The 104,610-nt window shown below is 43.6% G+C and overlaps 2 protein-coding genes across 14 annotated transcripts in view; one reads left to right on the forward strand and one right to left on the reverse strand.

The window, feature by feature from the left end:
* LOC110535007 (striatin) overlaps nucleotides 1-2,479 on the forward strand; it is an 85,754-nt gene extending 83,275 nt beyond the window's left edge. For all 3 annotated transcript variants that reach the window (XM_036945954.2, XM_090201747.1, XM_090201748.1), the window contains one exon: nucleotides 484-2,479. In XM_036945954.2, the coding sequence (XP_036801849.2) occupies nucleotides 484-653 (170 nt within the window). In that variant the 3' untranslated portion in view covers nucleotides 654-2,479. The remainder of the gene's footprint in view (nucleotides 1-483) is intronic.
* Nucleotides 2,480-6,417: 3,938 nt separating this feature from the next.
* vit (vitrin) lies at nucleotides 6,418-98,560 on the reverse strand. Of its 11 annotated transcripts, XM_036945956.2 has the most exons (23): nucleotides 97,911-98,400; nucleotides 64,211-64,322; nucleotides 61,844-61,909; nucleotides 59,283-59,439; nucleotides 58,898-59,031; nucleotides 58,363-58,440; nucleotides 55,430-55,624; nucleotides 54,106-54,153; nucleotides 51,784-51,822; nucleotides 44,966-45,016; nucleotides 41,396-41,470; nucleotides 40,042-40,107; nucleotides 35,100-35,174; nucleotides 33,037-33,105; nucleotides 32,094-32,156; nucleotides 30,749-30,796; nucleotides 27,539-27,586; nucleotides 15,508-15,576; nucleotides 14,843-14,990; nucleotides 13,643-13,746; nucleotides 10,563-10,789; nucleotides 9,912-10,425; nucleotides 6,418-6,997 (listed from the first exon to the last, which is right to left on the reverse strand). In XM_036945956.2, exons 2-23 carry the CDS (start codon nucleotides 64,245-64,247, stop codon nucleotides 6,819-6,821), a joined length of 2,490 nt encoding a protein of 829 aa, XP_036801851.2. In that variant the 5' UTR covers nucleotides 64,248-64,322; nucleotides 97,911-98,400; the 3' UTR covers nucleotides 6,418-6,818. The 11 variants fall into 11 exon arrangements, with proteins under 11 accessions (XP_036801851.2, XP_090057875.1, XP_036801854.2 ...); XM_090201749.1 differs by lacking the exon at nucleotides 54,106-54,153 and having other exon boundaries at nucleotides 97,911-98,560; XM_036945959.2 differs by lacking the exon at nucleotides 32,094-32,156 and having other exon boundaries at nucleotides 97,911-98,420.
* Between the last annotated feature and the right edge of the window lie 6,050 nt (nucleotides 98,561-104,610).

The raw sequence follows: 104,610 nt of genomic DNA on the forward strand, positions 1-104,610 counted from the left end.
CTTATGAAACAGTAGGGGGCCTAGAGCTGAGCCCTGGGGGACACCAGAGCTGTATATTTTATTAAACAGTAGGGGGCCTAGAGCTTAGCCCTGGGAGACACCAGAGCTGTATATTTTATTAAACAGTAGGGGGCCTAGAGCTGAGCCCTGGGGGACACCAGAGCTGTATATTTTATTAAACAGTAGGGGGCCTAGAGCTGAGCCCTGGGGGACGCCAGAGCTGTATATTTTATTAAACAGTAGGGCGCCTAGAGCTGAGCCCTGGGGGACACCAGAGCTGTATACTTTATTAAACAGGAGAGGGCCTAGAGCTGAGCCCTGGGGGACACCAGAGCTGTATACTTTATTAAACAGGAGAGGGCCTAGAGCTGAGCCCTGGGGGACACCAGAGCTGTATACTTTATTAAACAGGAGAGGGCCTAGAACTTTATGTAAACTGCCTTGTCGCCCAACTACTGTTCACCTTCCTCTCCCCTCCCTCAGGTCATGACTGTTCTATTCGTCTGTGGAACCTGGAGACTAAGACGTGTATCCAGGAGTTTACAGCTCACAGGAAGAAGAATGATGAGTCTATCCATGACGTGGCCTTCCACCCCTCTAAGGCCTACATCGCCTCCGCCGGGGCAGACGCTCTTGCCAAGGTGTTCGTATGACGAGGACCTATCACAGCCCACCGACACGGCCTCCCAGCACCAGGGACCAATAGAGACACAGGAGGGGCGGGACCTTAAGAAACGGGTGTGTGAGGTTCCACGCAGACTTCCCCCTCATATATCACCTCTCACACTACTGGTTCCCTGTTTTGACTGGTGGATGATGCAGCCAATAGCCACTTCTAAGCCCCAGACTAGGCCCGCCTCCAGAGGGATAGGGCCAGGGCTGTGGTTGGCTCAGAGGTCTGTTAGGGGAACTGCGATTGGGCACAAGGCTTCCTCATCCTTGTGCAATCCAAGCAGGCCCCTGGGTATGACCGGCCACAAAGACCCTCTTTCTCGAATCGGGGGCCAATGAACACCCACACAGACTGATACTATTGTCTTCAGACTAACCTTATGGTCTGTCTTCCCTTCACAGCTAGCGAGGGCGTTGAAGACAGACAGACAGGTGTTTTATAGTGTAGTCTCACTAGAGAGGTGGAGCACCATGCCCTACCCCCTCCTCATGTCATCATGCCCATTAACCAGAAACCCAAGCCCACCCCCATTTCCCCAATCTCTAGGCCCAGACTTCTCCCTTCAGATCAGGCCGTCTGCTCCCTGGTCCCTCCTTCTCCTCCAAGTCACTTTCAGTGTTGTATTGGAGATGCTGGCTGGCTGGCTGTCTTACGATGGAAGCATCTCGCTTTTCCCCTCTGTCTCCCCGGGCCGACTCTGTCTCCCCGGGCCGACTCTGCCTCCCCAGTCTCTACCCACCCACCAGCCAGCCAGTTTCTCTCTCTGCTTTCCTTTTAAAAATACTTATTAAAAAATGTGCCTTTGCTTTAAAAAGGAACCAGAAGTTCTTTAACAGAGCATCTGTTTTTGCGGCGGGCAGACAGCGTTGATAGGGAAAGGTTGTCACGATGGTGTCCATTTTAACTAAAATATTGGATGTAGAATTACAAATACGTATAATAAACAAAACATATATTAAGTCTTAAAACTGACTGTGAGTTTGAGTGCTCTTTTTTTTAAAAATATATATAAAAAGCATGGGTGGAAATAAGCCTTGTCCCCAGATCAGTTTTGTTCTGTCTTGCCATTGACCATATAAGAGTTGAAAAGAAAAGCACTAACAGGTCTGGGACCAGGGTAGAAGGGAATCAGCCAAACTGGCAGAGCTAAACAGACGATCAAGTTAATATTTCCTATTTGTTAGAAGAATTCCTTGTTTATAAAACTGTACTCTGCAACAACAACAACATGTTTCCAAAGTAAACCATCTGGTTCTACAATAGGAGTTTTAAGTATGTTGGTCCATCTTTACAATGCCAGCCACTGAGTTTGGCCTGCAGTGTGCTCAGTGGCCACTGAGTTTGGCCTGCAGTGTGCTCAGTGGCCACTGAGTTTGGCCTGCAGTGTGCTCAGTGGCCACTGAGTTTGGCCTGCAGTGTGCTCAGTGGCCACTGAGTTTGGCCTGCAGTGTGCTCAGTGGCCACTGAGTTTGGCCTGCAGTGTGCTCAGTGGCCACTGATGTGTGAAACGTCTCAGAGTAGGGAAGCATCCCAAATGGCACCCTATTCCCTATATAGTGCACTACTTTTAGGGTCCATATGTTCCTGGTCTAAAGTAGTGCACTATATAGGGAATAGGGTGCCATTTGGGATGCTATCCCCGAGAGCTGTAGTACAGTACAATATGTTATGTTCATACAAAAAGCAACCCAAATCCATCAAAAATATCCATGTAACATACAAGTTCAAATGAGCTATTTTCTCAGACCGTAACGGTCACTTGGTTTGTATATGAAAGTCTGTTCTCATTAAAACTGCTGTAAAATATTTTGTTTCTGTCCGTGATTTTGAGAGAGAGATTTTACAACCTGTGAATTGAGAGACCCGGGACGGAGGAGGGGAGAGGATGTTTTGATTCTCTCTGATTTTTACACCATTTTCGTTGTAGATAAATGTAATGGTTTTTCTTCCTGCAGCATTGTATCCTCTAGTTCTTGTCACTTTCCCCAAACTCTTGTTTTGGAGATCCTGTTTGGAGGATGTTCTTGTTCCCTCATGATTGGGGCTCCCGAGTGGCGCAGCATCTCAGTGCCTTGAGGAGTCACTACAGACACCCTGGTTCAGAATCCAGGCTGTATCACAACCCGGCCGTGAGTGGGAAGCACAATTGGCCCAGCGTCGTCCTAGTTTGGCCTGGTGTAGGCAGTCACTGTAAATAAGAATTTGTTCTTAACTGACTTGCCTAGTTAAATTTAAAAAAATAATTCCCAGAATCTTCCAACTGTGTTAACTTGGGAATTTTGCAGTTTTTTCTCTTAGTTGTGTGTGTTTGTATGTAATGTTTGGTATAGAACAGGAACGATGGTATAGAGACAGCTGTCCAGTCCATGACAAAACTGATACGTTACTAGAATCTAATATAGCTGCACACAAATATATACAGATTTGAAGTTTTTGCATATGATTACTCTGGTAACAAGTACCTCTTCTGTCACTGAATAATATCACAACAATATTTTTTTATTTATTTATTATAATTTTATTAAAAATCGCATTTAAAATATTGATCAAATATGTATTTGAAAATGACAAGGCTTTTTAATATGTATATGTACAAACAGGATAAAAAATAAAAACAGGGAGATTATATAAATACTCAGAACAAACCAATATCAGCCATGTGAACAAGAAGGAAGCACATTATATTGGAAGAATAGAGGGAGGAGAGTAGAACTGGGTTGTGTTCATTAGTCACCCAATGGATGAAAATGGACTGAAACAGGGAGGGACTACTTGAATCTGTCCAATAAGAAACTCATTTTCATTTTTTCCCCTTGTTAAATGTTTTTGCTACGATGTGCACTAATGAATACGACCCTGGTTTAGTTTGTGAGGAACACTGTTAAGGTTAAAAGTATTAGTTTGATCTATTTATAGGTACAGTATCAGAGCTGGTAGAAAACGACAACTTCCTCTTGAAGCGTTTCTTTCATCTGACCATGTGTTCATCTGACCATGTGTTCATCTGACCATGTGTTCATCTGACCATGTGTACATCTGACCATGTGTTCATCTGACCATGTGTTCATCTGACCATGTGTACATCTGACCATGTGTTCATCTGACCATGTGTTCATCTGACCATGTGTTCATTTGACCATGTGTTCATCTGACCATGTGTTCATCTGACCATGTGTTCATCTGACTCTGACCATGTGTTCATCTGACCATGTGTTCATCTGACCATGTGTTCATCTGACCATGTGTTCATCTGACCATGTGTTCATCTGGCCATGTGTTCATCTGACCATGTGTTCATCTGACCATGTGTTCATCTGACCATGTGTTCATCTGACCATGTGTTCATCTGACCATGTGTTCATCTGACCATGTGTACATCTGACCATGTGTCTGACCATGTGTCTGACCATGTGTTCATCTGACCATGTGTTCATCTGACCATGTGTTCATCTGACCATGTGTTCATCTGACCATGTGTTCATCTGACCATGTGTTCCTCTGACCATGTGTTCCTCTGACCATGTGTTCCTCTGACCATGTGTTCATCTGACCATGTGTTCATCTGACCATGTGTTCATCTGACCATGTGTTCATCTGACCATGTGTTCATCTGACCATGTGTTCATCTGACCATGTGTTCATCTGACCATGTGTTCATCTGACCATGTGTTCATCTGACCATGTGTTCATCTGACCATGTGTTCATTTGACCATGTGTTCATCTGACCATGTGTTCATTTGACCATGTGTTCATCTGACCATGTGTTCATCTGACCATGTGTTCATCTGACCATGTGTACATCTGACCATGTGTTCATCTGACCATGTGTACATCTGACCATGTGTTCATCTGACCATGTGTACATCTGACCATGTGTTCATCTGACCATGTGTACATCTGACCATGTGTCTGACCATGTGTTCATCTGACCATGTGTACATCTGACCATGTGTTCATCTGACCATGTGTTCATCTGACCATGTGTTCATCTGACCATGTGTACATCTGACCATGTGTTCATCTGACCATGTGTTCATCTGACCATGTGTTCATCTGACCATGTGTTCATCTGGCCATGTGTTCATTTGTTTTGATTAAAAGACAGTTAGGAGCCAGTTAGAGTTCCCAAGTAAGACATGTTTTCTAATTGGACATGCGAAAAGCTGCTAAAGATGTTACCTGCAGGTTTAAACCTGTGCTAGTTAGCCGCTAACATGCTAAATCAGAAGTGTGGCCCCTTCAGGTTTAAACCTGTGCTTGTTAGCTGCTAACATGCTAAATCAGAAGTATGGCCCCTTCAGGTTTAAACCTGTGCTTGTTAGCTGCTAACATGCTAAATCAGAAGTGTGGCCCCTTCAGGTTTAAACCTGTGCTTGTTAGCTGCTCACATACTAAGTTAGAAGTATGGGTCCTTCATGTTTAAACCTTTGCTAGTTAGCCACTAACATGCTAAATCAGAAGTATGCGTCCTTCAGGTTTAAACCTGTGCTTGTTAGCCGCTAACATGCTAAGTCAGAAGTATGGGTCCTTCAGGTTTAAACCTGTGCTTGTTAGCCGCTAACATGCTAAGTCAGAAGTATGGGTCTTTCAGGTTAAAACCTGTTATTGTTAAATCAAATCTCTTCTCTATAAAAGACCACACAGTATAAACACACATGGTCAAATTCTGATAAGACCATAATATGGCGTAATTCCCATAATGTGGTCTGATGACTGTCGGTCCTCTTCAAAGATAATTGTCTGCAGTCGTATCCCTTTTCCAACCTCAATCTACTGTAAAGCACCACATGGTATTTCTGCACTGTGTTATTAGGCCTTAAGAGGGAGTGCTAAGCACCATGTCCCCATAAGGCTATGACTCTCTATAAGCACCATGTCCCCATAAGGCTATGTCTCTCTGTAAGCACCATGTCCCCATAAGGCTATGACTCTCTATAAGCACCATGTCCCCATAAGGCTATGACTCTCGGTAAGCACCATGTCCCCATAAGGCTATGTCTCTCTATAAGCACCATGTCCCCATAAGACCATGTCCCCATAAGACCATGTCCCCATAAGGCTATGTCTCTCTATAAGCACCATGTCCCCATAAGGCTATGTCTCTCTATAAGCACCATGTCCCCATAAGACCATGTCCCCATAAGACCATGTCTCTCTGTAAGCACCATGTCCCCATAAGGCTATGTCTCTCTGTAAGCACCATGTCCCCATAAGACCATGTCCCTCTATAAGCACCATGTCCCCATAAGGCCATGTCTCTCTATAAGCACCATGTCCCCATAAGGCCATGTCTCTCTATAAGCACCATGTCCCCATAAGGCTATGTCTCTCTATAAGCATCAGATTATGTGGTGTGTTAAGACAGAAGAAGTAGTTTAGGCATGCTTTATAGTTTTTCCTGTAAGCATGAAGGTTGAGCTCAATTCAAATTTCAGTCAGCCAATTCAGGAAGTGATTTGAATTTAACATAAAAAATCAAATAAAAAGTTAAACTTTACCAATTAATAGTTTATCCTTTTTCAGTTTATTAAGAAGTGGAAAATAAAAGCACTTTTTTAAAAATGATTACATTTGGACTTTCAGTTTACTTCCTGAATTGACGGCCTTGGATTTGAATTGACCTCAACCCTGGTAAGCACCACGTCCAGGTGGTTCAACTTTTTCATCAGTTATGTTACATGATTAGGAGTGAGAACATTAAACACCCTCCCGTCCCTGACTGTTACTAGAACACCAACAACAGTTGAGATCACATGGCCAAAGTTTAATCATTGTGAACCAATTGTATTAATGTTCCATGGGAATTAAAGTATTGCCCATTCAGCACCAACTATTAAAATGTTTAATTTTGGTAACTTACCGGTAATACATTTTGTAGAGACCCTGTCCTGTCTCCATGATAGTGCTGCTAATTAGCTTGTGGGGATCCTAATATAAATATCTAGCCCCCTCCCTACAGCCCCTGAGCCCCTGTTTCAAAACTTTACAAACGTATTCTTCCTTCCTTCCTTCCTTGTTTCCTTGATATGTAAGCACAGATTTATAAGTATAGGTGTACGTAAGCAAGGTGGGTCTGCATGGCCCTAGGGGCCCTGTTCAAAAGTAGTGCACTATATAGGGAATAAGGTGCCCTCCCTGCTCAGCTCAGTTGCGTGGCTGTGAGTTGAACTCCTGACAGATGTTATTGACCACCTTGGGGACGAACTTGTAGAGGCTGTCAAACTCGTCTACGAAGTAGGAGTGCTCCTTGTCGGGGTCGGTGGCGATGTATTCCAGCTCGTCCTGCGCTGCCCAGGCGATGCCGATGGAGTACGCTATCACACCTGGAGAGGGAGAGGAGAGAGACGGGTAGTTAGAGACTGGACTAGACGATAACAACTGGGTTAGTTTAGACCGGGAGTGGGCCACATTGAGATTTCCGAATTCAACGGAGGGCACATTTTTTTATCCGATTTGTTCGTAAATATTATGCCAGAAAAAGACCACTAATTTGAAATAAATATATGTTTTTTAATATATAAATATATACACGGTGCATTCAGAAAGTATTCAGACCCTTTGACCTTTTCCACATTTTGTTACGTTACAGCCTTATTCTAAAATTGATTAAATTTCTTTTTTCTTATCAATCTGCAGCAAAATACCATAATGACAAAGTAAATGTATTAAAAATCAAAAACATAAGTATTGTTGAAGCCCCTTTGGCAGCGATTACAGGCCTGAGTCTTCTTGGGTATGACTCTATAAACCTGGCACATCTGTATTTGGGGAGTTTCTCCCATTCTTCTCTGCAGATCCTCTCAAGCTCTGTCAGGTTGGATGGGGAGCGTTGCTGCACAGCTATTTTCTGGTCTCTCCAGAGATGTTCGATCGGCTTCATGTCCGGGTTCTGGCTGGGCCAGAAGGACATTCAGAGACTTGTCCCGAAGCCACTCCTGCATTGTCTTGGTTGTGTGCTTAGGGTCGTTGTCCTGTTGGAAGGTGAACGTTCGCCCCCAGTCGGAAGTCCTGAGCGCTCTGGAGCAGGTTTTTATCAAGGATCTCTCTGTACTTTGCTCCGTTCATCTTTCCCTCGAAACTGACTAGTCTCCCAGTCCCTACTGCTGAAAAACACCCCCACAGCATGATGCTGTCACCATCACGCATCACCGTAGGGATGGTGCCAGATTTCCTTCTGATGTGACGCTTGGCATTAAGACCAAAGAGTTCAGCCGTGGTGTCATCAGACCAGAGAATCTTGTTTCTCATTGTCTGAGAGTCCTTTAGGTGCCTTTTAGCAAACTCATTTTTACTGAGGAGTGGCTTCCATCTGGCCACTCTACCACAAAGGCCTGATTGGTGCTGCCGAGAGAGTTGTCCTTCTAGAAGGTTCTCCCTTCTCCACATATGAACTCTGCCTGGGTTCTTGGTCACCTCCCTTCTCTTGTCCTGATGGTTCCAAACTTCTTCCATTTAAAAATGGAGGCCACTGTGTACTTGGGGACCTTCAATGCTGCAGACATTTTTTGGTACCCTTCCCCACATCTGTGCATCGACACAATCCTGAGTTCAGAGTTCTACAGAGAATTCCTTTGACCTCATGGCTTGGCTTTTGCTCTGATATGTACTGTCAACTGTGTGCCTTTACAAATCATGTCCAATCAATGTAATTTACCACAAGTGGACTCCAATCAAGACCATTAGCTAAAAACCTATTTTCACTTAGCTTAGAAACAAGCCACACACACTGCATGACCAAAAGTATGTGGACACCTGCTCGTCAAACATCTCATTCCAATATTGTGGGCATTGATATGGAGTTGGTACCCCCTTATTTGCTATAATGGCCTCCACTGTTCTGGGAAGGCTTTCCACTAGAGGTTGGAACATTGCTGCTATAACAGCCTCCACTCTTCTGGGAAGGCTTTCCACTAGATGTTGGAACATTGCTGCTATAACAGCCTCCACTCTTCTGGGAAGGCTTTCCACTAGATGTAGGAACATTGCTGCAGGGACTTGGTTCCATTCAGCCACAAGAACATTAGTGAGGTCGGGCACTGACGTTGGGTGATTAGGCTTGGCTCGCAGTCTGTGTTCCAATTCATCCCGAAGGTGTTAGATGGGGTTGAGGTCAGGGCTCTGTGCAGGCCAGACAAGTTCTTCCACACCGATCTCAACAAACCATTTCTGTATAGACCTCACTTTGCACAGCGGCATTGTCATGCTGAAACAGGAAAGTTTTTGCCACAAAGTTGGAAGCACAGAATAGTCTAGAATGTCATTGTATGCTGTAGCGTTAAGATTTCCCTTCACTGGAACTAAGGGGCCCGAAACATGAAAAACAAACCCAGACCATTATTCCTCCTCCACTAAACTTTACAGTTGGCACGATGCATTGGGGCAGGTAGGGTTCTCCTGGCATCCGCCAAATCCAAACTCTTTGGATTGAATTGTTTGCGTGTTGCGTATTTTTGTTCAGCGTAGTTTTCATTACATTTCAATTTGGTTTCACACCAACTTGGCTTTCATTACATTTCAATTTGGTTTCACACCAACTTGGCTTTCATTACATTTCAATTTGGTTTCACACCAACTTAGCTTTCATTACATTTCAATTTGGTTTCACACCAACTTGGCTTTCATTACATTTCAATTTGGTTTCACACCAACTTGGCTTTCATTACATTTCAATTTGGTTTCACACCAACTTGGCTTTCATTACATTTCAATTTGGTTTCACACCAACTTAGCTTTCATTACATTTCAATTTGGTTTCACACCAACTTGGCTTTCATTACATTTCAATTTGGTTTCACACCAACTTGGCTTTCATTACATTTCCATTTGGTTTCACACCAACTTGGCTTTCATTACATTTCAATTTGGTTTCACACCAACATGGCTTTCATTACATTTCAATTTGGTTTCACACCAACTTGGCTTTCATTACATTTCAATTTGGTTTCACACCAACTTGGCTTTCATTACATTTCAATTTGGTTTCACACCAACATGGCTTTCATTACATTTCAATTTGGTTTCACACCAACATGGCTTTCATTACATTTCAATTTGGTTTCACACCAACTTGGCTTTCATTTAGTTTCCCATATGAAGAAATAATAAAATAGCAATCCAAAATTATCCACCAGTATGATGCTAAATTACCTATATCGAGGTGCTTTTTCTTAGAGGAGCCCCCCCCCCCCCCATTGGCCAAGATTTTCTGACCACACCAATCAACCTCTGACCCCTCACCTTGGCGATGGACGGCCAACGCCGGAGCTCTGACATCATCGTAGCTCCTCCCGTCGGTGATAACGATCATGATCTTGCGTTTGTTGGGTTTGGACTTGCTGAACAGCTGCTCTGCTGCATAGGTGATAGCTGCTCCAGTACTGGTCCCGCCGCTCCAGTAATTAATCCTCTTTATGGCATTAAGCAGATCAGCCTTGTTGTTGTGTTGGCCGAAGGCAAACTCCAGCCGTTGTTCGTACGTGTACTGTACTGCGCCGACTCGTGTGTCCGTGTCCGATATCTCAAACTCCCGCGTGATGTTAGCGACGAACTGCAGGACGGTCCGGAAGTTCCCGGTGCCCACAGAGCTGGATCCGTCGATGACGAAGGCGATGTCGTTTGCGTTAAGGCAGGTCTTGCTGCAGACGAGACGGTCGGTGTCGCACACGCGCTTGACGAGGGGTTGGACTGCCTTCCGCAAGGCGAACCAGCTCGACACGGGTAGGGAGTAGAAACCGTTGGTTCGACACACCGCCTGTTGAGAGATGAGAGAAGATGAGGTGGTTGGGCAGGGTTTCATGAAGGGACAGGGCTCAAATTGTGAGGGAATTGGAAGCGGATGTATGTGTTAACATAGCTATGGGTGACCCAGTGACCATCGTCTCTATTTACCTTGTCCACAAAGTTCGGCTCCACCACATTCTGCTTCTCGTTCTCGTCGGGTCCCTCGATGGTCACAAAGAAGATGTTGATACCAGACTCTCTGGCCTGGCGTGATGCCTCCTCTACCTTGTCGGTTGGCCAGCCGTCTACCAGAACAACAGCCACGTTGGGCGCTCCGCCCCGGTTACCGTTGGCGTCGCTGAAGTAATGTTTGTTGATATAGGAGAGTGCCTTCCCTAGGAGAACACCGGGGGGCAGCAGAGCGCTTAACAGACAGACAGTTGAAGTAATGTTTGTTGATATAGGAGAGGGCCTTCCCTAGGAGAACACCGGGGGGCAGCAGAGCGCTTAACAGACAGACAGCTGAAGTAATGTTTGTTGATATAACAGAGGGCCTTCCCTAGGAGAACACTAGGGGGCAACAGAGAAACAGACAGACAGCTGAAGTAGTGTTTGTTGAAAAACCATGACCATTATTCCTCCACCAAACTTTACAGTTGGCACTATGCATTGGGGCAGGTAGTGTTCTCCTGGCATCTGCCAAACCCAGATTAAATTTTATACACCTGTCAGCAACGGGTGTGGCTGAAATAATCCACGAATTTGAAGGGATGGCACATAAATGTGTATATATAGCATAGTTTGATAATACAGGAGAGGGCCTTCCCTAGGAATACAGCAGGGGGCAGCAGAGAGGTGGTTAAGCCAGACAGACAGACAGACACAGCTGAAGTAGTTTAATATAGGAGGGCCTTCCCTAGGAGTACAGCAGGGGGCAGCAGAGAGGTGTTTAAAACAGACAGAGATATAAAACACACAATACGTTTCTGTAAACACATGCACACAACGAAGCCCGTTAAAATGGAATGTTTTGTTCTAAACTACCATCCAGTAAGTGTTCTAATCTAAGAAGTGGTAGGAACACCTGTTTCCAGTGGCCTATTTCTTCTATTGAACCCTTATTTAAACAGGTGAGTTGACTGAGAAGACGTGATATTACAGTATCTATTTAGAAAGCAGAAGCGGTTGATCATCTTGCATCTCATTGTTGGTGGTCTGTACTCTCTTGGCCAGGGGGTTTCACGTGGAAAAACATGGCAATCTCAATGTGATTTCCTTCTTTAAGTAAAGGATACATAACTACCGAAGACTAGAAACATCTGTGAAGATATGTCGCTGATGAGAACGGAGACGAATGCAGTGGCTAGCTGGCACATTGATTAGAGGGGAGGTTATAGTCTGTAAACACACACAACCCTATTTGTATCCAACTGCAATGTTTAGCAGAGTCACAAAGACCGCATGAGGCATCAAATGAAAGGAAACCATCGCTTCCTGACAGTAATCTGACCCCTGGCCAGTCAGGGCTGGTAGAACCAAATGCCTTTGGTCAGGAGGCCAGGAGTAAAACACTATTATTTAACTCAGTGTCTAGGGTCGGATTTAGATTAAATTGCAGTCTCTCGGGGATGTGAAAATGTGGTAAAGATTTTGTGAAACAAGCGATAATTGTGTCCCTTTTCCCTTTCGCACTTAAGTGTGCGGTCTTGTGGCCATGGTGCCTCCCGGCTGTACACTCGTAGAAAAAAGGGTTCCAAAATGGTTCCAAAATGGGTTCCAAAAGGGTTCCAAAATGGGATCCAAAAGGGTTCCAAAATGGTTCTAAATGGGATCCAAAAGGGTTCCAAAATGGGTTCTAAAAGGATTCTAAAAGGGTTCTTCGGGCATTTTGTTGTTGTTCCCCATAGGATAACAGTTTTTGGTTCCAGGTAGAACCCTTTTGGGTTCCACGTAGAAGCCCTCTACCCAGAACCAAAACAGGTTCTTCAAAGGGTTCTCCTATGGGGACAGTTGAAGAAACCTTTTTAGGTTTTAGATATTTATTACATTTATTTATTCCACCTTTATTTAACCAGGGAGGCCAGTTGAGAACACCTTTATTTAACCAGGTAGGCTAGTTGAGGACAAGTTCTCATTTACAACTGTGACCTGGCCAAGATAAAGCATAGCAGTGTGAACAGACAACAACACAGAGTTACAAACATACAGCCAATAAAACAATAGAACAAGTCTATATACAGTGTGTGCAAATGATAAGGGAGGTAAGGCAATAAATAGGCCATGGTGGCGAAGTAATTACAATATAGCATTAACACTGGAGTGAAATTACAATGTAGCAAGTAAACACTGGAGTGATAGATGTGCAGAAGATGAGTGTGCAAGTAGAGATACTGGGGTGCAAAGGAGCAAGATAAATAACAGAATGGGGATGAGGTAGTTGGATGGGCTATTCACAAGATGGGCTATGAGCAGTAATCTGTGAGCTGCTCTGACAGCTGGTGCTTAAAGCTAGCGAGGGAGATATGAGTTTCCAGCTTCAGTGATTTTTGCAGTTTGTTCCAGTCATTAACAGCAGAGAACTGGGAGGAAGCACCTTTCTTTCTAAGAGTGTGGACTAGGTCAGTGGTAGCCCAATTTTTAATTTTATTGTTAGGAACTCAATGGCAAGTTTTAAACTTCCTCTTGAAAGTTGTAGGTAGTAGAATACACAAGGCTGGATGTTCCTCGATGTTGGAATACCTGGTCACTGTGGAGCCTCTGCTCTTAACTAAATATCTTATACCTGTATGTTGGGGCGGCAGGGTAGCCTAGTGGTTAGAGCGTTGGACTAGTAACCGGAAGGTTGCAAGTTCAAACCGCCGACAAGGTACAAATCTGTCGTTCTGCCCCTGAACAGGCCCCTAAATAAAAACCTGTATTGTACCAAAATCATTAAAAAAATATATATATAAAATAGTACACACGGACATAACAATCAATGACATAACAATTTTTGTATTTTTTTTTTACCTTTATTTAACCAAATTCTTATATTCAATGACGGCCTAGGAACAGTGGGTTAACTACCCACTGTTCCTAGGCCGTCATTGAATATAAGAATTTGGTTAAATAAAGGTAAACTTTTTTTTTTAAAATTGTTCTGTCATTGATTGTTATGTCCGTGTGAACTACTTTATATATATATTTTTTTAATGATTTTGGTACAATACAGGTTTTTATTTATTTAATTAATTTATTCACTAACTCACCCACGTTGGACATCCCTCCCTTCTGTGTGATCTTGTCTATGGCAGGTTTCAGCTCTCTGGAGTTAGTATAGGCCTTCAGACTGAACTCTGTGACCGGATCATCTCTGTGGCGACAACAACAACAACAACAACAACATGCATTTCAGAAAGGAAGGAACGAGAAAGGACGAGAAGAGAAGAAACAGATTGAGGCAGAAAGAGGAGAGAACCTAAGAGAATGCCATACCCACTGGTCACACTGGTTGAATCAACGTTGTTTCCACATTGAACCAACGTGGAATTGAACTACCTACCATTGAATTGATGTCTGTGCCCGGTGGGTAGCCACAGGTTCAGTGAGGTTAGACTACCCCATAGACTTACCTGTCAGGTCCATAATTATTGACACCCTTGATAAAGACTGGATCAAATACATTATACAAATACTGAGCTGTACTGTATGTGTGTGACCTTTATTTAACCAGGCAAGTCCGTTAAGAACAAATTCTTATTTATTTACAACGACGGCCTCCCCCGGCCAAACCCGGACGACGCTGGGTCAATTGTGCGCCGCCCTGCGGGACTCCCAATCACGGCCGGATGTTTGCTTTTTTTTTTGTGGAAAATTATATTTTATACTAATACAATCGCTCAGTGAAATAGATTTTGTCCAACAAGTCATATTTTTTTCCTTTCTCTAAATGATAGGGGTCAAAATTATTATTTCAATACCTTTCAATAACTCACTTTGCAAGGATAACGGCACTGAGCCTTTTTCTACAATGTTTTATGAGATTCTAGAACACATTGGGAGGGATCTTAGACCAGTCCTCCATACAGAATCTGATTAGAGAACACATTGGGAGGGATCTTAGACCAGTCCTCCATACAGAATCTGATTGGAGAACACATTGGGAGGGATCTTAGACCAGTCCTCCATTCAGAATCTGATTGGAGAACACATTGGGAGGGATCTTAGACCAGTCCTCCATACAGAATCTGATTGGAGAACACATTGGGAGGGATCTTAGACCAGTCCTCCATACAGAATCTGATTGGAGAACACATTGGGAGGGATCTTGGAGCATTCAGCCATACAGAGTCTTCGCCTCTTAAATTCAAGCCACGGGTTAGTGGGGTTACTTACCCCTATTGGATCATATATATATTTAGGGGTTACTCACCCGTATTGGATCATATATATATTTAGGGGTTACTCACCCGTATTGGATGACGCCCATCATGGGTCCGGCCATGCCCACGTTGATGACCTGTGCCACCTCAGCCAGGAAGTCCTTCTGGATCTTAAAGCGCCGCTTCCCAATACTCCAGCTACCGTCCATCAGCCATGCTATGTCAACTTTACAGTCTGCCAATCAATCAATTAATCAATCAATCAATGTGATATCCCAATACTCCAGCTACCGTCCATCAGCCATGCTATGTCAACTTTACAGTCTGCCAATCAATCAATTATTCAATCAGTCAATGTGATATCCCAATACTCCAGCTACCGTCCATCAGCCATGTTATGTCAACTTTACAGTCTGCCAATCAATCAATTAATCAATCAATCAATGTGATTTCCCAATACTCCAGCTACCGTCCATCAGCCATGCTATGTCAACTTTACAGTCTGCCAATCAATCAATTAATCAATCAATCAATGTGATATCCCAATACTCCAGCTACCGTCCATCAGCCATGCTATGTCTACCTTACAATCAATCAATCAATGTGATATCGTAGGGCTTATAGGTTATAACACATAATAAACAGCTATCCAGTCTAGTCCCAGTTCTGTTTGTGCTGTCGTGACAACTACGGTGTACGTGTGTGTGTGTGTATGTGTTGGTGTGTGTGTGTACGTGTGTGTGTGAACATACTTGGGTCTCCCTGAGTAACAGGCTCTGGGTCGGCCCGGGGTAGTGAGTCCTGCTCTCTCACACTGAAACCTGATGACAGACAGAACAGAAGATGACAGACAGAACAGAAGATGACAGACAGAACAGAAGATGACAGAAACGAAGATGACAGAGTACAAGCATGTCAAACATCACATAGAGAAGACAATGCCCTACATAAGGAATGTCATCATGCTTTTTCCAACTGAGACATTACACGATAACAGACGACATCTAAGGATGGATTCATTATATATTTGAGATCTTAACTTCTTGTTCTGGTGAGCCATATCTGTTTCTGTCTAACTGGTGAGCCATATCTGTTTCTGTCTAACTGGTGAGCCATATCTGTTTCTGTCTAACTGGTGAGCCATATCTGTTTCTGTCTAACTGGTGAGCCATATCTGTTTCTGTCTAACTGGTGAGCCATATCTGTTTCTGTCTAACTGGTGAGCCATATCTGTTTCTGTCTAACTGGTGAGCCATATCTGTTTCTGTCTAACTGGTGAGCCATATCTATTTCTGTCTAACTGGTGAGCCATATCTATTTCTGTCTAACTGGTGAGCCATATCTGTTTCTGTCTAACTGGTGAGCCATATCTGTTTCTGTCTAACTGGTGAGCCATATCTGTTTCTGTCTAACTGGTGAGCCATATCTGTTTCTGTCTAACTGGTGAGCCATATCTGTTTCTGTCTAACTGGTGAGCCATATCTGTTTCTGTCTAACTGGTGAGCCATATCTGTTTCAGTCTAACTGGTGAGCCATATCTGTTTCTGTCTAACTGGTGAGCCATATCTGTTTATGTCTAACTGGTGAGCCATATCTGTTTCAGTCTAACTGGTGAGCCATATCTGTTTCTGTCTAACTGGTGAGCCATATCTGTTTCTGTCTAACTGGTGAGCCATATCTGTTTCAGTCTAACTGGTGAGCCATATCTGTTTCTGTCTAACTGGTGAGCCATATCTGTTTCTGTCTAACTGGTGAGCCATATCTGTTTCTGTCTAACTGGTGAGCCATATCTGTTTCTGTCTAACTGGTGAGCCATATCTGTTTCTGACTAACTGGTGAGCCATATATGTTTCTGTCTAACTGGTGAGCCATATCTGTTTCTGTCTAACTGGTGAGCCATATCTGTTTCTGTCTAACTGGTGAGCCATATCTGTTTCTGTCTAACTGGTGAGCCATATCTGTTTCTGTCTAACTGGTGAGCCATATCTGTTTCTGTCTAACTGGTGAGCCATATCTGTTTCTGTCTAACTGGTGAGCCATATCTGTTTCTGTCTAACTGGTGAGCCATATCTGTTTCTGTCTAACTGGTGAGCCATATCTGTTTCTGTCTAACTGGTGAGCCATATCTGTTTCTTCCTAACTGGTGAGCCATATCTGTTTCTGTCTAACTGGTGAGCCATATCTGTTTCTGTCTAACTGGTGAGCCATATCTGTTTCTGTCTAACTGGTGAGCCATATCTGTTTCTGTCTAACTGGTGAGCCATATCTGTTTCTGTCTAACTGGTGAGCCATATATGTTTCTGTCTAACTGGTGAGCCATATCTGTTTCTGTCTAACTGGTGAGCCATATCTGTTTCTGTCTAACTGGTGAGCCATATCTGTTTCTGTCTAACAGGTGAGCCATATCTGTTTCTGTCTAACTGGTGAGCCATATCTGTTTCTGTCTAACTGGTGAGCCATATCTATTTCTGTCTAACTGGTGAGCCATATCTGTTTCTGTCTAACTGGTGAGCCATATCTGTTTCTGTCTAACTGGTGAGCCATATCTGTTTCTGTCTAACTGGTGAGCCATATCTGTTTCTGTCTAACTGGTGAGCCATATCTATTTCTGTCTAACTGGTGAGCCATATCTATTTCTGTGTAACTGGTGAGCCATATCTGTTTCTGTCTAACTGGTGAGCCATACCTGTTTCTGTCTAACTGGTGAGCCATATCTGTTTCTGTCTAACTGGTGAGCCATATCTGTTTCTGTCTAACTGGTGAGCCATATATGTTTCTGTCTAACTGGTGAGCCATATCTGTTTCTGTCTAACTGGTGAGCCATATCTGTTTCTGTCTAACTGGTGAGCCATATCTATTTCTGTCTAACTGGTGAGCCATATCTGTTTCTGTCTAACTGGTGAGCCATATCTGTTTCTGTCTAACTGGTGAGCCATATCTGTTTCTGTCTAACTGGTGAGCCATATCTGTTTCTGTCTAACTGGTGAGCCATATCTGTTTCTGTCTAACTGGTGAGCCATATCTGTTTCTGTCTAACTGGTGAGCCATATCTGTTTCTGTCTAACTGGTGAGCCATATCTGTTTCTGTCTAACTGGTGAGCCATATCTGTTTCTGTCTAACTGGTGAGCCATATCTGTTTCTGTCTAACTGGTGAGCCATATCTGTTTCTGTCTAACTGGTGGTGAGCCATATCTGTTTCTGTCTAACTGGTGAGCCATATCTGTTTCTGTCTAACTGGTGAGCCATATCTGTTTCTGTCTAACTGGTGAGTCATATCTGTTTCTGTCTAACTGGTGAGCCATATCTGTTTCTGTCTAACTGGTGAGCCATATCTGTTTCTGACTAACTGGTGAGCCATATCTGTTTCTGTCTAACTGGTGAGCCATATCTGTTTCTGTCTAACTGGTGAGTCATATCTGTTTCTGTCTAACTGGTGAGCCATATCTGTTTCTGTCTAACTGGTGAGCCATATCTGTTTCTGACTAACTGGTGAGCCATATCGGTTTCTGTCTAACTGGTGAGCCATATCTGTTTCTGTCTAACTGGTTAGTCGCTATCGTTTTCCTGCGTTGTTGGATGCAACGGACTGCAAATCAACTACTTAAAAATCATTCAATGTGATTTTCTGGATCTTTGTTTTAGATTCCGTCTCTCACAGTTGAAGTGTACCTCTGATAACAATTACATGCTTTGTAAGTAGGAAAACCTGCAAAATCGGCAGTGTATCAAATACTTGTTCTTCCCACTGTATATACAACATATTTTAAAGGCACACGTAGCCTATATATCAATTACATACACACAAACTATCTAGGTCCAATAGGGGAGAGGCGTTGTGCCGTGAGGTGTTGCTTTATCTGTTTTTTGAAACCAGGTTTGCTGTTTATTTGAGCAATTTGAGATGCAAGGTAGTTCCATGCAATAACGGCTCTATATAAAACTGTACACTTTCTTGAATTTGTTCTGGATTTGGGGACTGTGAAAAGACCCCCGGTGGCATGTCTGGTGGGATAAGGGATAAGTGTGTGTGTCAGAGCTCTGTTTAATTTGACTATGCAAACAATTAGGGATTTTCAACACATTAATGTTTCTTATAAAAATAAGAAGTGATGCAGTCAGTCTCTCCTCAACTCTTAGCCAAGAGAGACTGGCATGCATAGTATTTATATCAGCCCTCTGATTACAATGAAGAGCAAGATGTGCCTCTCTGTTCTGGGCCAGCTGCAGCTTAACTAGGTGTTTCCTTGCAGCACTGGACCACACGACTGGACAATAATCAAGATTAGACAAAACTAGACCCTACAGAACTTGCTTTTTGGAGTGTGCTGTCAAAAAAGCAGAGCATCTCTTTATTACGGCCCAGACCTCTCCCCATCTTTGCAACCATTGAATCTACAGTTGAAGTCAGAAGTTTACATACACTTAGGTTGGAGTCATTAAAACTCGTTTTTTAACCACTCCACACATTTCTTGTTAACAAACTATAGTTTTAGCAAGTTGGTTAGGACATCTACTTTGTGCATGACACAAGTAATTTTTCCAGCAATTGTTTACAGATTATTTCACTTATTATTCACTGTATCACAATTCCAGTGGGTCAGAAGGTTACATACACTAAGTTGACTGGGCCTTTAAACAGCATGGAAAATTCCAGAAAATTATGTCATGGCTTTAGAAGTGTCATGTTGTGTCTTGTCTCTGTCCTTTCCCTTCACCCTGTCTCCCTCTGCTGGTCGTTGTTAGGTTACCGTTTCTGTCCCTCTTTCCCCCAGCTGTTCCTTGTCTTCTCTGACTACCTCATTCACCCCTTTTCCCACCTGTTCCCTTTTTCCCTCTGATTAGGTCCCTATATCTCTCTCTGTTTCTGTTCCTGTCCTTGTCGGATTCTTGTTTGTGTTTCATGCCTGAGCCAGACTATCGTCATGTTTGCTGTAACCTTGTCCTGTCCTGTCGGAATCTGCCGGTCTATCTGAGCCTACCTATGTTTGGTTATTAAAGAAGCTCTGTTTAAGTTAGTTCGCTTTTGGGTCCTCATTCACTCACCATAACAGAAGAATCCGACCAAGAATGGACCCAGCGACTTCGGATCCTCTCCACTCAGCCGTCGGGATCCAGGGAGCGATGCTAGGCAGACACGAGCAGGAAGTGTCTGCTGCTCGACATGCCGTTGAGACCCTGGCCACCCAAGTCTCCAACCTCACAGAACAGGTTCACCATCTCCGCCTCGATCCACCGGCCACTTCCAGGGCTTTCGAATCTCCGGAGCCCAGAATCAATAACCCGCCGTGTTACTCTGGGGAGCCCACTGAATGCCGCTCGTTCCTCACCCAGTGTGATATTGTGTTTTCTCTCCAGCCCAACACTTACTCCAGGAGCACTGCTCGTGTCGCCTACGTCATATCTCTCCTTATTGGACGGGCTCGTGAGTGGGGCACGGCAATCTGGGAGGCAAGGGCTGAGTGTACTAACCAGTATCAGGACTTTAAGGAGGAGATGATACGGGTTTTTGATCGATCTGTTTTTGGGGAGGAGGCTTCCAGGGCCCTGTCTTCCCTATGTCAAGGCAATCGATCCATAACAGACTACTCTATTGAGTTTCGCACTCTTGCTGTCTCCAGTGGCTGGAACGAGCCGGCCTTGCTCGCTCGTCTTCTGGAGGGTCTCCGCGCAGAGGTAAAGGATGAGATTCTCTCCCGGGAGGTTCCTTCCAGCGTGGATTCCTTGATTGAACTCGCTATTCGCATTGAGCGACGGGTTGATCTTCGTCACCGAGCTCGTGGAAAGGAGCTCGCGCTCTCCGTCGCCCCCCTCTCCGCATCACTACCATCTTCCTCTGCCGGCTCGGGTGCTGAGCCCATGCAGCTGGGAGGTATCCGCATCTCGACTAAGGAGAGGGAACGGAGAATCACCAACCGCCTCTGTCTCTATTGCGGTTCCGCTGGTCATTTTGTCACTTCATGTCCAGTAAAAGGCCAGAGCTCGTCAGTAAGCGGAGGGCTACTGGTGAGCGCTACTACTCCTGTCTCTCCTTCAAGATCCTGCACTACCTTGTCGGTCCATCTACGCTGGACCGGTTCGTCAGCTTCCTGCAGTGCCTTAATAGACTCTGGGGCGGAGGGCTGTTTTATGGACGAGACCTGGGCTCGGGAACATGACATTCCTCTCAGACAGTTAAAGGAGCCCACGGCCTTGTTCGCCCTGGATGGTAGTCCTCTTCCCAGGATTCAGCGTGAGACGCTACCTTTAACCCTCACTGTTTCTGGTAATCATAGTGAAACCATTTCTTTTTTAATTTTTCGTTCACCTTTTACACCTGTTGTTTTGGGCCATCCCTGGCTAGTTTGTCATAATCCTTCCATTAATTGGTCTAGTAATTCTATCCTCTCCTGGAACGTCTCTTGTCATGTGAAATGTTTAATGTCTGCTATCCCTCCTGTTTCCTCTGTCTCTTCTTCACAGGAGGAGCCTGGTGATTTGACAGGGGTGCCGGAGGAATATCACGATCTGCGCACGGTGTTCAGTCGGTCCAGGGCCACCTCTCTTCCTCCACACCGGTCGTATGATTGTAGTATTGATCTCCTTCCGGGAACCACCCCCCCCCGGGGTAGACTATACTCTCTGTCGGCTCCCGAACGTAAGGCTCTCGAAGATTATTTGTCTGTAGCTCTTGACGCCGGTACCATAGTCCCCTCCTCCTCTCCCGCCGGAGCGGGGTTTTTTTTTGTCAAGAAGAAGGACGGGTCTCTGCGCCCCTGCATAGATTATCGAGGGCTGAATGACATAACAGTGAAGAATCGTTATCCGCTTCCTCTTATGTCTTCAGCCTTCGAGATCCTGCAGGGAGCCAGGTTTTTCACTAAGTTGGACCTTCGTAACGCTTACCATCTCGTGCGCATCAGGGAGGGGGACGAGTGGAAGACGGCGTTTAACACTCCGTTAGGGCACTTTGAATACCGGGTTCTTCCTTTCGGCCTCGCTAACGCTCCAGCTGTCTTTCAGGCATTAGTCAATGATGTCCTGAGAGACATGCTGAACATCTTTGTTTTCGTTTACCTTGACGATATCCTGATTTTTTCACCGTCACTCCAGATTCATGTTCAGCACGTTCGACGTGTCCTCCAGCGCCTTTTAGAGAATTGTCTTTTTGTGAAGGCTGAGAAGTGCACTTTTCATGCCTCCTCCGTCACATTTCTCGGTTCTGTTATTTCCGCTGAAGGCATTAAGATGGATCCCGCTAAGGTCCAAGCTGTCATTGATTGGCCCGTCCCTAAGTCACGCGTCGAGCTGCAGCGCTTTCTCGGCTTCGCGAACTTCTATCGTCGTTTCATCCGTAATTTCGGTCAGGTGGCAGCTCCTCTCACAGCCCTTACTTCTGTCAAGACGTGCTTTAAGTGGTCCGTTTCCGCCCAGGGAGCTTTTGATCTCCTCAAGAATCGTTTTACATCCGCTCCTATCCTTGTTACACCTGACGTCTCTAGACAGTTCGTTGTCGAGGTTGACGCGTCAGAGGTGGGCGTGGGAGCCATTCTTTCTCAGCGCTCCCTCTCTGACGACAAGGTCCACCCATGCGCGTATTTTTCTCATCGCCTGTCGCCGTCGGAACGTAACTATGATGTGGGTAACCGCGAACTGCTCGCCATCCGGTTAGCCCTAGGCGAATGGCGACAGTGGTTGGAGGGGGCGACCGTTCCTTTTGTCGTTTGGACTGACCATAGGAACCTTGAGTACATCCGTTCTGCCAAACGACTTAATGCGCGTCAGGCGCGTTGGGCGCTGTTTTTCGCTCGTTTCGAGTTCGTGATTTCTTATCGTCCGGGCTCTAAGAACACCAAGCCTGATGCTTTGTCTCGTCTCTTCAGTTCTTCAGTAGCCTCCACTGACCCCGAGGGGATTCTCCCTGAGGGGCGTGTTGTCGGGTTGACTGTCTGGGGAATTGAGAGGCAGGTAAAACAAGCGCTCACTCACACTCCGTCGCCGCGCGCTTGTCCTAGGAACCTTCTTTTCGTTCCCGTTCCTACTCGTCTGGCCGTTCTTCAGTGGGCTCACTCTGCCAAGTTAGCCGGCCACCCTGGCGTTCGGGGTACGCTTGCTTCCATTCGCCAGCGTTTTTGGTGGCCCACCCGGGAGCATGACACGCGTCGTTTCGTGGCTGCTTGTTCGGTCTGCGCGCAGACTAAGTCCGGTAACTCTCCTCCTGCCGGCCGTCTCAGGCCGCTTCCTATTCCCTCTCGACCGTGGTCTCACATCGCCTTAGATTTTGTCACCGGACTGCCTTCGTCAGCGGGGAAGACTGTTATTCTTACGGTTGTCGATAGGTTCTCTAAGGCGGCTCATTTCATTCCCCTTGCTAAGCTTCCTTCTGCTAAAGAGACGGCACAAATCATCATCGAGAATGTTTTCAGAATTCATGGCCTTCCGTCAGACGTCGTTTCGGACAGAGGTCCGCAATTCACGTCTCAATTTTGGAGGGAGTTTTGCCGTTTGATTGGGGCTTCCGTCAGTCTCTCTTCCGGCTTTCACCCCCAGTCTAACGGTCAAGCAGAACGGGCCAATCAGACTATTGGTCGCATCTTACGCAGTCTTTCTTTTCGCAACCCTGCGTCTTGGTCAGAACAGCTCCCCTGGGCAGAATACGCCCACAACTCGCTTCCTTCGTCTGCGACCGGGCTATCTCCTTTTCAGAGTAGCCTCGGGTACCAGCCTCCGCTGTTCTCATCTCAGTTCGCCGAGTCCAGCGTCCCCTCCGCTCAGGCTTTTGTCCAACGTTGCGAGCGCACCTGGAAGAGGGTCAGGTCTGCACTTTGCCGTTATAGGGCGCAGACTGTGAGGGCTGCTAATAAGCGTAGAACTAAGAGTCCTAGATATTGTCGCGGTCAGAGAGTTTGGCTCTCCACTCAGAACCTTCCCCTTAAGACGGCTTCTCGCAAGTTGACCCCGCGGTTCATTGGTCCGTTCCGTATTTCTCGGGTCATTAATCCTGTCGCAGTTCGACTTCTTCTTCCGCGATACCTTCGTCGCGTCCACCCGGTCTTCCATGTCTCCTGTATTAAGCCCGTTCTTCGCGCCCCCGCTCGTCTTCCCCCCCCCCCCCCCATCCTTGTCGAGGGCGCACCCATCTACAGGGTCCGCAGGATTTTGGACATGCGTCCTCGGGGCCGTGGTCACCAGTACCTTGTCGATTGGGAGGGGTACGGTCCTGAGGAGAGGAGTTGGGTTCCCTCTCGGGACGTGCTGGACCGTGCGCTGATCGAGGATTTCCTCCGTTGCCGCCAGGTTTCCTCCTCGAGTGCGCCAGGAGGCGCTCGGTGAGTGGGGGGGTACTGTCATGTTGTGTCTTGTCTCTGTCCTTTCCCTTCACCCTGTCTCCCTCTGCTGGTCGTTGTTAGGTTACCGTTTCTGTCCCTCTTTCCCCCAGCTGTTCCTTGTCTTCTCTGACTACCTCATTCACCCCTTTTCCCACCTGTTCCCTTTTTCCCTCTGATTAGGTCCCTATATCTCTCTCTGTTTCTGTTCCTGTCCTTGTCGGATTCTTGTTTGTGTTTCATGCCTGAGCCAGACTATCGTCATGTTTGCTGTAACCTTGTCCTGTCCTGTCGGAATCTGCCGGTCTATCTGAGCCTACCTATGTTTGGTTATTAAAGAAGCTCTGTTTAAGTTAGTTCGCTTTTGGGTCCTCATTCACTCACCATAACAAGAAGCTTCTGTGGATGTATTTCAAGGCCTACCTTCAAATTCAGTGCCTCTTTGCTTGACATCATGGGAAAAGCCGAAGAATTCAACCAAGACCTCAGAAAAAAAATTGTAGACCTCCACAAGTCTGGTTGATCCTTGGGAACAATTTCCAAATGCCTGAAGGTACCACGTACCAGCTGTGGTTGCTGATGCATATATGGTTGAATCATCAGCATACATGGACTCACTTTGTTTAATGCCAGTGGCAGGTCATTGGGGAAAATTGAAAATAGTAGAGGACCTAGAGAGATGCTCTGTGGTACACCACACATTACAATTTTGACATTAGAGATGCTTCCATTAAAGAAAACCCTCTGTGTTCTATTAGATAGATAGCTCTGAATGGCAGAGGTTGAAAAGTCATAGCGCATACGTTTTTTCAACAACAGTTGAATAATATCAAAGGCTGCACTGAAATCTAACAATACAGCTCCCACAATCTTCTTAGGATCAATTTCATTCAACCAATCATCAGTCATTTGTGTCAATGCAGTACATGTTGAGTGCCCTTCTCTATAAGCATGCTGAAAGTCTGTTGTTAATTTGTTTACAGAGAAATAGCATTTTATTTGGTCAGGCACCATTTCCAACAGTTTGCTAAGAGCTGGCAGCAAGCTGATATGTCTGCTGTTAGAACCAGTAAAGGCCTCTTTACCACTCTTGGGTAGCGGGATGACTTTGGCTTCCCTCCAGGCCTGAGGACAAAGACTTTCCTCAAAGCTCAGATTAAAGATATGACAGATAGGAGTGGCTATAGAGTCAGCTACCATCCTCAGTAGCTTTCCATCTAAGTTGCCAATGCCAGAAGGTTTGTCATTGTTCGTCATCAATAACAATAATGTTTCCTCCTCTCATTAACTTTACAAAATGTAAAGTTCCAACGCTTTTCTTTCGTTATTAGTTGTTTTATGCATGAATATAATGGCTCACTGTTCGTTGTTGGCATTTCCTGCCTAAGTTTGTCTACTTGTCCACTTTGTCCACAGTTTGTCCACACAATGAAATAATCAATTAAATAATTGGCAACATCAAAATGGTTTTGTGATGAATAAACCATCTGATTCGATGAAAGATGGAGTTGAATTGATCTTTCTGCCCATAATTTCATTAAAATACTCCATTTTTTTTCTTACATCATTATTTATGTCATTGATCTTGGCTTCATAATACAGTTTCTTCTTCTTTGTGTTGAGTTTAGTTACATAGTTTCTCAGTTTGCAGTAAGTCAGCCAGTCAGATGTGCAGAAAGTCAGCCAGTCAGATGTGCAGTCAGACTTATTAGCCACTCCTTTTGCCCCATCTCTTTCAACCATACAGTTTTTCAATTCCTCATCAATCCATGGAGCCTTAACAATTCCAACAGTCAGTTTCTTAACAGGTACATGTTTATCAATAATTGGAAGAAGCAATTTCATAAATTCATTAATTAAGTGCCTGGATGCTCCTAATTAATCACATCAGACCAACAAATATTTTGAGCATCATCCATATAAGAGTCACAGCAAAATATTTTGTATGATCTCTTATACACTATTTTAGTCCCAGCTGTTGGAACTTTGGCTTTCCTGTATATAGCCACTATATTGTAATCACTGCATCCAATGGGTACGGATATGGCTTTAGTTCTACCTGGAACCAGAGGTTTCTTCATGAGAGGGTTCTAAATGGAACTCGAAGGGGTTATCATACAGGGACAAATCAAAGGGTTCTCCCATCTGGACAAACAACATAACTCTGTAACCAGGGGGTTCATGACAGGGTTCTATGTAGAACACAAATGGACAAAATGAAGAACTCACAAGAGTTCCTTGTGAGAGGTTTCTAATGACAGGAACAAATGACAGAATGTCTATTGGTTCTCATGTTTTAACAATCTGTATTACACCCCAAAGATCCAGTGGCATAGCAGGAAGTTCATGCCACTGGTAAACTACTAGTCAGGTAAAACTACTAGTCAGGTAAAGCTACTAGTCAGGTAAAGCTATTAGTCAGGTAAAGCTACTAGTCAGATAAACTACTAGTCTGGTAAACTACTAGTCAGGTAAAACTACTAGTCAGGTAAAACTACTAGTCAGGTAAAGCTACTAGTCAGGTAAAGCTACTAGTCAGGTAAAGCTACTAGTCAGGTAAACTACTAGTCTGGTAAACTACTAGTCAGGTAAACTACTAGTCAGGTAAAACTACTAGTCAGGTAAAACTACTAGTCATGTAAACTACTAGTCAGGTAAAACTACTAGCCAAGTAAAACTACTAGTCAGGTAAACTACTAGTCAGGTAAAACTACTAGTCAGGTAAAACTACTAGTCATGTAAACTACTAGTCAGGTAAAACTACTAGCCAGGTAAAACTACTAGTCAGGTAAAGCTACTAGTCAGGTAAAGCTACTAGTCAGGTAAACTACTAGTCTGGTAAACTACTAGTCAGGTAAACTACTAGTCAGGTAAAACTACTAGTCATGTAAACTACTAGTCAGGTAAAACTACTAGCCAGGTAAAACTACTAGTCATGTAAACTACTAGTCAGGTAAAACTACTAGCCAGGTAAAACTACTAGTCAGGTAAAACTACTAGCCAGGTAAAACTACTAGTCAGGTAAAACTACTAGTCAGGTAAAACTACTAGCCAGGTAAACTACTAGTCAGGTAAAACCACTAGTCAGGTAAAGCTACTAGTCAGGTAAACTACTAGTCAGTTTGAAAACACGTGATTAAACTAAGCTTCAGGCATCATTGATGACGTACTTCTGATAAAGTGATACATTGGCACACTGCTTCGAAGTTTCCTGCTCAGTGATTTCGATGCCTCGGAACTTCGGCATTAAATGTAACATCACTACTGGTTACCAGTGAAAACACAACGAAGGCTAGTCGGCCAGCATAACCAGCTAGACCATGCTGGTCAGACAGCATAACCAGCTAGACCATGCTGGTCAGACCAGCATAACCAGCTAGACCATGCTGGTCAGATAAAGTTGACCAGCACGGACCAGCTTGAAATGTATGCTGGTCTATGCTGGGGGGGTTTAAGCTAGGAGGTGCTACATTATCTCACCTGAATCAAAAGGGTTCACTTCTGGTTTCCAGGAGTCCACTGGTCCCACTGTGTAGAGGATTTTAAACAAGCTGAGCGTTAGCAAGGTCAAAGGCATAGCATAGCACTCACCCTTCTCAGGATATATTGTGTGTATAACACTTCATAACAATCAGGACAATATCTGGGACTGTTATGACATATTATCACAATGGAAAGGCAAAGCAGCAGTCTACAGTATGGCTTAGTCTCGTCCCCAGGCTCAATACTAGCTAACCCTGACCCAGTTTAGTGTAGTCTCGTCCCCAGGCTCAATACTGGCTAACCCTGTCCCCAGGCTCAATACTAGCTAACCCTGACCCAGTTTAGTGTAGTCTCGTCCCCAGGCTCAATACTAGCTAACCCTGACCCAGTTTAGTGTAGTCTCGTCCCAGGCTCAATACTAGCTAACCCTGACCCAGTTTAGTGTAGTCTCGTCCCCAGACTCAATACTAGCTAACCCTAACCCACTTTAGTGTACCCTCGTCCCAGGCTCAATACTAGCTAACCCTAACCCAGTTTAGTGTACCCTCGTCCCAGGCTCAATACTAGCTAAACCTAACCCACTTTAGTGTACCCTCGTCCCAGGCTCAATACTAGCTAACCCTGACCCAGTTTAGTGTACCCTCGTCCCAGGCTCAATACTAGCTAACCCTAACCCACTTTAGTGTACCCTCGTCCCAGGCTCAATACTAGCTAACCCTAACCCACTTTAGTGTACCCTCGTCCCAGGCTCAATACTAGCTAACCCTGACCCAGTTTAGTGTACCCTCGTCCCAGGCTCAATACTAACTGCCGGTGGACAACATTATGATTAGTACAACTAAAAATGGCAAACTTGAAACTTTAAGGGCTACCCACCTCTACAGTGGTGAAACTTTAAGAGCTACCCACCTCTACAGTGGTGAAACTTTAAGAGCTACCCACCTCTAGAGTGGTGAAACTTTAAGAGCTACCCACCTAGAGCTACCCACCTAGAGCTACCCACCTAGAGCTACTCACCTAGAGCTACCCACCTCTAGAGTGGTGAAACTTTAAGAGCTACCAACCTCTAGAGTGGTGAAACTTAAATAAGATACCCACCTAGAGCAACCCACCTAGAGCTACCCACCTAGAGCTACCCACCTAGAGCTACCCACCTCTAGTGTGTGGTGAAACTTTAAGAGCTACCCACCTAGAGCTACCCACCTAGAGCAACCTACCTAGAGCTACCCACCTAGAGCTACCCACCTCTAGAGTGGTGAATCTTTAAGAGCTACCCACCTCTAGTGTGGTGAATCTTTAGGAGCTACCCACCTCTAGAGTGGTGAATCTTTAAGAGTTACCCACCTCTAGAGTGGTGAATCTTTAAGAGCTACCCACCTCTAGTGTGGTGAAACTTTAAGAGCTACCCACCTCTAGAGTTGTGAATCTTTAAGAGCTACCCACCTCTAGAGTTGTGAATCTTTAAGAGCTACCCACCTCTAGAGTTGTGAATCTTTAAGAGCTACCCACCTCTAGTGTGGTGAAACTTTAAGAGCTGCCTACCTAGAGCTACCCACCTCTAGTGAGTTGAAACTTTAAGAGCTACCCATCTAGAGCTACCCACCTCTAGAGTGGTGAAACTTTAAGAGCTACCCACCTCTAGAGTGGTGAATCTTTAAGAGCTACCCACCTCTAGAGTGGTGAATCTTTAAGAGCTACCCACCTCTAGAGTGGTGAATCTTTAAGAGCTACCCACCTCTAGAGTGGTGAATCTTTAAGAGCTACCCACCTCTAGAGTGGTGAATCTTTAAGAGCTACCCACCTCTAGTGTGGTGAAACTTTAAGAGCTACCCACCTAGAGCTACCCACCTCTAGAGTGGTGAAACTTTAAGAGCTACCTACCTAGAGCTACCCACCTCTAGTGAGTTGAAACTTTAAGAGCTACCCATCTAGAGCTACCCACCTCTAGAGTGGTGAAACTTTAAGAGCTACCCACCTAGAGCTACCCACCTCTAGAGTGGTGAAACTTTAAGAGCTACCCACCTCTAGAGTGGTGAATCTTTAAGAGCTACCCACCTCTAGTGTGGTGAAACTTTAAGAGCTACCTACCTAGAGCTACCCACCTCTAGTGAGTTGAAACTTTAAGAGCTACCCATCTAGAGCTACCCACCTCTAGAGTGGTGAAACTTTAAGAGCTACCCACCTCTAGAGTGGTGAATCTTTAAGAGCTACCCACCTCTAGAGTGGTGAATCTTTAAGAGCTACCCACCTCTAGAGTGGTGAATCTTTAAGAGCTACCCACCTCTAGTGTGGTGAAACTTTAAGAGCTACCCACCTAGAGCTACCCACCTCTAGAGTGGTGAAACTTTAAGAGCTACCTACCTAGAGCTACCCACCTCTAGTGAGTTGAAACTTTAAGAGCTACCCATCTAGAGCTACCCACCTCTAGAGTGGTGAAACTTTAAGAGCTACCCACCTAGAGCTACCCACCTCTAGAGTGGTGAAACTTTAAGAGCTACCCACCTCTAGAGTGGTGAATCTTTAAGAGCTACCCACCTCTAGAGTGGTGAATCTTTAAGAGCTACCCACCTCTAGAGTGGTGAATCTTTAAGAGCTACCCACCTCTAGTGTGTGTTGAATCTTTAAGAGCTACCCACCTCTAGTGTTTTGAATCTTTAAGAGCTACCCACCTCTAGTGTGTGTTGAATCTTTAAGAGCTACCCACCTCTAGAGTGGTGAAACTTTAAGAGCTACCTACCTAGAGCTACCCACCTCTAGTGAGTTGAAACTTTAAGAGCTACCCATCTAGAGCTACCCACCTCTAGAGTGGTGAAACTTTAAGAGCTACCCACCTAGAGCTACCCACCTCTAGAGTGGTGAAACTTTAAGAGCTACCCACCTCTAGAGTGGTGAATCTTTAAGAGCTACCCACCTCTAGAGTGGTGAATCTTTAAGAGCTACCCACCTCTAGAGTGGTGAATCTTTAAGAGCTACCCACCTCTAGTGTGTGTTGAATCTTTAAGAGCTACCCACCTCTAGTGTTTTGAATCTTTAAGAGCTACCCACCTCTAGTGTGTGTTGAATCTTTAAGAGCTACCCACCTCTAGAGTGGTGAAACTTTAAGAGCTACCCACCTAGAGCTACCCACCTCTAGTGAGTTGAAACTTTAAGAGCTACCCACCTAGAGCTACCCACCTCTAGTGAGTTGAAACTTTAAGAGCTACCCACCTCTAGAGTGAGTTGTGTCTTGTGGCTCGGGGTCTGTGGACTGGGGTGCTGGAAGATACAGACAGAGAATATAGATTCGTCATTGATCCAAAGACGTGACCATTTTTCATTCAGCCAAATGTTTGGATGTGTGTAGTAGTATTTTCTGTTTGAAAAGCCACATCCTGCAGGTCTCAGCCCTGTTGGTCTCAGTCCTGTTGGTCTCAGCCCTGTCGGTCTCAGCCCTGTCTGTCTCAGCCCTGTCGGTCTCAGCCCTGTCGGTCTCAGCCCTGTCGGTCTCAGTCCTGTCGGTCTCAGCCCTGTCGGTCTCAGTCCTGTCTGTCTCAGCCCTGTCTGTCTCATTCCTGTCGGTCTCAGTCCTGTCGGTCTCATTCCTGTCGGTCTCAGTCCTGTCGATCTCAGTCCTGTCGGTCTCAGTCCTGTCTGTCTCAGTCCTGTCGGTCTCAGTCCTGTCGGTCTCATTCCTGTCGGTCTCAGTCCTGTCGGTCTCAGTCCTGTCGGTCTCAGTCCTGTCGGTCTCAGCCCTGTCGTTCTCAGCCCTGTCTGTCTCATTCCTGTCAGTCTCAGAAACCAGCTCTTCATTTAAAATGTAGATGCCTTCAACAGTTTCACCAAACCTAACCCTTACCCTAACCCAAACCTAACCCCAACCCCAACCCTAACCCCAAACCCAACCCTAACCCCAAACCCAACCCTAACCCTCACCCTGATAGAACTAACCCCCACCCTAACCCCAACCCTGATAGAACTAACCCCCACCCTAACCCCAACCCTGATAGAACTAATCCCCACCCTAACCCTAACCCCAACCCCAACCCCAACCCTGATAGAACTAACCCCAACCCCAACGCTAACCCTATAGAACAGATGGGTCCAGGCACTATAATCTGCAGCTCAATGTCCTGAACTGTAGATGCCAGTTGAGCTCGTGTCTTGTCGTGGGTCGGTAAAGAGCTTGGTTTGGTTTGTGCATTGAGACGTGTGTATTGGTAGGAGTCCTGCGATGCACAAAAGCTTTTCGGTGACGGACAATTCTTGTTTTACAAAAACAAACTTCACGAGCAAAATAAAGTGAATGACTAAAAAAAAAAAAAGGTTTGATCCAAAAATAAAGATTTTGATCAGCCACACCATACAGTATGTGACTGACTCATATTGTATGTATAAAAACAATCAAATCTTTATCTTTCAATGTTTATAGGCTTGCACATTTCCAGTAAATTTCCCCAAAATTCCCAGGTTTTCCAGAAATCTCGGTTGGATGTTAATCAGAAAGGAATAAGAAATGTCAAATTCCAACCAACGATTTAAAAAAAAAAAAACAGAAAATGAAAAAGAAACTTACGGTACTGTCCAAAGTTATAATACCAGCGTTCATACTCGGAGATATCAGGCCTGGGGTCGCGGGCTACACAGGAAAGGGTTTTTACATTACGTTAACTATAATGTTAGTATCACCACCGTGGGCATCATACTGGCTCAGGATGCACACATTTACATGCTTATGATTGGTCAGATCTGTGGCTAAACCAATCACAGACCGGGAAAGAGAAGAACCTTTTGACCTGGGTCATGTTCATTAGGGCACACCGTAGCAAAACAAATATAAGGGGTTCTTAATGGACGAGGGCAGGTTGTCCCTCCTTGTTTCAGTCCATGTTTCTATGCTTTGGTGCCTAGTGAATGTGACCCAGACTTATTCCCATATGTCTAGATTCTATGCCCTTAATGTAAACCATGCCATACGTCCTTCATATACCAGCGTTCTCATGTGGTAGACACATGGCATCTGGAGCGATATTGGCATGGAATATACTTACAGTGGAGTCGTAGTAAACTCATGCTCTACATGACACCTGAGTATATCAGTCAACACACCAGTATGGATTGATCTTTACATGCTACTGATATGAACAGATGTAGATATGTAGTCCCTGGTCCCTACACACAAGTTGTACAACTGATGTACAACGTATTTTAACGGTTGTGACACACAACAGAGAGGTTTTTTTGTTGTTGCACAAAAGTAATTACACAAGCACGGTGGAGAAAGCACTCAGCGGTTGTTTAAACATTTTCTACACTCTTGTCGTATCACAACAATATAAATTGTATCACAACCATTGAGTTAAATGTGTCGTATACATCAGTTGTACAACCTGAGTGTGTTATGGTGCCCTCTGTGGTGCAGTACCGCGCTGCTCTGAGAGGGGGCAGTAGAGGACGCCTGTGTTGTTGTACTGCAGCACTGCCGCTGTGACTGGTACGGTGGTGGTTACCTGACTTACCTGTCATCTCTGGCGCTGTCTCCGCCTCGCTCCACGTGTAGCCTGAATCTGGAGCTGCTTGACTTACGTCTGAATGTACAGCAGAGAGGGAAGACATTATATTAGTAAAGGCTAAGACGCTTGATAAGAGTCGGGCTTAGTTCCATTTCAGTTCTGAATTCCAATATATTTGAAATACATTGGACACAGGACACTTGTAGACAATTGACATGTATTGAAATGGGTCTTGACCACTACTCTGGTGTACAGTACCAGTTAATAGTTTGGACACAGCTACTCATTCCAGGGTTTTTCTTTATTTGTACTATTTCTTACATTGTAGAATAATAGTAAAGACATCAAAACGATGAAATAACGTATATTGAATCACAACCATTGAGTTAAAATGTTAAATAAATCAAAATATATTTTATATTTGAGATTCTTCAAAATGTTAACCCTTTGCCTTGATGACAGCTTTACACACTCTTGGCATTCTCTCAACCAGCTTCATGAGGTAGTCACCTGGAATGCATTTAAATTAACAGGTGTGCCTTGTAAAAAGTTAATTTGTGGAATTTCTATCCTTCTTAATGCGTTTGAGCCAATCAGCTGTGTTGTGACAAGGTAAGGGGGTATACAGAAGATAGCCCTATTTGGTAAAATACCATATTATGGCAAGAACAGCTCAAATAAGCAAAGATAAATGACAGTCCATTACTTTAGGACATGAAGGTCAGTCAATGTGGAACATTTCAAGAACTTTTAAAGCTTCTTCAAGTGCAGTCGCTAAAACCATCAAGCGCTTTGATGAAACTGGCTCTCATGAGGACCGCCACAGGAAAGGAAGACCCAGAGTTACCTCTGCTGCAGACAATAAGTTCCTTAGAGTTAACTGCACTTCAGATTGCAGCCTAAATAAATGCTTCACAGAGTTCAAGTAACAGACACATCTCATTGATCTCAACATCAATTGTTCAGAGGAGACTGTGTGAATCAGGCCTTCATGGTTGAATTGCTGCAAAGAAACCACTACTAAAGGACACCAACAAGAAGAAGAGACTTGCTTGGGCCAAGAAACAAGAGCAATGGACATTAGACTGGTGGAATTTGCCCTTTGGTCTGGAGTCCAAATGTGACATTTTTGGTTCCAACCGCCGTGTCTTTGTGAGATGCAGAGTAGGTGAACGGATGATCTCCGCATGTGTGGTTCCCACCATGAAGCATGGAGGAGGTGTGATGGTGCTTTGCTAGTGACACTGTCAGTGATTTATTTAGAATTCAAGGCACACTTAACCAGTATGGCTACCACAGCATTCTGCAGCGATACGCAATCCCTTCTGGTTTGCACTTAGTGGAACTATCATTTGATTTTCAACAGGACAATGACCCAACACACCACCAGGCTGTGTAAGGGCTATTTGACCAAGAAGGAGAATGATGGAGTTGATGACCTGGCCTCCACAATCCCCCGACCTCAACCCAATTGAGATGGTTTGGGATGAGTTGGACTGGAGAGTTAAGGAAAAGCAGCCAATAAGTGCTCAGCATATGTGGGAAATCCTTCGAGATTGGTGGAAAAGCATTCCAGGTGAAGCTGGTTGAGAGAATGCTAAGAGTGTGCAAAGCTGTCATCAAGGCAAAGGCTGGCTACTTTGAAGACTCTCAAATATAAAATATAATTTGATTTGTTTAACACTTTTTTGGTTACTACATGATTCCATATGTGTTCGTTCATAGTTTTGATGTCTTCACTACTATTCCACAATGTAGAAAATAGTAAAACATAAAGACAAACAATTGAATCAGTAGGTGTGTCCAAACTTTTGACTGGCAGAGGGATTAAAAGCCAACACTCAGAATACAATAACTAGATGGGTTGATACTGTGAAACGTTTTACAACGGTGTGTTATGAAGATACTTTAATCATGTTAGTTTAGGATTTACATTATTATTTGATTATGAACAATTTTAGCAGAATGTTAACTAGATTGGTTTTGAATTGTTTCATGTATTTAGTCTTTGTTATGATCTGTTGAAGTATTCTTATTTAGGAGGAATGATTTTCCTCGTCTTTTAGTACCTGTTGGCCGTCTCGCTCCAGGGTACCAATCAGGTCGTGCGAAGGAAGTGGGCGGCCTATCCCTACGAGCCAAAGCTGAGAGGGGGAGGGGTAAGATTAGAATATTGCGTTCATGATGGACAAGCAGTGTGATGATATGTTGTGATGTCATGACAACCCAGCTCGGGATGAGGAGGGCTTTCAGCGGGTGGAATGGTGGGGACCAATTGGAGGTTTACTTAGTAGCAATGCAAATATAATGGTACAGCTATATAGACACTCAATCATCATGTTACTTTTTAATGGTACGTTTACAAACATATATTTTGATAAATAGAATTGAAAGTTGTGTCTTATTATGATAGGTGGTGAAATAAGTATAGCCAGTTATAATTGTAATGGCCTAGCAGATAGTAAGAAAAGACCATCAGTATTTACCTGAATAAAAGAGAAGGAATATAGTATTTATTTTTTACAGGAAACCCATTCAACAGTCGTAGATTAAGTTTTGTGGAAAAATAACTGGGGGGGGGGGGGAAATATACTACTCCCATGGGCAAAGAAATCCAAAAGGAGTGATGGTTTTAATTAACAATAATTTTGATCCAAATGTGCAAAATGTCGAAACAGATCCTCAAGGTAGACGGATTATTTTAAATATGTTATTGGACAATAAACAGATATGGCTTATTAACCTATACAGTCTGAATAATGATGATCCAAGCTTCTGTGAAAATATATATAAAAATCTATCAACTCTACAAGCAACACTAGACTATATTATTATGGTGGGAGATTTTAATACAGTCTTAAATACAGTTAGATGGCAATAAAAACTGTACTGTAGAACCACAGGATAAGTTAGAGGAAAAACAAATGGAGGAACTTAAGAAAGATCCAGTGTAATATATTATAAAAATAAAGCAAACTGGATGGAATTTGGGGAGAAATGCAAACTTGTTACAAATGATGGAGCCACGCATGATTCACCAGATTATATTTTGAAGGAGGAAGTAAAGTACTTTAAGAATATGTTTTCGTTACAGTCTACTCAATCTCCACTAACTGAAACTAATTGTATGGATTTTTCCCCTAATAATAATGTAAAATTAACATCTGTACAGAAAGACTCATGTGATGGCCAAATTACAGAGGAGGAACTGCTTGAGGCAATTGGGGCCTTTAAGGCTGGGAAAACTCCAGGCCTGGATGGCACACCAGTGGTAGTATACAAAACTCCAGGGCTGGATGGCAGACCAGTGGAAGTATACCAAACTCCAGGGCTGGATGACATACCAGTGGAAGTATACCAAACTCCAGGGCTGGATGACATACCAGTGGAAGTATACCAAACTCCAGGGCTGGATGACATACCAGTGGAAGTATACCAAACTCCAGGGCTGGATGACATACCAGTGGAAGTATACCAAACTCCAGGGCTGGATGACATACCAGTGGAAGTATACCAAACTCTTTTTGATATACTCAGAGGTCCATTATTAACATGTTTTAACCACTCCTGTATAAATGGTAGATTATCAGACATGCAACAAGAAGGTCTGATATTATTATTACTGAAACAGGACCCAAGTGGTGTATATATAAAGATCCAGTCCATAAAAAAAATTGGAGACCTCTTACACTTCAGTGTTGTGATGCAAAAATCCTAGCAAAATACTTGGCGCATAGAAGTAAAGTATTGTCAGATATTATTCATCCTAATCAGACAGGTTTTTTTACATGGACGATACATTGGCGATAATATCAGACAAGTACCGGAAACAATAGAATACTATGCAATATCGGGGAAACCAGGCCTGGTTTTCATAGCTGATTTTGAAAAGGCTTTTGATAAAGTACGACTGGAGTTTATATATAAATGCCTGGAATATAAACCTTTTGGTGAATCTCTTAGAAAATGGGTTGAAGTTAAGTGTAGCATCCAACAGGTGTAAAATAGTAAATAATGGCTACTTATCAAAGTTTAAAACTATCTAGAGGAGTAAAACAAGGTTGTCCACTATCGGCATACCTATTTATTATTGCCATCGAAATGTTAGCTGTTAAAATCAGATCCTACAATAATATTAAGGGATTAGAAACCCAGGGACTAAAAACTAAGGTGTCATTGTACGCTGATGATTCATGTTTTCTTTTAAAACCACAATTAGAGTCTCTCCACGGCCTCATAGAGGATCTAGATACGTTTGCTATCCTCTCTGGATTAAAACCAAATTATGATGAAATTATATTACGTATTGGATCACTAAACAATTCAACTTTTACTATGTAGTTTATAAATAAATGGTCTGAGGGAGATGTGGACATACTCGGTATACAAATCCTAAATAAATAAATTATCTCAGTCCAATAAATGTTTATAGAAAGTTAGCAAAAATAGGTAAGATCTTGCTACCATGGAAAGGAAGATACCTGTCTATTTGTGGAGAAATAACCCTGATTAACTCTTTAGTCATATCACAGTTTTACCTATTTGCTTATGGTTTTGCCTACACCTAGCGACCTGATTTTTAAAATATATGAACAAAAAATATTCCATTTTATTTGGAACGGAGACCAAATTAAAAGGGCCTATTTATATAACGACTATTTATATAATGAATATGGAATTGGAGGGCAGAAATGATTAAATATTAAAGCATTAGACCACTGGTTCTCTAGTCAATTGGTAGGAATGTCTCATCCTATGTTCAAGAACGGCCTTTTTCCCTTTATTCATATTACACCGGCTCACTTTGAAAAGGAAATAATCTCCAAAATATCGTTATTTTTTAAACAATCCTTAGAAAGTTGGTTGCAATTTCAGTTTAATCCACCTGAAAAGACAGAACAAATAATACAACAAATATTGTGGTTAAACTGAAATATACTAATTGATTAAAAACAAATGTATTTTTTTGAAGAAATAAAAAAAAAAAAAGGAATAATCTTTGTGAATTATATCATAACTAGGACAAGTGGAGTTATGTCACACATGCAGCTAACACAGACATATGGAAATGTCTGCTCTACCCACAATTACAACCAATTCATTGCAGCATTACCACAAAAATGGAAGAGTCAAGTAGAAGGGGAAAAAAGTAAGGAACTTGTATGTCGGCCCTGTGTTAAAGACCATAAATGGTTAAAGAAAAGTGTGATAAATAAAAACATAAACCAATTTCATTTAAGGACCAAAAAACGGACAACTGTGCCATATAAATTGCAAAATAGTTGAGAAGAGAATTTTTCAATTTTCAATTGGACAAGGTTTATGAATTGATACGCAAAACAACGCCGGATACAAAACTTCAAATGTTTCATTATTATTTCACCTTTATTTAACTCGGCAAGTCAGTTAATTAAGAACAAATTCTTATTTTCAATGACGGCCTAGGAACAGTGGCCTGTTCAGGGGTAGAACGGCAGATTTGTACCTTGTCAGCTCGGGGGTTTGAACTTGCAACTTTCCGGTTACTAGTCCAACGCTCTAACCGCTAGGCTACCCTGCCGCCTCTACACTCTAACCACTAGGCTACCCTGCCGCCTCTACACTCTAACCGCTAGGCTACCCTGCCGCCTCTACACTCTAACCGCTAGGCTACCCTGCCGCCTCTACACTCTAACCACTAGGCTACCCTGCCGCCTCTACACTCTAACCGCTAGGCTACCCTGCCGCCCCTACACTCTAACCACTAGGCTACCCTGCCACCTCTACACTCTAACCACTAGGCTACCCTGCCGCCTCTACACTCTAACCACTAGGCTACCCTGCCGCCCTATTTAAATGACTATAGAAAATTATTGCAACCAATATAATGTTATTTCTATGGGGGATACAATCTTCCCAGCTCTGCAGATTCTGCTGTGAGGAGGCAGAGTCATTAGATCATTTATTTGGGGTATTGTCCATATGTAGCTAGTTTTTGGTCACAGGTCCAGGAATGGCTGCAGATAGCAATAATGGGTGATTTGAAAAGCCACAGTCAATCAATCAATAATATAATAATTATTTTAGCAAAAATGTTAATTTTCAATTTACAATCTGTAGAAGCTATGAGAATAGAAAGGTTCAATAATTTTGTGAAGCATCACAGCACAGTTGAAAAATATATGGCAAATAGAAATCCAAAATGGATGGTGTTGAGAGATAGATGGGAGGGGTTGAATGGAGCTGAAGGGTGGGACTAATAACAACAAGATAACCAATGTAAAACATACGGGGTCTGTAAAATGTATATAGGTTCAGAAATGTTGTGAAATAGCACAGTTACAAATAGAAATCAAACTGGACGGACATCAGAAATAGAGGAAGGACTAAAAACAAACAAAATATAACTATTGTAAAATAGACTGTGTCTGTAAAATGTGTTTACGATGTATAAACTGAAGGTAGAAGCCTAAGTGTTTATTGGTTAACTCCAATTGGGGGATCGGTGGTAGGGTTTGGGGACAATAAAGGTATATTCTAAAAAAGTATGTATGTCTATATAGGTATGTAGATACAGTGGGGCAAAAAAGTATTTAGTCAGTCACCAATTGTGCAAGTTCTCCCACTTAAAAAGATGAGAGAGGCCTGTAATTTTCATCATAGGTACACTTCAACTATGACAGACAAAATGAGAAAAAAAATCCAGAAAATCACATTGTAGGAGTTTTTATGAATTTATTTGCAAATTAGGGTGGAAAATAAGTATTTGGTCACCTACAAACAAGCAAGATTTCTGGCTCTCACAGACCTGTAACTTCTTCTTTAAGAGGCTCCTCTGTGTGTGTGTGTGTGTGTGTGTGTGTGTGTGTGTGTGTGTGTGTAATGTGCAGGGCTCATTAGAAAAAGAGAGGGGTCCCAGTTTGATTAATCACTACAAACTAACTTTCAGTAACTGTACTCAGATATATGAAGTGCAACAGGATCCCTCAAAGGTTTTGAGTAATGGCAACAAGGTGGCTGAAACACACTTACTGGGGTTGTTCTGTTGCTGCTGCTGGTTCCTCTCTGCTGGGACCATCTGTACAACTCGGTTGAAAGCTGCTCAGCAATGGGAGAGAGGGAGAGAGGGAGGGAGGGAGGGAGGGAGGGAGGGAGGGAGGGAGGGAGAGGGAGGGAGGGAGGGAGGGAGGGAGAGGGAGGGAGGGAGGGACAGGGAGGGAGGGAGGGGGGGAGAGGGAGAGGGGGGAGGGAGGGAGAGGGAGGGGTGGAGAGAGGGAGAGAGGGAGGGAGAGAGAAATGAAGGCTAATCCATGAGAGAAATTGCCAAGAAACTGCAGATCTCGTACAAAGCTGTGTACTACTCCCTTCACAGAACAGTGCAAACTGGCTCTAACCAGAATAGAAAGAGGAGTGGGAACAAGAATAGACTGACGAGTTTCAGAAGAAAGTTATTTGTTTCTAGCCATTTTGAGCCTGTAATCAGGCCCCTACCTAATCACCCAGGGAGGCCCCTACCTATAACTCAGGGTGGCCCCTACCTATAACCCAGGGTGGCCCCTACCTATAACCCAGGGAGGCCCCTACCTATAACTCAGGGTGGCCCCTACCTATAACCCAGGGAGGCCCCTACCTATAACTCAGGGTGGCCCCTACCTATAACCCAGGGAGGCCCCTACCTATAACTAAGGGTGGCCCCTACCTAATAACCCAGGGAGGCCCCTACCTATAACCCAGGGAGGCCCCTACCTAATAACCCAGGGTGGCCCCTACCTAATAACCCAGGGAGGCCCCTACCTAACAACCCAGGGAGGGCCCTACCTATAACCCAGGGAGGCCCCTGCCTAATAACCTCATAACCCAGGGAGGCCCCCCCTACCTAATAACCTATAACACAGGGAGGCCCCTACCTAATAACCTATAACCCAGGGAGGCCCCTACCTATAACCTCTATCCCAGGGAGGCCCCTACCTATAACCTCTATCCCAGGGAGGCCCCTACCTATAACATCTAACCGAGGGAGGCCCCTACCTATAACCTATAACCCAGGGAGGCCCCTACCTATAACCCAGGGAGGCCCCTACCTAATAACCTCTAACCCAGGGAGGCCCCTACCTAATAACCCAGGGAGGCCCCTACCTCTAACCCAGGGAGGCCCCTACCTAATAACCTCTAACCCAGGGAGGCCCCAAGGCTGAGTTACTGTAAAGGGCTTTCTAAATCAAATGATTGATTGATGTGGAAGTGTGACAGCAGGTTTAGGGCTGGTTGTATCCTAGCGTAGGGTGAGTTGTGGGGTGTCACCCTGCTGCCTCCGGTCTCACTACCTGTGTCTAGTCTGGGGGAAGGGGAGTGTCTAGGTTGGGGTTAGGGTGGGTTGAGCTCTGACCTGTCCCGGAGTGGTGGCCGGGGACTGGTTGTCTCCTGATGGTAGGAGACCCGACAGCCTCTGGTCTCCTTAGACCTGTACCCAGCAGAGAGAACATCAGGGACTGAATAATAGACATAGGGTGCATCCCAAATAGCGCCCTATTCCCCAAGTAGTGCACTACATAGGGGATATGGTGCTAAAGAGGATGCAGTGGTTGTTTTCCTATGAAATGGATATAATGGCTTGTGTCCATTCCCATCAGATAACAATGTAGCGGCTAGAATAAAACAGAGAAACTTTTAGAAATATTAAATAATGAGGCTACATTGAACAACATAAAGCTATCGTCTATGTCCAATAAAAACATTAAGAAAACAGCCCATGTAAAACATTAAGAAAACAGCTCATGTAAAACATTAAGAAAACAGCACATGTAAAACATTAAGAAAACAGCTCATGTAAAACATTAAGAAAACAGCCCATGTAAAGCATTAAGAAAACAGCTCATGTAAAACATTAAGAAAACAGCCCATGTAAAACATTAAGAAAACAGCTCATGTAAAACATTAAGAAAACAGCCCATGTCAAAACATTAAGAAAACAGCTCATGTAAAACATTAAGAAAACAGCCCATGTAAAACATTAAGAAAACAGCTCATGTAAAACATTAAGAAAACAGCCCATGTAAAACATTAAGAAAACAGCTCATGTAAAACATTAAGAAAACAGCCCATGTAAAACATTAAGAAAACAGCTCATGTAAAACATTAAGAAAACAGCCCATGTAAAACATTAAGAAAACAGCTCATGTAAAACATTAAGAAAACAGCCCATGTAAAACATTAAGAAAACAGCTCATGTAAAACATTAAGAAAACAGCCCATGTAAAACATTAAGAAAACAGCCCATGTAAAACATTACGAAAACAGCTCATGTAAAACATTAAGAAAACAGCCCATGTAAAACATTAAGAAAACAGCCCGTGTAAAACATTAAGAAAACAGCCCATATAAAACATTAAGAAAACAGCCCATGTAAAACATGAAGAAAACAGCTCATGTAAAACATTAAGAAAACAGCCCATGTAAAACATTAAGAAAACAGCTCATGTAAAACATTAAGAAAACAGCCCATGTAAAACATTAAGAAAACAGCCCGTGTAAAACATTAAGAAAACAGCCCATGTAAAACATGAAGAAAACAGCTCATGTAAAACATTAAGAAAACAGCCCATGTAAAACATTAAGAAAACAGCTCATGTAAAACATGAAGAAAACAGACCATATAAAACATTAAGAAAACAGCCCATGTAAAACATTAAGAAAACAGCCCATATAAAACATTAAGAAAACAGCCCATGTAAAACATTAAGAAAACATCCCATATAAAACTAGACACTGTAAAACATCCCATATAAAACTAGACACTGTGAAACATCCCATATAAAACTAGACACTGTGAAACATCCCATATAAAACTAGACACTGTTATATACATTCTTCTCAATGCAAATATCCATCTAAATCAGGGAGTGGTCTACAGTGCAGTACACTGCTAACCATTCAAGATGTTTGGCACAGTGATCAGATGTGTTGGGTATGTGAGAGGGAGAGGGAGAGAGGGGGGGGGGGAGGGAGAAAGAGAGGGGGAGAGAGGGAGGGGGAGAGAGAGGGGGGGAGAAGGAGAGGGGGGGAGAGAGAGGGAGGGGGGAGAGAGAGGGGGAGAGGGAGAAAGAGAGGGGGAGAGAGGGAGGGGGAGAGAGAGGGGGGGAGAGGGAGAGGGGGGGAGAGAGAGAGGGGGGAGAGAGAGAGAGAGGGAGAGAGAAGGAGAGGGAGAGAGAGAGGGAGAGAGAGAAAGAGGGATCACAGATAGGGCAGACGGACAGAGAGGGTTTAATCAGGACAACAGGATTCGGGGGATGAGAGGTCCAGTGGTATACAGACATAGTAACAGATACAGGACAGGAGGTGAATGGGCCACAGACACAGACTCAGACACAGACTCAGAGTCTGGGTTAAGGACAACAGAACATGGACTGGTCCAGACCAGAACATTCCAGACCAGTTCCGGAACTCCACAGTGGATCTAGTAACCGTGGTAGTACAGACAGCTGTGCACATAGACACCAGAGGAACCGAGACTGGGGATTACAGCCCAGGCAGAGAAGAAAGAAAGGATTGAGAAAGATAACAAATGAGAAGGGATATGAGAACATATAAACAAGAAGACAACTCCAGCAGTGTGTGAAACAGACAGACAGACAGACATACAGACAGACAGACAGACAGACCAGATTGAGAGAGAAAGAGAGTCCTAGGCTGGCCAGTGGTGTAGAGGGAGGAGGGCAGATGGTGTGTAGAGGGAGGAGGGCAGACGGTGTAGAGGGAGGAGGGCAGACGGTGTAGAGGGAGGAGGGCAGACGGTGTAGAGGGAGGAGGGCAGACGGTGTAGAGGGAGGAGGGTAGACGGTGTGTAGAGGGAGGAGGGCAGACGGTGTAGAGGGAGGAGGGCAGACGGTGTAGATGGAGGAGGGCAGACGGTGTGTAGAGGGAGGAGGGCAGACGGTGTAGAGGGAGGAGGGCAGACGGTGTAGAGGGAGGAGGGTAGACGGTGTGTAGAGGGAGGAGGGCAGACGGTGTAGAGGGAGGAGGGTAGACGGTGTAGATGGAGGAGGGCAGACGGTGTGTAGAGGGAGGAGGGCAGACGGTGTAGAGGGAGGAGGGTAGACGGTGTGTAGAGGGAGGAGGGCAGACGGTGTAGAGGGAGGAGGGCAGACGGTGTAGAGGGAGGAGGGCAGACGGGGTAGAGGGAGGAGGGCAGACAGGAGGTAGAGGGAGGAGGGCAGACGATGTAGAGGGAGGAGGGCAGACGGTGTAGAGGGAGGAGGGCAGACGGTGTAAAGGGAGGAGGGCAGACAGTGTGTAGAGGGAGGAGGGCAGACGGTGTAGAGGGAGGAGGGCAGACGGTGTAGAGGGAGGAGGGCAGACGGTGTAGAGGAAGGAGGGCAGACGGTGTAGAGGGAGGAGGGCAGATGGTGTAGAGGGAGGAGGGCAGAGGACTATAGACAGAGGACTATAGACAGAGGACTACAGACAGAGGACTATAGACAGAGGACTATAGACAGAGAAGTATAGACAGAGGACTACAGACAGAGGGCTACAGACAGAGGACCACAGACAGAGGACTACAGACAGACAGAGGACCACAGACAGAGGACCACAGACAGAGGGCTACAGACAGAGGACCACAGACAGAGGACCACAGACAGAGGGCTACAGACAGAGGACCACAGACAGACGACTACAGGCAGACGACTACAGACAGAGGACTATAGACAGAGGACTATAGACAGAGAAGTATAGACAGAGGACTACAGACAGAGGGCTACAGACAGAGGACCACAGACAGAGGACTACAGACAGACAGAGGACCACAGACAGAGGACCACAGACAGAGGGCTACAGACAGAGGACCACAGACAGACGACTACAGGCAGACGACTACAGACAGAGGACTATAGACAGAGGACTACAGGCAGACGACTACAAACAGAGGATGACATCAGGATGATATCGAGGGTGTGATTACCTGCTTTGGCTCGTGATGGAAACCTACTGGTGTAGGTACCGCCTCTGATTGCTTTGAATGAGACATTTATACCGGTTTACACACGTCAAAGTGATGCTCATTTCAGGTTTTCTTTGCCCTAGCACTACACAGTAGATTTTAATAATCAACGCTTGAAGATGAGATGTTCATTTGATGAAGCTTCGTAGAACTAGGGCAATAAAACAAAACAGCTAATACTATAAGTAGGTAATACTACATCTAATACTATAAGGTAGTAATACTACATCTAATACTATAAGTAGGTAATACTACATCTAATACTATAAGTAGGTAATACTACACCTAATACTATAAGTAGGTAATACTACATCTAATACTATAAGTTACTAATACTACATCTAATACTATAAGTAGGTAATACTACATCTAATACTATAAGTAGGTAATACTACATCTAATACTATAAGTTACTAATACTACATCTAATACTATAAGTAGGTAATACTACATCTAATACTATAAGTAGGTAATACTACATCTAATACTATAAGTTACTAATACTACATCTAATACTATAAGTAGGTAATACTACATCTAATACTATAAGTAGGTAATACTACATCTAATACTATAAGTAGGTAATACTACACCTAATACTATAAGTAGGTAATACTACATCTAATACTATAAGTAGGTAATACTACATCTAATACTATAAGTTACTAATACTACATCTAATACTATAAGTAGGTAATACTACATCTAATACTATAAGTTACTAATACTACATCTAATACTATAAGTAGGTAATACTACATCTAATACTATAAGTTACTTATACTACAGCTAATACTATAAGTTACTAATACTACATCTAATACCATAAGTTACTAATACTACAGCTAATACTATAAGTAACTAATACTACAGCTAATACTATAAGTTACTAATACTACATCTAATACTATAACTTACTAATACTACATTTAATACTATAAGTTACTAATACTACAGCTAATACTATAAGTTACTAATACTACATCTAGTACTATAAGTTACTAATACTACAGCTAATACTATAAGTTGCTAATACTACAGCTAATACTATAAGTTACTAATACTACAGCTAATACTATAAGTAACTAATGCTACAGCTAATACTATAAGTAACTAATACCACATCTAATACTATAAGTAACTAATACTACATCTAAAACATAACAGTAACTAGTATTACATCTAATACTATAAGTAACTAATACTACAGCTAATACTATAAGTAACTAATACCACATCTAATACTATAAGTAACTAATGCTACAGCTAATACCATACGCAGCTAATACTCTATTGAATACTATAAGTAACTAATACTACATCTAATACTATAAGTTACTAATACTACATCTAATACTATAATTATCTAATACTACATCTAATACTATAAATAACTAATACTACATCTAATATTATAAGTTACTAATACTACATCTAATACTATAAATAACTAATACTACATCTAATACTATAAGTTACTAATACTACATCTAATACTATAAATAACTAATACTACATCTAATATTATAAGTTACTAATACTACATCTAATATTATAAGTTACTAATACTACATCTAATACTATAAGTAACTAATAATACATCTAGTACTATAAGTAACTAATACTACATCTAATACTATAAGTAGGTAATACTACATCTAATACTATAAGTTACTAATACTACATCTAATACTATAAGTAGGTAATACTACATCTAATACTATAAGTAGGTAATACTACATCTAATACTATAAGTAGGTAATACTACACCTAATACTATAAGTAGGTAATACTACATCTAATACTATAAGTAGGTAATACTACATCTAATACTATAAGTTACTAATACTACATCTAATACTATAAGTAGGTAATACTACATCTAATACTATAAGTTACTAATACTACATCTAATACTATAAGTAGGTAATACTACATCTAATACTATAAGTTACTTATACTACAGCTAATACTATAAGTTACTAATACTACATCTAATACCATAAGTTACTAATACTACAGCTAATACTATAAGTAACTAATACTACAGCTAATACTATAAGTTACTAATACTACATCTAATACTATAACTTACTAATACTACATTTAATACTATAAGTTACTAATACTACAGCTAATACTATAAGTTACTAATACTACATCTAGTACTATAAGTTACTAATACTACAGCTAATACTATAAGTTGCTAATACTACAGCTAATACTATAAGTTACTAATACTACAGCTAATACTATAAGTAACTAATGCTACAGCTAATACTATAAGTAACTAATACCACATCTAATACTATAAGTAACTAATACTACATCTAAAACATAACAGTAACTAGTATTACATCTAATACTATAAGTAACTAATACTACAGCTAATACTATAAGTAACTAATACCACATCTAATACTATAAGTAACTAATGCTACAGCTAATACCATACGCAGCTAATACTCTATTGAATACTATAAGTAACTAATACTACATCTAATACTATAAGTTACTAATACTACATCTAATACTATAATTATCTAATACTACATCTAATACTATAAATAACTAATACTACATCTAATATTATAAGTTACTAATACTACATCTAATACTATAAATAACTAATACTACATCTAATACTATAAGTTACTAATACTACATCTAATACTATAAATAACTAATACTACATCTAATATTATAAGTTACTAATACTACATCTAATATTATAAGTTACTAATACTACATCTAATACTATAAGTAACTAATAATACATCTAGTACTATAAGTAACTAATACTACATCTAATACTATAAGTTACTAATACTACATCTAATACTATAAGTAACTAATAATACATCTAGTACTATAAGTAACTAATACTACATCTAATACTATAAGTTACTAATACTACATCTAATACTATAAATAACTAATACTACATCTAATACTATAAGTTACTAATACTACATCTAATACAATAAGTTACTAATACTACAGCTAAACATAACAGTAATTAGCATTACATCTAATACTATAAGTAAGTAATACTACAGCTAATACTATACGTAACTAATACCACATCTAATACTATACGTAACTAATACTACATCTAATACTATAAATAACTAATACTACATCTAATACTATACGTAACTAATACTACATCTAATACTATACGTAACTAATACTACAGCTAATACTATAAGTTACTAATACTACATCTAATACTATAAGTTACTAATACTACATCTAATACTATAAGTTACTAATACTACATCTAATACTATAAGTAGGTAATACTACATCTAATACTATAAGTAAGTAATACTACATCTAATACTATACGTAACTAATACCACATCTAATACTATACGTAACTAATACTACATCTAATACTATAAGTAACTAATACTACATCTAATACTATAAGTTACTAATACTACATCTAATACTATAAGTAGGTAATGCTACATCTAATACTATAAGTAAGTAATACTACATCTAGTACTATACGTAACTAATACTACATCTAATACTATAAGTAACTAATACTACATCTAAAACATAACAGTAACTAGTATTACATCTAATACTATAAGTAACTAATACTACAGCTAATACTATAAGTAACTAATACCACATCTAATACTATAAGTAACTAATGCTACAGCTAATACCATACGCAGCTAATACTCTATTGAATACTATAAGTAACTAATACTACATCTAATACTATAAGTTACTAATACTACATCTAATACTATAATTATCTAATACTACATCTAATACTATAAATAACTAATACTACATCTAATATTATAAGTTACTAATACTACATCTAATACTATAAATAACTAATACTACATCTAATACTATAAGTTACTAATACTACATCTAATACTATAAATAACTAATACTACATCTAATATTATAAGTTACTAATACTACATCTAATATTATAAGTTACTAATACTACATCTAATACTATAAGTAACTAATAATACATCTAGTACTATAAGTAACTAATACTACATCTAATACTATAAGTTACTAATACTACATCTAATACTATAAATAACTAATACTACATCTAATACTATAAGTTACTAATACTACATCTAATACAATAAGTTACTAATACTACAGCTAAACATAACAGTAATTAGCATTACATCTAATACTATAAGTAAGTAATACTACAGCTAAAACATAACAGTAACTAATACCACATCTAATACTATACGTAACTAATACTACATCTAATACTATAAATAACTAATACTACATCTAATACTATACGTAACTAATACTACATCTAATACTATAAATAACTAATACTACATCTAATACTATAAGTTACTAATACTACATCTAATACTATAAATAACTAATACTACATCTAATATTATAAGTTACTAATACTACATCTAATATTATAAGTTACTAATACTACATCTAATACTATAAGTAACTAATAATACATCTAGTACTATAAGTAACTAATACTACATCTAATACTATAAGTTACTAATACTACATCTAATACTATAAATAACTAATACTACATCTAATACTATAAGTTACTAATACTACATCTAATACAATAAGTTACTAATACTACAGCTAAACATAACAGTAATTAGCATTACATCTAATACTATAAGTAAGTAATACTACATCTAATACTATACGTAACTAATACCACATCTAATACTATACGTAACTAATACTACATCTAATACTATACGTAACTAATACTACAGCTAATACTATACGTAACTAATACTACATCTAATACTATAAATAACTAATACTACATCTAATACTATAAATAACTAATACTACATCTAATACTATAAATAACTAATACTACAGCTAATACTATACGTAACTAATACTACATCTAATACTATAAATAACTAATACTACATCTAATACTATACGTAACTAATACCACATCTAATACTATACGTAACTAATACTACATCTAATACTATAAATAACTAATACTACATCTAATACTATAAATGACTAATACTACATCTAATACTATACGTAACTAATACTACATCTAATACTATACGTAACTAATACTACATCTAATACTATAAATAACTAATACTACATCTAATACTATACGTAACTAATACTACATCTAATACTATACGTAACTAATACTACAGCTAATACTATACGTAACTAATACTACATCTAATACTATACGTAGCTAATACTACATCTAATACTATAAATAACTAATACTACATCTAATACTATACGTAACTAATACTACATCTAATACTATACGTAACTAATACTACAGCTAATACTATACGTAACTAATACTACAGCTAATACTATACGTAACTAATACTACATCTAATACTATAAATAACTAATACTACATCTAATACTATAAATAACTAATACTACATCTAATACTATAAATAACTAATACTACAGCTAATACTATACGTAACTAATACTACATCTAATACTATAAATAACTAATACTACATCTAATACTATACGTAACTAATACCACATCTAATACTATACGTAACTAATACTACATCTAATACTATACGTAACTAATACTACATCTAATACTATAAGTTACTAATACTACATCTAATACTATAAGTAGGTAATACTACATCTAATACTATAAGTTACTAATACTACATCTAATACTATAAGTAGGTAATACTACATCTAATACTATAAGTTACTTATACTACAGCTAATACTATAAGTTACTAATACTACATCTAATACCATAAGTTACTAATACTACAGCTAATACTATAAGTAACTAATACTACAGCTAATACTATAAGTTACTAATACTACATCTAATACTATAACTTACTAATACTACATTTAATACTATAAGTTACTAATACTACAGCTAATACTATAAGTTACTAATACTACATCTAGTACTATAAGTTACTAATACTACAGCTAATACTATAAGTTGCTAATACTACAGCTAATACTATAAGTTACTAATACTACAGCTAATACTATAAGTAACTAATGCTACAGCTAATACTATAAGTAACTAATACCACATCTAATACTATAAGTAACTAATACTACATCTAAAACATAACAGTAACTAGTATTACATCTAATACTATAAGTAACTAATACTACAGCTAATACTATAAGTAACTAATACCACATCTAATACTATAAGTAACTAATGCTACAGCTAATACCATACGCAGCTAATACTCTATTGAATACTATAAGTAACTAATACTACATCTAATACTATAAGTTACTAATACTACATCTAATACTATAATTATCTAATACCACATCTAATACTATACGTAACTAATACCACATCTAATACTATAAGTAAGTAATACTACAGATAAAAATATAAGTACCTAACTACTGAATCTAATACTATAAGTAAGTAATACTACAGATAAAAATATAAGTACCTAACTACTGAATCTAATACTATAAGTAAGTAATACTACAGATAAAAATATAAGTACCTAACTACTGAATCTAATACTATAAGTAAGTAATACTACAGATAAAAATATAAGTACCTAACTACTGAATCTAATACTATAAGTAAGTAATACTACAGATACAAATATAAGTAACTAACTACTGAATCTAATACTATAAGTAAGTAATACTACAGATAAAAATATAAGTAACTAACTACTGCATCTAATACTATAAGTAAGTAATATAAGTAACTAACTACTGCTTACGTAGAACAAATGAAAGTTGGAACATACCTTGGGCTGTCACCTTTCCGTGGCCATTCTGTGACTGCCCTATAGAGGCAATGTTGAGAATAACATCATGTGTACTTTTAACATTAAAATCTTGGAAATACCTGTAGCACTACTTTCTAAGACAACGACAGCAACAGCAACAGCGACAACAACAGCAACAACAACAACTGCAACAACAACAACAAGTGACAACAACAACAACAACAGCGACAACAACAACAACGACAACAACAGCAACAACAACAACAAGTGACAACAACAACAACAACAACAACAGCGACAACAACAACAGCGACAACAACAACAAGCGACAACAACAACAACAACGGCAACAACAACAACAAGTGACAACAACAACAACAACAGCGACAACAACAACAACGACAACAACAGCAACAACAACAACAAGTGACAACAACGACAACAACAACAACAGCGAAAACAACAACAGCGACAACAACAACAAGTGACAACAACAACGACGACATCAACAACAAACAACAGCGACAACAACAACAGCGACAACAACAACAGCGACAACAACAACAGCAACAACAACAACACGTGACAACAACAACAACAACAATGACAACAACAACAACGACGACGACGACAACAACAACAACAACACATTCTGTTGTTTCGGCCAAAGCCAGGGATTAAGATTCATAAAGGAACTTAAAATAGAGCATCAAACAACTACCTTTACATTTTTCACCTTAAAACAATTACATTGAATAAACACTTAAATCACACAAGTTATGTCAAATAATTTGTGACAAACTTAACCTTTGAAATTGGTGCAATTGATAGCCGATTATGTTATCTTTAATCAAAGATGAATATAAGTTGAAGGTAATTTATTGATTCGTCGAGATCTATTTTTTAAAGAAAATAAAGCATTATCCTGATGAACATAAAACAGCAAGACATCACGTGGGTTACCGTGGGTTACCATGTAGGAAAAAACGTGACAACACGAGACACGAGAGAGACACACATAAACACCAGTGCAGCCCCCCCCCCCCCGAACGAACAGCAGCCAACACACACTACGGACCCCACAGTAAATAGCAGCAACCCATCACCAACACACACTACGGACCCCACAGTAAATAGCAGCAACCCATCACCAACACACACTACGGACCCCACAGTAAATAGCAGCAACCCATCACCAACACACACTACGGACCCCACAGTAAATAGCAGCAACCCATCACCAACACACACTACGGACCCCACAGTAAATAGCAGCAACCCATCACCAACACACACTACGGACCCCACAGTAAATAGCAGCAACCCATCACCAACACACACTACGGACCCCACAGTAAATAGCAGCAACCCATCACCAACACACACTACGGACCCCACAGTAAATAGCAGCAACCCATCACCAACACACACTACGGACCCCACAGTAAATAGCAGCAACCCATAACCAACCTATAGACCCCCACAGTAAATAGCAGCAACCCATAACCAACTAACCTACGGACCCCCACAGTAAATAGCAGCAACCCATCACCAACTAACCTACGGACCCCCACAGTAAATAGCAGCAACCCATCACCAACTAACCTACGGACCCCCACAGTAAATAGCAGCAACCCATCACCAACTAACCTACGGACCCCCACAGTAAATAGCAGCAACCCATCACCAACTAACCTACGGACCCCCACAGTAAATAGCAGCAACCCATCACCAACTAACCTACGGACCCCCACAGTAAATAGCAGCAACCCATCACCAACTAACCTACGGACCCCCACAGTAAATAGCAGCAACCCATCACCAACTAACCTACGGACCCCCACAGTAAATAGCAGCAACCCATCACCAACTAACCTACGGACCCCCACAGTAAATAGCAGCAACCCATAACCAACCTATAGACCCCCACAGTAAATAGCAGCAACCCATCACCAACCAACCTACAGACCCCCACAGTAAATAGCAGCAACCCATCACCAACCTACAGACCCCCACAGTAAATAGCAGCAACCCATAACCAACCTATAGACCCCCACAGTAAATAGCAGCAACCCATAACCAACCTATAGACCCCCACAGTAAATAGCAGCAACCCATCACCAACCAACCTACAGACCCCCACAGTAAATAGCAGCAACCCATCACCAACCAACCTACAGACCCCCACAGTAAATAGCAGCAACCCATCACCAACCAACCTACAGACCCCCACAGTAAATAGCAGAAACCCATCACCAACCTACAGACCCCCACAGTAAATAGCAGCAACCCATCACCAACCAACCTACAGACCCCCACAGACCATCTGGCTGGACTTACTTGCACTGGAGGCTGCTGCTACAGACGCAAAGTACGGATGACTGCTGTCTGGATCAGAGCGATAGAGATGGTCAACCCAGGGAGAGAGAGAGAGGGGGGGGGGGTAGGAAGGTGGAGGAAGGGGGAGAAAGAGAGAGAGGTGAAAGGAGGGAGCGAGAGAAAGAGAAAGAGAGGGGGCGGGAGATCCCCCACATACCTGTCCCATGTGATGTGCAGTAAAAGTAGCCAGGTGTCTCTTATCAATGCCTAATAATCATCATCTGACTGTGTGTTCATTTGACTTGAGTGACGAGATAAATCTTGACGAGTTTAAATATTAAACAGAGAATCACGGGGAGATAGAGCTCTCAGTCACTGATCTAATGTGGTTTCAAAACGTCATCACAACAATGTACAAATCAGCACATGATCCATGATCGTGATGGTCGAGGTAAAGGATTCTCCACGGTGATAGCTGACATACCGTCTGTCCTTAAAGTGGATCTACTGTTGGATTGGTTATACATTAGTCAATCAGGATTGGTATTACTGGATCAGTTCTTACATTAGCCAATCAGGATTGGTATTACTGGATCAGTTCTTACATTAGCCAATCAGGATTGGTATTACTGGATCAGTTCTTACATTAGCCAATCAGGATTGGCATTACTGGATCAGTTCTTACATTAGCCAATCAGGATTGGTATTACTGGATCAGTTCTTACATTAGCCAATCAGGATTGGTATTACTGGATCAGTTCTTACATTAGCCAATCAGGATAGGTATTACTGGATCAGTTCTTACATTAGCCAATCAGGACTGGCATTACTGGATCAGTTCTTACATTAGCCAATCAGGATTGGCATTACTGGATCAGATCTTACATTAGCCAATCAGGATTGGCATTACTGGATCAGTTCTTACATTAGCCAATCAGGATTGGCATTACTGGATCAGTTCTTACATTAGCCAATCAGGATTGACATTACTGGATCAGTTCTTACATTAGCCAATCAGGGGATGCAGAGAAGGATGGAGTCAGTCATGTTACTCTGTATCTCAGTATCTCTATACACATAACATAACATACATGGAGCCATACATTTAATCTGGAAGAAAAGTACATTAAATCAAATCAAATCAAATGTTCTTCAACACCTGCATTGCTTGCTGTTTGGGGTTTTAGGCTGGGTTTCTGTACAGCACTTTGAGATATCAGCTGATGTAAGAAGGGCTTTATTTACATTTGATTTGATTTGATTTTGATTTATTAAATCACATGTAATGTATATCAATAAACCTGAAAGCACAATGTTTGTTTCTGAGTGTGTGTGTGTGACTCACCTGTATCCCTGGCTTTGTGGACAGCAGCGCGGGGCTTGGCTGTTGTAGTAGTGGTGGTGGGTGGGAGGGTTGTGGTGGTAGTGGGTGGAGGTGTGGTGGTGGCCGTAGTGGGTGGAGGTGTGGTAGTCCTGGTGGGTTCTGGTGTTGTAGCCGGCATTACGGTAGTGACCACAGGGGCTTTGGTCTCTTTCTGACCTGAAAGAGACGTGAAGAGGAGAGTGTGAGGAGGGGAGGGGAGGTAAGAGAGGGAAGAGGAGAGGAGAGGTGGAGGGGAAGTGAGGAAAGAGGGAGGAGGCGAGGAAGGAGGAGAGGAGGGGAGGGGAGAGAGATAAGGAGAGGAGAGGAGAGAGAGATAAAGTGTTGCTCGTTCTTTACCTGCATGTCACCTATCAACCAGGTGTTCCTCTTTCTTTACCTGCATGTCACCTATCAACCAGGTGTTCCTCTTTCTTTACCTGCATGTCACCTATCAACCAGGTGTTCCTCTTTCTTTACCTGCATGTCTCCTATCAACCAGGTGTTCCTCTTTCTGCATGTCACCTATCAACCAGGTGTTCCTCTTTCTTTACCTGCATGTCTCCTATCAACCAGGTGTTCCTCTTTCTTTACCTGCATGTCTCCTATCAACCAGGTGTTCCTCTTTCTGCATGTCACCTATCAAACAGGTGTTCCTCTTTCTTTACCTGCATGTCACCTATCAACCAGGTGTTCCTCTTTCTTTACCTGCATGTCTCCTATCAACCAGGTGTTCCTCTTTCTTTACCTGCATGTCTCCTATCAACCAGGTGTTCCTCTTTCTTTACCTGCATGTCTCCTATCAACCAGGTGTTCCTCTTTCTTTACCTGCATGTCACCTATCAACCAGGTGTTCCTCTTTCTTTACCTGCATGTCTCCTATCAACCAGGTGTTCCTCTTTCTGCATGTCACCTATCAACCAGATGTTCCTCTTTCTTTACCTGCATGTCACCTATCAACCAGGTGTTCCTCTTTTTTTACCTGCATGTCACCTATCAACCAGGTGTTCCTCTTTCTTTACCTGCATGTCACCTATCAACCAGGTGTTCCTCTTTCTTTACCTGCATGTCACCTATCAACCAGGTGTTCCTCTTTCTTTACCTGCATGTCTCCTATCAACCAGGTGTTCCTCTTTCTTTACCTGCATGTCTCCTATCAACCAGGTGTTCCTCTTTCTTTACCTGCATGTCTCCTATCAACCAGGTGTTCCTCTTTCTATACCTGCATGTCTCCTATCAACCAGGTGTTCCTCTTTCTTTACCTGCATGTCTCCTATCAACCAGGTGTTCCTCTTTCTTTACCTGCATGTCACCTATCAACCAGGTGTTCCTCTTTCTGCATGTCACCTATCAACCAGGTGTTCCTCTTTCTTTACCTGCATGTCACCTATCAACCAGGTGTTCCTCTTTCTTTACCTGCATGTCTCCTATCAACCAGGTGTTCCTCTTTCGGCATGTCACCTATCAACCAGGTGTTCCTCTTTCTTTACCTGCATGTCACCTATCAACCAGGTGTTCCTCTTTCTTTACCTGCATGTCTCCTATCAACCAGGTGTTCCTCTTTCTTTACCTGCATGTCACCTATCAACCAGGTGTTCCTCTTTCTTTACCTGCATGTCTCCTATCAACCAGGTGTTCCTCTTTCTTTACCTGCACGTCACCTATCAACCAGGTGTTCCTCTTTCTGCATGTCACCTATCAACCAGGTGTTCCTCTTTCTTTACCTGCATGTCACCTATCAACCAGGTGTTCCTCTTTCTTTACCTGCATGTCACCTATCAACCAGGTGTTCCTCTTTCTTTACCTGCATGTCTCCTATCAACCAGGTGTTCCTCTTTCTGCATGTCACCTATCAACCAGGTGTTCCTCTTTCTGCATGTCACCTATCAACCAGGTGTTCCTCTTTCTTTACCTGCATGTCACCTATCAACCAGGTGTTCCTCTTTCTTTACCTGCATGTCACCTATCAACCAGGTGTTCCTCTTTCTTTACCTGCATGTCACCTATCAACCAGGTGTTCCTCTTTCTGCATGTCACCTATCAACCAGGTGTTCCTCTTTCTGCATGTCACCTATCAACCAGGTGTTCCTCTTTCTTTACCTGCATGTCACCTATCAACCAGGTGTTCCTCTTTCTTTACCTGCATGTCACCTATCAACCAGGTGTTCCTCTTTCTTTACCTGCATGTCTCCTATCAACCAGGTGTTCCTCTTTCTTTACCTGCATGTCTCCTATCAACCAGGTGTTCCTCTTTCTTTACCTGCATGTCACCTATCAACCAGGTATTCCTCTTTCTGCATGTCACCTATCAACCAGGTGTTCCTCTTTCTGCATGTCACCTATCAACCAGGTATTCCTCTTTCTGCATGTCACCTATCAACCAGGTGTTCCTCTTTCTGCATGTCACCTATCAACCAGGTGTTCCTCTTTCTGCATGTCACCTATCAACCAGGTGTTCCTCTTTCTTTACCTGCATGTCACCTATCAACCAGGTGTTCCTCTTTCTTTACCTGCATGTCACCTATCAACCAGGTGTTCCTCTTTCTGCATGTCACCTATCAACCAGGTGGTCCTCTTTCTTTACCTGCATGTCACCTATCAACCACGTGTTCCTCTTTCTTTACCTGCATGTCACCTATCAACCAGGTGTTCCTCTTTCTTCATGTCACCTATCAACCAGGTGGTCCTCTTTCTTTACCTGCATGTCACCTATCAACCACGTGTTCCTCTTTCTTTACCTGCATGTCTCCTATCAACCAGGTGTTCCTCTTTCTTTACCTGCATGTCTCCTATCAACCAGGTGTTCCTCTTTCTTTACCTGCATTATGTTGAATTGACAAACTACTGCACATAAAACAGCTCCATAATCATGTTTCTCATTTTTACGTACATTGCGTAATTAAAAACCTCCATCTCACCTGTTTTGCTGTAGGTAGGTCTAGAGGGAATATAGTCCAGAGAAGACGGATAGATGACTCCTTTCTTAGGCTTACCAACTAAGACAACAACAACAATTCAGAAATGGATCAGGCAACATCTAAAGACATTTGGAGGTCATACGTACAGTGGCTGATAATGTTTCTACTGTGTTATCAGAAGGAATCAGTAGTCTGGCCTGGCAAAACATGTGGTACAACAGCAAGCTAAGCTGGGCTACATGAGCTAAGCTAGGCTACATGAGCTAAGCTAGGCTACATGAGCTAAGCTGGGCTACATGAGCTAAGCTAGGCTACATGAGCTAAGCTGGGCTACATGAGCTAAGCTAGGCTACATGAGCTAAGCTGGGCTACATGAGCTAAGCTAGGCTACATGAGCTAAGCTGGGCTACATGAGCTAAGCTAGGATACATGAGCTAAACTAGGCTACATGAGCAAAGCTGGGCTATATGAGCTCAGCTAGGCTACATGAGCTAAGTTAGCCAGGCTAATATCGATTGGTTAATTGATTGATTACCTGAGACAACGAAGGACTCTCTCCACTTGGGCAGAGACAGAGATCGGAGCCCGTGGGAGTTAGAGCCTTTATAGATGTTCTGTCCAGCCATCTTCCTAACAATCACTTTACCCCCTGAGTTAGTGATGACACCGCTGTAGACAAAAACAACACCATCACACACATATTTCCTATAAACCGCAGCTTCTAAAAACTCTTGCACACTGTCCAAACAATGCCCACCCAACTTGAATTGGAGGAAGGCTAGGGCAAGAATACTACAGTACTTAACATGTCCTGTACTGACCTGTGTATGGTGTTGTAATGAACCCGTACTGACCTGTGTATGGTGTTGTAGTGAACCCGTACTGACCTGTGTATGGTGTTGTAGTGAACCCATACTGACCTGTGTATGGCAGCGTTACAGATGCTGGAGATGGAAGCGAAGACTCCTGTCCCATAAACCTGACTTTTTGTCTGTTTACAGTCAGACGGGCATTTAGCTATGAATTCTGGGAGGTTGATCTTCCCCGCCCGGACGTCACACTCTATGGCTGGAACCACTGGAGAGGAGAGGAGGGGAGGGGTCAGGACATGACAGAGAGAATCAGTATAGAGGAGGGGAGGGGTCAGGACATGACAGAGAGAATCAGTATAGAGGAGGGGAGGGGTCAGGACATGACAGAGAGAATCAGTATAGAGGAGGGGAGGGGTCAGGACATGGCCAAAACCAAGCTGTACTGGGCTGGCCTGGTTACTGATCCACTACTGAACCACACCAAGCTGTACTGGTCTGGCCTGGTTACTGATCCACTACTGAACCAAACCAAGCTGTACTGGGCTGGCCTGGTTACTGATCCACTACTGAACCAAACCAAGCTGTACTGGGCTGGCCTGGTTACTGATCCACCACTGAACCAAACCAAGCTGTACTGGGCTGGCCTGGTTACGGATCCACTACTGAACCAAACCAAGCTGTACTGGGCTGGCCTGGTTACTGATTCACCACTGAACCAAACCAAGCTGTACTGGGCTGGCCTGGTTACTGATCCACTACTGAACCAAACCAAGCTGTACTGGGCTGGCCTGGTTACTGATCCACTACTGAACCAAACCAAGCTGTACTGGGCTGGCCTGGTTACTGATCCACTACTGAACCAAACCAAGCTGTACTGGGCTGGCCTGGTTACTGATTCACTACTGAACCAAACCAAGCTGTACTGGGCTGGCCTGGTTACTGATCCACTACTGAACCAAACCAAGCTGTACTGGGCTGGCCTGGTTACTGATCCACTACTGAACCAAACCAAGCTGTACTGGGCTGGCCTGGTTACTGATCCACTACTGAACCAAACCAAGCTGTACTGGGCTGGCCTGGCCTGGTTACTAATCCACTACTGAACCAAACCAAGCTGTACTGGGCTGGCCTGGTTACTGATTCACTACTGAACCAAACCAAGCTGTACTGGGCTGGCCTGGTTACTGATCCACCACTGAACCAAACCAAGCTGTACTGGGCTGGCCTGGTTACTGATCCACTACTGAACCAAACCAAGCTGTACTGGGCTGGCCTGGTTACTGATCCACTACTGAACCAAACCAAGCTGTACTGGGTTGGCCTGGTTACTGATCCACTACTGAACCAAACCAAGCTGTACTGGGCTGGCCTGGCCTGGTTACTGATCCACTACTGAACCAAACCAAGCTGTACTGGGCTGGCCTGGCCTGGTTACTGATCCACTACTGAACCAAACCAAGCTGTACTGGGCTGGCCTGGCCTGGTTACGGATCCACTACTGAACCAAACCAAGCTGTACTGGGCTGGCCTGGTTACTGATCCACTACTGAACCAAACCAAGCTGTACTGGGCTGGCCTGGTTACTGATCCACTACTGAACCAAACCAAGCTGTACTGGGCTGGCCTGGTTACTGATCCACTACTGAACCAAACCAAGCTGTACTGGGCTGGCCTGGTTACTGATCCACTACTGAATCAAACCAAGCTGTACTGGGCTGGTCTGGCCTAGTTACTGATCCACTACTGAACCAAACCAAGCTGTACTGGGCTGGCCTGGTTACTGATCCACTACTGAACCAAACCAAGCTGTACTGGGCTGGCCTGGTTACTGATCCACTACTGAACCAAACCAAGCTGTACTGGGCTGGCCTGGCCTGGTTACTGATCCACTACTGAACCAAACCAAGCTGTACTGGGCTGGCCTGGTTACTGATCCACTACTGAACCAAACCACGCTGTACTGGGCTGGCCTGGTTACAGATCCACTACTGAACCAAACCAAGCTGTACTGGGCTGGCCTGGCCTGGTTACTGATCCACTACTGAAACAAACCAAGCTGTACTGGGCTGGCCTGGTTACTGATCCACCACTGAACCAAACCAAGCTGTACTGGGCTGGCCTGGTTACTGATCCACTACTGAACCAAACCAAACTGTACTGGGCTGGCCTGGTTACTGATCTACTACTGAACCAAACCAAACTGTACTGGGCTGGCCTGGTTACTGATCCACTACTGAACCAAACCAAGCTGTACTGGGCTGGTCTGGCCTGGTTACTGATCCACTACAGAACCAAACAAAGCTGTACTGGGCTGGTCTGGTTACTGATCCACTACTGAACCAAACCAAGCTGTACTGGGCTGGCCTGGTTACTGATCCACTACTGAACCAAACCAAGCTGTACTGGGCTGGCCTGGTTACTGATCCACTACTGAACCAAACCAAGCTGTACTGGGCTGGCCTGGTTACTGATCCACTACTGAACCAAACCAAGCTGTACTGGGCTGGCCTGGTTACGGATCCACTACTGAACCAAGCCAAGCTGTACTGGGCTGGCCTGGTTACGGATCCACTAATGAACCAAACCAAGCTGTAATTGTACAGGAAAGGACATATCTGGGCCAGTTTAGGCCAACACTATAGTGTAAAAAGGTTATAAACCACTATTACCTTGTTTTGGTTTCTTGTTCTTGGATCCGTTTGGTTTGGTTTCACTACCGCAGCTGAGTAGAAGGGCTAGAGGACAGGAAGCAATACACAGTATTTATATAGCTGTACTGAAACCCACATTCTTCACAATAGACTACCACAAACAGCTATCCCCACACAGTAACATATATGCCTGTTATAGCTGTTCACAGATTGACATAATGTGGGTGTTCCTCCAATCCTCTATGATGTGACAAGAATACAGTAAAGAACAGGAAGCACTGTTTATGCTCCCAATTCACCACTAACAGGAAGGCCTGTTTATGCTCCCAATTCACCACTAACAGTAAGGCCTGTTTATGCTCCCAATTCACCACTAACAGTAAGGCCTGTTTATGCTTCCAATTCACCACTAACAGGAAGGCCTGTTTATGCTCCCAATTCACCACTAACAGGAAGGCCTGTTTATGCTCCCAATTCACCACTAACAGGAAGGCCTGTTTATGCTCCCAATACACCACTAACAGGAAGGACTGTTTATGCTCCCAATAAACCACTAACAGTAAGGCCTGTTTATGCTCCCAATTCACCACTAACAGGATGGCCTGTTCATGCTCCCAATTCACCACTAACAGGAAGGCCTGTTTATGCTCTCAATTCACCACTAACAGGAAGGCCTGTTTATGCTCCCAATTCACCACTAACAGGAAGGCCTGTTTATGCTCCGAATTCACCACTAACAGGAAGTCCTGTTTATGCTCCCAATTCACCACTAACAGGAAGGCCTGTTTATGCTCCGAAATCACCACTAACAGGAAGGCCTGTTTATGCTCTCAATTCACCACTAACAGGAAGGCCTGTTTATGCTCCCAATTCACCACTAACAGGAAGGCCTGTTTATGCTCCCAATTCACCACTAACAGTAAGACCTGTTTATGCTCCCAGTTCACCACTAACAGGAAGGCCTGTTGATTCTCCAAATTCACAGCTTTTTTGACAACGTTTCCATCTGAAACGGATCTTCGTCAGGTCAAACAGACTGAACACTCACCTTCCAAAATATACACATTTCACCTCACATGACCATTACTCACAAGACGCATTTTGGGGGTGGAAACAATTCATAATTAATCACAGAGGTACAGATGGAAAGTTAAAATAATACAGTAACCACATAATCATGATCTATATGTGTTGTACAATTACAGTAACCACATAATCATGATCTATATGTGTTGTACAATTACAGTAACCACATAATCAAGATCTATATGTGTTGTACAATTACAGTAACCACATAATCATGATCTATATGTGTTGTACAATTACAGTAACCACATAATCATGATCTACATGTGTTGTACAATTACAGTAACCACATAATCATGATCTATATGTGTTGTACAATAACAGTAACCACATAATCATGATCTACATGTGTTGTACAATTACAGTAACCACATAATCATGATCTATATGTGTTGTACATTTACAGTAACCACATAATCATGATCTACATGTGTTGTACAATTACAGTAACCACATAATCATGATCTACATGTGTTGTACAATTACAGTAACCACATAATCATGATCTATATGTGTTGTACAATTACAGTAACCACATAATCATGATCTATATGTTTTGTACATTTACAGTAACCACATAATCATGATCTACATGTGTTGTACAATTACAGTAACCACATAATCATGATCTATATGTGTTGTACAATTACAGTAACCACATAATCAAAGTCTAATATGTGTTATACAATTACAGTAACCACATAATCAAAGTCTATATGTGTTGTACAAATACAGTAACCACATAATCCAAGTCTAATATGTGTTATACAATTACAGTAACCACATAATCAAAGTCTATATGTGTTGTACAAATACAGTAACCACATAATCCAAGTCTAATATGTGTTATACAATTACAGTAACCACATAATCAAAGTCTAATATGTGTTATACAATTACAGTAACCACATAATCAAAGTCTATATGTGTTGTACAAATACAGTAACCACATAATCAAAGTGGGACATGTGTTATACAATTACAGTAACCACATAATCAAAGTCTATATGTGTTATACAAATACAGTAACCACATAATCAAAGTCTAATATGTGTTGTACAAATACAGTAACCACATAATCAAAGTCTATATGTGTTATACAATTACAGTAACCACATAATCAAAGTCTATATGTGTTATACAATTACAGTAACCACATAATCAAAGATGACGATAGATTTTACACCAATGGTATTTTGGAAACATGTTCGCTATGGTTTATGTGTGCGTGCTTGCATGTGTGTGTTTGTTATGCGTGCATCCGTGTGCGTGTGTGTGTGTGTGTGTGCTAACCCCTACCCAGCCAGACAGCAGTGAGGGGTGCTCTGAGCAGCATGGTGCTGGGAGGTGGAAGGCTGCTGGTCTAGTCTGTTTGATGTCCTCCTAGAGCTGTCCTCGTAACTCACTCCCCCTGAGAGAGAGAGAGAGGGAGAATGGAGAGAAAAAATGATATGTTTTTATTGTCACGTACAACACATACTGTAGGTGCTGTGAAATGTGTTGTTTTACAGGGTCAGCCATGGGAGGGAGGGAAAGAGAGAGAGAGAGAGGGAGAGAGGGAGAGAGAAAGAGAGAGAGGGGGGAGAGAGAGAGAGGGGGGAAGAAACAGAGGGAGAGAGTGAGAGAGAGAGAGAGAGGGTGAGAAAGAGGGAGAGAGAGAGAGAGAGAGAGAGGGAGAGGGGGGGTGAGACAAAGAGGGGGGAGAGAGAGAGAGAGAGAGAGAGAGAGAGAGAGAGAGAGGGGGAGAGGGAGAGGGAGAGGGAAAGGGAGGGTGAGACAGAGGGGAGAGAGAGAGAGAGAGACAGAGAGAGAGAGCGAGAGAGAGAGAGGTGGGGTGAGACAAAGAAGGGAGAGAGAGAGAGGGAGAGGGGGGGGTGAGACAAAGAGGGGAGAGAGAGAGAGAGAGCGAGAGAGAGAGAGAGAGAGAGAGAGAGAGGGAGAGAGAGAGAGAGAGAGAGAGAGAGAGGGAGAGAGAGAGAGAGAGAGAGAGAGCGGGAGGGAGAGGGGGGGTGAGAGGGGGGTGAGACAAATGGGGGAGAGAGATAGAGAGAGAGAGAGGGAGAGTGGGAGAGGGAGAGGGAGAGGGGGAGAGGGAGAGGGAAAGGGAGGGTGAGACAGAGGGGAGAGAGAGAGAGAGAGACAGAGAGAGAGAGCGAGAGAGAGGGGGGGTGAGACAAAGAAGGGATAGAGAGAGGGAGAGGGGGGGTGAGACAAAGAGGGGAGAGCGAGAGAGAGAGAGTGAGAGAGAGAGAGAGAGAGAGAGAGAGAGAGAGAGAGAGAGAGGGAGGGAGAGGGGGTTGAGAGGGGGGTGAGACAAAGAGGGGGGAGAGAGAGAGAAGAGAGAGAGAGAGAGAGAATCCAATAGGAGTTTTAAAAGACAAACAACAGAAAGAGATATAAGCTGGATATAGAGAAAGAGATAGAATCTGGATATAGAGAAACATATATAATCTGGATATAGAGAAACATATATAATCTGGATATAGAGAAACAGATAGAAGCTGGATATAGAGAAACAGATAGAATCTGGATATAGAGAAACAGATAGAATCTGGATATAGAGAAAGAGATAGAATCTGGATATAGAGAAGGAGATAGAATCTGGATATAGAGAAAGAGATAGAATCTGGATATAGAGAAAGATATAGAATCTGGATATAGAGAAAGAGATAGAAGCTGGATATAGAGAAAGAGATAGAAGCTGGATATAGAGAAACAGATACAATCTGGATGTAGAGAAACAGGTCTAGAGGTCATGCGTCTCCTTTTAAACAGAATCAGGCCTTCAGACACATCAATCCATTACGACAGGCAATAAAGCCCAATCAGAAACTCATCCTACGGGAGAGTACTTCATCCCACCACTCGGTTCAATAAGGAAAAAGCAGCGTCACGTTCAGTCATGATCACAACACCCAGATACACAAATCCTTTCCTATATGACTGCATACTTGTACACACAACAACAGAAAAACATCTCCTCCACCCACTGTCATTATGATTTAGAAGGAATGTTCTCTCATAGAAAAATACACTTAAAATGTCAGAGACCTGTTTAGCAGCGATGGAAAAAGTACCCAGTTGTCATACTTGAGTCAAAGTACAGATTCCTTAATAGAAAGTGACTCAAGTGAAAGTGGAAATCGCCCAGTAAAATACTACTTGAGTAAAAGTCTAAAAGTATTTGGGTTTAAAAATACTTAAGTATCTAAAGTAAAAGCATAAATCATTTCAAATTCATTAAGCAACTCAGATGGCACCGTTTTTAAATTTTATTTATTTACAGAAAGCCAGGGTCACACGCCAACACACTCAATCATCATCTACAAACAAAACATGTGTGTTTAGTGAGTCCTCCAGATCAGAGGCAGTAGAGATGACCAGGGATGTTCTCTGTTTAGTGAGTCCACCAGATCAGAGGCAGTAGAGATGACCAGGGATGTTCTCTGTTTTAGTGAGTCCACCAGATCAGAGGCAGTAGAGATGACCAGGGATGTTCTCTGTTTTAGTGAGTCCGCCAGATCAGAGGCAGTAGAGATGACCAGGGATGTTCTCTGTTTAGTGAGTCCACCAGATCAGAGGAAGTAGGGATGACCAGGGGTGTTCTCTGTTTAGTGAGTCCTCCAGATCAGAGGAAGTAGGGATGACCAGGGATGTTCTCTGTTTAGTGAGTCCTCCAGATCAGAGGCAGTAGAGATGACCAGGGATGTTCTCTGTTTAGTGAGTTCTCCAGATCAGAGGAAGTAGAGATGACCAGGGATGTTCTCTGTTTAGTGAGTCCTCCAGATCAGAGGCAGTAGGGATGACCAGGGATGTTCTCTGTTTAGTGAGTCCTCCAGATCAGAGGCAGTAGAGATGACCAGGGATGTTCTCTGTTTAGTGAATCCTCCAGATCAGAGGCAGTAGAGATGACCAGGGATGTTCTCTGTTTAGTGAGTCCTCCAGATCAGAGGCAGTAGAGATGACCAGGGATGTTCTCTGTTTAGTGAGTCCTCCAGATCAGAGGCAGTAGGGATGACCAGGGATGTTCTCTGTTTAGTGAGTCCTCCAGATCAGAGGCAGTAGGGATGACCAGGGATGTTCTCTGTTTAGTGAGTCCTCCAGATCAGAGGCAGTAGGGATGACCAGGGATGTTCTCTGTTTTAGTGAGTCCTCCAGATCAGAGGCAGTAGGGATGACCAGGGATGTTCTCTGTTTAGTGAGTCCTCCAGATCAGAGGCAGTAGGGATGACCAGGGATGTTCTCTGTTTAGTGAGTCCACCAGATCAGAGGCAGTAGGGATGACCAGGGATGTTCTCTGTTTAGTGAGTCCTCCAGATCAGAGGCAGTAGGGACGACCAGGGATGTTCTCTGTTTAGTGAGTCCTCCAGATCAGAGGCAGTAGGGATGACCAGGGATGTTCTCTGTTTAGTGAGTCCTCCAGATCAGAGGCAGTAGGGATGACCAGGGATGTTCTCTGTTTTAGTGAGTCCTCCAGATCAGAGGCAGTGGGGATGACCAGGGATGCTCTCTGTTTAGTGAGTCCTCCAGATCAGAGGCAGTAGGGATGACCAGGGATGTTCTCTGTTTAGTGAGTCCACCAGATCAGAGGCAGTAGGGATGACCAGGGATGTTCTCTGTTTAGTGAGTCCTCCAGATCAGAGGCAGTAGGGATGACCAGGGATGTTCTCTGTTTAGTGAGTCCTCCAGATTAGAGGCAGTAGGGATGACCAGGGATGTTCTCTGTTTAGTGAGTCCTCCAGATCAGAGGCAGTAGGGATGACCAGGGATGTTCTCTGTTTAGTGAGTCCTCCAGATCAGAGGCAGTAGGGATGACCAGGGATGTTCTCTGTTTAGTGAGTCCTCCAGATCAGATCAGTAGGAATGACCAGGGAAGTTCTCTGTTTAGTGAGTCCACCAGATCAGAGGCAGTAGGGATGACCAGGGATGTTCTCTGTTTAGTGAGTCCTCCAGATCAGAGGCAGTAGGGATGACCAGGGATGTTCTCTGTTTAGTGAGTCCACCAGATCAGAGGCAGTAGGGATGACCAGGGATGTTCTCTGTTTAGTGAGTCCACCAGATCAGAGGCAGTAGGGATGACCAGGGATGTTCTCTGTTTAGTGAGTCCACCAGATCAGAGGCAGTAGGGATGACCAGGGATGTTCTCTGTTTAGTGAGTCCTCCAGATCAGAGGCAGTAGGGATGACCAGGGATGTTCTCTGTTTAGTGAGTCCTCCAGATCAGAGGCAGTAGGGATGACCAGGGATGTTCTCTGTTTAGTGAGTCCTCCAGATCAGAGGCAGTAGGGAGGACCAGGGATGTTCTCTGTTTAGTGAGTCCACCAGATCAGAGGCAGTAGGGATGACCAGGGATGTTCTCTGTTTAGTGAGTCCACCAGATCAGAGGCAGTAGGGAGGACCAGGGATGTTCTCTGTTTAGTGAGTCCTCCAGATCAGAGGCAGTAGGGATGACCAGGGATGTTCTCTGTTTAGTGAGTCCACCAGATCAGAGGCAGTAGGGAGGACCAGGGATGTTTTCTGTTTAGTGAGTCCTCCAGATCAGAGGCAGTAGGGAGGACCAGGGATGTTCTCTGTTTAGTGAGTCCTCCAGATCAGAGGCAGTAGGGATGACCAGGGATGTTCTCTGTTTAGTGAGTCCTCCAGATCAGAGGCAGTAGGGATGACCAGGGATGTTCTCTGTTTAGTGAGTCCACCAGATCAGAGGCAGTAGGGATGACCAGGGATGTTCTCTGTTTAGTGAGTCCACCAGATCAGAGGCAGTAGGGAGGACCAGGGATGTTCTCTGTTTAGTGAGTCCTCCAGATCAGAGGCAGTAGGGAGGACCAGGGATGTTCTCTGTTTAGTGAGTCCTCCAGATCAGAGGCAGTAGGGATGACCAGGGATGTTCTCTGTTTAGTGAGTCCTCCAGATCAGAGGCAGTAGGGATGACCAGGGATGTTCTCTGTTTAGTGAGTCCTCCAGATCAGAGGCAGTAGGGATGACCAGGGATGTTCTCTGTTTTAGTGAGTCCTCCAGATCAGAGGCAGTAGGGATGACCAGGGATGTTCTCTGTTTAGTGAGTCCTCCAGATCAGAGGCAGTAGGGATGACCAGGGATGTTCTCTGTTTAGTGAGTCCACCAGATCAGAGGCAGTAGGGATGACCAGGGATGTTCTCTGTTTAGTGAGTCCTCCAGATCAGAGGCAGTAGGGATGACCAGGGATGTTCTCTGTTCAGTGAGTCCTCCAGATCAGAGGCAGTAGGGATGACCAGGGATGTTCTCTGTTTAGTGAGTCCTCCAGATCAGATCAGTAGGGATGACCAGGGATGTTCTCTGTTTAGTGAGTCCACCAGATCAGAGGCAGTAGGGATGACCAGGGATGTTCTCTGTTTAGTGAGTCCTCCAGATCAGAGGCAGTAGGGATGACCAGGGATGTTCTCTGTTTTAGTGAGTCCTCCAGATCAGAGGCAGTATGGATGACCAGGGATGTTCTCTGTTTAGTGAGTCCTCCAGATCAGAGGCAGTAGGGATGACCAGGGATGTTCTCTGTTTAGTGAGTCCCCCAGATCAGAGGCAGTAGGGAGGACCAGGGATGTTCTCTGTTTAGTGAGTCCTCCAGATCAGAGGCAGTAGGGATGACCAGGGATGTTCTCTGTTTAGTGAGTCCTCCAGATCAGAGGCAGTAGGGATGACCAGGGATGTTCTCTGTTTAGTGAGTCCTCCAGATCAGAGGCAGTAGGGATGACCAGGGATGTTCTCTGTTTAGTGAGTCCTCCAGATCAGAGGCAGTAGGGATGACCAGGGATGTTCTCTGTTTAGTGAGTCCCCCAGATCAGAGGCAGTAGGGAGGACCAGGGATGTTCTCTGTTTAGTGAGTCCTCCAGATCAGAGGCAGTAGGGATGACCAGGGATGTTCTCTGTTTAGTGAGTCCCCCAGATCAGAGGCAGTAGGGAGGACCAGGGATGTTCTCTGTTTAGTGAGTCCTCCAGATCAGAGGCAGTAGGGATGACCAGGGATGTTCTCTGTTTAGTGAGTCCCCCAGATCAGAGGCAGTAGGGAGGACCAGGGATGTTCTCTGTTTAGTGAGTCCTCCAGATCAGAGGCAGTAGGGATGACCAGGGATGTTCTCTGTTTAGTGAGTCCTCCAGATCAGAGGCAGTAGGGATGACCAGGGATGTTCTCTGTTTAGTGAGTCCTCCAGATCAGAGGCAGTAGGGATGACCAGGGATGTTCTCTGTTTAGTGAGTCCTCCAGATCAGAGGCAGTAGGGATGACCAGGGATGTTCTCTGTTTAGTGAGTCCACCAGATCAGAGGCAGTAGGGATGACCAGGGATGTTCTCTGTTTAGTGAGTCAGCCAGATCAGAGGTAGTAGGGATGACCAGGGATGTTCTCTGTTTTAGTGAGTCCTCCAGATCAGAGATAGTAGGGATGACCAGGGATGTTCTCTGTTTAGTGAGTCCTCCAGATCAGAGGCAGTAGGGATGACCAGGGATGTTCTCTGTTTAGTGAGTCCTCCAGATCAGAGGCAGTAGGGATGACTAGGGATGTTCTCTGTTTAGTGAGTCCTCCAGATCAGAGGCAGTAGGGATGACCAGGGATGTTCTCTGTTTAGTGAGTCCTCCAGATCAGAGGCAGTAGGGATGACTAGGGATGTTCTCTGTTTAGTGAGTCCTCCAGATCAGAGGCAGTAGGGATGACCAGGGATGTTCTCTGTTTAGTGAGTCCTCCAGATCAGAGGCAGTAGGGATGACCAGGGATGTTCTCTGTTTTAGTGAGTCCTCCAGATCAGAGGCAGTAGGGATGACCAGGGATGTTCTCTGTTTAGTGAGTCCTCCAGATCAGAGGCAGTAGGGATGACTAGGGATGTTCTCTGTTTAGTGAGTCCTCCAGATCAGAGGCAGTAGGGATGACCAGGGATGTTCTCTGTTTAGTGAGTCCTCCAGATCAGAGGCAGTAGGGATGACTAGGGATGTTCTCTGTTTAGTGAGTCCTCCAGATCAGAGGCAGTAGGGATGACCAGGGATGTTCTCTGTTTAGTGAGTCCTCCAGATCAGAGGCAGTAGGGATGACCAGGGATGTTCTCTGTTTTAGTGAGTCCTCCAGATCAGAGGCAGTAGGGATGACCAGGGATGTTCTCTGTTTTAGTGAGTCCTCCAGATCAGAGGCAGTAGGGATGACCAGGGATGTTCTCTGTTTAGTGAGTCCACCAGATCAGAGGCAGTAGGGAGGACCAGGGATGTTCTCTGTTTAGTGAGTCCTCCAGATCAGAGGCAGTAGGGATGACCAGGGATGTTCTCTGTCTAGTGAGTCCTCCAGATCAGAGACAGTAGGGATGACCAGGGATGTTCTCTGTTTAGTGAGTCTATGTTGAGTACACCTGACATGTTTACTATGTTGAGTACACCTGACATGTTTACTATGTTGAGTACACCTGACATGTTTACTATGTTGAGTACACCTGACATGTTTACTATGTTGAGTACACCTGACATGTTTACTATGTTGAGTACACCTGACATGTTTACTATGTTGAGTACACCTGACATGTTTACTATGTTGAGTACACCTGACATGTTTACTATGTTGAGTACACCTGACATGTTTACTATGTTGAGTACACCTGACATGTTTACTATGTTGAGTACACCTGACATGTTTACTATGTTGAGTACACCTGACATGTTTACTATGTTGAGTACATATGTTATTGCCAATTGGTCAATGCTTTAAAATGTGCAGAACAAATGATATATAACCATTTTCGAAGGTTCGATAAAGAATTGTGCTCACAAGGTTCTAAGTGGAACCTGTATAATGCTATAAAGAACCATTTCCTAAGGTTCTAAAAATAATCATGCTCACAAGGTTCTAAGTGGAACCTGTATGGTGCTATAAAGAACCCTTTCCTAATGTTGTATAGTCAGTCGGGTTTGCTGACAACGTCATGAAAACTGTGCGTGCGATTCCAAGGGGCAGGGAGGGGGTAGGTGTTGTTAGGTTTCTGGATAGCCAGGTAGCTAGCAACAATGACAAGAAGCTGTTATGGTTCTGGATGGCCAGGTAGCTAGCAACAATGACAAGTAGATACTTTTGTACTATTAAGGAGAATGGTTCTATAAATACCCTTCCTTAATCTTAAAAGGTTCTTTGTAGATAATTTTGTACTATAGAACCGTACATGGATTTATTCTGTTTAACCATTATGTTATTTTGTCAAACTTCTCTAGGTGTTATAATTGTGTTAATAATTGTCTAGTTGAATCAGGTGTGGTAGCTCTGGTACAGCTGGGGGGTCCCTGAGGAGAGAACTGAGACCCTCTGGTACAGCTGTGGGGTCCCTGAGGAGAGAACTGAGACCCTCTGGAACAGCTGGGGGTCCCTGAGGAGAGAACTGAGGCCATCTGGTACAGCTGTGGGTCCCTGAGGAGAGAACTGAGACCCTCTGGAACAGCTGTGGGTCCCTAAGGAGAGAACTGAGACCCTCTGGAACAACTGTGGGGTCCCTGAGGAGAGAACTGAGACCCTCTGGTACAGCTGTGGGTCCCTGAGGAGAGAACTGAGACCCTCTGGAACAGCTGTGGGTCCCTAAGGAGAGAACTAAGACCCTCTGGAACAGCTGTGGGGTCCCTGAGGAGAGAACTGAGACCCTCTGGTACAGCTGTGGGTCCCTGAGGAGAGAACTGAGACCCTCTGGTACAGCTGTGGGTCCCTGAGGAGAGAACTGAGACCCTCTGGAACAACTGTGGGGTCCCTGAGGAGAGAACTGAGACCCTCTGGTACAGCTGTGGGTCCCTGAGGAGAGAACTGAGACCCTCTGGAACAGCTGTGGGGTCCCTGAGGAGAGAACTGAGACCCTCTGGTACAGCTGTGGGGTCCCTGAGGAGAGAACTGAGACCCTCTGGAACAGCTGGGGGTCCCTGAGGAGAGAACTGAGACCCTCTGGTACAGCTGTGGGTCCCTGAGGAGAGAACTGAGACCCTCTGGTACAGCTGGGGGGTTCCTGAAGAGAGAACTGAGACCCTCTGGTACAGCTGTGGGGTCCCTGAGGAGAGAACTGAGACCCTCTGGTACAGCTGTGGGGTCCCTGAGGAGAGAACTGAGACCCTCTGGTACAGCTGGGGGGTCCCTGAAGAGAGAACTGAGACCCTCTGGTACAGCTGTGGGGTCCCTGAGGAGAGAACTGAGACCCTCTGGTACAGCTGTGGGTCCCTGAGGAGAGAACTGAGACCCTCTGGTACAGCTGTGGGTCCCTGAGGAGAGAACTGAGACCCTCTGGAACAGCTGTGGGGTCCCTGAGGAGAGAACTGAGACCCTCTGGTACAGCTGTGTGTCCCTGAGGAGAGAACTGAGACCCTCTGGTACAGCTGTGGGTCCCTGAGGAGAGAACTGAGACCCTCTGGTACAGCTGTGGGTCCCTGAGGAGAGAACTGAGACCCACTGACTTAGTCAACTGTTCTCAAACGACACAAGACCATAATGTGAGTCTTTCAGAAGACACCATCACTGGCCATAGTCAAATATAACATGTAATGACATAACACAACACATTAGATAAACTGGAATGACACTCTCCTGTAAGTCCTGTAAGCAAACCACTCCCCCAGGTCCCACAGGTAGAACTCTCGTCCCCAGGACTCTAGTCCCCAGGTGGAACTCTAGTCCCCAGGTGGAACTCTAGTCCCCAGGTAGAACTCTAGTCCCCAAGTGGAACTCTAGTCCCCAGGTGGAACTCTAGTCCCCAGGTAGAACTCTAGTCCCCAGGTGGAACTCTAGTCCCCAGGTGGAACTCTAGTCCCCAGGTAGAACTCTAGTCCCCAGGTGGAACTCTAGTCCCCAGGTAGAACTCTAGTCCCCAGGTAGAACTCTAGTCCCCAGGTAGAACTCTAGTCCCCAAGTGGAACTCTAGTCCCCAGGTAGAACTCTAGTCCCCAGGTAGTACTCGAGTCCCCAGGTAGAACTCTAGTCCCCAGGTAGAACTCTAGTCCCCCAGGTAGAACTCTAGTCCCCAGGTAGAACTCTAGTCCCGGGGTGGAACTAGTCTCCAGGTGGAACTCTAGCCCCCAGATAGAACTCTAGTCCCTAGGTGGAACTCTTGTCCCCAGGTAGAGCTCCAGTCCCCAGGTGGAACTCCAGTCCCGTGTAGGGGACCCGGGGACAGTAGGGTAGAACTCCAGTCCCCAGGTCCCTTACACAGGACGGGGACAGTAGGGTAGAACTCTAGTCCCCAGGTCCCCTACACGGGACTGGGGCAGTAGGGTAGAACTCTAGTCCCCAGGTCCCCTACACGGGACTGGGGCAGTAGGGTAGAACTCTAGTCCCCAGGTCCCCTACACGGGACTGGGGCAGTAGGGTAGAACTCTAATCCCCAGGTCCCCTACACGGGACTGGGGCAGTAGGGTAGAACTCTAGTCCCCAGGTCCCCTACACGGAACGGGGGCAGTTTGGTAGTACTCCAGTCCCCAGATACCTCCCTGTACAAGGGCAGCAGGGTAGAACTCCAGTCCCCAGGTCCCCTACACAGGACGGGGACAGAAGGGTAGAACTCTAGTCCCCAGATACCTCCCTGTACAAGGGCAGCAGGGTAGAACTCTCGTCCCCAGATACCTCCCTGTACAAGGGCAGCAGGGTAGTACTCTTGTCCCCAGATACCTCCCTGTACAAGGGCAGCAGGGTAGAACTCTCGTCCCCAGATACCTCCCTGTACAAGGGCAGCAGGGTAGAACTGTGTTGACAGATGTGTTGAGTGAAACCGACGATTAGATCCTGTTATGAAAGGAATGCTGGCACCATGTCTCTCACTCTCTCAGCACAGAGTCGGACCTACCGTTGGCAGGCTGGACATTATCAAATATGATAGGACCATGTCCAGTGACCCCATGCAGGGCTAGACTCACGGTAGTAGATGAGAAAAAGACCAGGAATCAATGCCAGTTCTGATACAGAGCAGTGCAATGGACCGCCGTCAATGTGCCTTTTAAAGGTACGGTCTGTCTTCAGGTTGTCTACCAGTATGTCTTTAGGTTGTCTACCAGTATGTCTGTCTTCAGGTTGTCTACCAGTATGTCTTTAGGTTGTCTACCAGTATGTCTGTCTTCAGGTTGTCTACCAGTATGTCTTTAGGTTGTCTACCAGTATGTCTGTCTTCAGGTTGTCTACCAGTATGTCTTCAGGTTGTCTACCAGTATGTCTGTCTTCAGGTTGTCTACCAGTATGTCTTCAGGTTGTCTACCAGTATGTCTGTCTTCAGGTTGTCTACCAGTATGTCTGTCTTCAGGTTGTCTACCAGTATGTCTTCAGGTTGTCTACCAGTATGTCTGTCTTCAGGTTGTCTACCAGTATGTCTTCAGGTTGGCTACCAGTATGTCTTCAGGTTGTCTACCAGTATGTCTGTCTTCAGGTTGTCTACCAGTATGTCTGTCTTCAGGTTGTCTACCAGTATGTCTGTCTTCAGGTTGTCTACCAGTATGTCTGTCTTCAGGTTGTCTACCAGTATGTCTTCAGGTTGTCTACCAGTATGTCTTCAGGTTGTCTACCAGTATGTCTGTATTCAGGTTGTCTACCAGTATGTCTGCAGGTTGTCTACCAGTATGTCTTCAGGTTGTCTACCAGTATGTCTGTCTTCAGGTTGTCTACCAGTATGTCTGCAGGTTGTCTACCAGTATGTCTTCAGGTTGTCTACCAGTATGTCTGTCTTCAGGTTGTCTACCAGTATGTCTGTCTTCAGGTTGTCTACCAGTATGTCTTCAGGTTGTCTACCAGTATGTCTGTCTTCAGGTTGTCTACCAGTATGTCTGTCTTCAGGTTGTCTACCAGTATGTCTTCAGGTTGTCTACCAGTATGTCTTCAGGTTGTCTACCAGTATGTCTTCAGGTTGTCTACCAGTATGTCTGTCTTCAGGTTGTCTACCAGTATGTCTGTCTTCAGGTTGTCTACCAGTATGTCTTCAGGTTGTCTACCAGTATGTCTGTCTTCAGGTTGTCTACCAGTATGTCTGTCTTCAGGTTGTCTACCAGTATGTCTGTCTTCAGGTTGGCTACCAGTATGTCTTCAGGTTGTCTACCAGTATGTCTGTCTTCAGGTTGTCTACCAGTATGTCTGTCTTCAGGTTGGCTACCAGTATGTCTTCAGGTTATCTACCAGTATGTCTTCAGGTTGTCTACCAGTATGTCTGTCTTCAGGTTGGCTACCAGTATGTCTTCAGGTTATCTACCAGTATGTCTTCAGGTTGTCTACCAGTATGTCTGTCTTCAGGTTGTCTACCAGTAGGTCTTCAGGTTGTCTACCAGTATGTCTGTCTTCAGGTTGTCTACCAGTATGTCTGTCTTCAGGTTGTCTACCAGTATGTCTGTCTTCAGGTTGTCTACCAGTATGTCTTCATGTTGTCTACCAGTGTGTCTACCAGTATGTCTTTAGGTTGTCTACCAGTATGTCTTCAGGTTGTCTACCAGTATGTCTGTCTTCAGGTTGTCTACCAGTATGACTGTCTTCATGTTGTCTACCAGTATGTCTTCATGTTGTCTACCAGTGTGTCTTCAGGTTGTCTACCAGTATGTCTTTAGGTTGTCTACCAGTATGTCTTCAGGTTGTCTACCAGTATGTCTGTCTTCAGGTTGTCTACCAGTATGTCTTCAGGTTGTTTACCAATATGTCTTCAGGTTGTCTACCAGTATGTCTGTCTTCATGTTGTCTACCAGTATGTCTGTCTTCAGGTTGTCTACCAGTATGTCTGTCTTCAGGTTGTATACCAGTATATCTGTCTTCAGGTTGTCTACCAGTATGTCTGTCTTCATGTTGTCTACCAGTATGTCTTTAGGTTGTCTACCAGTATGTCTGTCTTCAGGTTGTCTACCAGTATGTCTTTAGGTTGTCTACCAGTATGTCTGTCTTCAGGTTGTCTACCAGTATGTCTGTCTTCAGGTTGTCTACCAGTATGTCTGTCTTCATGTTGTCTACCAGTATGTCTTCAGGTTGTCTACCAGTATGTCTGCAGGTTGTCTAAGAGTATGTCTTCAGGTTGTCTACCAGTATGTCTGTCTTCAGGTTGTCTACCAGTATGTCTGTCTTCAGGTTGTCTACCAGTATGTCTTCAGGTTGTCTACCAGTGTGTCTTCAGGTTGTCTACCAGTATGTCTGTCTTCAGGTTGTCTACCAGTATGTCTTCAGGTTGTCTACCAGTCTGTCTGTCTTCAGGTTGTCTACCAGTATGTCTGTCTTCATGTTATCTACCAGTATGTCTTCAGGTTGTCTACCAGTATGTCTTCAGGTTGTCTACCAGTATGTCTTCAGGTTGTCTACCAGTATGTCTTCAGGTTGTCTACCAGTATGTCTGTCTTCAAGTTGTCTTCCAGTATGTCTTCAGGTTGTCTACCAGTATGTCTGTCTTCAGGTTGTCTATCAGTATGTCTGTCTTCAGGTTGTCTACCAGTATGTCTGTCTTCAGGTTGTCTACCAGTATGTCTGTCTTCAGGTTGTCTACCAGTATGTCTGTCTTCAGGTTGTCTACCAGTATGTCTGTCTTCGGGTTGTCTACCAGTATGTCTTTAGGTTGTCTGCCAGTATGTCATCAGGTTGTCTACCAGTATGTATTCAGGTTGTCTACCAGTATGTCTGTCTTCAGGTTGTCTACCAGTATGTCTTCAGGTTGTCTACCAGTATGTCTGTCTTCAGGTTGTCTACCAGTATGTCTGTCTTCAGGTTGTCTACCAGTATGTCTTCAGGTTGTCTACCAGTATGTCTTCAGGTTGTCTACCAGTATGTATTCAGGTTGTCTACCAGTATGTCTGTCTTCAGGTTGTCTACCAGTATGTCTTCAGGTTGTCTACCAGTATGTCTTCAGGTTGTCTACCAGTATGTCTGTCTTCAGGTTGTCTACCAGTATGTCTTCAGGTTGTCTACCAGTATGTCTGTCTTCAGGTTGTCTACCAGTATGTCTGTCTTCAGGTTGTCTACCAGTATGTCTGTCTTCGGGTTGTCTACCAGTATGTCTGTCTTCACAGGTTGTCTACCAGTATGTCTTCAGGTTGTCTACCAGTATGTCTTCAGGTTGTCTACCAGTATGTCTGTATTCAGGTTGTCTACCAGTATGTCTTCAGGTTGTCTACCAGTATGTCTTCAGGTTGTCTACCAGTATGTCTTCAGGTTGTCTACCAGTATGTCTGTCTTCAGGTTGTCTACCAGTATGTCTTCAGGTTGTCTACCAGTATGTCTTCAGGTTGTCTACCAGTATGAATGTCTTCAGGTTGTCTACCAGTATGTCTTCAGGTTGTCTACCAGTATGTCTGTCTTCAGGTTGTCTACCAGTATGTCTGTCTTCAGGTTGTCTACCAGTATGTCTTCAGGTTGTCTACCAGTATGTCTGTCTTCATGTTGTCTACCAGTATGTCTTCAGGTTGTCTACCAGTATGTCTGTCTTCAGGTTGTCTACCAGTATGTCTTCAGGTTGTCTACCAGTATGTCTGTCTTCAGGTTGTCTACCAGTATGTCTGTCTTCGGGTTGTCTACCAGTATGTCTGTCTTCACAGGTTGTCTACCAGTATGTCTTCAGGTTGTCTACCAGTATGTCTGTCTTTTGGTTGTCTACCAGTATGTCTTCAGGTTGTCTACCAGTATGTCTTCAGGTTGTCTACCAGTATGTCTGTCTTCAGGTTGTCTACCAGTATGTCTGTCTTCAGGTTGTCTACCAGTATGTCTGTCTTCGGGTTGTCTACCAGTATGTCTGTCTTCAGGTTGTCTACCAGTATGTCTGTCTTCAGGTTGTCTACCAGTATGTCTTCAGGTTGTCTACCAGTATGTCTTCAGGTTGTCTACCAGTATGTCTTCATGTTGTTTACCAGTATGTCTTCAGGTTGTCTACCAGTATGTCTTCAGGTTGTCTACCAGTATGTCTGTCTTCAGGTTGTCTACCAGTATGTCTGTCTTCGCGTTGTCTACCAGTATGTCTTCAGGTTGTCTGCCAGTATGTCTTCAGGTTGTCTACCAGTATGTCTTCAGGTTGTCTACCAGTATGTCTGTCTTCAGGTTGTCTACCAGTATGTCTTCAGGTTGTCTACCAGTATGTCTTCAGGTTGTCTACCAGTATGTCTTCAGGTTGTCTACCAGTATGTCTGTCTTCAGGTTGTCTACCAGTATGTCTTCAGGTTGTCTACCAGTATGTCTGTCTTCAGGTTGTCTACCAGTATGTCTGTCTTCAGGTTGTCTACCAGTATGTCTGTCTTCGGGTTGTCTACCAGTATGTCTGTCTTCAAAGGTTGTCTACCAGTATGTCTTCAGGTTGTCTACCAGTATGTCTGTCTTCAGGTTGTCTACCAGTATGTCTTCAGGTTGTCTACCAGTATGTCTGTCTTCAGGTTGTCTACCAGTATGTCTTCAGGTTGTCTACCAGTATGTCTGTCTTCAGGTTGTCTACCAGTATGTCTGTCTTCAGGTTGTCTACCAGTATGTCTTCAGGTTGTCTACCAGTATGTCTGTCTTCAGGTTGTCTACCAGTATGTCTGTCTTCGGGTTGTCTACCAGTATGTCTTCATGTTGTCTACCAGTATGTCTGTCTTCAGGTTGTCTACCAGTATGTCTGTCTTCAGGTTGTATACCAGTATATCTGTCTTCAGGTTGTCTACCAGTATGTCTGTCTTCATGTTGTCTACCAGTATGTCTTTAGGTTGTCTACCAGTATGTCTGTCTTCAGGTTGTCTACCAGTATGTCTTTAGGTTGTCTACCAGTATGTCTGTCTTCAGGTTGTCTACCAGTATGTCTGTCTTCAGGTTGTCTACCAGTATGTCTGTCTTCATGTTGTCTACCAGTATGTCTTCAGGTTGTCTACCAGTATGTCTGCAGGTTGTCTAAGAGTATGTCTTCAGGTTGTCTACCAGTATGTCTGTCTTCAGGTTGTCTACCAGTATGTCTGTCTTCAGGTTGTCTACCAGTATGTCTTCAGGTTGTCTACCAGTGTGTCTTCAGGTTGTCTACCAGTATGTCTGTCTTCAGGTTGTCTACCAGTATGTCTTCAGGTTGTCTACCAGTCTGTCTGTCTTCAGGTTGTCTACCAGTATGTCTGTCTTCATGTTATCTACCAGTATGTCTTCAGGTTGTCTACCAGTATGTCTTCAGGTTGTCTACCAGTATGTCTTCAGGTTGTCTACCAGTATGTCTTCAGGTTGTCTACCAGTATGTCTGTCTTCAAGTTGTCTTCCAGTATGTCTTCAGGTTGTCTACCAGTATGTCTGTCTTCAGGTTGTCTATCAGTATGTCTGTCTTCAGGTTGTCTACCAGTATGTCTGTCTTCAGGTTGTCTACCAGTATGTCTGTCTTCAGGTTGTCTACCAGTATGTCTGTCTTCAGGTTGTCTACCAGTATGTCTGTCTTCGGGTTGTCTACCAGTATGTCTTTAGGTTGTCTGCCAGTATGTCATCAGGTTGTCTACCAGTATGTATTCAGGTTGTCTACCAGTATGTCTGTCTTCAGGTTGTCTACCAGTATGTCTTCAGGTTGTCTACCAGTATGTCTGTCTTCAGGTTGTCTACCAGTATGTCTGTCTTCAGGTTGTCTACCAGTATGTCTTCAGGTTGTCTACCAGTATGTCTTCAGGTTGTCTACCAGTATGTATTCAGGTTGTCTACCAGTATGTCTGTCTTCAGGTTGTCTACCAGTATGTCTTCAGGTTGTCTACCAGTATGTCTTCAGGTTGTCTACCAGTATGTCTGTCTTCAGGTTGTCTACCAGTATGTCTTCAGGTTGTCTACCAGTATGTCTGTCTTCAGGTTGTCTACCAGTATGTCTGTCTTCAGGTTGTCTACCAGTATGTCTGTCTTCGGGTTGTCTACCAGTATGTCTGTCTTCACAGGTTGTCTACCAGTATGTCTTCAGGTTGTCTACCAGTATGTCTTCAGGTTGTCTACCAGTATGTCTGTATTCAGGTTGTCTACCAGTATGTCTTCAGGTTGTCTACCAGTATGTCTTCAGGTTGTCTACCAGTATGTCTTCAGGTTGTCTACCAGTATGTCTGTCTTCAGGTTGTCTACCAGTATGTCTTCAGGTTGTCTACCAGTATGTCTTCAGGTTGTCTACCAGTATGAATGTCTTCAGGTTGTCTACCAGTATGTCTTCAGGTTGTCTACCAGTATGTCTGTCTTCAGGTTGTCTACCAGTATGTCTGTCTTCAGGTTGTCTACCAGTATGTCTTCAGGTTGTCTACCAGTATGTCTGTCTTCATGTTGTCTACCAGTATGTCTTCAGGTTGTCTACCAGTATGTCTGTCTTCAGGTTGTCTACCAGTATGTCTTCAGGTTGTCTACCAGTATGTCTGTCTTCAGGTTGTCTACCAGTATGTCTGTCTTCGGGTTGTCTACCAGTATGTCTGTCTTCACAGGTTGTCTACCAGTATGTCTTCAGGTTGTCTACCAGTATGTCTGTCTTTTGGTTGTCTACCAGTATGTCTTCAGGTTGTCTACCAGTATGTCTTCAGGTTGTCTACCAGTATGTCTGTCTTCAGGTTGTCTACCAGTATGTCTGTCTTCAGGTTGTCTACCAGTATGTCTGTCTTCGGGTTGTCTACCAGTATGTCTGTCTTCAGGTTGTCTACCAGTATGTCTGTCTTCAGGTTGTCTACCAGTATGTCTTCAGGTTGTCTACCAGTATGTCTTCAGGTTGTCTACCAGTATGTCTTCATGTTGTTTACCAGTATGTCTTCAGGTTGTCTACCAGTATGTCTTCAGGTTGTCTACCAGTATGTCTGTCTTCAGGTTGTCTACCAGTATGTCTGTCTTCGCGTTGTCTACCAGTATGTCTTCAGGTTGTCTGCCAGTATGTCTTCAGGTTGTCTACCAGTATGTCTTCAGGTTGTCTACCAGTATGTCTGTCTTCAGGTTGTCTACCAGTATGTCTTCAGGTTGTCTACCAGTATGTCTTCAGGTTGTCTACCAGTATGTCTTCAGGTTGTCTACCAGTATGTCTGTCTTCAGGTTGTCTACCAGTATGTCTTCAGGTTGTCTACCAGTATGTCTGTCTTCAGGTTGTCTACCAGTATGTCTGTCTTCAGGTTGTCTACCAGTATGTCTGTCTTCGGGTTGTCTACCAGTATGTCTGTCTTCAAAGGTTGTCTACCAGTATGTCTTCAGGTTGTCTACCAGTATGTCTGTCTTCAGGTTGTCTACCAGTATGTCTTCAGGTTGTCTACCAGTATGTCTGTCTTCAGGTTGTCTACCAGTATGTCTTCAGGTTGTCTACCAGTATGTCTGTCTTCAGGTTGTCTACCAGTATGTCTGTCTTCAGGTTGTCTACCAGTATGTCTTCAGGTTGTCTACCAGTATGTCTGTCTTCAGGTTGTCTACCAGTATGTCTGTCTTCGGGTTGTCTACCAGTATGTCTGTCTTCAGGTTGTCTACCAGTATGTCTTCAGGTTGTCTACCAGTATGTCGTCAGGTTGTCTACCAGTATGTCTTCATGTTGTTTACCAGTATGTCTTCAGGTTGTCTACCAGTATGTCTTCAGGTTGTCTACCAGTATGTCTGTCTTCAGGTTGTCTACCAGTATGTCTTCAGGTTGTCTACCAGTATGTCTTCAGGTTGTCTACCAGTATGTCTTCAGGTTGTCTACCAGTATGTCTGTCTTCAGGTTGTCTACCAGTATGTCTTCAGGTTGTCTACCAGTATGTCTGTCTTCAGGTTGTCTACCAGTATGTCTGTCTTCAGGTTGTCTACCAGTATGTCTGTCTTCGGGTTGTCTACCAGTATGTCTGTCTTCAAAGGTTGTCTACCAGTATGTCTTCAGGTTGTCTACCAGTATGTCTGTCTTCAGGTTGTCTACCAGTATGTCTGTCTTCAGGTTGTCTACCAGTATGTCTTCAGGTTGTCTACCAGTATGTCTGTCTTCATGTTGTCTACCAGTATGTCTTCAGGTTGTCTACCAGTATGTCTGTCTTCAGGTTGTCTACCAGTATGTCTTCAGGTTGTCTACCAGTATGTCTGTCTTCAGGTTGTCTACCAGTATGTCTGTCTTCGGGTTGTCTACCAGTATGTCTGTCTTCAGGTTGTCTACCAGTATGTCTTCAGGTTGTCTACCAGTATGTCGTCAGGTTGTCTACCAGTATGTCTTCATGTTGTTTACCAGTATGTCTTCAGGTTGTCTACCAGTATGTCTTCAGGTTGTCTACCAGTATGTCTGTCTTCAGGTTGTCTACCAGTATGTCTTCAGGCTGTCTACCAGTATGTCTTCAGGTTGTCTACCAGTCTGTCTTCATGTTGTCTACCAGTATGTCTTCATGTTGTCTACCAGTATGTTTTCAGGTTGTCTACCAGTATGTCTGTCTTCAGGTTGTCTACCAGTACGTCTTCAGGCTGTCTACCAGTATGTCTGTCTTCAGGTTGTCTACCAGTATGTCTTCAGGTTTTCTACCAGTATGTCTTCATGTTGTTTACCAGTATGTCTTCAGGTTGTCTACCAGTATGTCTGTCTTCAGGTTGTCTACCAGTATGTCTGTCTTTGGGTTCTCTACCAGTATGTCTGTCTTCACAGGTTGTCTACCAGTATGTCTTCAGGTTGTCTACCAGTATGTCTGTCTTCAGGTTGTCTACCAGTATGTCATCAGGTTGTCTACCAGTATGTCTGTCTTCAGGTTGTCTACCAGTATGTCTGTCTTCAGGTTGTCTACCAGTATGTCTGTCTTCAGGTTGTCTACCAGTATGTCTGTCTTCGGGTTGTCTACCAGTATGTCTGTCTTCAGGTTGTCTACCAGTATGTCTGTCTTCGGGTTGTCTACCAGTATGTCTTCAGGTTGTCTACCAGTATGTCTGTCTTCAGGTTGTATACCAGTATGTCTGTCTTCAGGTTGTCTACCAGTATGTCTTCAGGTTGTCTACCAGTATGTCTTCAGGTTGTCTACCAGTATGTCTTCAGGTTGTCTACCAGTATGTCTGTCTTCAGGTTGTCTACCAGTATGTCTGTCTTCAGGTTGTCTACCAGTATGTCTTCAGGTTGTCTACCAGTATGTCTGTCTTCAGGTTGTCCTCCAGTATTTCTTCAGGTTGTCTACCAGTATGTCTTCAGGTTGTCTACCAGTATGTCTGTCTTCAGGTTGTCTACCAGTATGTCTTCATGTTGTCTACCAGTATGTCTTCTGGTTGTCTACCAGTATGTCTGTCTTCAGGTTGTCTACCAGTATGTCTTCAGGTTGTCTACCAGTATGTCTTCAGGTTGTCTACCAGTATGTCTGTCTTCAGGTTGTCTACCAGTATGTCATCAGGTTGTCTACCAGTATGTCTGTCTTCAGGTTGTATACCAGTATGTCTGTCTTCAGGTTGTCTACCAGTATGTCTGTCTTCGGGTTGTCTACCAGTATGTCTGTCTTCAGGTTGTCTACCAGTATGTCTTCATGTTGTCTACCAGTATGTCTTCTGGTTGTCTACCAGTATGTCTGTCTTCAGGTTGTCTACCAGTATGTCTTCAGGTTGTCTACCAGTATGTCTTCAGGTTGTCTACCAGTATGTCTGTCTTCAGGTTGTCTACCAGTATGTCTTCAGGTTGTCTACCAGTATGTCTGTCTTCAGGTTGTCTATCAGTATGTCTGTCTTCAGGTTGTCTACCAGTATGTATTCAGGTTGTCTACCAGTATGTATTCAGGTTGTCTACCAGTATGTCTTTAGGTTGTCTACCAGTATGTCTTCAGGTTGTCTACCAGTATGTCTGTCTTCAGGTTGTCTACCAGTATGTCTTCATGTTGTCTACCAGTATGTCTTCTGGTTGTCTACCAGTATGTCTGTCTTCAGGTTGTCTACCAGTATGTCTTCAGGTTGTCTACCAGTATGTCTTCAGGTTGTCTACCAGTATGTCTGTCTTCAGGTTGTCTACCAGTATGTCTTCAGGTTGTCTACCAGTATGTCTGTCTTCAGGTTGTCTATCAGTATGTCTGTCTTCAGGTTGTCTACCAGTATGTATTCAGGTTGTCTACCAGTATGTATTCAGGTTGTCTACCAGTATGTCTTTAGGTTGTCTACCAGTATGTCTTCAGGTTGTCTACCAGTATGTCTGTCTTCAGGTTGTCTACCAGTATGTCTTCATGTTGTCTACCAGTATGTCTTCTGGTTGTCTACCAGTATGTCTGTCTTCAGGTTGTCTACCAGTATGTCTTCAGGTTGTCTACCAGTATGTCTTCAGGTTGTCTACCAGTATGTCTGTCTTCAGGTTGTCTACCAGTATGTCTTCAGGTTGTCTACCAGTATGTCTGTCTTCAGGTTGTCTACCAGTATGTCTTCAGGTTGTCTACCAGTATGTCTGTCTTCAGGTTGTCTACCAGTATGTCTGTCTTCAGGTTGTCTACCAGTATGTCTTCAGGTTGTCTACCAGTATGTCTTCATGTTGTCTACCAGTATGTCTTTAGGTTGTCTACCAGTATGTCTGTCTTCAGGTTATCTACCAGTATGTCTTCAGGTTGTCTACCAGTATGTCTTCATGTTGTCTACCAGTATGTCTTTAGGTTGTCTACCAGTATGTCTGTCTTCAGGTTGTCTACCAGTATGTCTTCAGGTTGTCTACCAATATGTCTTCAGGTTGTCTACCAGCATGTCTGTCTTCAGGTTGTCTACCAGTATGTCTTCAGGTTGTCTACCAGTATGTCTTCAGGTTGTCTACCAGTATGTCTTCAGGTTGTCTACCAGTCTGTCTTCAGGTTGTCTACCAGTCTGTCTTCAGGTTGTCTACCAGTATGTCTTCATGTTGTCTACCAGTATGTCTTCAGGTTGTCTACCTGTTTTTCTCTAGCAGATAGCATGTCATTGTAATGTTACTATCAACATGTATTGTCATTGTTAACACCAGGCAAGCATACGTCATAGAGGGGGAGCAGTGGCTTCGCAGAGGAGGTCTGAGCACAGAGAGTATATAACTTTAACTGTGTAGACCACTGTAAAACCTTGATGTTAAATATGTTGATACTGTTCTCCAGTCTCTCTTTACATTATAGATACCCTGTACTCCACAATGCAAGTGGTATTGTAATGTCTGCAATCTGCAATGTTTGCATTTGGAGAAACTGATTGGCATGATATTTCCACAGTGTTTTGAGTCTGGACAGGCAGACAGTTATCCATGGTGCATGAACACACGCACACGCACGCACACGCGCACGCAAACACACACACACACACGCACACACACACACACACGCACATGAACACACACACCAGCCAGGAAGGAGGGAGGGACGGAGGACGCTGAGGAAGGACATGCTAGGACAGATACAGAAACATCTCAGACTGACAGAGAAAAAAAGAGAGAGTGGGGAGAGTGAGTAAGAAAGAGTGTGAGAGAGAGAGAGAGATGAGAGAAGAGAGAGAGAAGAGAGTAGAGAGAGAGAGAGAAGAGAGAAGAGAGTAGAGAGAGAGAGAGAGAGGGAGATGGAGGGAGAGAGAGAGAGAGATGGAGGGAGAGAGAGAGAGAGAGAGAGAGAGAGAGAGAGAGAGAGAGAGAGGGAGAGAGAGAGAGAGAGAGAGAGAAGAGAAAGAGAAGAGAGTAGAGAGAGAGAGAGAGAAGAGAGAGAGAGAGAGAGAGAGAGAGAGAGAGGAAGAAAGAGTGTGAGAGAGAGAGAGAGATGAGAGAAGAGAGAGAGAGGGAGAGTAGAGAGAGAGAGAGAAGAGAGAAGAGAGTAGAGAGAGAGAGAGAGAGGGAGAGGGAGGGAGAGAGAGAGAGAGAGGGAGAGGGAGGGAGAGAGAGAGAGAGAGAGAGAGGGAGGGAGAGAGAGAGAGAGAGGGAGAGAGAGAGAGAGAGAGAGAGAAGAGAGTAGAGAGAGAGAGGGAGAGAGAGAGGGAGAGAGAGAGAGAGAAGAGAGAGAGAGAGAGAGAGAGAGAGGGAGAGGGAGGGAGAGAGAGAGAGAGAGGGAGAGGGAGAGGGAGAGGGAGAGAGAGAGAGAGGGAGAGGGAGGGAGAGAGAGAGAGAGAGAGAGAGAGAGAGAGAGAGAGAGAGGGAGAGAGAGAGAGAGACCTGCATCAGGATAAGTAAATAGGTGAGTCAGCATTTTCTGTATTTTGGATAAAGGAAACTACAGCACTTGTAGAGAGTGATCGCTGTTCTGATGTCCAGAAGCTCTTTTCGGTCATAAGAGACGGTAGCAGCAACTTAATGAACAAAATAAGTTTACAAACAATGCGGAATTAAAAATAAAAAAAATAGCACAGTGGGTTAGGAGCCTCCGGCACCATTATTCAGTAAAGAGAGAGAGAAAGACAACAGTTTTCGAACAAACTAATTTCTTTAAAAATGAAGGAGAAAGAAATAACTATATTTAGTTTTTTCACTTTCACTTTCACTTAACTAGTGCATGCAGCTAGCTAGGTTTAGCCTACCCAAACAACCATTTCAAACAGAGAAGGATGCTTTGTTAGCCAGCTGGCCGTCCAATACTGGAACTCTTCCAAGTCAAGCTAAGCTTTTGGTTTTATTAATGTATTGCCAATGGGTCCTGCTTGTCTAACTGCTAAACTGCTTGCTGACTGTGCACTGCACTGCATGATTGTAGCGGGGTTTTACTAACGCGTTAGTAGCTGTGTTGACTACGAAGTTGCTGACGCCGTTAGCTAACACTGCTAACACAACGATGTTGTCTGTGAGTAGCGGTTATGTTATGAAGCTTTGGCAAGCGAAGGGAAAAGGTGAGAGGAGGAGAGCACGTAGATGTGAGAAGGAATTATACAATGAGCATGATGTTCATGTTGTTTGTATGTTGGCTGCTATGAAAGTGAACTGTGTTTTGTATGTGATTAGGGGTGTGTTCATTCCGATTCTGTGGAAAAATGTTTTCTTAAACGGAAGAACACTAAAGTAAACGAGGATAAACATACCTGAATTTGTCCGATAGAAACTCTCGTTTGCAACTGTTGGACTAATGATTACACACTAGATCAGCTAGATGCAGGCCAGAGTGTTCAAGGCAGTATTGAATTAGTCACTGTCTGTCACCTTAATTACTCTAATTTCCCTCAACCTGTGCACCAATGTTGTTACCTTTTATTCATAGGCTAGGTCGTAGCAGGACAACATTCTCAGTGTTCTAACCCTAACATTCCTCTCTATCAGGACAACATTCTCAGTGTTCTTACCCTAACATTCCTCTCTATTAGGACAACATTCTCAGTGTTCTAACCCTAACATTCCTCTCTATCAGGACAACATTCTCAGTGTTCTAACCCTAACATTCCTCTCTATCAGGACAACATTCTCAGTGTTCTAACCCTAACATTCCTCTCTATCAGGACAACATTCTCAGTGTTCTAACCCTAACATTCCTCTCTATCAGGACAACATTCTCAGTGTTCTAACCCTAACATTCCTCTCTATCAGGACAACATTCTCAGTGTTCTAACCCTAACATTCCTCTCTATCAGGACAACATTCTCAGTGTTCTAACCCTAACATTCCTCTCTATCAGGACAACATTCTCAGTGTTCTAACCCTAACATTCCTCTCTATCAGGACAACATTCTCAGTGTTCTAACCCTAACATTCCTCTCTATCAGGACAACATTCTCAGTGTTCTAACCCTAACATTCCTCTCTATCAGGACAACATTCTCAGTGTTCTAACCCTAACATTCCACTCTATCAGGACAACATTCTCAGTGTTCTAACCCTAACATTCCTCTCTATCAGGACAACATTCTCAGTGTTCTAACCCTAACATTCCTCTCTATCAGGACAACATTCTCAGTGTTCTAACCCTAACATTCCACTCTATCAGGACAACATTCTCAGTGTTCTATCACAGATTTCATACAATAAAACAACAATAACAGGATTAGCCTGTTATTAACTAGAACTGTGTGTGTGTGTGTGTGTGTGTGTGTGTGTGTGTGTGTGTGTGTGTGTGTGTGTGTGTGTGTGTGTGTGTGTGTGTGTGTGTGTGTGTGTGTGTGTGTGTGTGTTAGTCTGCGTGTTGATTTAAGTTTCTATTGTGTTGTTATAAGATGTTGTAATGTAGTCCTTTCAATTATTCCTTCATTAGTATATAAAACACACAAGACATATCAGGCATAACCAGCAGAATTTTTTTTTATTAAACTATTCAACTATTCAGCTATTTAAGTATTTAACTATTCAGATATTTAACTATTCAATTATTTATCTATTCAATTATTCATCTATTCAATTATTCATCTATTCAATTATTCAACTATTCAGCTATAAGTCAAGTCAGCTTCTAGTTAGTACTGATTCAGTAAGTAGGACAAGTCAGCTTCTAGTTAGTTCTGATTCAGTAAGTAGGACAAGTCAGATTCTAGTTGGTACTGCTTCAGTAAGTAGGACAAGTCAGCTTCTAGTTGGTACTGATTCAGTAAGTAGGACAAGTCAGATTCTAGTTAGTACTGATTCAGTAAGTAGGACAAGTCAGCTTCTAGTTAGTACTGATTCAGTAAGTAGGACAAGTCAGCTTCTAGTTGGTACTGATTCAGTATGTAGGACAAGTCAGCTTCTAGTTAGTACTGATTCAGTAAGTAGGACAAGTCAGCTTCTAGTTGGTACTGATTCAGTAAGTAGGACAAGTCAGATTCTAGTTAGTACTGATTCAGTAAGTAGGACAAGTCAGCTTCTAGTTAGTACTGATTCAGTAAGTAGGACAAGTCAGCTTCTAGTTGGTACTGCTTCAGTAAGTAGGACAAGTCAGCTTCTAGTTGGTACTGATTCAGTAAGTAGGACAAGTCAGCTTCTAGTTAGTACTGATTCAGTAAGTAGGACAAGTCAGCTTCTAGTTGGTACTGCTTCAGTAAGTAGGACAAGTCAGCTTCTAGTTGGTACTGATTCAGTAAGTAGGACAAGTCAGCTTCTAGTTAGTACTGATTCAGTAAGTAGGACAAGTCAGCTTCTAGTTGGTACTGCTTCAGTAAGTAGGACAAGTCAGCTTCTAGTTGGTACTGCTTCAGTAAGTAGGACAAGTCAGCTGCTAGTTGGTACTGCTTCAGTAAGTAGGACAAGGTGTTGGGTGTCTGACTGACTGTGTGCTGAAGGTGTCTACTGGTAAGATAAGACACAATAGAGGATAGGTAGTGGCTGTCTTGGCCTGTCCTACAGCCAAGCACATGGTGTGACAGGCAGCTGCATCAGTAGGACACACACACACACACACGCACACACACACACACACACACACACACACACACACACACACACACACACTCTCCTGTCCCACTGTGTGTACCTGTGAGACCTACATGCAGCTGTAAAGGTCCTAAGCCTGTACAACTGCAATACAAAACCCAGGAAAGGAACCACACACTGCTGCTTTCACTGGAGTCAATTACATGTCTGTTTTTCAGATGTAAATGTTATATTTTCAAAACTCTTAAGTACAAAACTCAAAACCGATAACACTTGTAATGACCCCTATCTTCTGTTCAGAACCAGCGATTGGGCATTCAACCCCGAGGCATTCAACCCCGAGGCATTCAACCCCGAGGCATTCTACCCCGAGGCATTCTACCCCGAGGCATTCAACCCCGAGGCATTCAACCCCGAGGCATTCAACCCCGAGGCATTCAACCCCGGGCATTCAACCCCGACGCATTCAACCCCGAGGCATTCAACCCCGAGGCATTCAACCCCGGGGCATTCAACCCCGACGCATTCAACCCCGGGGCATTCAACCCCGAGGCATTCAACCCCGAGGCATTCAACCCCGGGGCATTCAACCCCGACGCATTCAACCCCGGGGCATTCAACCCCGACGCATTCAACCCCGAGGCATTCAACCCCGAGGCATTCAACCCCGAGGCATTCAGCCCCGAGGCATTCAACCCCGAGGCATTCAACCCCGAGGCATTCTACCCCGAGGCATTCAACCCCGAGGCATTCAACCCCGGGGCATTCAACCCCGACGCATTCAACCCCGAGGCATTCAACCCCGAGGCATTCAACCCCGAGGCATTCAACCCCGAGGCATTCAGCCCCGAGGCATTCAACCCCGAGGCATTCAACCCCGGGGCATTCAACCCCGAGGCATTCAACCCCGAGGCATTCAACCCCGAGGCATTCAACCCCAAGGCATTCAACCCCGAGGCATTCAACCCCGAGGCATTCAAGCAGAATTTGTTTTCTGTGAAATAGCATGAGAACATTTAATTTAGTCACCAATAGATGAGATAATGATAGCCATTTAGTCACCAATAGATGAGGTAATGATAGCCATTTAGTCACCAATAGATGAGATAATGATAGCCATTTAGTCACCAATAGATGAGATAATGATAGCCATTTAGTCACCAATAGATGAGATAATGATAGCCATTTAGTCACCAATAGATGAGATAATGATAGCCATTTAGTCACCAATAGATGAGATAATGATAGCCATTTAGTCACCAATAGATGAGATAATGATAGCCATTTAGTCACCAATAGATGAGATAATGATAGCCATTTAGTCACCAATAGATGAGATAATGATAGCCATTTAGTCACCAATAGATGAGATAATGATAGCCATTTAGTCACCAATAGATGAGATAATGATAGCCATTTAGTCACCAATAGATGAGATAATGATAGCCATTTAGACAGTTTAACTACTATTTAATCCAATAGCAAAAAAATATCAGTTACACATTGAAGTGCTGGTTAGGAAAACATGTAGATAGCGGAGGTTTGGACTCCAGCCACATGACTTGGACTCGAGTCTGACTTGAGACTCGACTTGATAGAAAATAAAATAACTTGAGACTTGGAACCTTGAGACTGATATGACTTGAAATGATCTGGCTAGGTTTTGTAATGTTTTCATTTTGTGACACAGTCTCTGTCGATTAATCTCCATGTTGCCAGAGACACTAGCCGTAGCGTCAATTTTGCAAAAAAAAAAAAAAACGTGCAACAGATTGTCTAGTGAAATGCACGCTCTGCCCTCTGATTGGACCAGCTGACTGTCAATCAACACAGGTCGGGTAAACTAGTGAACAGATTGCTGATTTGCTGTACAGCTATAGGACTGGGTGCAGCGCAGACATCAAACTGTAGGGAAATAGGATTGCCATAATAAATATACAGCTCCAAAAATATGAACGGTTTATTTTCAAGCTCCCCAGCAATGTGACGTCAAGCAACTATTACTGCAGAGACCTACTGGTCTTTTGGTATGTCAACAATGCTTGAGATTGACAATTAACTCATGAAGCTTGCATTTGCAATTTGTTGTTAAAATTAATTATTCAGTAAGTCAAGTTCTACTTGGGACTTGACTCGATCCGTTCTACTTGGGACTTGACTCGATCCGTTCTACTTGGGACTTGACTCGAGACTCGTTACGTTCTACTTGGGACTTGACTCGAGACTCGATCCATTCTACTTGGGACTTGACTCGAGACTCGTTACATCTACTTGGGACTTGACTTGAGACTCGATCCGTTCTACTCGGGACTTGACTCGAGACTCGTTACGTTCTACTTGGGACTTGACTCGAGACTCGATCCGTTCTACTTGGGACTTGACTCGAGACTCGTTACATCTACTTGGGACTTGACTCGAGACTCGATCTGTTCTACTTGGGACTTGACTCGAGACTCGATCTGTTCTACTTGGGACTTGACTCGAGACTCGATCCGTCCTACTCGGAACTTGTGACTCGAATAACAGTGATTTGGTCCAACATCTGGTTGATGGTAAATATTTGTATTTGACTAAAACTTTACATTCAATTAAAAAAATGGAAATGTGTATCCAATAGCAGGTTGTGTGTATATTGATAAATATGTCCGTTTTACAGTTGTATTATCCTTATACAGTACATATGTAGGACAAATCATCAGAAATAGGGGTATTGTAAAGCAGTTGGCTACTGTAAAAATGTATCACAGTATTGTAAAGCAGTTGGCTACTGTAAAAATGTAGCACAGTATTGTAAAGCAGTTGGCTACTGTAAACATGTAGCACAGTATTGTAAAGCAGTTGGCTACTGTAAAAATGTAGCACAGTATTGTAAAGCAGTTGGCTACTGTAAAAATGTAGCACAGTATTGTAAAGCAGTTGGCTACTGTAAAAATGTAGCACAGTATTGTAAAGCAGTTGGCTACTGTAAAAATGTAGCACAGTATTGTAAAGCAGTAGGCTACTGTAAAAATGTAGCACAGTATTGTAAAGCAGTTGGCTACTGTAAAAATGTAGCACAGTATTGTAAAGCAGTTGGCTACTGTAAAAATGTAGCACAGTATTGTAAAGCAGTTGGCTTCTGTAAAAACGTAGCACAGTATTGTAAAGCAGTTGGCTGCTGTAAAAACGTAGCACAGTATTGTAAAGCAGTTGGCTACTGTAAAAATGTAGCACAGTATTGTAAGCCATTTCTGCCCCGTGCAACATTCTACAAGATCACCTTCTCTACTTGTCTTGTTGGGGAGGCAACTAGAAACACTGAGATAGGGTACAGGCAGGGGTTTTATTCTCCAAATGTGCGAAAATATCAGCTGTCCAGGTGGCTGGTCTCAGACCATCCCGCAGGTGAAGAAACCTGATGTGGAGGTCCTGGGCTGGTGTGGTTACACATGGTCTGCGGTTGTGAGGCCGGTTGGACGTACTGCCAATTTCCCTAAAATGACATTGGAGGCGGCTTATGGTAGAGAGATTAACATTAAATTCTCTGGCAAAAGCACTGGTGGACATTCCTGCAGTCAGCATGCCAGTTGTATGGTTCCTCAAAACTTGAGACATCTGTGGCATTGTGTTGTGTGACAGAACTGCACATTTTAGAGTGCCATTTTACGTCCCCAGCGCAAGGTGCACCTGTGTAATGATCATGCTGTTTAATCAGCTTCTTGACATGCCGCACCTGTCAGGTGGAGGCTTTATCTTGGCAAAGGAGAAATGCTCCCTAGCAGGGATATAAACAAATGTGTGCACGAATTCTGAGATGAAATAAGCTTTGTGTGCCATTGTGCGATCATGAAACATGGGACCAACGCTTTACATGTTGCGTTTATATTTTGTTCAGTATATAAAGCGCCTTCGGAAAGTATTCAGACCCCTTGACTTTTTCCACATTTTGTTACGTTACAGCTTTACTCTAAAATGGATGAAATAAATAAAATAATTCAGCAATCTAAACAACAATAATAACAAAGGGAAAACATATGCTTTGACATTTTTGCAAATGTATTAATAATAAAAATAAAACATAAGTTTTCAAACTTTTTGCTATGAGACACAAAATTGAGCTCCGGTGCATCCTGTTTCATCCTTGAGATGTTTCTCCAACTTGATTTGGAGTCCACCTGTGGTCAATTCAATTGATTGGACATGATTTGGGAAGGCACACACCTGTCTATTTAAGGTCCCACAGTTGACAGTGCGTGTAAGACCAAAAACCAAGCCATGATGTCAAAGGAATTGTCCATAGAGCTCAAAGACAGGATTGTGTCGAGGAACTAATCTGGGGAAGGGTACCAAAACATGTCTGCAGAAATGAGGCTACTGGTGTTTTTCGGTGACCATGAGGCTGATGGTGCTGTTTGGTGACCATGAGGCTGATGGTGGTGTTTGGTGACCATGAGGCTGATGGTGGTGTTTGGTGACCATGAGGCTGATGGTGGTGTTTGGTGACCATGAGGCTGATGGTGGTGTTTGGTGACCATGAGGCTGATGGTGGAGTTTGGTGACCATGAGGCTACTGGTGTTTTTTGGTGACCATGAGGCTACTGGTGTTGTTTGGTGACCATGAGGCTGATGGTGGAGTTTGGTGACCATGAGGCTACTGGTGTTTTTTGGTGACCATGAGGCTACTGGTGTTGTTTGGTGACCATGAGGCTGATGGTGGAGTTTGGTGACCATGAGGCTACTGGTGTTTTTTGGTGACCATGAGGCTACTGGTGTTTTTTGGTGACCATGAGGCTGATGGTGGAGTTTGGTTTGCCACCTGTCAGTTGTGACTGTGGATACTACATCGGTCTATGGTTGAGTTGAGCAGTGTGTCTTTATGTCGGATGATATGCACTGCTAAGACAGATTTACTTCCCCAAAAAACTTGATGAGCCGCCATTGGAGACTATCGCTTGTGTATCTTTGGCTACATGGGCATTTACAGTTGGTGAAATGTGTTTGTCAGTTTCAGTTGATCGCCTATGTCACTCTGCTTGTTGGAGCGATCTGTTGTATGGTGGACTGGGGGCTTCAGCAAGGTTTTTTGGGGAGTAAATCTGTCTTAGCAGTGCATACCCAGCCACCGACCTCCTCACATGTCACTGATCAACATGGGACTATAAACACAAAGTTTTGAAAACTGATTCAATAGAAGACATCTAAAAGACGAAGTAGAAAGAATGAATCCTGTGGATGGATTGGAAGTACCTGGAAGTGTTGGCAGGTAATGTTGGCATATATCTGCCAAGTTCTGTCACATAAAACACAGCAAAGAGCAGGGATCTGAGGAGCAGGAAACATCAACAACATGTCTCCACAAGGTCACTTCCTGATGAAGTCTGGTGCATTTAATATCACTGCTCTGCGCTGGTGCTGAGAATTTAATATCACTGTTCTGGTGATGAGAGTTTAATATCAATGTTCTGGTGATGAGAGTTAAATATCACTGTTCTGGTGATGAGAGTTAAATATCACTGTTCTGGTGATGAGAGTTAAATATCACTGTTCTGGTGATGAGAGTTAAATATCACTGTTCTGGTGATGAGAGTTTAATATCAATGTTCTGGTGATGAGAATTTAATATCACTGTTCTGTGATGAGAGTTTAATATCAATGTTCTGGTGATGAGAGTTTAATATCACTGTTCTGTGATGAGAGTTTAATATCAATGTTCTGGTGATGAGAGTTAAATATCACTGTTCTGGTGATGAGAGTTTAATATCAATGTTCTGGTGATGAGAGTTTAATATCACTGTTCTGGTGATGAGAGTTAAATATCACTGTTCTGGTGATGAGAGTTAAATATCACTGTTCTGGTGATGAGAGTTAAATATCACTGTTCTGGTGATGAGAGTTTAATATCAATGTTCTGGTGATGAGAATTTAATATCACTGTTCTGTGATGAGAGTTTAATATCAATGTTCTGGTGATGAGAGTTAAATATCACTGTTCTGGTGATGAGAGTTAAATATCACTGTTCTGGTGATGAGAGTTAAATATCACTGTTCTGGTGATGAGAGTTAAATATCACTGTTCTGGTGATGAGAGTTTAATATCAATGTTCTGGTGATGAGAATTTAATATCACTGTTCTGTGATGAGAGTTTAATATCAATGTTCTGGTGATGAGAGTTTAATATCACTGTTCTGTGATGAGAGTTTAATATCAATGTTCTGGTGATGAGAGTTAAATATCACTGTTCTGGTGATGAGAGTTAAATATCACTGTTCTGGTGATGAGAGTTTATTTCTGCTCTGGTGATGAGTTTAATATCACTGTTCGGTTGATGAGAGTTTAATATCACTGTTCTGCTCTGGTGATGAGAGTTTAATATCACTGTTCTGTTGATGAGAGTTTAATATCTCTGTTCTGTGATGAAAGTTTAATATCTCTGCTCTGGTGATGAGTTTAATATCTCAGCTTTGCTCTGTTGTATTTGAAGGTAGACTCAGGGAAATGATGTCGCCACGAGCAGCACCGGAGATATTGAGATGAGTGAGATGCAAAACGTAGCTTTCACACAGTCACACACAGTATCTGTGCATGTAGTAGCCACGGGAGCATAACAGATGAGCCTCGCGCTTCTGCGCTCTTACTTGTTATGGAAATTGACCCACTATGCTGTTTCCTGCTTTCTATGTCATATCGCTGAGTCCACCTTTAAAGTAATTCATCCTGTGTGCTTTAGACAGGTCCCAGGTCTGTTTGTGTTGCCTCGCGGACTTCTATGGTCATTATCATAGCAGTATGGCAAGACCGCACCAACAGATCGAGGACCAGGCTACATGTGCTGCTCTCAATAAAGAAACAGTCGTTCCCTCAGTCTCAACGGGGCAGAGGAGAGATATTTACTGGCTCCGTCTTCAATGCAAGTCAGACCCGGCACCCGCTTGCTGGACAGACTGCATGGATAAATAGAGTCTCTAGAGTCTACACTACCTGGGATTCATAATCAACAGACACAAATGTCTGAATCATATCTGACTGAATCATAAAACAGAACATGCAATCTGAATCATATCTGACTGAATCATAAAACAGACCTTGTAATCTGAATCATATCCGACTGTTTATAACACCAAAAGTGATGACAGGATCAGTCAATTCAAAACTTCATCCACGTTTTCCTAGTCCATTGACAGAAAAAGGATCTATCTAGAACCTATAAAAGGGTTATTTGGCTGTCCCCATAGGAGAACCGTTTGAAGAACCAGTTTTGGTTCCAGGTAGAACCCTTTTGGGATTCATGTTTAGGACGTTTTCTACAGAGGGATCTGCATGGAATCCCAAAGGGTTCTACGTGGAACCAAAAAGGGTTCTCCCTAGAATATAAAACGGAACCTTCATTTCTAAGACACTAGATGACAAAGAACAGATGTCAAAGAACCAAATATTCCGTTACAGCATCACCGGAGGTGTGTGAGGGGCATGGTCACACTTTCATCTACGAGGTTCAGCGGCTCCGAACTTCATTTGGATTTGGGACTGTAGGGGGAGGGGTGCGCGAAACTGCGCTTCCCAACTGGAAAAACCCCGTGCCGCGGAGTGGGTATGGATAGCTCTGCCACTCAGGATAGCTCAGGGCTACTGGTTCAAGTCCGTGCTGGTTGTTCGCGCTGCAGCTGTAAGTCTGTCGGGACACGGGTCTATAAATCTAGCCTACTACCACAACAAAACGAGATAACTCGTAAAAAGTCAAGTTAGGAAATCTAAAGTTCAATATTCGCTTTTCAAGTCCGTACATCTCTGAGAAATATACATGTATTATGTCCTCTATAAAAAAAATATGCGTATGATATGCAGTAACCGTACAGCCCAGAGAACTACTTGAGACGCATAGTACAGAGAGTGGAGAAGACGCACTGTCCCCGGTCAAATAATGTAAATTATTCTAATCATCCACTGCGTAAAACCAAGGTAAACCTACCTGGAAACAAGACGGACAAATATTCAGATTAGATTCCAAGTTTTTCTTCAATTTTCCCTCAATCTTCCACGGTTTATTGATATTACAATCCAAATAGTCAGTCATGAATGTGGTGCTCGTGTGTCTTCCCGGCCAGTCGGTCTAGATTCCCAGTTAGGTCTGCATCACCCGGACTTGTGTAGGAGCGCGTATTAAAAGTGGAGACTGGGACGGGACCAAAGTATTCCCCTCACTTCGCCCGTCCCACTCCTAGGCTACATCCCAAATGCACCCTATTCCCTATGCACGATATATAGGGCGCCATTTGGGATGTTAGCAGAGTCGGAGCGGAAAAAAATGCCTTTAAACAGAATTCAAGTGCAATAGTCTAAGCAGAGAAGGCTATGGAGAGAGAGGCAGGATGCTGCCTGCTACATTCTAACCGAAACAGACGGCTACATTCTAACCGAAACAGACGGCTACATTCTAACCGAAACAGACGGCTACATTCTAACCGAAACAGACGGCTACATTCTAACCGAAACAGACGGCTACATTCTAACCGAAACAGACGGCCACATTCTAACCGAAACAGACGGCTACATTCTAACCGAAACAGAGGCTACATTCTAACCGAAACAGACGGCTACATTCTAACCGAAACAGACGGCCACATTCTAACCGAAACAGACGGCTACATTCTAACCGAAACAGACGGCTACATTCTAACCGAAACAGACGGCTACATTCTAACCGAAACAGACGGCTACATTCTAACCGAAACAGACGGCCACATTCTAACCGAAACAGACGGCTACATTCTAACCGAAACAGACTGCTACATTCTAACCGAAACAGACGGCTACATTCTAACCGAAACAGACGGCTACATTCTAACCGAAACAGACGCTACATTCTAACCGAAACAGACGGCTACATTCTAACCGAAACAGACGGCTACATTCTAACCGAAACAGACGGCTACATTCTAACCGAAACATTCTTATTCTGAAAGCATCGTTTTTCAGGAGGACATTTTTTGAAATGAGATATGGAAGCTCTAAGATTGATTAATTGAAACGGATTTAATTTAATTAGCGTTTTTTTCATCAAACACTATGAGTCAGTCTGTGTTATCTGAGTTATATAAGCCAGACAGTGTGTGTGTTGGGACTGCCTGCCATTTTGATTAGATTTTTCCCTCTCCAATTTAAAGGAGGAAATGAGACATTGACGCACAATGGACTGTCTTTAAGACCCTTTTCATTAAACACTACTTGATGACTAAATCAAATCAAATCAATACACCTAATTCTGTGCTGTCTAAGTTATGTACAATAGACCTTATATTTATTTTTATTTAACTAGGCAAGTCAGTTAAGAACAAATTATTATTTTCAATGACAGCCTAGGAACAGTGGGTTAACTGCCTTGTTCAGGGATTTTTACCTTGTCAGCTCATGGACTCAATCTTGCAACCGTTCGGTTACGAGTCCAAACCTCTAACCACTAGGCTACCTGCCGCCCTACAGTAGACCTGCGGTAGAACTGCGGTAGACCTACGGTCGGCCTGCGGTAGAACTGCGGTCGGCCTGCGGTAGACCTACGGTAGACCTGCGGTCGTCCTGCGGTAGACCTACAGTAGACCTGCGGTCGCCCTGTGGTCGTCCTGCGGTAGACCTACGGTAGACCTGCGGTCGGCCTGCGGTAGACCTACGGTAGACCTGCGGTCGGCCTGCGGTAGACCTGCGTTCGGCCTGCGGTAGAACTGCGGTAGAACTGCGGTAGGCCTACAGTCGCCCTGCGGTCGTCCTGCGGTAGACCTACGGTAGACCTGCGGTCGTCCTGCGGTAGACCTACGGTAGACCTGCGGTCATCCTGCGGTCGTCCTGCGGTAGACCTGCGGTAGACCTGCAGTAGTCCTGCGGTAGACCTACAGTAGACCTGCGGTAGACCTACAGTAGACCTGCGGTAGACCTACAGTAGTCCTGCGGTAGACCTACAGTAGACCTACAGTAGACCTGCGGTAGACCTGCAGTAGACCTGCGGCAGACCTACAGTAGTCCTGCGGTAGTCCTACAGTAGACCTGCGGTAGACCTGCGGTCGGCCTGCGGTAGACCTGCGGTAGGCCTGCGGTCGTCCTGCGGTAGGCCTGCGGTCGGCCTGCGGTAGACCTGCGGTAGACCTGCAGTAGACCTACAGTAGACCTACGGTAGACCTGCAGTAGGCCTGCGGTAGACCTACAGTAGACCTGCGGTCGTCCTGCGGTCGTCCTACAGTAGTCCTGCGGTAGACCTACAGTAGACCTGCGGTAGACCTGCAGTAGACCTGCGGTAGTCCTACAGTAGTCCTGCGGTAGTCCTACAGTAGGCCTGCGGTAGACCTACAGCAGACCTGCGGTCGTCCTGCGGTAGACCTGCAGTAGGCCTACAGCAGACCTGCGATAGACCTGCGGTAGACCTACAGTAGAACTGCGGTCGTCCTGCGGTAGACCTGCGGTAGGCCTACAGCAGACCTGCGGTAGACCTGCGGTAGACCTACAGTAGACCTGCGGTCGTCCTGCGGTCGTCCTACGGCCGTCCTACAGTAGACCTACAGTAGACCTAAAGTAGACCTGTGGTCGTCCTGCGGTCGTCCTACGGTCGTCCTACAGTAGACCTACAGTAGACCTAAAGTAGACCTGTGGTCGTCCTGCGGTAGGCCTATAATCTCTATCCTATTCTTGTAAAAACACTGCTGCATTTGGGGCGGCAGGTAGCCTAGTGTGTTGGGCCAGTTACCCGAAAGGTTGCTGGATCAAATCCCAGAGCTGACAAGGTAAAAATCTGTCGTTCTGCCCCTGAACGAGGCAGTTAACCCACTATTCCCCTTCTAGGCTGTCATTGTAAATAAGAATTTGTTCTAGTTAAATAAAAACTAAAGATTTATAAATCTGCATTCTTATGGCATATGGAATGCAGCTGATGTCTATAGGTTAGAGTTGAATGAGGTTCTCTGTCAGTCTGATAGTATAAGGATCAAAGTTATTACATGGACTGGACATCTCCGTTGACTCTAGGCCTCTCGCCCCCAGAAAGCCTGCCATGTAGGTGTGTACAGTCACACCAAGGCAGGGAGGACAATCACTCCTCCCCTGTCACTAAGGCAACAAATAAACCAATCATCACCTGTTTGGGAAACACACCAGAAACAGACTGTCCCAAGTGGCACCCTATTTACCCATAGGTCCCTGGTCAAAAGTAGTGCACTACATAGGGATGAGGTTTAATTTAGGATGCAACCTCTGTTACATTCCACTGTTTCCTCTGGGTCTTATCCCTGGGTATACAATACAATGGGAACCATGCCACGCACCATGAAACAATTACTGACTAGACTGAATGAAGTATCTATTCTAATTTACACTAATCTAACACAGAGTCCATCCACATGCGCACACAGACATACAGACATACAGACATACAGACAGACAGACAGACAGACAGACACAGACACAGACACAGACACAGACACAGACACACACACACACACACACACACACACACACACACACACACATGGCTTGTGTAAGTAATTGCCCGTTAATTTAGCCAGAAAAGTGGATGCCATTTCACCCAGAAGGTTCATTGCTCTCTCAGAAAACTCCTTAGTTGAACAGCTTGTCAACCGGCACCATGGACCATTACATTACAGAATGAATCCCAAATGGCTCCCTTTTCCCTGTATAGTGCACTACTGCTGACCAGGGCTCATAGGGAATAGTGTGCCATTTGGGACTCAGTCACAGGCTGTGCCAGTGCCGTCTGTCCAACTTATAATAAACTCCCCAATGGGAAACTAAAGGGTGAATTATGACAGGTCAGAAACATAATCTCCTTCCATCCTTCACTGAAAACCATTTAGCCTTGCACAACGTGGCTGTTTCTCCTTCTCAATAGTGGAGTTATTCATAGCTGTATCTGGGTAGACCTCTATCTGAGTAGACCTGTATCTGAGTAGACCTGTATCTGGGTAGACCTGTATCTGAGTAGACCTGTATCTGGGTAGACCTGTATCTGAGTAGACCTGTATCTGGGTAGACCTGTAGTAGACCTGTATCTGAGTAGACCTGTATCTGGGTAGACCTGTATCTGGGTAGACCTGTATCTGGGTAGACCTGTATCTGAGTAGACCTGTATCTGGGTAGACCTGTATCTGGGTAGACCTGTATCTGGGTAGACCTGTATCTGGGTAGACCTGTATCTGGGTAGACCTGTATCTGAGTAGACCTGTAGTAGACCTGTATCTGGGTAGACCTGTATCTGAGTAGACCTGTATCTGAGTAGACCTGTAGTAGACCTGTATCTGAGTAGACTTGTATCTGAGTAGACCTGTATCTGAGTAGACCTGTATCTGGGTAGACCTGTAGTAGACCTGTATCTGAGTAGACTTGTATCTGAGTAGACCTGTATCTGAGTAGACCTGTATCTGGGTAGACCTGTATCTGGGTAGACCTGTATCTGGGTAGACCTGTATCTGAGTAGACCTGTAGTAGACCTGTATCTGGGTAGACCTGTATCTGAGTAGACCTGTATCTGAGTAGACCTGTATCTGGGTAGACCTGTATCTGGGTAGACCTGTATCTGAGTAAACCTGTATCTGAGTAAACCTGTAGTAGACCTGTAGTAGACCTGTATCTGAGTAGACCTGTAGTAGACCTGTATCTGTGTAGACCTGTATCTGGGTAGACCTGTATCTCAGTAGACCTGTAGTAAACCTGTATCTGAGTAGACCTGTATCTGAGTAGACCTGTATATGAGTAGACCTGTATCTAGTAGACCTGTATCTGGGTAGACCTGTATCTGAGTGACTGTCCCCTGGCTCTGAACTGTCCCCTGGCTCTGGGCTGTCCCCTGGCTCTGGGCTGTGACTGTCCCCTGGGTCTAGACTGTGACTGTCCCCTGGCTATAGACTGTGGCTGTCCCCTGGTTCTGGGCTGTGACTGTCCCCTGGCTCTAGACTGTGACTGTCCCCTGGCTCTGTACTGTGACTGTCCCCTGGCTCTGTACTGTGACCGTCCCCTGGCTCTGGACTGTGAATGTCCCTTGGCTCTGGACTGTGACTGTCCCCTGGCTCTGGACTGTGACTGTACTGTGACTGTCCCCTGGCTCTGTACTGTGACCGTCCCCTGGCTCTGGACTGTGAATGTCCCTTGGCTCTGGACTGTGACTGTCCCCTGGCTCTGGACTGTGACTGTCCCCTGGCTCTGGGCTGTGTCTGTCCCCTGGCTCTAGACTGTGACTGTCCCCTGGCTCTGAACTGTGACTGTCCCCTGGCTCTGTACTGTGGCTGTCCCCTGGCTCTGGACTGTGACTGTCCCCTGGCTCTAGACTGTGACTGTCCCCTGGCTCTGGGCTGTCCCCTGGCTCTAGACTGTGACTGTCCTCTGGCTCTGGGCTGTGACTGTCCCCTGGCTCTGGGCTGTGACTGTCCCCTGGCTCTGGGCTGTCCCCTGGCTCTAGACTGTGACTGTCCCCTGGCTCTGGGCTGTGACTGTCCCCTTGCTCTGGGCTGTCCCCTGGCTCTAGACTGTGACTGTCCCCTGGCTCTGGGCTGTGACTGTCCCCTGGCTCTAGACTGTGACTGTCCCCTGGCTCCTCTGTACAATAGGAACCTGGTGGTGTGGTTGTGTTTGGTCAGGACTTACTCCCAGTACAGGACAGGTCTCCCTCAGTGTGTGTGTGTGTGTGTGTTTGTGTGTGTGTGCTTGCCTCTGTGTGTGTATGTGTGTGTGTGTTTGTGCTTGTGTGTGTGTGCTTGCCTGTGTGTGTGTTTGTGTGTGTGTGTGTGTGGGCACATGTTTGTGCTTGCCTGTGTGTGTGTGTGTGTGTGTGTTTGTATGTGTGTTCGTGCTTGTGTGTGTATGTGTGTTGGTGTTTGCTTGCGTGTGTGTGTGTGTGTGTGTTTGTTGTGGTGTGGAGGACAGGTCTCCCTCTGAGGGCACATGCTGATCATATCTCCTGAATTACCCACATTCCCTGGCGGTAGACAAGAGGATGCTCGCCTCAGCCCACTGGCCGTCTTTGCACCACTGCACCGCAGAAATGTACTAAAACAGCTTAATATATTCTTAAGGATTGGTGCGTCCCCTGCGGGACAGTTGAGCTAACGTAGGCTAATACGATTAGCATGACTAGCAAGTAACAAGTAACAAGAACATTTCCCAGGACATAGACATATATCTGATATGGGTAGAAAGCTTAAATTATTGTTAATCTAACCGCACTGTCCAATTTACAGTAGCTATTAGAGTGAAATAATATCATGCTATTGTTTGAGAAGAGTGCACAGCTTTGAACATGAAAAGTTATTAATAAAGAAATTGGGCACATTTGGGCAGTCTTGATACAACATTTTTAACAGAAATTAAATGGTTCATTGGATCAGTCTAAAACTTTACACATACACTGCTGCCGTCTAGTGGCCAAAATCCAAATTGCACATGGGCTGGAATAATACATAATGGCATTTCTCTTGCATTTCAAAGATGATGGTACTTAAAAAAAGTTTTTTTCTGTGTATTATCTTTTACCAGATCTATTGTGTTATATTCTGCTACATTCATTTCCTTCCACAAACTTCAAATTGTTTCCTTTCAAATGATGCAAAGAATTTGCATATCTTTGCTTCAGGTCCTGAGCTACAGACAGTTAGATTTGGGTATGTCATTTTAGGCGAAAA

This window comes from Oncorhynchus mykiss, chromosome 16 (assembly GCF_057628025.1).
Source record: "Oncorhynchus mykiss isolate SJ-2025 chromosome 16, ASM5762802v1, whole genome shotgun sequence".
NCBI classification, from domain to species: Eukaryota; Metazoa; Chordata; class Actinopteri; order Salmoniformes; family Salmonidae; genus Oncorhynchus; species Oncorhynchus mykiss.

Coding starts and splice junctions, on each gene's coding strand:
- vit (XM_036945956.2), bottom strand. CDS start 64,247: ATGCTGCTCAGAGCACCCCTCACTGCTGTCTGGCTGG. Junction 45,017..51,783: donor CGGAAAGGTGACAGCCCAAG/GTATGTTCCAAC, acceptor TCTCATTCAAAG/CAATCAGAGGCGGTACCTAC. Junction 40,108..41,395: donor CGGCCACCACTCCGGGACAG/GTCAGAGCTCAA, acceptor ATTGCTGAGCAG/CTTTCAACCGAGTTGTACAG.